The 144,179-nt window shown below is 33.5% G+C and overlaps 3 protein-coding genes across 3 annotated transcripts; 2 read left to right on the top strand and 1 right to left on the bottom strand.

The window, feature by feature from the left end:
• Window positions 1–30,677: 30,677 nt before the first annotated feature.
• On the bottom strand, window positions 30,678–33,423 carry LOC128223715 (uncharacterized). Its single transcript, XM_052933043.1, has 2 exons — window positions 33,270–33,423; window positions 30,678–33,012 (listed from the first exon to the last, which is right to left on the bottom strand). The coding sequence occupies exons 1-2, from the start codon at window positions 33,368–33,370 to the stop codon at window positions 32,574–32,576; spliced, it is 540 nt and encodes a 179-aa protein (XP_052789003.1). The 5' UTR covers window positions 33,371–33,423; the 3' UTR covers window positions 30,678–32,573.
• A 1,856-nt stretch (window positions 33,424–35,279) lies between these two features.
• Window positions 35,280–128,924, top strand: LOC128223248 (uncharacterized). Its single transcript, XM_052932538.1, has 24 exons — window positions 35,280–35,424; window positions 49,556–49,647; window positions 54,125–54,835; window positions 56,028–56,105; window positions 56,300–56,419; window positions 57,621–57,695; window positions 58,641–58,864; window positions 63,153–63,398; window positions 63,762–63,852; window positions 64,223–64,296; window positions 65,864–65,947; window positions 68,345–68,433; window positions 68,657–68,788; window positions 69,174–69,240; window positions 71,348–71,414; window positions 71,757–71,921; window positions 77,383–77,427; window positions 80,821–80,865; window positions 93,086–93,130; window positions 94,608–94,652; window positions 117,640–117,684; window positions 119,027–119,071; window positions 128,565–128,867; window positions 128,912–128,924. Exons 8-24 carry the CDS (start codon window positions 63,275–63,277, stop codon window positions 128,922–128,924), a joined length of 1,479 nt encoding a protein of 492 aa, XP_052788498.1. The 5' UTR covers window positions 35,280–35,424; window positions 49,556–49,647; window positions 54,125–54,835; window positions 56,028–56,105; window positions 56,300–56,419; window positions 57,621–57,695; window positions 58,641–58,864; window positions 63,153–63,274.
• Window positions 128,850–133,727, top strand: LOC128223714 (uncharacterized). Its single transcript, XM_052933042.1, has 2 exons — window positions 128,850–128,997; window positions 131,162–133,727. Exons 1-2 carry the CDS (start codon window positions 128,977–128,979, stop codon window positions 131,561–131,563), a joined length of 423 nt encoding a protein of 140 aa, XP_052789002.1. The 5' UTR covers window positions 128,850–128,976; the 3' UTR covers window positions 131,564–133,727.
• The last annotated feature ends 10,452 nt before the right edge of the window (window positions 133,728–144,179 follow it).

The following is a 144,179-nucleotide window of genomic DNA, read 5'->3' as shown; positions in this document are numbered from 1 at the left end:
GAAATTACGTCCTCTCCCTTGTACTTTCTTTGCTCGCCTGCAGCGCTTACCCATGGTAAGGGGAGGCCGCATCATTCTGAAAAAACAACAACATTTTGTTTGATTAAATCATTGACCCTCTTTATTGTGCCGGTAAACATGGTTTTGCTTCAGTTGTTCGACATCAAGGTTTATCACTATGTATTCACTTTAACATATGTCTATAAATATGCATTTAATCAAGTTGTACTTCTAACCTACCGACGACACATAAACTCCATTTTGTCAAAAAATACCAGACAAGCTTATGAAGAACATGCAACGTGTTGTTGGAATCATAAAGTTTTCTGATCAATAAATTGAGTGACATACTTAGCAGTGACATGTAGTTGTCATATATGTATATGTCTTTTAATTGCTGTAAAACATAACCGATGCTCGATGCAAAACAGGTTCAAAGTGGGCTCATTGCATGATGGAGCGAGGTCGGCAATTGTTCCTAAAAACTGCTTTTCGTCATAACCAAATAGGTTTTGCTTTTCGTCATAACAAAATACAAACATTTGATATTTCTATATACTGTATGCCTTATTTGTAGGTATGTATATATCCTGAGGATAGAATATGCATTCCGGACTTCCGTTTTAAGGCAAACATGGTGAATATATATATAAACAACTTTTTGGACCAGAAACGTAATTTGCTTCTCGTCAAAACAAACAATACTTTGTCCATTTTCAGCATTTGCCCACGATTTTTGAAAAAAAAACTATAAATTACTCAACATGCCGCTTAGTAACCAAGTGTAGTGTACATTTTTCCGCTTAGCCTCCGCTAGGTTTTATAAAAATTGATATAAAAATAACACACTTACAGCGATAATCCTTTTTGAGTCGAGCGGTATTTTACTTCATGTTATAACTAAATGTGACGTCACAAACCACGTGGTATGTCCACACTGAGTATGAACATTGGAAAATTCCAATTGGAATATTTGGTTAATGGGAAAACTCCAATTGGAGAATAAAGTTCAGTTTTAAAATGGGAAATTTCCAATTGGAAGGACATGTAGGATTTTGTAATGGGAACATGTAGGAAATGGGAATAAAGAAAAATATTGTCATATTTAAAGCATTAATTAGCAAAATGACACTTCTTACAATGTCCTTACGGTTACCTGTCAACTGTCGACTTATCCATATTCCTCATCGCTGTTATACTATACAATGGTTAGCATGACGTCTAACCATCGCATTGCTTCATAAACTCTGTATCAGATACTAGTACAATTTTTTATCCGATTGAAAAAAAGACAAACAAAAAAATCCATCTTTCATCAATGTCACAAAAACGCTGTCGTTAAGCTTGATTACAAACATCCTGCCATTTAACCGATTATTTTCAAGGTTAAAGGCAACTAAAATTTGGTCAAGAATTAGCATTAATGAAGTTCTTTGAAGTCGAAGATATAAACTTTTTTACACTTCTATCTTTGTTAAAGACTGTTGCAGATTCTAGAAACAGACTATACTTTATATCTTTATCTCTTTGCATGCTGAATATTCATGGTCAGTCTGTTGGTGTACATTGCGTAGTGTAGTTCATAATAAATAGTTAGAGCACACTTGTGTTTCTTATTTATTAAATCACATTAGTGAACATAGAACACGCACACTACAACAAGGAAAACAAAACAAAGACCACATGATTATGTTCATATATTTACACAAATTATAAAGGAGTCGGAGAGGTGATGGAGATCTATTGTATGAAAAGGCTTAATTTGTGGTATTTATGGGTAAAAATAGTGAAGGAACGACTCGCCATACTGTCATTATTTCATGTACATCGTGCTATATGAAATTATTCTCGTTCACCAGAGTGATGGTGCCATGCGTTCCACATTTGATTTATCACTATCAAACCTCTTGTAAATGAGAATGTGTGAATGTGGTGTTGATAAATCAATTAATGGTTTAGAAAATAAACATTTTGAATTTTGAAAATAAGAAGCCTGAACTTGAAGAATACTGCCATGACTGATGAGATGCAATGTGCCAGGCCGCAAAAGTTTTATCGGTGAACATATTAACAGACAATTAAGATATTACATTCAAACAGGGAAAAGTAATATGAAAACCTATCGCTGTCGCTAAAGTAATGCACCAGTCAATGGTAAGCATGCCCCCCCCCCCCCAGGTCCGGGGGACAGTCGGTGGTTTTGTGTTCGCGCCAAAATAGAGGGGAATTGACCTTGGACCGACTGTGTAGCTCAAGGAAACTGGTCGAAGCACTAGCGGTTTAAGCGCCCGGCGTGCGCCACCTCTAAAATAATCGAAGTTTACTGTTTTCATTAATATCGGAGAAACAAAGGTAATAAAATACGCTCATAATGCATCATTTCCGACTTCATACATGAGGGAGTAACCCCAAATTCCCGTAAAACAGTTTATGCCATATACTTTCGGTTCTGAGGGAGGAGCACATGTCAAAAGTTGCGCCCCTAAGTTACTACCCTCTAACATCAATTCCTGGATCCGCACCTGCGATGTGCCATGTTTCCGCAACCTGTGAGATTTAATAAAAACGCTTGTTTCTAGGGGCTGTGATTACGAAGTTTGTAATCACTGCTTCTGCTGTAATAAACCAAGATGATACTTGACTTCTACTACTACAAGTTACCTACATTCACGTGCATTATTTAGCACGTTATTGCTATGTGTTTCACAAGATTTATACCCTGTGTACTGCTAAGATTTAGCATTCTCAAACATTTATTGTTGAATAAGATTTTAGCTGATTTTCTATTTGTCTGAAGATGATGAAAAACATTATCTTATATATTCAACCTCAAGTCAGTTTCCAAGTCTGAATTTTGAGAGGATACAAAAAGTATTCCTGGTGGGTACAACCTTTAAGGTAAAAGACAGACACAAATACATGCATGCCATATTTTTGAGAGGCTTTGCAGTGGATTTTAGTCTGAATTCCAGGGAATATTGGTCTAAAGTCCAGCGGATTTTGATCTTAATTCCAAGAGATTTTGGTCTGAATTCCAGGGGATTTTCGTTTAAATTCCAGGGGATTTTGGTCTTAATTTCAGGGGATTTTGATATTAGACCAAGGGATTTAATGAAACTAAGCGCAATATCAACATTTATTATTTAAGACTAAATACAGAAATCTGAATGCATATTTACTTATATTTATTTAATGATCTAGAATACATACAATAAAAGAATAAATAATATATTATGAAATTATAATCAATTGTCAATGCATGTGATAAATAAATAATACATAAAAAAACAAGACAGAATTTTTACAAATTTTACTCAGCACATTTACTTATTTTAATAAGTGAATTATTATAGCACTGTGGAATATATGGCATACACAAACCAAACTTACACTCTCAATTGTTTCAAATGAACATTATTATTTATTAACTATTTTGATTTAATTAGCATTCACATTTAGTCAAGTCACCATGATTTGCATTTGAATTTTTGCTATTTGTAACATTAGACATACCTTATATACTTCATTTGTACCAAAATTAAACAAATAACGTTCTGTATTATAAGATAGCACAATTTGAAAAAAAAGAGAAAAAAATACTTTTATTACTTAATTAATGCTTAAACAATAAAATACATTTTTTCCATCCTTTTATTTTATGAAATTCAAAAGCCATTGCATTACTCTTCATATTGACAAACAAGAAATAAAAATAGTTCATGTATGTAATCATCTATTTTATTTAATTTAAACAATCATTTGATATCAATATAATTTAGTTCTAACAAATCATGTAAATAATTTCACTTTCAATAAATTGAGAGTTAATAAACAGTCACATGCCAAATTCCTTTTATTGGACCTTGTCAGATGGAAAGCTTTTATTAAGGACCCAAGTGATGTTTGTTCCTGCATCTGAACTGCCTAATTGCAGCCAATTAGAAATTTTGCATTGAATGTTACATATTTGGGTTAATTAAGGGCTATAATCCTTGTCCCGACAATTTTGAAGATAGAACTTAAGAAAAGTTATTGACTGGCTAAAAGAAAAATATAAAGTGAGGAACATAGGCAATGTAATCTTTACAGATATACAACAAGAGCTGTCACAGAGACAGCGCGCTCGACTATTCCGCCGCTTTTCAGTGTAAGGATTGAAAAGTTTTGGCGAAACATGTATGGATCACTGTTAGATTAGATTTCAATGCAATACATGATGTGCGGAGATATTAACATAATTGTGGTCATATGCAAAATTTTAACGAGAATTTTTAAGTGTAATAATAAAGGGCCATTATTTGCAAAACACACTTATCTACAGTAACTTGATTATTCAATAAGATTGGGTGGTTGAATACCATTGTATAAAGTCTCAATGCAATACATCAAGTAGTTGCTGAGATATTATCCTATGTGTGCTAACATGCAAGACCTTAACCAGAATTTCTAAGTCGCATAATAAAGGGGCAAAAATTATATAATATGAAAGATAGAGTTGTCTTACTTGATTAAATAAGAAGGTTAAATGGTTGGGAGCCTGTGTCTGTAAAGTTTCAATGCAATACATGATGTATTTGCTGAAGCATTGACTTAAAAGTGGTTACATGCAAAACCTTAAACAGAATTTCTATGTTGAATAAAAAAAGGGGCCATTATTTGAATTTAATGCAAACTAGAGTTATCTTACTTGGTTATTTAAGTAGATTGGATGATTGAGTACCATTTTATAAAGTCTCAATGCAATTCATCCAGTAGTTGCTGTGATATTAACATATGTGTGCTTACATGCAAAACCTTAACAAATAATAAAGGGCAATTATTTGCATTAAATGCAAACTAGAGTTATCTAACTTGGTAAATTAAGTAAGTTGGATGGTTGAGTACCATTGTATCAAGTCTCAATGCAATACCTCAAGTAGTTGCTGAAATATTAACCTATGTGTGCTTGCACGCAAAACCTTAACCAGAATTTCTAAGTCAAATAAAAGGTCTATTATTGGCATTAAATGCAAACTAGAGTTATCTAACTTGATTAATTGAGTAGGTTGGATGGTTGAGTACCATTGTATCAAGTCTCAATGCAATACCTCAAGTAGTACCTGAGATATTAACCTATGTGTGCTTGCACGCAAAACCTTAACCAGAATTTCTAAGTCAATTAATAAAGGCCTATAATTGGCATTAAATGCAAAGTAGAGTTATCAAACTTGGTTAATTAAGTAGGTTGGATGGTTGAGTACCATTGTATAAAGTCTCAATGCAATACCTCAAGTAGTTGCTGAGATATTAACTTACGTGTGCTTGCACGCAAAACCTTAACCAAGGGGTGACGCCGATGCTTGGGTGAGTAGTATAGCTCTCCTTATTCTTCGAAAAGTCGAGCTAAAAATGATTAACAGATACATATTTAGACTTATCGACATTTTACTTAATATCAAAAGGTTCTTACAAATTATTTATAATATTATTCTTCATATATATACGCATTATTTAGTAGGGATGGCAACGAGTAGTAAAATTAATACTCGAGTACTCGGACAATCGTTCGATCGGAAAAATTGAATATGTGTTCGCGAATACATGTATCGTTAATGACGTATACTGTGCGTTGGTCGTATTTTTGTTCATTTTCACCTTTTAAGGAAACTTTCATTACGTATTTTAAAAATAAATGATATATAAAGAAAACAAATGTTGTTTCAGGCTTTTCATTTGTCTTATTCGTTTCATTTTATACAAGTACGCACTGCAGAAATCAGAATTACAATGAACAAAAATTAATAGCATACATAAAAATAGTCAACGAAATACAATACGAAGTTCGGTTGTTCAGTTGTTTACTCTACAATTTTTTTTTTAAAATGATAGTTTTTCGTACTGTGTAATTGTTGTTAACCTCATTAATATTCATAATTCTTGATTTAAAATATCAACCAATTAATTGTGATAATCATTGCAAAATAGTTAAAATACGCCCATTAAGAAATCAATTCTCGTAACGGTCGATACTTTTGCTCGTTAGCGTCCATTGTTTGGTGAAAGGTCTCTATTTGGTATACAATAGAATTGTGTAGGTGAAAGTACCGCTATCAAAACTTTGCTAATTGACATCAGTGCTAATTTGAAATAGGGGTCCTTTGTTGACAGTTTGCAACTATCACTGTCAACTGTCAACTAATTTATTGAGGTCAATTGTGTACACAGCGGGGATTAGAGGGACCGTAAATTGTCCTCTTGGCAACTAACCAGATCTGATATTTTATTTGTAAATCGTATATTTGGTGATTTTTATAGATTTTTTTCCCGATTACTCGAGTAGTGATTTGGTACTCGAGTACTCGGACGTTCGATCGAGTACTTGAGTACTCGGGTACTCGTTGCCATCCCTATTATTTAGTAAACAGTACTGTTTCAACAATTCAAACAAATACATAGTTACAAATCAAATGTTGCTGTATTATGGCAAACACTTGGTGTTCCATCAGTACTAACTGAACTGGAACCTCAGATCAACCCATAAAGAAATAGAGTCTAGTAACTTCCCACTCGCCTGCCTCTTGGAACAACTGGGCCATGATTTTACCATTTACCAGTAAGTGTTCTTTAAGACCATCATGTTGGTCAGAAATGGAATCAAACAAATCAAGACTGTCCGTAACTGGAATGTCGGACCAGTTTCAATACATAGGCCACACTTTTTTTATCCAACACCTTCCAAATGATGGGTAGTGACATGGACATTCCTCAATCCAACTTCTGCAGTGACTTCATTCATTCCTTTAGTCAAATACGGACAGTGTGAGCTGTTGAGATAGACAGCTGCTGTGACATCACATTTTATTGTGAAGAATGTCCAGCATAGATGGCTTGTCATCTAATGTCGCTGGCAGCCTGCTCTGAAGCTTGTCCATAGCCCCATATGTGTGGCCAGTCATCCATTATCCCCATTTTAATGATTATCTGAAAATAATCCCAAGCACATTTATATGCATATTTATTATATCATATCCGCTTCTATACACTTATCTTCTCTAGGATGTTCAAACAGCCTTGATGTGACAATACAAAATGTGACAAGACAAATAAACAGTGAGATACTACAAGTATATTGAATTTTCTGTCTGATTTAAAATGATTTGTTATATAAACAGGACAGGTGAAACTTCCTATTCGACAAATATCTTTCTTTATTGTCATTTCCAAGCATTTTTTATGATTAGATTATTTAATATTTCACAACTTAAATACTATCAGGAAGTCATAAGATTTAACCATCTATATATATATAATCATAATATATATATATTTAATTTATAAAAACAAGTCATTATACAATTGATATACACAAATTAAAAAGGCATTTTTACTTCTGAAACACTGTTGCACAAGCCACTGGGCACAAAGAGGTGATGAAGGTTTTCCTGATGCCCTTTGAGGTTTCTCCACAATAATGAGAAAGACGACCTCTGAGAGAGATGGTGGTTATTTCCTGAAACATGAATATTTATACATTTTGTATATAATTTTCAAAAAAGTACACTTGACAATATACAGAATGCTGTACATAAAATTTATAAGTGCTATAAATAAATGCTTTGGAAAAATCCCAGAACGTATAAACAGCAAAACCCAAAACCTCTTGATTAAATTGTTCTCAATTGGCCAACAGAGGAAGTAATTTTTTTTTTTTTTTCAAGAATCCATGAAAACCAGTGATATAAAACTGCTGACAAAAAATTAGATCATGCATTTTTCTTTAACCGTTAGTAATAGTTTAACCCACGAAACATTTTAACCGTAGTAATAGTTTAACCCACGAAACATTGGCTTTCAAACGAAAATATGCAAATCTGCGATATGATCTATGTCAGCAGTTTTTTATCATTGGTTTGCAGATACTTACCCCAAAATTTGCTCTTTCGAAGACAAAAAATAAAAAAACTTGTAAAAACGGTAAATTTGTGAAAGTGCAGCTTTAATAATAATTAATATATTCTTGTAATGAAGCTGTTATGTGCTAAAATAGAACCAAATGAAAAATAAGCATATCCTAATAAGCCTAGCTTTATATGAAGTATTTACTGAATCAAATAGACATATAGGCAAATGACTGAAAAGCTTCCATAATTAAAGCTGCACTCTCACAGATTAAACATTTTGACAACTTATTAATTTTTGTCTTGGAACAAGCCAATTTTTGCTACAGTCCATGGAAACTAGTTATATAAGACTGCTGACAAAAAATTAGATCGCTGATTTTAATATTAAGTTCATAAATTGATGTTTTATGCATTTTTCTTAAACCGTTGGTAAGGGTTTAAGCTCTAAAACATTAATTTTCGAAAATATGAAAATCTAAGATCTGGTTTTTTTTTTCTAGGACATTTGCCCCCCCGGATGTTTGCCCCCCGGATGTTTGCCCCCCTTTTGGACCATCGCGGACATTTGCCCCCCCCGCCGTTTTCGAGGGGGCGGACATTTCCCCCCCCGCCGTTTTCGAGGGGGCGGACATTTGCCCCCCCCCCCCGCCGTTTCAAGGGGGCGGACATTTGCCCCCCCCCCCGGTTTTATAAGTTTATACCAAGATATTAAAAATATATTAATTTATAAAAAAAATGAACATTTTTTTCTTTAACTATTTGTTCAATTTACGTGCAAACTGCCAACCGATTTACACCAGTTTGTATGTTTGTCACTAATTACATATAAATACAGATTACACCGTTCAGGTCACACATGTGACGATGTAGGCTTAGGTAAGAAACAATGTAAATCCTTTTATAATATTTTTATTTCAAATCAGAAGTCATATAGCACATTTATAGCACTCATATATACAAGTATATACAGCAAAAAATACGTTTCTGTTCTCTGAATGGTATGATAAGTAATTCACTAATCAAGATCAAAATAGCACATTCATTTTAGCACATTCATCATATCATATTACAGGTACATTACAGATGTTCAGTCCTAACGCAGTCGGATGTGACCCCCAATGGCCTGCAGAAACTCTTCGACCGTCTTCTGTCCATTGGATAACTGCTGGCACAGGGTCTTCAACGTCTTCTGGTATCGTACTGTTCCCTTCCTCGCTGGCTTCTTTGATGGCTGGCCTCTCTGGACACGGAGGATCTCTGCTTCCACCATTGCAGCGTCCTTCTCGAAGCAGGAGATGACAGTCCAAAGCGAGGGATTGACGTGGCCGACGAGACACCGGAACCCATTGTTCCAGGCGGAGGGGGGGCAAATGTCCGCCCCTCGAACATTGAGGGGGGGCAAATGTCCGCCCCCTCGAAAACGGCGGGGGCAAATGTCCGCCATGGTCCAAAAGGGGGGCAAACATCCGGGGGGCAAATGTCCGGGGGGGGCAAATGTCCGTTTACCGGTTTTTTTATCAACAATCTTACATCAATGGGTTGCAGATATTTACACAAAAATTTGCTCTTTCCAAGACAAAATTAAAAAAGTTGTAAAAATGGTAAATCTGTGGGAATGCCGCTTTAAGAGTATTTTTTAAACTTATAATGAAAGTCATTTGCATTTATTTAATATAAGCATGAAAACTAATGTATTATTTATTCTGAACTCCTTTATAAAAATGTAGGACATAACATCCCATGTCATTTTTGACTAAGGGGACAAAACTTATCCAACCCATTTAGACAGGGTTGACAAAACAACCCAGATCATTTTGACATAGTGGACAAAATAACCAGGAAAATATTGGCAGTTCAAAAAGTTAAGACCCCCCTCCCATCCTATAAACACTTGAAAGATTAAAACTAATTGGTCATTATCAAGATGTGTTTTATTACCCCCAATAAACACCCTTTTTCACTTAATTTATTAGGTTTAGAAATGTTACTATGGAGGTCTTTATCACAGCATAAGGAAGACACAGTGACTTTAATCATAAGGATTTGCTACAAAGCTACAGTATAATATTAAGTTCAGCATTATGATAATCCTTACTTCAAAACACTCTTCTTAAAAAGGTGTTCAAGGCCAAAATCTAATATTCATATTCATTACAGGCTGCTTTGCATGACAATTATTAATTTCAGATATTTGCTTTAAGCAATTTATTTTTAATTATATAAGAAACAGTCCTTCTCATAGTTTTCAGTTTTCATCTTGATCTTTTTGATATTGACATGTTAATATTAAAGGGGCCTCATGTGTTTTTAATATTTACGTTAGTCTTATATTAAAGCTGCAACCTCACAGATTGAACGTTTTGACAACTTTTTTTTAATTTTTGTCTTCGAACAAGCGAATTTTTGCATAAATATCTGCAAACCAGTGATAAAAGACCGCTGACAAAATATCAGATTGCAGCTCTTCATACTTCCTTCCAAAATTGATGTTTTATGCATTTTTCTTAAACTGTTAGTAGCAGTTTAAGCTGTAAAACATTAAATTTGGAATGGAAATATCAAAATCTGAAATCTAATCTTTTGTCAGCAGACTTTTATCACATAAGCAGGTATTTACGCAAAGAAATTCTAATACATAAAGTTTAAAAAAAAATAAAAAAGTTGGAAATCAATACATACACAAGTTGACTAACATTATTTTGAATAATAAACCTTAAATTACTTTCCAAAGAATGCATTTAAGGAAAAGTTACTTACTGAAAACAAGACTGTAACAATGCATGTATTTAAAAGTGAAAACGCACATATTAAATGACTGGTGGATTCTTAAAAATAATGAGATTATGTATTTTAAAAATGTAATCCTTTACACTTTTTACTCTTTCTGTTTTTAAAAAAGGATGTAACCCTAACCAAATCATTTTATTTTTGGCCCTACTATAACACAATCAAGAATTTAGCCCCATTCCAGAATGCAGGGCTTAAATATTGTGTTATCATTTTGGTCACTGACATGACATCATTGACAAATTAAGGATTAAAAAATCTTTGTTTCCGCCCAACTGCCCTATTTTTATCCTTCTGATTCTTTTTTGTTTTTGGTGTTTTAATCAATATGTGCTTTGTTAGTAAAGACCTTAATAATACCCTGATATAGGTCAGTTTGCTAAAGAAACGTCATGGTCCTCAAAAAAAACACCAAAAAACAGTTACCGTATGCCTACCTTTTCTTGATATTTAAATGGAAACTATGAATACTTTTTTTTTGGCCTAAGCAACATTTTTTTGTTTCAATATTATGCTTGAATTATCATATTTTATATTTGTCATTGTTAGATATTTAATTTGTATAAGAAAATGAGGAAAATAAAACCTTTAAAGTTTTTTCCTCAGTTGGTAAGAATTACACCTGTTGTTGTTGTTGGGTTAATAAAAGTCTGCTTGCCTATGGCTCCATTATGGCTTGACCCTGTCACACCCCCTAGTGTGACTGAAACATATTTGTGAGGCCAAAGGGGGATCCACCTACATTGAATGTCAGTATTTATTTTAGCTCCACCCCTTTTACTTGACCTGACATCGCCCCTTTCACTGAACCTGACATCTGATTGGCTGAATGAATATGCCTTTCAAAGGTTTCCTTATGACTGACAGCCCCCACCCCCCACAGAGAAAGACTGGTTATTTGAGACAATCACAATCATATTTTGAAAAGGGGGCTATATGCATGACTATGAATTGGCTTGTAATTGATTTAGGATAATGATCATTATCTGCAGTTATGCACTTAAATTCATAAAAATGTTCCTTATACTATGAAAATTTTGGAAGAAATACATGACTGTCAATTTAGAATTGAACTTAATTTCCATGTAAATATCCTTAAATTGTATAACATGTCGAAGGCAAAATGTAGATTTTCACAGATTGATACAATTGCTAAAAGGCATATTCATTTTTTCAAGATAATGACATTAATAGAAGGTTTCTACTTTGTGTAAGGTTTTCTGAAATTAAACATTTTTTTTTTTGTCTTCAAGTCTCTTAACATTACCAAATAAAAAGAACTGTCCTCCAGTTTGTATTATGTAGAATAAGATGTATTTTGGAAGTAACTGTAATTTGTTACAAAGATGGTTTAACCAAAACTTAATGAAAATCCCACATTGATTTCGTGCATTTATATATACATATATACTTATACATATAGCCCGGAATAGTTGTAGCCCGGAATTATAGCTACAGTCAAACCTGGTTGAACGGTCACCTGCTTTAAATGGCCACCTGTATTCTGGTTTTCCCAACCTAATTCTACGGTACAAACAAAATTAAACCGTTGTAATATATGCATGTTACTTCAGAAACAATAGAGTCATTGGACTGTTACATGAATTTCAATAGCTCGAAATTCACCTTTTATTTGTTACCGGCATGGGAAAACCCAGTTATGTTAATTCCAGGCTATATGCATTATCACATAACAGGGTTTTCCCATGCCGGTACAAATAAAAGGTAAAAGGTAACAAGAGGGCCATGATGGCCCTAAATCGATCACCTGATTAAAAGAGTTTAACCTTTGTTATTAATATAGCTTGTTTCTCAAAGAATATTGAACAAGAGCTGTCAAAGTATGTGACAAATGCCCCCCAATGTGACATTGATCTACGAACAAGTACATAAAAAGTTGATCTTGCCTTTATGTGTCAAATACATATTGCAAGTTATATTAAATTGCCTCTGAGCATAGAACAAGAGCTGTCACAGTATGTGACGAATGCCCCCGAATGTGACATTGACCTATGAACAAGGTCAGTACATGAAAAGTTGATCTTGCCTTTACGTGTCAAATACATATGGCAAGTTATTTTAAATTGCCTCTGAACATAAAAAAATACCACCCATACTTGACAACATACACTGTTATGTCCTTATATTCAGAATTCCCTTGTGAATAAACACTTAGTGTATCTTTCACCTTAGAGGTAGGGACATGGGTCTTGCACACGACACGTCGTCTTGGTATGTGGAACACATGTAGCAAGTTATTTTAAAATCTGTCCATACAAGAGAAAGTTACAGCCTGGACACGACAACCTATACTTTATGTCCTTGTATGCAGCACTCCATTGTGAATAAACACTAAGTGTGACCTTGACCTTTGAGGTAGGGACACGGGTCTTGCATGCGACACATCATCTTGGTATGTGGAACACATGTGGCAAGTTATTTTAAAATCTGTCCATACAAGGGAAAGTTACAGCCCGGACACGACAACCTATACTCTATGTCCTTATATGCAGCACTCCATTGTGAATAAACACTATGTGTGACCTTGACCTTTGAGGCAGGGACACAGGTCTTGCACGTGACACGTCGTCTTGGTATGTGGAACACATGTGGCAAGTTATTTTAAAATCTGTCCATACAAGAGAAAGTTACAGCCTGGACACGACAACCTATACTCTATGTCCTTATATGCAGCACTCCATTGTGAATAAACACCAAGTGTGACCTTGACCTTTGAGGTAGGGACACGCGTCTTGCACGCGACACGTCGTTTGGTATGTGCAACACATGTGGCAAGTTATTTTAAAATCTGTCAATACAAGGGAAAGTTACAGCCCGGACACGACAACCTGTACTTTATGTCCTTATATGCAGCACTCCATTGTAAATAAAGACTAAGTGTGACCTTGACCTTTGAGGTAGGGACACGAGTCTTGCATGCCACACGTCGCCTTGGTATGTGGAACACATGTGGCAAGTTATTTTAAAATATGTCCATACAAGGGAAAGTTACAGAGCCGGCCGGCCGGCCGGACGAGGACGGACGGTGCGATTTTAATATGCCCACCTTCGGGGGCATAAAAAACTAGAAATGTGTCCATAGGACACGGATGCCCCCACTTCGATTTTTTGTCACAGAAAATAAGCCATAATGATTATTCAGGATAAATGATTAAAGCGATTTCCATGGCTATCGAACTTGATCAAGATATTATGGTCACAAACATGTGTTAAAAGTTTGGTGAGGATTGGACAAACAGTTTTCAAGAATTAGATCGGAAACAATCTTCGGGACGTATTTTTCAAATCTTTTTTTGCAAATAAAGGGCTGTAACTCCTAAATGACAAAAGCGATTTCCATGGCTATCGAACTTGATCAAGATATTATGGTCACAATCATGTATGTAAAGTTTGGTGAGGATTGGACACATACTTTTCAAGAATTAGATTGGAAACATATATTTTTGAAGTATTTTTGGCAAAAAAGGGCCGTAACTCCTAAATGACTAAAGCGATTTCCATGACTATCGAACTTGATCAAGATATTATGGTCACAAACATGTGTTTAAAGTTTGGTGAGGATTGGACAAACAGTTTTCAAGAATTAGATCGGAAACAATCTTCGGGACGTATTTTTCAAGTCTTTTTTTGCAAATAAAGGGCCGTAACTCCTAAATAACAAAAGCGATTTCCATGGCTAAGGAACTTGATCAAGATATTATGGTCACAAACATGTGTTTAAAGTTTAATGAGGATTGGACCAACGGTTTTCAAGAATTAGATCGGAAACAATCTTCGGGACGTACGTACGTACAGACAGACAGACGTACGTACGGACAAGGGCAACCCTATATGCCGCCACTTTGTGGGGGCATAAAAACAATCATACTAAATGACAGCCAACACTCTTTATGTCCTCATATTCAGCATTCCATTGTGAATAAACACTTAGTGTATCTTTCACCTTAGAGGTAGGGACATGGGTCTTGCACACGACACGTTGTCTTGGTATGTCGAAAACATATGGCAAGTCATTTTAAAATCTGTCCATATAAGAGAAAGTCACAGCGCGGACATGACAGCCTATATTTTCCTTCAGGTTGCCATGGCAACCAGAGTTCTGCATGGAATTATTTTTTTTGAACAATTTTGAAAAAGCACCAACCAAGGATCATTCCTATGAAGTTTCATCAAAATTGTCCAAGCGGTTTAGGAGAAGAAGATGATTGTAACCAATTGTTGACACTTTTCCTTTAGGTTGCCATGTCAACCAGAGTTCTACATGGAATTAATTTCTTTGAACAATTTTGAAAAAGCACCAACTAAGGATCATTCCTAGGAAGTTTCATCAAAATTGTCAAAGCGGTTTAGGAGAAGAAGATGATTATAACCAATTGTTGACATTTTCCTTTAGGTTGCCATGGCAACCGGGCCAAACAAAATTATGTGAACAAATTTAGAGAGGTCCATGCAAGGACACTTCAAACCAAATCTGCTGAAGATCTATCAAGGGGTTCATGCGAAGAAAATGTTAAGTTTTTTTTACTAATTTTAGCTCTGGTGGCCTTAAAAGGGGCCAAACAAAATTATTTGAAAAGACCTGACAGAGGCCCATTTTTAGGCAAGTTTTATTATATAAGACTATATAAAAATATTGAAAACCTAAGCCTATGAACACGGGGCGTGGCCAATTTTGACCCCAGGGCTAAAGTTTGAACAATCTTAATAGTGGTCCGATAAACAATGCTTCATACCAAATATCTAAGGCCTTCGCCTTTTGGTTTCGGAGATGAAGATTTTATAAGTTTTCATCATATACATTTATAAGGAAACCCATGACCCACGGGTGGGGCCATTTTTTGACCCCAGGGCCAAAGATTGAACAATATTGGTACAAGTCAACTAGATGATATATCATGCCAAATATCTAAGCTCTTGTCACTACTTGATTTTACGTGTGTATCTATATATGTATATTTGTTATTAATTGTTGTATGTGGCCCATATTGAAAATTGGTATGCAGGGGTGTAGAAATTAATTCAAGTAGCAGGGAATATCCTAAAAGTAGGCGGGGGGTCTGGGTGTCCTCCCCCTGTTAGGGTCAAGGGGGCAACGCCCCTTGTGGGATGAATTTAAGCCTTTTTAACCAAACATTCTAGTCTTCTGGTGCATGTTTATTTTGTAACAGGGAACCTTAACATAAATGTACTATAATATGATACTGAAACTGAGTACTATCCCCCCACCCACCAGTGAGGGCTAACTAATGAACCAAACTACTGTCAAATTCAGATTCAGGATAATATTATAATATTATAACATTCCAGACCACATGCCTTGACATTTGCTAGCTATTCCCTCCTAATAATATATGTAATTTCTTCTCTACCAATTATATACTTTCAGCCACTGAATCACTATTAATCTCTGAAAATTAAACATCTAACTTCATTTTCTGTGGTTTTAGATATTTCACCTGCAGCTAACTTATTCCATTTTAATAACCAAAGAAATATCTGGACACTTTGTGACATTAGCGTACTAAATTTCAGCCAACGTACATGTAAAATTCATCAAAATAATGGATTATTTTTAGCAGTGACATCACCGCAAGCTTGTTCATTTGTTTACACCTGGTTAAGTTTAACACGCGTATATAAAATTTACTGATGCGTAAATGGTAATAGGACTAACAGAAGGCCAGACACGCTCATGTTGCATACTTACTACGCTTTTTTGTGTCTGGAATTATTTTTTATTTCACCCTCCATTGCTTCGCAAATCATTAATTTCAAAACATCCGCAGAGGGGATGCGACTAATAAGGTCATGTATCGAGCTAATGTTATTGTATTCGGAACACTGGGAAACCCAAACCTAATACTTGAAAACATCCCAGAGGGGATGCGACTAATGACGTCATGTCGAGCTAATGCTGTATTGTAGTCGGAACGCGCGGAAAGCAAAATAAACAATACCAACAATCAAGGTTTTAAACGGATGTAAACAGAACAGACATGACAAAAATAACAGATTTTATTTTTGTTGATGTGGGGAAATTAGCCGGGTAGAGATGCTAAAGTAACCGGGTTATTTTACCGGCTCCCGGCCCATTTCTACACCCTGGGTATGTGTACTAAATATGTTATCCAGTTTAAATTAAGACGTTACTTGTCTTTGTGAGTTTGGAGAAGATTTTTAAGTTTTCACTATAACACATATAGAGAAAACCCATCAGCCCCGGGTGTGGCCAATTTTGACCCCAGGGCCATAATTTGAACAACTTTGTAGAGGTCCACTAGACGATGAATCATGCCAAATATCTAAGGCCCCAGGGTGTGGTTAACTTTGACCCCAGGGCCATAATTTGAACAAACTTTGTAGAGGTGCACTAGACAATGAATCATGCCAAATATCTAAGCTCTAAGCCACGTAAGTTCAGAGGAGATGATTTTTGAAGTTTTCACTATAAACATATAGAGAAAACCCATGACCCCCCAAGGGGGCGGGGCCAATTTTGACCCCAAGGCCATAATTTGTACAATCTTTGTAGAGGTCCACTAGACGATGAATCATGCCAAATATCTAAGCTCTAGTCCAAGTAAGTTCAGAGGGGAAGATTTTTTTTTTTTTAATATAAACATATAGAGAAAACCCATGACCACCCAAGGGCGGGGCCAATTTTGACCCCAGGGCCATAATTTGAACAATTTTTGTAGAGGTCCACTAGACGATGAATCATGCCAAATATCTAAGCTCTAGTCCAAGTAAGTTAAGAGGAGAAGATTTCTGAAGTTTTAACTATAAACATATCAAGTATACCCATGACCCCGGGGCGGGGCCAATTTTGACCCCAAGGCCATAATTTGAACAATCTTTGTAGAGGTCCACTAGATGATGAATCATGCCAAATATCTAAGCTCTAGTCCAAGTAAGTTCAAAGGAGAAGATTTTTGAAGTTTTCACTACAAACATATAGAGAAAAACCATGACCCGCCCCGGGGCGGGGCCAATTTTGACCCCAAGGCCATAATTTGAACAATCTTTGTAAAGGTCCACTAGACGATGAATCATGCCAAATATCTAAGCTCTAGTCCAAGTAAGTTCATAGGAGAAGATTTTTGAAGTTTTAACTATAAACATATAGAGCATACCCATGACCCCCGGGGCGGGGCCAATTTTGACCCCAGGGCCATAATTTGAACAAACTTTGTAGAGGTCCACTAGACGATAAATCATGCCAAATATCTAAGCTCTAAGCCACGTAAGTTCAGAGGAGAAGATTTTTGAAGTTTTCACTATAAACATATAGAGAAAACCCATGACCCCCCAAGGGGGCGGGGCAATTTTGACCCCAAGGGCCATAATTTGAACAATCTTTGTAGAGGTCCACTAGAGATGAATCATGCCAAATATCTAAGCTCTAGTCCAAGTAAGTTCAAAGGAGAAGATTTTTGAAGTTTTCACTACAAACATATAGAGAAAACCCATGACCCCCGAGGCGGGGCCAATTTTGACCCCAAGGCCATAATTTGAACAAACTTTGTAGAGGTCCACTAGACGATAAATCATGCCAAATATCTAAGCTCTAAGCCAAGTAAGTTCAGAGGAGAAGATTTTTTGAAGTTTAACTATAAACATATAGAGCATACCCATGACCCCCGGGGCGGGGCCAACTTTGACCCCAGGGCCATAATTTGAACAAACTTTGTAGAGGTCCACTAGACGATGAATCATGACAAATATCTAAGCTCTAGGCCAAGTAAGTTCAGAGGAGAAGATTTCTGAAGTTTTTTAGAGAAAACCCATGACTCCCCGGGGCGGGGCCAATTTTGACCCAAGGCCATAATTTGAACAATCTTTGTAGAGGTCCACTTGACGATAAATCATGCCAAATATCTAAGCTCTAGTCCAAGTAAGTTCAAAGGAGAAGATTTTTGAAGTTTTCACTATAAACATATAGAGAATACCCTAACCCCACGGGGCGGGGCCAATTTTGACCCCAAGGCCATAATTTGAACAATCTTTGTAGAGGTCCACTAGACGATGAATCATGCCAAATAGCTAAGCTCTAGTCCAAGTAAGTTAAGAGAAGATTTTTGAAGTTTTAACTATAAACATATCAAGTATACCCATGACCCCCGGGGCGGGGCCAATTTTGACCCCAAGGCCATAATTTGAACAATCTTTGTAGAGGTCCACTAGATGATGAATCATGCCAAAATATCTAAGCCCTAGTCCAAGTAAGTTCAGAGGAGAAGATTTTTGAAGTTTTAACTATAAACATATAGAGCATACCCATGACCCCCCAGGGCGGGGCCAATTTTGACCCAGGGCCATAATTTGAACAAACTTTGTAGAGGTCCACTAGACAATAAATTATGCCAAATATCTAAGCTCTAAGCCACGTAAGTTCAGAGGAGAAGATTTTTGAAGTTTTCACTATAAACATATAGAGAAAACCCATGACCCCCAAGGGGGCGGGGCCAATTTTGACCCCAAGGCCATAATTTGTACAATCTTTGTAGAGGTCCACTAGACGATGAATCATGCCAAATATCTAAGCTCTAGTCCAAGTAAGTTCAGAGGGGAAGATTTTTTATTTTTTTTAATATAAACATATAGAGAAAACCCATGACCACCCAAGGGCGGGCCAATTTTGACCCCAGGGCCATAATTTGAACAATTTTTGTAGAGGTCCACTAGACGATGAATCATGCCAAATATCTAAGCTCTAGTCCAAGTAAGTTAAGAGGAGAAGATTTCTGAAGTTTAACTATAAACATATCAAGTATACCCATGACCCCCGGGGCGGGGCCAATTTTGACCCCAAGGCCATAATTTGAACAATCTTTGTAGAGGTCCACTAGATGATGAATCATGCCAAATATCTAAGCTCTAGTCCAAGTAAGTTCAAAGGAGAAGATTTTTGAAGTTTTCACTACAAACATATAGAGAAAAACCATGACCCGCCCCGGGGCGGGCCAATTTTGACCCCAAGGCCATAATTTGAACAATCTTTGTAAAGGTCCACTAGACGATGAATCATGCCAATATCTAAGCTCTAGTCCAAGTAAGTTCATAGGAGAAGATTTTTGAAGTTTTAACTATAAACATATAGAGCATACCCATGACCCCCGGGGCGGGGCCAATTTTGACCCCAGGGCCATAATTTGAACAAACTTTGTAGAGGTCCACTAGACGATAAATCATGCCAAATATCTAAGCTCTAAGCCACGTAAGTTCAGAGGAGAAGATTTTTGAAGTTTTCACTATAAACATATAGAGAAAACCCATGACCCCCCAAGGGGGCGGGGCCAATTTTGACCCCAAGGGCCATAATTTGAACAATCTTTGTAGAGGTCCACTAGAGATGAATCATGCCAAATATCTAAGCTCTAGTCCAAGTAAGTTCAAAGGAGAAGATTTTTGAAGTTTTCACTACAAACATATAGAGAAAACCCATGACCCCCGAGGCGGGGCCAATTTTGACCCCAAGGCCATAATTTGAACAAACTTTGTAGAGGTCCACTAGACGATAAATCATGCCAAATATCTAAGCTCTAAGCCAAGTAAGTTCAGAGGAGAAGATTTTTGAAGTTTTAACTAAACATATAGAGCATACCCATGACCCCCCGGGGCGGGGCCAACTTTGACCCCAGGGCCATAATTTGAACAAACTTTGTAGAGGTCCACTAGACGATGAATCATGACAAATATCTAAGCTCTAGGCCAAGTAAGTTCAGAGGAGAAGATTTCTGAAGTTTTTTTAGAGAAAACCCATGACTCCCCGGGGCGGGGCCAATTTTGACCCCAAGGCCATAATTTGAACAATCTTTGTAGAGGTCCACTTGACGATAAATCATGCCAAATATCTAAGCTCTAGTCCAAGTAAGTTCAAAGGAGAAGATTTTTGAAGTTTTCACTATAAACATATAGAGAATACCCTAACCCCACGGGGCGGGGCCAATTTTGACCCAAGGCCATAATTTGAACAATCTTTGTAGAGGTCCACTAGACGATGAATCATGCCAAATAGCTAAGCTCTAGTCCAAGTAAGTTAAGAGAAGATTTTTGAAGTTTTAACTATAAACATATCAAGTATACCCATGACCTCCGGGGCGGGGCCAATTTTGACCCCAAGGCCATAATTTGAACATCTTTGTAGAGGTCCACTAGATGATGAATCATGCCAAATATCTAAGCCCTAGTCCAAGTAAGTTCAGAGGAGAAGATTTTTGAAGTTTTAACTATAAACATATAGAGCATACCCATGACCCCCCAGGGCGGGGCCAATTTTGACCCCAGGGCCATAATTTGAACAAACTTTGTAGAGGTCCACTAGACAATAAATTATGCCAAATATCTAAGCTCTAAGCCACGTAAGTTCAGAGGAGAAGATTTTTGAAGTTTTCACTATAAACATATAGAGAAAACCCATGACCCCCCAAGGGGGGGGGGCCAATTTTGACCCCAAGGGCCATAATTTGAACAATCTTTGTAGAGGTCCACTAGATGATGAATCAAGCCAAATATCTAAGCTCTAAGCAACGTAAGTTCAGAGGAGATTTTTGATTTTGTTTAATATAAAACATATAGAGAAAACCCATGACCACCCAGGGGCGGGGCCAATTTTGACCCCAGGGCCATAATTTGAACAATCTTTGTAGAGGTCCACTTGACGATGAATCATGCCATATATCTAAGCTTTAGTCCAAGTAAGTTCAAAGGAGAAGATATTTGAAGTTTTCACTATAAACATATCGAGAGTACCTAACCCCCGGGGCGGAGCCAATTTTGACCCCAAGGCCATAATTTGAACAATCTTTGTAGAGGTCCACTAGACGATGAATCATGCCAAATATCTAAGCTCTAGTCCAAGTAAGTTAAGAGGAGAAGATTTTTGAAGTTTTAACTATAAACATATCAAGTATACCCATGACCCCCGGGGCGGGGCCAATTTTGACCCCAAGGCCATAATTTGAACAATCTTTGTAGAGGTCCACTAGATGATGAATCATGCCAAATATCTAAGCTCTAGTCCAAGTAAGTTCAAAGGAGAAGATTTTTGAAGTTTTCACTACAAACATATAGAGAAAACCCATGACCCCCTGGGGCGGGGCCAATTTTGACCCCAAGGCCATAATTTGAACAATCTTTGTAAAGGTCCACTAGACGATGAATCATGCCAAATATCTAAGCTCTAGTCCAAGTAAGTTAAGAGGAGAAGATTTTGGAAGTTTTAACTATAAACATATAGAGCATACCCATGACCCCCCGGGGCGGGGCCAATTTTGACCCCAGGGCCATAATTTGAACAAACTTTGTAGAGGTCCACTAGACGATAAATCATGCCAAATATCTAAGCTCTAAGCCACGTAAGTTAAGAGGAAAAGATTTTTGAAGTTTTCACTATAAACATATAGAGAAAACCCATGACCCCCCAAGGGGGCAGCGCCAATTTTGACCCCAAGGGCCATAATTTGAACAATCTTTGTAGAGGTCCACTAGACGATGAATCATGCCAAATATCTAAGCTCTAGTCCAAGTAAGTTCAGAGGAGAAGATTTTTGAAGTTTTAACTATAAACATATAGAGAATACCCTAACCCCCCGGGGCGGGGCCAATTTTGACCCCAAGGCCATAATTTGAACAATCTTTGTAGAGGTCCACTAGACGATGAATCAAGCCAAATATCTAAGCTCTAAGCAACGTAAGTTCAGAGGAGATTTTGATTTTTTTTATATAAACATATAGAGAAAACCCATGACCACCCAGGGGCGGGGCCAATTTTGACCCCAGGGCCATAATTTGAACAATCTTTGTAGAGGTCCACTAGACGATGAATCATGCCAAATATCTAAGCTCTAGTCCAAGTAAGTTAAGAGGAGAAGATTTTTGAAGTTTTAACTATAAACATATCAAGTATACCCATGACCCCCGGGGCAGGGCCAATTTTGACCCCAAGGCCATAATATGAACAATCTTTGTAGAGGTCCACTTGACGATGAATCAAGCCAAATATCTAAGCTCTAGTCCAAGTAAGTTCAAAGGAGAAGATTTTTGAGGTTTTCACTATAAACATATCAAGTATACCCATGACCCCCGGGGCGGGGCCAATTTTGACCCCAAGGCCATAATTTGAACAATCTTTGTAGAGGTCCACTAGACGATGAATCATGCCAAATATCTAAGCTCTAGTCCAAGTAAGTTCAAAGGAGAAGATTTTTGAAGTTTTCACTACAAACATATAGAGAAAACCCATGACCCCCGGGGTGGGGCCAATTTTGACCCCAAGGCCATAATTTGAACAATCTTTGTAGAGGTCCACTAGACAATGAATCATGCCAAATATCTAAGCTCTAGTCCAAGTAAGTTCAGAGGAGAAGATTTTTGAAGTTTTAACTATAAACATATAGAGTATACCCATGACCCCCCGGGGCGGGGCCAATTTTGACCCCAGGGCCATAATTTGAACAAACTTTGTAGAGGTCCACTAGACGATGAATCCTGACAAATATCTAAGCTCTAGGCCAAGTAAGTTCAGAGGAGAAGATTTTTGAAGTTTTTTTAGAGAAAACCCATGACCCCCCGGGGCGGGGCCAATTTTGACCCCAGGGCCATAATTTGAACAATCTTGGTAGAGGACCATTTGGTGATCCTACCTACCATATATCAACGGCCTAAGCCTTGTGGTTTGGGAGAAGGAGATTTTAAAGTTTTTCCTTTCCATTGCCATGGCAACCAGAGTTCTGCATGGATTTCAATTCTTTGAACAATTTTCAAAGGGGACCACCCAAGGAACATTCCTGTGAAGATTGGATGAAATTGGCTAAGCGGTTTATGAGGAGATGTCGTTTAAAGTAAAAGTTTACGGACGGACGCCGGACAAATTGTGATCACAAAAGCTAACCTTGTCACTATGTGACAGGTGAGCTAAAAACCAGAATAGCTATAATTCCGGGCTACAACTATTAAGAGCATATACATATTCTATCACACTCATCTGATATATTGGGGATTAAATTTATGTACCAGTACATTATCTTACAGAATGATAGTGATAGTCATTATCAAACTATTATCAAGTTGTTGAGTGAAAACTATTTTTTAAAGTTTAAATTGAGACAATAAGGTGGATGACATGTTAAGTTATTGAAAGCTTTGAAGATTTTATACAAAAGTTATAAGTTATCTCAATTTATGATTTCAAAAACCATTGAATTGGCAGGCCTAGCATCATAAGCCTGACTCACAGACTTTGATGGAATTGGTAAAAGACAAAAAATAAATATTTACTTTCTTAGTGTTGCAATGCAAAAGATACTGGGCCTACTTTCTATCGAGTAAAACATTCTAAATATATATAAACTTTTTTCCATTTACCAAATAATGGAAAATTATTTGAACTTGATTTTGAAAAATTATTTTTTATCCTGACTATATAATTATTTAGTCTTTAAAACAGACTCTCTTCCTTTTAAACTCTAAAATATCTTTAAAAATAAAATTAAATACATTTAAACCCATTAAGATTTAATTAATTATTTAAACAGGCCAGTCTGCACTGCTTTTTCAGTAAGGATTTTAGTCAAAATCATATATGCTTAAGAACAAGACAGTACACCATAGGTAATTATGGCCCCCTCACCTCCCATAATTATGCATATTTGTATACATGTATTAGCTAGACAATATACAACGATAAGTGTATTGTATATATAGTGAGCAAATAAATGCATTAATAAATAAATAAATACAGATTTATACCGGTAAATAGATTTATAAATATAAATATTTTAGGAAAGATAAACATTAGATAAAAAATATTATCCAAGCCTTTCTAAATAGCCAAATTGTATTGGCTGGTGCGGTTACTGAAAATTACTGTGCATGGTCCGCTTACAACCAATTAAATATTTTCAATAGCTCTGAGAATGATTCATACAATCTTTGATATGATGTCAATTTTTTTTACATGGCATGGCTTGGCTTGATCAATATAAATTTTATATTATATGACTGGCACCATTCACATGACTTTTCATATAATATTCTTGAAGTTTTGTGTGATAATAGATCTTTGAAATTTGTGATTCAAAACTTAAAAAGATACATATATATATATATATATATATATATATATATATATATATATATATATATATATATATATTTACTGCTTTGGAATCACACTTTACACACAAGACATGTTAAAATGGATTATTGTACTCACTGCTTTTTAATTTAAGTTTATTCATCAAACTCTGTCACTCTAGCTGTCTCTGTATTATCAGCATCACACATCAATTAGTTAAAGATATATGGGCTGTCATTGGACATAATATAACAAGAATTTACCATGATTCCATGAAATATTTTTACAAACTAGCAAACCTGAACTCTTTAGTATTTTTTTTACATCTTTGTGAGATTTTGCATAAAGCATCTATCTAATTCTTTGTTAATTTACCACATTAAAATTAAAATCTATTGATTAACTGTACTTTTATTTTTTTTTAAATATCTTATATGTTGTGCACCAGTCAATTGTAACCAGGGCGCCTCCAGGTCCGGGGAATAGCGGGGACTTTGACTTTCGGTCCAGCCAACCCTGGGTCAATTATCCCCTCCCCTGCCGGGACGAACTGATGGTAAAACCCCAGCCAAATGCCCCCGCACACCAGAGACTCTATATAAGGCCCAATCTCGGCTAAATTTGGCTCAAAGACAAAACCACCGTGGTCACCCGGCCCTGTGTGGCCACATAGAAAGTAAAAACACGGCCCATTTCCCGACTATTCCCGGTATACCCCCGGACCTGGGGGGGGGGGGGGGGGGGGGGCGTGGTTACAATTGACTGGTGCATTGGTTATAATAACTGAGAGGCCTCAAAGATGCGTACATGAATGTGACATTTTAGCAGATTAGAACAAACACAGGATTTTTGAGAAATATACTCAATGAAACAGAGTGAAACTTTATTCAGGGGCTATACACCGTATGATGAAATAGCGAAAGAAGAGAAAATTGTCGAAAACTGACATGAACTTGGTATCAATGAACTTAAGACAAACATTGGAATCAATGTGTACAATGCATTGAAAAACTAACTAACTGAAGTACCACATAGTTTACAATTAATTGATTTTTCACATTTTTTTTCCATTAAAAAAGATTACTAGGTGGGTATACCTAGTATAATTAATTTTATGTGTGATTGGCTAGTCAATGTTATCACTTAATGTTACCAAGCTAGGTATATATTAAATTAAATAGACAATTGTAAACTTTCGTAGCAGTGGATACAACACTGGACTGCAATTTTGGCGACCACAGTTTGAACCCGGTCTCTGTTATTTTTCTTTACATTTGATATTTTTTTTAACAATTATGATATCAAAAGGATAAACATTTTATTGAATAATTGTCCTGTATACTGGGACTGACCCTACTGTTTGTATAGTCCATTGTTTAAAGAAAATAGATTAAAAAGAGAAAAAATAATTGTAAAGTGTGTGTTTAAGGTAGCACTACCCTAATGAAAACCTCCACTTGAAATGCTTCATTTAATGCTTTATCCTTTATTGTTAAGCACTTACCTACACATCTTTTGTGGGTTCATGTGAGCAGTTCAACTTCAAAGCAACCCAGAAGCATCTTTTATTTTCCATTTCATTAGCTTACATTTTTCAACAGTAGTTTTATTAAAAAATAGTTATTTTCTTATACCGAAGGTAAAACATACTTTTTTTTTGCATAATGTTCCAAAAAGGTTAAAGATATTTCATATTGATAAGGAACAGGTCATGAGTATTTTTTGAACTTGTTGATTTCGCTGTAAAATGACATTCACAAGGACCCATTTTTTATGCTGTCAAAACATTGTGTTAAAATTTTAATTACAGTATTTAAGTACAGTTTGAAATGATGCCCATAAGGGGTATTCTACCTTTAAATATACATGCAGTTTAAAAAACCTTAAAAGCTTAGTAAAGATATTACTTAAACGTTGTTCCTCTATGCTGTTATACATATGCCTAACAAAAAATAAAACAGCTTTCCTTGTTTTAGGTGTGGGGTATAGCAGAGACTTTGTCTGAAATAGCTCATTTTGAACTAGTTTAATACTCTTTAGTCAACTATATTAAATTATTAAATAAGTACACAATTTAGTGGGAAATGCGCCATCTCTATCCCCCCCTTGCTACAATAATGCACCAGTCAATTGTAACCATGCCCCCCTCAAGGTCCGGGGAATAGCCAGGACTTTTACTTTCGGTCCAGCCAACCCAGCTAAATCTTCGCCCTGCGGGCACGGACTGTTCAATGGTCAAATCCCCACCAAATGTCCCGCACCCCAGGGAGCCTAGGTTAGGCAAATTCCCTGCTATATTTTGCACGAAGACAAAAACATATTCACCAGCACTGCGAGGCCACCTAAAAGGTTAAAACACGGCCCATTTCCACGGCTCCCAGAATCAGGGGGGGGGGGGGGGGGGGGGGTAGTCCAAAGAATTGTACGTTTACGGATTTTTTTTACGTTTTTGATATGGCAAATCCTTCACATACAAATTGTTTAGTATCAAAAGTGGGTAGTTATTCCGATCGGGATTCCGGGTTAAAGCATTTAACATCTCAAAAATATCATAAAACAAGAAATATTACCAGATTATGTTATTTTATATCAGTTACATACATAAAAATGTCATATCCTACGAATAATTATGAGTTTGACATGTTTTTTTCATTTCTTGCTGTCAAAACATAGCGATATATACATGAAGGGCACCTGCAAGGCTTTGGCACAATTTTTAAACAATCGGAACATTTCGGCCATGGCTGAGTTGTTACGATTGTATTTACGAGGTCTATCTAGAAGCTCGTCAGTGATGGCCGAGTTATTACGATTGGGTTGAGTTGTTCCGCTTGGCATAATTGTTGTCTGTGTCAGTCAACTTTTGTTTTATTGGAAAGGTAAATAATGTGTTTTAATGCAAAATAACTTTTCACTTACATGGTAAAATATGAATATAAACCTTTATGATCAATTTAAACCATAAAATTCTTCACTTAATACAATTTCAATATATCAACACCCCCAATTTTGCACAAACCCGTTTAGACGTTACAGTAAGGGTTACAAGTCTCATTGACGGTCATTTAGGTGGACTATGGGGGGGGGGCATGGTTACAATTGACTGGTGCAACCACTGGGACACCATTTTTTATTATTTTGATATTTCTTAAAATACTCGTTGACGGCTATTTAGGCAGAGTAGCCCCACTCCCTGTCGAAGTGTGGATAAGAAGAGGACTGTTTCAAGTGAACGTTCTTTACGAGATGTCCTACTTATTGACTGTTTATATATTCAAAAATCAAGACAAAAAATTAAATGGAAAAAATAAATGACTTACCAATGGGTGTTTGAGATATCCATTTGGCACCACTTTAGTGCCATTCATCGCTCTTCAAAGCTCCATAAAACAAAATCATTCGTCTAACACATTCCCGACATCTTAACACAGATGGTATTGATTACTGGACATGTGTGGTGTTAAACCGGTTTGAAGGTGCATTCACTCGAGTAAGTCAAAGATGCACTCTTAAGTACTGCCAGATAAGGTTTACCACAATTAATAATGTTGTTTCAATATTCCTAAAAGAATGAATAAATGTCGAAAACAATGGTTCTTATGAAGGATATCGAGTTAAATTTGAAAGAAATGAGCATTACACACGGTATTTCTACCTTATGAGACTATAGTAGACCACAATAAATCTTTTAGCATTTACCAATCATATTTTTTGCGCTTTCTGCTATTAAAAACACGGTTACAATCTTGTTATCAGTAATAAATATTTTCAATAAATGCATTATTTAGTATGTAGTTAAAGGTTTATCAGTCACAATTGATGTTTGTTATATATGTGTATGTATTGATTTTGAATAACAGTGTCACTAAACAAAAAATAAACAAATTTACGCAATTTCACAACAACCTTTTTTCCAGTTCTTCTGGATTACCCTGTATCCCCTGCCTCGAAACGAAAAGTTAACTTGGACGACATCGGTACGTTGTGGTTGGGGGGGGGGGTCACCCCCCCCCCCTTCTGGCCACTAGTGCAATTGCAAAATTAATTTTGATGCGTGAGGGATATACTTAAGCGACGATGTTAACCATTGCTTCAATATTTATGCATGCATATGTACTTGTTGGCATTTTGGGTGCCTCATTTCTACATCAAAAATGCTCAACCAGGTATGAGTTTATTGTATAAGTTATAGCTCGTAGTTTGTAAAATGTGGTTCTTTAGCAAATTTGTTTTAAATACGAAATAAAAGGTGTTGCTTCCAAGGTATGCATGATCAAAATATCCATAAATTATGTATGAGTCCCTTTTGCTGAGTGGTTATGCTATTTATTTGTCCATGACGTAAAAAGCGTAGGTTCACCCCTGATTAAAACAAGACTTTATTTTCATACTTTCATTGTATTTTGTTCTGCAATTTCAGTATCAAAGAGTTAACTAATTATTTCAGACACATTACCTGGAAAATGATTATTTGGTGCCAATGAGGTACGAGTCCCTTTAAGAATGACAAAGTGTTTTTACAATCAGCTAGATAACAAGTTCATTTTTTCCACATATACAAGATGATTTACAAGTAATCATCATATGTGTATTTTTGCTTCACTGCTATCTTGTAGGATGACTGGCTTATATACTACTACCGGGTATGTAGTAAAGTGACAACATGGCATTAATTACCAATAGCGTTTATTTTGTAATGCAAAATTCACCAGCCTTACATTTTGTACAGTTCGATATTTTTTTCTAAAACATATACTAGTATTACTGTTTGAGGAAGGCATTGGCACATGATGCATGTTAACATTCTAAAATGCCTTGCAGCATTTTTAATGGTGTTTAGCTTGGACCAGCTCAAAACCAAATAATAGGGGTTGGAAAGTCTTTGGTTTAGGAGTTAAAAAGTCTTTAATATGGTTATTAAAATAATTCAACTAGGGGTTGAAAAGTCTTTGTTATAGGAGTTAAAAAGTCCAAACAGGTAGGGGTTGAAAAGTCTTTGAAATAGGGGTTTAAAAGTCTAAGGGTTGAAAACTGAAAAGTGTTCTTTTTTAGAAGGGTTAAAAAGCCTCTTGGGGTTGAAAGGTCCTGCTCCCCTGCAGAACAGTGTGTATGAAATAAACTATTATCTTAGGTAAAACATTTCATATGGATTTCCATCAATTAATTACATCTTCATTAAAAATCAAGAAAATGGTACATTTTCTGTGTAAAGGTACTGACAACCGAAATAACATTTTCAAGCGTAAAAGTGAGTATAGCTTTGAAAAAATGAATAAGTTCTTAGTCGTTTGTAACCACAACTTAATCGATTAAAAATGGCGTCTGAGGAGATGAAACTAGTGTAAAGATATTTAAAAAATGGAATTTGTGTCACTGGTTGAGTAAGAATACTTCAGGTAATTTTTGATATGATTTATTGCATTCAAATTCATTAAAAGATGCTTAAATCTTATCGCTAAGATATCAGCACAGAAGTATTAGCTTGGAATTGGATGGATACAATGTCAGGACACAGGTAAACAATAAAACAAAACTTCAAATATATTCCTAAATAAATAAATAGGTGTTCTTTTAAGAGATTTAGGAAAGTTGAAATATTTTCCCATTAAAATTTATTGCCAGAACCTCCAATTGGATTAAGCCCATTGCCAATGTTACCAATTGGAAGATTCCAATGGGACAATGTTCCAATTGGAGTTTTCCAATTTCCTGACTTTTCCCATATTGAATTGTGGGAAATATCCAATTGGAAAAAATGGTCGACGGGATTTTTTTTTACAAAAAATGATAAAAAGTACTATAAACGCACTTTTTCTAGATAACATTATAACCATTAATGATAATGATTGTTATTAATCACTAATTCCTTTTGAAAATGTGGGAGAATTTTCCAACAAAAAATGTTGGGCTGATTTTCCAATTGGAAAAACCATTTTTCCAATGGGAAGGCCATTTTCCAATGGGATCCCATTGGAAAAGTTGACTTTAAATGCCAAAAAAACATATTTCTAAATTAAATTTCAGGAAACAAAAAATATCTCTTATTAGTATTACCTAACACATTTTAAAAATACAAAAATAAAAAACATTGGGTGAAAAATAAAAAAAATAAGTTTGCAAAAATTCCGGATTTGCAAACTTAATCCGGATGCTGTTGGTAGATGATTACCACTCTGAGACGTACACATGAATCCGTTTGTCGCCTAAAAGCTCATCAGCTATATACTTATGTTGAAGCCGAAGTTTTTTTTAAAAATCATTGGATATGACATGAGGTCAAAGTATTTAAACAATCTGTGGCAGGTGTGCACTACTTGCACATTAGTGATAATAAAATTTGGGATTTATATGTAACATTGATTTTCATTTAATATTTAGATTCAAAAACCAGTTGAAGCATAATACTCATCATCTTTATACTCGACCAATCTGCTACCTTTCACGTGTTACTGTAAAGACACCAGTCCATTCTATTTGATAAACCAGATAAAAAATAATACAAATAAAACATTAAACCATTATTATTTTTTTTACATTCAACTAAGACCTTATACATATATACAGCTGGTAAATGGAAACAAGTGTTTCACAATGATACATTGTTCACAAATATTTTTCAATCAACGAAGTCAGTGTTAAAGCTGCACTCTCAAACTAAAACTTTAAAAGACTGAAATTTATTCTAACAGTTTCCAAATAAATTAGATATATTCTATTGTGAACTATCTTATAAGACTTATTCTAAGATAAAAGAAATGAATATATTTCAAAACTGTCAATCTGTGAGGGTGCAGCTTTAAGTTGTTATAAAACAGTTCAAAACACTTATGTTTAATAAAAGTACTTTCCAAGAATTGCGGCTCTGAAATGTGAAGTATTGAACTGTTCAAGCTTGCATATCATGTGTGCAATAAAGTTCTCATTCCGATGAATTCTAGTGAACAAAATATCACTCAAGGTGTATATTACCAAGTCACAAAATTGTCTTTCAGCACAGAACAGCTGACCCTGAATTTGAAAATAATATGGATGCTTAGTACTCAAAGTCAGATTTCCATTTGTCTCTTTCAAGTATGGCTCAGTGACTGGTGATATTTTTTTGTGTTTAGCACTGAAGGGGCACTTAACTTCAATAAGTAGGTTTTCATCTACAATGCCATCGGGTGATGCACCTAAAAACGGAAGGTTTTTTTATACAAATATCCCACATGGTTTTACTTTGACATTATTTTTGCTTTCATATTGATGGATGGCCTCCTTTTCATACTATATTCCATGGCGCATTGTTTCTGTAGGTTTTAATCCTTTTCCCCGAACAAAGGACTTTGCAAGTCATTTAAGTTGGTTCTTTCTGTTGCGGTACACACACGGTGAAAATTAGATGACTGAATTATTTTCTCTCGTTCTTCAAACCATTGGTCGTTTTTGTTTTGTTCCCTAGTGTACATTTCAATGTCATCCCTGTCCTTGTCACTTAGTTTGTTTATTTTACATTGTTTCAGGAAATTGTCTTCATGAGATACTTCAAAATAATCATGGTCATTGGAAATTGCACGAATTTTGGCTGGGCTGAATGTTTGAAAAATTGGTGTCTTTGATATACCCCTAAAATTCATACAAATATTGTGAAAATAGTCTTGATATCCATCAACTTTACGGAATTTTTGTGGCCGAGGGTCAAAAATTTTAATGTCACAAATATCTGCACCGCCCATGTTTAAATCTCGAGCCTTAAGGGGGGAACCAGTATGCTTTTTTGCTTTGTGAAATGACTGCAATTTTTCTGTGCATGTTGTCTCAACTTTAAATTATCCATCTTTAACAAATTTACAACATGCATATATCATAGTTCTAATATGTTTGCAATGTCCAAATGGGCCTTCTCCTGCACCACATTCACACTGTGCTTCATGAATATATCCATTCTTGTGTAAAGAAATGTCTACAACATAATTAACCTTCTTCCTCATTTCTGCTTTACATGCCCCACGAACAATGTCCAGAGATGGTACCGAAAACAGTCGCATGTAAAGAAGAAACTTGTCGTCGTACAGGTCTTTTACCTTCGCATCAAACTCCACCCGGTACTGGCCCATGTATTCGATGGCCTTCTCCATTGTTATTGGTGCTATTTTAGCATCTGAATTTACATCTCTGTATCCACTAGTCTTGGGCAGGCTCATGTTGAATTCTGGTAGAAGATCTTCTTCCCTGTTGAAATTCTGGTTCCTGTCATATGCCTCCAGTCTGGAAAGATACGAAAGTAACTTGTGATACCATAAATTGTGTTAAAATTTCCCCACCCACTGTATTTTGTCGTAAAATACATTTAAACACGAGCATATAATCAGCTAAAAGTCATTGCAATATACACACAAAAGTGTTCACATTTCAAAGCTTTATTAACATTACTAAAATGATGAAATCATTTGTTAAACAACTTGAATTATCAAGATATCGATTTAACAACTAGTTGTCCTCGGGCTACATTTTGACAAGTTTACCTTTCGATTAATTCCTTCTTCCGTCCAGTCAACTTTGCATTGCGTCGCCTTAGCTCCGTTTTAAGCTGGCCTAATGATAAGGTGCAAAAATTTGAAGCCATGTTGCGATATCAATTGAATATTTACAAATTTTATCGGAATTTTATCACCACTGTTATCGATCTGTAATACGGAAGTAAACTTAGGACCAATTCGACAACAGCGCCACCAAACGAGCACCTGTTTGACAAGGGCAGATAACCGATTAAAGTCCCCCATTACAATAGAATAATGCATATAACGAATATGGTGTTTAACGTTTTTGCGCACAAAACTAAAATTGCAAAATTTCGTTCAATTTATAGTTTAACTGATAACTACTGCCAACGAAAGTCAGTATATATAGGAGTGGGATGATCTTATGTTTGAATAGTTTCAATTGTACATCATTGACGGTTGGGTAAATGATTGGAATAAAATGTTACAAAAGCACTTAATGGATAATAACGTTTTACACTTCCTCCCACCTTGTTTAAAATCGTTCGTGACAATGTAATCAATAACTTATTTTTTATTTAGCTTAAGGGCCTTCCTCAGATCAAAAGTGGGTGGGGAAGTTAAAAAATAAAACGTTTCAAAAGTTCATGTTTTATTTAGTTTTGAAGAACGGTTCTTTTTGTGAATTTAAACATACTTTCTTGGTGACATGTTTTGGGGAAGTTAGGAGTTGAACACATTTTATAAAAGAATATTTTATCAGATTTTCGATAAAAAAAACATTCACTTTTTTTCGGAAAAGTCTGTCGACATGTTTACTTTGTTTTTGTGTCAAAATGCCCCAGACTACCCAATCAACAATTGCTTGAGAGTTCTTGATGATAACTTTTCAAATAAAAAAGTTATTGAAACAAATTGAAAATAGTGGATAAATTTCATCTCCTGATTACCAAAATGCAAGTATCTGTTTAGATAGCTGCAATCACCACAACGCCTCAAGACATATTGATTTAGTAGTTCTGATAATTTTGACTCATAAACGTATGCATCTAGTATTAAGACATTTCTTCTTTCGTAAATATTGCTTAACACTGTATTACAGCTTCACATGTTGCAACGGATATATGAATTATGCTTGCTAAATATTGAACCTCAAAACTAAATACAAATTGATTATTTTAAACATTTGAAATTTTGGTCCTTCAAATGACATTTGAATTGTAGCCGGCCGTTAAGTTTTACAGTTTCGATATTGTTTATCACTATAATGTTAGATCGTCTCTTTTGCTCCACTATAAGACAATACAATTACAAGTTTTTGTTAAATATTTCGCTACCTTTTATGCAGATTAGCCGATCACAAATTTAAAATCAACTAAATCGTAATTGCATGCGCGCCATTATTTGTTTCTTAAACCATTTCAAAACATTGACAGTTTCCAGCAATTTCATTATCGAAAAGTGTTGAAATAAGGGCATAAAACGATGAAAGTGAGCTTCCCCTTTAACCTTTTCCTATCATGTTATGTTGATCATTAAATCACTCTGATCGTTTTATTCTATTTATATTTCGATTTACAATGTTACTTCGACTGCAAAATATTTCCTGTTGAGGAAGTCACATTTTGACCAAGGGATAGGATTCAGAAACAATCTTATAACAGTGAGGGATTTTTTTTATATGGAACACTTTCAAAAGTATGTAAATCTAGATGTGATTACCTGCTTATAAGCAAAGAATCTCGAAAACAGTCGGAACAAGACTCATTCTGGTTGACGACGCGACGAGATTAAATGTTTGTTATTCAACTGCTGTTAAAGGAAAGAGCTGCCTTATTTTGTAAATTTATACCATACCTATTCTCCAAAGTAAAAAGTTTGAATAATGTAATGTTTGATATTTATCGTTAATTCGAATTTCAGTTGAAAGCCATGAGATCATATTTCATATTCCTTCTTCTTTCAAGTCGATCAATGAATTGAAAAGTAGGTATTTCAAAATATGTGGTAAATAATTAAAGTAATGGAGGTTTATCGAGTTGAATTAGAACGTAATTTATAGTAGGTATTCGCTTACATTCAGAACTGTGTAAAACGCCTGGTACATGGTTTTGAAAGTTAGATGTTTAATGGAAATTACATTATGTGTGGATATGTTCAACCAGTAAGCAATATCACGGTATGTACATATTACTTTGTAATCCTCCTAGATACGGTTTCCTTCTTCTGGCAACGTTCATAAGTTAACGGGTGTTAAAAGAAAGTCCTACTGACGGAAAATATATTTATATGGTACTAAAATTTCAGCAATATGTTGCACACATGAGAATAGCCTTTTCACAGTGTACCCTAGTCTTTGATGTTTGCTGTCATTTCGCACAAAACGTGTTCTTTTTGTTATCGTTTAGTTTAAATTGGCTGGTTACAACTTCTAGACTGTAGGACGAATGTATATTTCTGCACAATTAATGTTTTGCTGAAGGTCGAATAATAGCAATTTAGTTTGACGTCAGGGACACAGTAGCAACATCTGTGTTTGAGTTTTCGTCTTATTATTATTTTTTGAACATATTATTTGAGAATATCAAGAAGGTCTTTTGCTTCTGGAAGAGCTGATGTGGTGATTGTTCAGGCCTTAAAAACATTGTATGTGTGCCCGTGACTGAGCGTGTTTCCTGAAGAGCTGATATGTCCGATGAAGTTGCCTCTTTAGAAGCTACTGTGTCAATGTAAAAAAGCACCAGTAAAAATGTTTTTCGTCTTTGAAAGACAATCTATCAGAACAAATGTTTCGGCTGATAAACGGGCCTTTGAATGAGGATCTGTGGGTGAGGGGAAGCTCGATCCGTGAATAGCTATTGCAGATCGAAGAACGTGTCCCTTGATATGCTGCTGGATTTTGATATGACACAGTACCCTTAATACACTACAAAGCAACTGAAATGGTAATTTCAAGTGATCAACGACTAAATACAGAACCCATTGTTCTGAAAGTCTTATTTATCGTTTTGGGGTTTTCAAGCTTAAAGCATTTTATTTTCGTAATATCGTTATACACCGACAGGCACAAGTGGGTTATTATCGTATATTCAATAGAGTAAATTTGAACGGTATATGTTTTGGAAGTGGTTTAACAAAACGAGTATTGACTATTAGATTCGAATTCATGTTTACGGATGCTTTAAACGGTGAAAGGCATCAGGTATCTGTTTGTATTGATTGATAATATCCATATAATGATTCCAAAGTTGAGTTATTTTGTATGTATGTCGACAGACTATAAAATAAAGTTACGAAAGCATTATAGTTTAGACAGCATTGTTTTAAAACACCTTTCAGTCCAGCGGCAATGATACATTGCACTGCTATAAATAAAGCTAGTGTTTAATTAAAGAAATGTTTTTATAGGACATTTAATTACTTTATCTATCAGTATTTAAACATGGGTACTTGCAAAACGATAAAAGATATGCATCAAAAGGTTGTTGACATAATTCTTGAAATATTGTTCTTTGGAAATCACAATGCTTAAAATATGTAATAGTATCATTTGACATAATTGTTGAAAATTAATACGCTGAAGGAAATGGTGCAAATAGGTCAAACACATAAGGTTAACATTTGCTATTGACCTCAGATTGTATCCTCACCTAAAGCAGAGGGTTATGCGTTTTGTGGATCAACTTGTTTTGTTTTCACAGATTTCTATAGATATTTGTTTCAAACATGCGCCATGTAACTTGAAAGAAACGTATTCTTTTACGATGAATACTTACTGAGTAGCTAATATTTCGTCGATATTATGTATGCGTATGTATACATACATCAGCATGATAATAATCGGTCTTTCAAAATATTTTTTAGTATCGAAACGCGTCTCTGAGCTTCAGAATCAATTCAGATGGAATATTTGATTTGTTAAATAGTAACTATGTAAATTGTATAGGCGTCCAAATACAGGGATGGTATTTTGGGACAGATTTGAAAGTAGCTTAGAAAGAGCCTTTGTGATTTGCTCAAGGGTAGTGATAATCTCTACAATTAGGTATTATAAATTCACTCCAACATAGATGGCATTTGACTTCAAAATATTGTAATGCAACCAACACGAGTAACTCAGAGCACACCAACATTACTTGATCGAATTAAAATATATATATATATATATCGATATATATGTTGAAGCTAGTGGTATTATAAAAAATCCTGTGAACTTAAGTGGTTTTTTCATCCCTTACTTACATATTAGATTTAAATTGATAAATTTTAGATAATAATTGTATAGCCACTGAACGGTGTATTCAACGCAAAGTTAAGTGCAAGTAGGGTGGAGGATGAAAGTTATTGTTAAACAAAAACAGGCAATAAATTAATATATTAACTACAAGAATTAATCTTACTCTTTGAAGAATGTTCGTGAATATATATTTCATATTTGTTTTCAAGTTCGGACACTACATACGGATATCCTAAATGTTCAAACTCAGTCGACTTCTTTAGAAATGAAATAAAAAAAATGTATACCAGAAGGCGAGTAGTTTTGACTTTTTAAGGTTGTATCAAGATATTCTCTTGAATTTTGAAGATAGCTTAATACTTGTTTAATATAAGCGTCAGCTCTTCTTCTGTTGAAATAATGCAGAATAAAGTAAAAATAAATAAATTTAAACTATTTTTGTAGGCTCCAAATGAGGTGTTTAAAAAGGGTCAAACTAACAAATCTTTATTTAATCGGTTTTAAAGCTGAAATTTTAAAACCAGTAATACTATATCAAATTTATTTGAAATGACTGTATATAAATACGAAATGAGTGCTGCCTGACTAATGCCTGTATTTTATGGTGTGTATTTTGTGTCAAGCGGCAATTAATGTTGTTCAACTGTTCTTCGTCTTCAAGAGAACACGTTCTGTTGATCTAAATTATGTATAATCTCGAATTGAGAATTTGTATTGATAAGACATATTGCAGATTACAACTATGTGCATGCAACTCTCAGTGTAATAAAGCTTTAAAGGTTAACAACGCTATGGTTTACAACATTGTAAATGTAAACGAGGTTCTGAACAATCGGCCCATTATTTTTATTATTCAGTAGTACAATTATATGTGCCTTAATTATACAAAATATCTTAAAAAGCAGAGTTCAACACAAATGGTAGTCCGAGACTACCGGTTTTTTGGTCGGACTATTAGAATGTTTATGTCCATAGTGCATTAGACTAAAAAGATAAGTAGGTACAATTTCAATAAATTGGCCATCACATCTCTATAGCTCTTTATATTGCGTTAAACATAAAGTCAAAAAGGTGGGGTCGGGAGATGGCCGAGCACTTACGAACAACCAAAAACACTATTCTTAAGCTTTCTGCAGCCGATGGTCAAACGGTAACAGACAACCTGGACAGTTAACTGAATAACAGACAACCTGGACAGTTAACTGAAATCTGAGCGCATTTCGAATATCATTTCGATCAATATTCGAATCATTCTAAAGTATGTCCAAGTTTACAAAAAGAAAACCATACTTAGTGTGTTAGGGTGTTGTTTTATTAGCGAACAAGACAGAGTTGTCGATTTTCATTTAAAGTGATAGATTTTTCATAAAATAAATTTATGCCAATTGGTTAAGAGGTTTCATCGAAAGTCGACAATTACTTGAAACCATGAATATGAGGCTGTTTTAGGCCTTTTAGAAACCTTTACCGAAATAAAAATACCAAACAGATAATCAAAATAATGATATCAGTAAAAAGAATGAAAGTGCAAGAGTGCATCTTTCAGGGGACATGGTTAAAAAGAAGCTTGAAATACGTATTGATAATTCGGGATACCTAATTCATTTCAAACGGTGCATGCTGGGCGCACTTTATGACTGTGTTCTTTATGTTGAAATAATTATAAAAGTAAATTTTGGAGGATTTCAGGGAAGAGCCTCCCTCATCCTCTGGATCTGCTAGTGAACACTTACCCTAATTAAGGCACTTTGAATTACCATGAACGGTCCCATAGTAATCCGATAAATGTGTATGTTGTTTCACTTACGTCTTATTGCGCTATTGATTCCACTAATATTGACAGTTTTTGTAGTTTGCACACTTCGATTATACCTGAGGCGTTCCGAACACTTGTGATCTACTTGATATGTTATAGCGGAAAATCGTTCAAATTATAAAAGTATATTTTTAGCGGAATAAAGACATTAAAATTATGGACGCATATAAAGATGCATACAATTAGAAATAAGCTAACAACGACTATTTGAAAATTGAAAAAAAAAATTAAAGTCGTCTTTTGTATAGGAAGGATATTTTATCGAACTCGAAAAGGTAAGCCTGTAATAAATATGTTTTTCTATAAAAAAGGTTGTTTTGCCTATGCATTTTAAACACATCCCTTGGACTAAAGCCTATAAATAACAAATATGACAAATATGTATATTAATGTAATATAAATCATGATTTTGAAAGAAGAAAAACGTGCGTTTGTACCCAAGCCAATGAGCTGATTTTGATGTTAAAAACACCCTGGTTTGTGTCTCAAATATCTTAGAGCTGAGCAAAATCCCCTGCATGTATGTAGAAGTATTATAATAATACAATAACGCCACAGACTAAGAAAACAGAAGCGACGTGAACCCCTCTGTAGACAAAAGGGGTGTCAGTAGAAATTAGTAGAAAGGCGGCACAGGCTGCTGATGATCATGTGCATACAGGCTTTTCCATTATACCTTGCAGATTAGCGAAGGGGATATAGTCATGGTAGATATGTGTGCATTTGTGCGCGCGTGTGTGTTAATTGTGTGTCCGCGCAATCTTGTTCGGAGCGATACCTGCAAAGTCTTTGAGGTATTGACTTCAAACTTCATATGCAAATATATATTATTGAAGAAAAGTTCGGTTCATTTGTAAGATAACTCTTACTGCAGTATTTGTTGAGTAACTGGTTTTCGTTCAATTTCGTATTATTTTTTTTTCTCGGGAGCATAGCTTGTAAAGTCTGTATTATATTTACCTCCAATTTCATATACGGATATATCGCATTGAGTAGAAGTGAAGTACACAAAAACCATGTAGTGTATTATTGCCCTTTGTTAAACTTTTAGACAAATTTTATGTCCTGAGCATAACTTGAAAGGTCTTTGCGGTGTTTACTTACAACTGAATATACATATAGATATCATTGAGGACAAATGCAGTGCATAAGAACCATTACTATGACTTCAAGGATTGTTGAGTTTTTGCCCTTTATTAATGTTCATACTTATTTTTTGTCCGAAGCATAACCCGAAAGACCTTTAGGCATTGAATTCTAACTTTATATACGGATCGATCTCGTTGAGGATACATGCGTTGCACAGGAACCGTAACTCGGGATGCATTTTATTTCCAATTATTACCCAGTGTTAATTATCATACTAATTTTCTGTATGGAGCATAACTTGAAAAGTCTTTGTGGTAATTAGTTTAAACTTCATATAAAAAGAAATATCATTGTGGAGAAGTGCAGTGCACTAGAACCATAAATCCTGGTTGAGTTTACTCGAAAAGTATTTGATGTATTTACCTCAAACTTCATATGATGATAGATCTCATTCAGGAGAAGTGGAGTACAGAAACAATCCATCAGAGTTCAGTTTGTTACAGCTTTTGCCCTTAATTTCTTTTCACTTCATCAAACGTATAAACAGAAATAAATTATGCAGCAGAAGTGCAAGGTACACGAACCAAAATTATAACTGTAACTGTAATTACTTCGGCGGGGGATATGGCAGTCTATGACTGCTCTTGTTCTAGATATGGAATAGTTAAGTACAGATAGAAACCAAATTTAATACTAATGTCCTTTTAAGAGGCCATGAAAAAGGTGCCTCTTAGTTGGTCTCGAATATCTTGGATGAAAGGCATACACTCATTATCTAGACCAACCTCACTCACAATATATATGGCAGCGCATAAACTCTGTCATACCATGCACATAGTATCAGCATTTACAGGTACATAAATTGTCATGGGTCTTAATGGGCTCCAAATTTATTTTCATATTTAGGTTGCCATTATTCTTCGTCACCACTGGGTGGATGTACACCTATTTTTTTCCAAAATGCAAGTCAGCAACAAATTTTTGACTGTATATTACTATTGTGATGAAATGAAAACATGAACTGGAGGGCATTTTGATGTAATATGTTATGTAAAGTAGAACTATGGTTATAAGGTCAACAAGACGGTTTTGTTTAATATTAATGATATTGTTTGTGAAATAAATCACTGATATGCATTTTCGCAAATAAAACTACCCTTTACAGCATTGTCAAGGACCCTGTAATTGCTGATCAGCAACTTAATTGTGGCATGGAAAAGATCCATATGTGGGCTGAAAGGTGGCTTGTATCATTTAACACAGTAAAATTCAAATAACTTTTCATCTCTTAAACGACGAAAAGCCTGGCATATCCATCTATTCATATGGATAAGATTTACCAAGTGAAAGTTACAACTCACAAGCATCTGGGCGTTAGAGCTTGCTCCTTGATTAAACAAATAAAGTCCGTCAAAACGAAGGCCAGGCGACGTATTCTCGTTCTTTTTCCAGATCGGTTAAAATATTCAAAATGTATCAATGACAATGTTACGCAAGCAGAACATTGGGCAATGCGAATTATATCCAGAACAACAAGACTTTATTCCGTTTCCAATCTGCATTTCGAAATCTCTAAAGAAAGGAAGGCTGAATTATATTCTTACGCTTTTCTACAAAATGTTGCAGTCTTTTACTGCACTCATTACATAAGACCTTGTACCTCTTGTTAACGTTTGTAATATTTTATGTTAAATATATCTGTTGTCGATTTCCTTTCATCCATCAAAAATATCCTGATGGAATGCACTACCGAAAACAGTTCGATCTTTAAAAAACTTTCCTCCCTTCCAGTAAAGAGTACAACATGAATTCAACAGTTTTCCTATAATAAAGAAAGCTAATTGAAACTCATGCAAGGCTGCGGTTGCACGGTAATATTCCTAAGGAACATGTGTTCATTAAAACTATTGCCAATAACGCCGAATTTCAACTTAAAGGACGCACCAATCCATTTGTTTTCCCTTTATTAGTCCGCTATAACTTGGAAACATAATCGATTAGACAAGTATTGATCTGATATCAGGCCTTTTTCACTTTAACAAATTCCTGTTTGGATAAGAAAGCCACATACCGGACCACCAGAACTATATTCAGCAAGATTCATCACTAATTATTTAAAACTAAACAAATCAGATATAATTTCATACAAATTAAGAGCAACCATAATTTTTCTACCCACTCAGCCTGTCAACGCCCCCTCCTCCCCACACCCTCCACCCATGCTTCTTTTTCTTTCTTACTTCCAACGCATAATTACCTTTTACTCCTTCATACATCCGTCGTAAATCTTCAAGCATTTCGCGAGAGTGACAGAAGTAGTTTAAGCTTCAAAGCTTCCTTCTCAATCAATCATTGTGTTTTATTTGTTTTGTGCATATGTCACTTGTCTATTTTGCACGTATTTATAGCAAAATAAATTATGTGTTTATGCTTAAACATTGTTTAACTTAAAACTCATTTATTGAAATATCGTTTAAATAAAACGTAAACTTATAGGAATGTGTTATGATACACTAGCTATAGTAGGCTTCACATAAGGCATGAAATGATTCAATGTCAGTTGAATAGCCTGATATCATATTCGATATACCTTATGTTCTCGAGGCGATCAATAACTTGACTGGTTGAGATTGTAAAATATTACATAAACGTCCTCTTGTGATTTGAAGTAATGAAGGTTTAACAAATCACATTTTAAAGAGGTAAATTTTAGAATGGTGTAGCTGTTAATGAAATGTGTGAAGATATTTTCACCGTTTAAGCAACATTACGGTATGTATATGCTACTTTGTAATCCTTCAATAAACGGTGTTATCCTTTTCGCTTAGTTCATTGGTTACCAGGTGTGTTAGGAAACCCATGCTGTTATAAAGGCCTTCACTACTGGTATTCACAAAAATAAGACATTGAAATGTTGACATGAGCTGATATCATTAGTTATAGCATAGTTATTCACGCAGAATAAATATAAAAAGTAGTTAAATGTAATTATCTTGGGAACATGGAGAACATCTCAACATTTCGGCCCAGCATGTATTGCAGCTTTAATTCGCTCATTATCGCACATCATACGCGTGCTCAATGTTATTCTTTAACAAGCGTTAATTGTGCATTATTATCACCTCAAGCCGATGCCCGAGTGTTAACGCAGTATCGTGTGAAAAACTATGAGATGATCGAGTTCGAAATAAGGATTGATAAATAGGTGGGTATTCTGAATTGGGACAGTAATTTATACTTTGAAAAAGCGATTGTTTCGAAAAAGCGATTTCGGACAATTGCTTAAAAATTTAGTTAAACAAAAAAGGAATAAAATCTGGACCGAAAAATAATTTCGAAATATAGATATTGTCGAAAAAAAACGGTGTTCGGAATGGTGTGTTGTGTTCAATGCCATTTTATCTGAACAAGTTTAGCTTTCAAATCACAGCTAAGCAACTTGGACTTCATGTTGTTTTGTTGTCCTGGTTTTTCATTTATGCAGGTTTTCTTTCTATGATTTGGATAATTTTGGTTCCCTTTTATTATGGCAACTGATATCATCTCAGTGAAAGAAAACTGTGCATTGTCTTGCATTGCTCTAGGTCTGATGCGGCTTCAAGATCTGCTGGAATATCTCAAGGTTTAATTCTTAAACTTCCAAGTCAATATTAATGGCATTGCTTATTATATAGAATTACCAATACGTCTTTTTGCAGATGAAACTACCCTTTACAGCATTGCCAATGTCCCTATGATTGCTGCTAAAGAACTAAATTGATACATGGAAAAGATAAATATGTGAGCTGAAAGGTTGCCTGTATGCTTCAACCTAGGCGAAAATTGAATGTTTTTTCAACTCTTTAAAGACAATCAGCCAGACATATCCATTTGTCTTTGTGGATAACGTTCAAATAGTGTAAGTTACAACTCACAGGCATCTGGGTGGCACAATCTCGTGCGCTTGCTCCTGGAATTAATGCACCATGTCCGTCAAAACGAAGGCCTTGAAACGTATTTTCCTTATATCCTAAACTGACTATCGGTTACAAGTTTAAAAATATCAATTATTCTGTCTCTTTCCAACAAGCAATAGTTCAATAAGACAATGTAACGAAAGCAGTCGAACATGACCTAGAAAAAGGCACCATGGGGCATTGCGAATCATCTCCGGAACAACACGACTTGTTTTTACTTCCAATCTGCTTTTCGAAACAGGACCCGAATCTCAAAAAAGAAGGCGGACGACTATACTTATGCTTTTCTAGAAAATGATGTATTCTCTTTCCCGGCCTTACTTCATTCATTACATATGACCTCGAACCTCATGTAAACCTTTGTAATATTTCATCTTAAATCCAAATGTTGTCGATTTCCCTCCTACCATCAGCAATATCCTGATGAAATGCCCTACCGACAACAGTTCTATCTTCACCATCCTTTCCCTCCGTCAAATAAAAACTGAAAAGAGAATAAAACATCGGATCATCATTTTTACTATAAGACTGAACCCTAATTGAGAGTAACTCATGTACGGTTGCAGATGCACTGTAGTAATCTTAAGGAACATTCGTTCATTAAAAATATTGTCTGTAACCCCAATTGCCAATTTTGAGACATTGAGAACACCTTCTATTTTTTTCTTTATCTGTCCACTATGTCCTCTTCTATTTGTATCTAAAGGAGCCACGTACCAGACCATCACAGCTATAATCAGCAACATTAAGCACTACTTTCGTTAAACTAAACATATCACATATAATTTCATATAAATTAGAGCAAACATGATTCTACGACACAGTCTGTCCACGCACCCTCCCCCCCACCACGCAAGTATTTTGTCTTCTTCTTTACTTTGAACGCATATTACCCCTTTCTTCTGCATGCATCAGTCATTAACCTTCCAACTTATATATCACATTACAATAAGAAATTCTTTAATACAAATGATAACTCCCTTTACACAAGTACAAGCATATTGTTAGAGTGATACAAACGTGACTTAGTATATGCTGCTAAGCTTCTTTCTCAATAAATTACTGTGTTTAATTTGTTTTGTGCATATCACTTGCCTATTTTGCACGGCATGTTTTGCTCTGATTAACACTCATGCTGCACTTTTATAGCGAGTTTTGCAATAAGTGATCTTCACGTAACCGAAATTAAATGACTTAAAGCTCTCCCCTTCAATTCTTGAAAGGTTTTTGACTGCTCCTTTTTGAGAAAGTTCGTGTGTCTTGGCATCACATCCGGTATGGCCAAGCATTTTCGGTGTCATACAGTGTGATATCTTGTGCGCCTCTGGCTTCATCGGAGTCTTCTATGCGGGTCTTCAAATGCTGCAAGCTGTACTATCGCGCTTATGGTGTAATATGTGTAAGTTCGAAATGTTCATTGATCGAAGTACCACTGCTCGCACGAGTCTATATAATGCGTGCTCATGGTACTCGAAATTTCAAGATGTCAATGTAAAACGCACCCTTCTCTGCCACGTTTCCTGTTTTTCCGCCTTAAAGGTGTAAGTTTCGTTGTTGAACATACCTTTTAAGGATATAGAGAAGTTCATCTGTTTCTGTCAGAGCTGCTGCGGTTGATTTAGTACGCCTAAAAGGCAGAGTTTGTGGGCGTGTGACTCAGCGTGTTTTTGGACAACTAACTGGGTTCGTTGAAATGTCCTCTTGAAGGGCTGCTGCCTCACGGAAAATGGCTTCAGAAATAGGATTTTATGTCAGAGAGAGCGTGTCTCTGAGGTTTTGATTGTACGATTGCCTCTTGAACAGCCGCATTGACTCTTTTGCCATTAAAACTATTTTATAAGTAGGATGTCTTAATTATCGTTTTATGAGTTTAAAAGTTTACTCAAATCAATTAATTTTCGTAATATTATAAGACACCGACAGGTTTAACTAGATAATTATCAAATATTCAATCGAGTTGATTTTAATCGTATGTTTAAACTCGGTGCAACTTCATTTATACCAATAAAATCCGCGGTGATCGGTGTCAGGTTTATTTTTGCATTGATTGATTTGACAATCCTAGATTACAAACATCTCATGTGATCATTTGAATACCCAAATAAGTTGTGTGGTTTTACCTGTATGTATGCAGCTTATTAAATACATCAAAGTCTTGCAAGCAATAAGGTTATACCAACATCAAATTATCATACATATCAAGTTCAATAACAGATATTGACAAAACAGTTGTACGAGCAGATCAATTTTTCCCTATATCGTATTCAGCTCAAAAACTCTGTATAAACAACATGTTACGTAAAACTAATATATCTACCTGTTTCACTGCCAGGACAAAGAACGTTTTGTTCTCAACAAAGGACAAAAAGCTGCGTATTTAAGGAATAGAACAGAAGTGGCGATTATGAAGGCAGTATGGCAATTGCGAATTAAGCATTTTTTTTTATAATTGATCAACAAGGTAATCAGTCCAGAACTGTTGTGTAAGGTAAAACTTTACGCATGTCTATAAAACCAACAGTGTTGCCGTATTGGAAAAACGAGGTTATAGAGTATAAAAAATATTAAAAATAATTGTTAAGAAAAGTATTGCAAATACATTTAGGTTTTTTTTTTAAAAAATGCATAACTTAAAAAGCTCACAATTATTAACTTAAGTTACATTGAACGTTATCAGCGTCAAAGGAATCAATGTGTATAAAATAAGTTTTTTAAGATCTGCGCAAAGAAAACAAAAGCCTGTTAATATGAATTAGATTATTGAAAGTATGATGACACCAACGTGTATAGTATTAAGCCGTGTATCATTGTCATCAAACCCTGTCGTTATAATTATAACCCTTGGGTTGAGATATAATTCGTCGATTTTAAAACTCAATCCTCGGCACAGTCAACTGGTCCTAATATGTTCCCCTTACTTAAACAAAAAATGCCTATAATGAAAGAACTTGCAATCACTTATATCTGTAGTTTCTCTTAATTTTGGACACTCATATCTAGAAAGCATAACCAAATAAATGTTATCCGTATGTTTACTACTTAACGATGCATCACATGAAAACATACAATTTATGTTATGTTACTTATGTACATGTGATGGTGTTCCTACGATTTCGTGTGCAAGTGGATTTTTGAGGAGAAAAGTTTACCCGAGTGACATTTTTGCAGTCCGTAGTTAATGTACATATAGACAAATTAAAGAACAGTGTATTGAATATTGAGTTGGAATGTATGGTATTTCTCTCTCTATTTGGATACATTTTTACAAAAAGTATATTTTTTAAAAGTCGGAACATCAGTTATCATTTTTGTAACATTTGGTATCTTATATTGTCAATCTTATTCTTAAAATACCGAAACAAATCACATCTTTGGGTATCATCAAATATGAATGTGTTTGTGTTTTACGATCGACAGTTGTCTGTGTCTAGGTAAAATTCTAATGGAAATGCCCAACAATGCCTTATATTTGAGATCCAAACGATTAGTAAGAAATTGATATTTCAGTGCAAAAACTATTGTATAAATAACGCGTTGCACTATATGAGGCAGAAAAAGCATTCAGACAAAATCGGAAGAAAAAGTCACGGACTATAAAATCAAAATACTAAAAATACCGCAAAGCTTGTTGGAAAGATAACACTGTACTTTGTCGTGAGCCCTGGAGGTGCAAATTGAAATGCTTCAATGGTATTGAGAATGTTTTCAGAATGTTTAACGAAAAGTCAACATGATATTTTGAAAAGTGCATGTTTCGGGCGTGAACAACCTTTAGTTGTTTACAAAAAACGGTCCGCACGCGTGTGTGTGTGAATATATACATGTTTAAGCTCAATGTAAGACCTAATGTAATGCATGTATATCATTTATCATTTTGCCCATTTTCATTTAATGTGTTTTCAATTTCACAATGTTAACATTCTCACGTGTAGTTTGTTTCGTCCTTCTGATAGAAATAGTTATTGCCAAAAGTGTTAGAAACCGTTGACCTTTTTAGTTCTCACTGCATAATATTAAACAGATCATAGGTAGAAAGTAGGTTTATGAAGTCTCTGGAAAAAAAAACGATGTAAGGTCCCATTTAAAAAGGTGTACCAGATGATAGACCCATGTCATTAATAAGTTGTGTCGGTAATTTTCATGAAAAGAGTCATTTCTAAAATATATATATATAATACATCAAAAACAATCAGGGCTCCTACTAAGTCGACTCAAAATCAATGTATTGACAGTTTTCATCAAGTTGACAAAGTATTTGATGATAAAGAATCAATGTGTATTGTTGTTTGCGATATCACAAAGGCATTTTATAGAGTTTTGAACAAAGGGCATATTTTTGAAATTAAACTGGTATGATGGAAATTTTCGTTTTGCTATTTGCTTACAGATAACTTAAAACAGCTGTTTCGTAAAATCATCATTCTCTAGATAAGAGATTCTTAGAGGTGGTGTTCCTCAAGCATACGTGCTATGTACTATTCCTGTTCCTTATTTACGTCAATGATATAGCAAAGTATTTGATATCCTGTATATCTGGTCATTTCAAACATAGTAACATAAACTTAGTTTTCCCATTGAAAAAATAAATTACTTTTTGAAGGGGACTTCTTTAGGCCATTGTCAAACATTCGTTTTTCATACTATATATCTATTTTGAATTAAAGTGTTCTCCTCTGAAATTCTTTTTCGACTAAAATACATAACTCCCCTTTTAAATCATACCCAAACAGAAAGGATGTAACTGCTTAAAGTCCACTCTTATTGAGTGTAATATAAGTGTTTTTTTAAATACTAATATCTTCCAGTCTGCTCCCGCACGCGATATTTTTAATGTTAAACACGCCCCTTCTATACTGTTACTCTATGACATTATCCTTGAAGTGGATGTTTAAACCCTTATGGAAATTTAACAGTAAAGAAAAACTCGTCACCCTGGTGCAATAACTGAATAACCGCACATAAACATTGAAGCAGATATTGAGTGTTGCACTAAGGTGACGAACTAAACTCGTATTAAGCTGTTATCATCAGAGGTACCCGGGGCGGTACAGTTTCGTCACATGTGCTAATCTATATAAAAACATCGTGTCTGATTATCCGCTCTCTTTGCATGTAGAACAGCCGTTGCATGCATGTATTTCATTTATTTTATAGAATGTGTTTATAACCACAGCCTAGCTAAACTTGAAAACTAGATTTTTTTTATTTTCAGGTTGATTGCAGCATCAAGCGGCGCTACCTGTTGAGTTTGGACAACACACTGCTCTTTGCCAAAACGAATACTGTCAACTGCCCCAATAGTTGGTAAATTCGTTAATGCTTTATGTATTTTATGTATTTTAATATATTATTCCACGTAATGTAAACAATACAGAATCACTTACCGAACAAAAACAGTGGACTACTTTTGTCTTGCCCAATAAAGTTTCAGTACTTTTCCTTTTCTGCCGTCAAAGTAGACGATTACGCAAATGTATTAAATTATTATGTAGTCGTTTATGAAAATCATATTATAACACCTATAAACGACCCAAAGTTTGCTGATTCATATTACGCATACTATATATCTAAAAACGTGTGCATTAATACAAAATGGCAAACTGTTTAAGGTATGTCGTTAAAGTATTTGTAAATTTAGATATAGTTATTACTTTAATTTAGAGTAATACTGACATGCTTATCATCAGCAATTGGTCATAAAAGCAATACCAATTAATTATGCTAATAAGGAGAGGGAGAGGGAGGGGGTGTTTGGCGAGGGTGCGTATTAAAGGAAATTCAATTCATCGTACACAAGGAGGTGAATCAACTTAATAATAAATAATGTTAAATAGGTCCCATTCTAACTCACCAGACACAATGGAAAAAAAGTATGTATACTGTTCTCTATACATACATTAAAGTGAACATTGAAGCAATTTGTAAGAAACAAAGAGAAAGAGTGGAACCTTGCAATATTAAACATGCTCCAGATAGAAGACGAATTACAAGATAAATTTAACTGTAATGAAAATGGAACGGCATATGATGGTGTTTTGTAAGCTATGTGTCTTTCGTTTAGTGTATGCTTGTTTTTGACCTCATGCTTTTAAACAGTATCATCGTAAGTAGTAGTAGCAGTAGTTAAGAAGCTGTTGTTCAATCCAGTGTTGTCGACAAGAACTCACTTTTGGCAAAATGGACAGTTCAAATTGAAATTGGGCCGGTTCAACAAATGAGTGAATATTAAAAACGATAAGTAGAAGCAGGTCGACTACTTTACTATTTGAGTCGAATCAACGAAAAATTATTGAGAACCCTTCCAATTCTCACCATTTTTTGTCCGAATGTGTATTGGCATTACATTTTGACATGCTCGATAAATAGCAATATTGCTTTAATTAATCAAGAGTTATATCCCTGAAACTTTATAAATTACCTAAAAGCGGTCTGGTTTGATTTATATTAAAAAGCTTTTATTTATCATCACCGAATTTTGTCAGATTGCGTAATGGCTTAATGATATCCAGCATTTTTGCCTTCATCACTCCATAGTTATGATCCTTGAATAGGCAAAAACTTGTCGTAGTGTCCGTTCTCTAAACTTGGCTTAATGTACAACCGCTAGGTGGTCTTAAATTAAGACAGGCGTATTTTTGATAGTTGGCGCTTTTGCTATATGTTATATTTTTTATCAAGAGCCTAGCTTTATACTAAGAATATTTTAAGAAAAATATTCAGTAGTTCTCAATACTTATGTGAAAAACTTCAGAAACATGCTCCGAAGCCAAAAGTTTAAACATAAAACCAGTGTAATGGCACGGGGTAAACGCCAAAGACACAGAACAAAAAATCACAAACATGAAACATGTTATGCAAGAAAAACCTCCAATTACGGGTGAAAATAGGTCTTTAATCTAACTATTAAACCTGTGATAACCAGTTCAAGAAAGGAGTGAGTAAAAGTCACAATAGCCGAAAGCCAAAAACAAATAGCATCATTTATTGAAATGTTCTCGGCCTATTGTATTTGTATCATTATTCCACATTATTTGGAAGTAATACTTTCAACTATAGAATTTGGATAACAGATTTAAAAATGATGTTTTAGAAGGCTAGACAAATAATATTAGCCAAGATTAATTAAGTACATAACTAAGTTTATATCATTGTTGTGTTGTGCAGCTTCTTTATTATCTACACAATCGTAATGGACGAAAATTAAGATTTCTCGACAACTGTAAAATATTTAAACACGTTTTTTTTAAATGTTTATACAAACTATTCAGCAGCCGTGCAGGCATGTTTTCTCTAATTTTGTTTTACTGCTTCAATGTTTTCAGGCTATCGATGAATGAAAATGATTTTGGATATCTTTTTACCTTAATTGTATATATGTCATTGATTTTCTTAATTCTGACATCAGCACCTATAGTCCAGTTTATACATTTTTAAGAACAGCTACCTGGAAATGGAAAGTCTTTAGAGCAAATTCAAGCGCAAAAAACATGTATCTACGAATAAGTCTATGGCTTCACGTTTACTATCTTGAACAACAAAAATCAGAGCATTAAATGCCTTAATGCCCTTCTTCTTAGATATCGATATTACAGAAAATGTGAAAAAGCATACAATAAATGTTTTACGAAATATCATGAAAATAGAGTTAATCGCCTAGCTAAGGCTCAACAAAACCGTAGGAGCCCTATAATAATCACCCTGTTTTCTGTCTGTAAGTCTGTTCGCTTTGCACCTTTTATGCACATATGAGCATGAAATGAGTTATTGTGACCGCCCAATGTTTGTTGTCTGTTTTTCGTCGTCCGACCTCAACATTTTAGACACTTGAATATTTTACTGAAAACGCATGACCCAGACCCATGATATTTTGTATGCGGCCTCATGTAAAGGGCATTTACAGTTTAAGTCCCTTGTGTTAAAATAATCCCCAGGGGGTTCAAGGATTATTTATACTTATATCATAGTAAACATAATTGATTTTTGTTCCTCTGAAACGTTAGCCAAGATTTTGATTATTGGATTTCTGTATTATTTTTTAGTAAACTATCCTCGAAACCTGTTTCTGCCTTTACCAAGATTTTTCAAATTATGACCCTATGGTCAAAAATGGCCCTACCAGAGGGATCACAGGTTTTCTATATTCTTCAATTCTTTGCATTTTTTCTGAAACCACAAGGCCAAGACTATAGATATATGGTATGTTGCTTCGTGTAGTGGTTAGTAACTTCCACACCATAACATCCAAAATCTTCCTTAGCACCCAATGACTTCCTAAGCAACCAATGTCTTTCTTAGCATCAAATTCTTCCTAAATAACTATTTAGCAACCTATAATCCATAGCAACCTATGAATTTATAGCAACAAATGACTTCCAAAAGCTACAGATGACAACCTTAGCAACTGCCTACGACCAAGACAAACAGTGATGTCGATAACAACCTATGACTACCCTAGCAAATAGATATTCCCTAGCAAAAACTCTGTAGTTTCTAATGACTTCATTTGCATCCTTAACCTCCAATTACTTCCTTAGCAAACAATGAAAACCTAGGAAACAACATACACTTACTTCTTAAGCAACCATTGACTTTTATAGCAACAGTCGACTACCGTTGACATCACATCTATTGTCCCAGGCTGAGTTCAACCAACTGATTATATCTTGACCTCGCAAAAATATACGTGATTTCCCTTTTTCAAAGGATCGACCTCTAATCAACCATCAATATCATCGGTAAAAAATGAATCAAGGGAGCGATAAAGGGGCAACGTTGTCCTCTTGTTTTTACAGTTTTTTACGACACATTTTGTAATTTATGCTTTAATATTTGCATAATAATGCCTCCTGTGTACTTAGAAAATACTGAACTATTGGTATTGGGTGTAGGGGACTACATTTGTACTTCCACTTGGCTTCTGGACGTCTTAGACATTTCCAATAAACGGCATTATAGATAAACGCGTCTACTAGATTATTTTATTACGCATTATATAATGTTTTTTTTTTGTTTTTACGTTATTTCACTTCCAGTTCTTGATTTAACCTGACGTTGTGTGCTAACATAACTTTCATCTTCGATTTCTGAAACCATGTGCGATTTTTCCACATCTTTTCAATGTAAAAAAGAGCAGTTATTTTTCTGCAAAAGCAACGCGAGATATTGAAGTTTAGGAGCGTATTCGGCTGCATTAGTTAAAGGTTACTTTAGTTTGCAAAGTCCCTCGTTTGCAAACACAATTCGGAAATCGTTTTTAAAATAAAACTTATTGTGTATGTGAGAAACCATATAACGAGAATTAAATAAGGTGCTAACATGTATTTATTACGAAATATGTTAACGAATCCGTCTGAAATGTAGTGAGGAACATTTGATTTAAAATGTTTCTTACATAGGATTAAGGCAATAAACTGATTATTGTTGTTGAGGTTTTTATAAATTTTATTGGCAAAAAATCTTTAGATCATCTTAGATATATGTGTTACTTATACACCAATTAAAGGATATCCATTCTAAAATATGACTGAACAGTTTCTATACTTTTGCAATATTCTGCCAGTTATAGCACATATGCTGTAACATTGGCATTTGAATAGCAAAGTACGAGCCCAATTTATCGCCCCTTATTTGTATCACTTCAAACTTCAAACTTCAGCACAACACAACCATCCATGCATGGGTTCATGGTGTGTACTTATATATCAATATGTACTGGGACCTTCACATTTAGATGCACTATTATGATAATATCATTAAATTATAAAAACTCATATTTTTGCAGATATTTGAAAATAGTAGAAAGGCAGTCTCCTTCAGCGTTTTTTTATACTTTAAATGGAAAGGGACGTTTTAATTCCATTATGGATGTATTTATGTCCTAAAATATAAAACAGAATGGCGGAAGCAGAAAACCTTGAAAACGAAAAAGAATATTTTACACGAGTTCATCTTGCCTTGACGGAATGTGGTACAGAAGTTTTGTGTAAACTGTTACTGAAGAAAGTAAAAGAGCTTACGCCTAAGGATCACCCATCAATGCCATGGTCATTAGACGAATTCTTGCACTATAAAAAGAAGGAGATTTTGTCAGCTATTGGCAAAGACAGAAGCAAAGAAGATATTATCTATCCCTATAAAAGGGACACTGATTTGCAAAAGTGGGACATCTCTATGTTTGTTCACGTTATCTTAACTGCATGCGATTTTGATGCAAATGATCAAATACATAGACAACTGAAACATGACATTTGTAATCTTCGAGACCTGAGGAATAAAGTGTCCCACAGGCAAACCCATAAATTGACAAAAGCAATTTATCAGTCTTACTATGGGCGCATGCAAGGTTCCGCCATTCGTATATGTGAATATATGCAAGAACCGAATTTACAAGACTCCTTTCAAACGAAACTCGATCAATATAAATGCCTTGGACATGTTTACGTAAATGGGTTGATTACGGAGAACCACAAAACTGAAGAGGTCATACACGAAGGTAAGAGCTGCTTAAAATAATTATTCATCTTTGTTTGTTTTTATATATTTGGATCATAATATAATGCAGATTTTCTAGGTATAAGAGGATTAACTGATGTTGAGCTCTAAGACTGATTAAATACTTATACACGATTTTTATCCCCCGCCGAATCGAAGGTTTCGAGAGGAGGATATTGTTTTTGCGTTGTCCGTCTGTCCGTCCGGAACAATATCTTGGTAGGCATTAATCAGAAAATGTTCAAACTTGGTCAGAATGTTCTACTTGAACAAATCTCGACCACTTGTAAAAGTGGGTCACATGGGGTCAAAAATTAGGTCACTAGGTCAAATTTTAGAATTTGGAACAAACTAGAAGCATTTTAAATGATATTCATGAAACTTAATCAAAATGTTTTTCTTGATTAACTCTTGGACGTGTATAAAACTGGGTCACATATAATTGAAAATTAGGTCACTGTGTCAAATCTTAGAAAATCTTGTCAGGAACCATATCATGGTAATGAATGGTCAGATTATGTTTAAACTCGGTCAGGATATACCCCTTGATAAAATATAGACGCTTGTTAAAGTGGGTCACATGGGGTAAAAAACTAGGTCACTAGCTCAAATCTTAAAAAAATCATTAGAGGCAATATGTATGGTCTATTATACATAAAACGTGATCAGAATGTTTCCCTTGATGAACTCTTTGACATGTTTAAAACTGGATCACATGTGATAATAAAATAGATAACTGGGTCACATGTGACACAAATTAGGTGACTATGTCTTACAAAAACCTTGTCCGAAACCATTTCATGGTAGTGACTGGTCGGATTATGTTCATACATGTATGACTAAACACATGATAATATTTCTAAACAGACTCAAACTTATATCCAACGTACGTTCATAACGATCCATTTCTCGGCAGCAATATTACATGTTAATATAGGGATATTCCACCTACTTTTCATTTCCAATCCATGAAGTTTGCCTAATCAGGCGGAGGTTATCAAATCAACGAATTTGCTTGTAATATAATTAATAGTTAAGAGGTTTTGGCTGTAGGCTACATTTGGGGTGCTACTTCACCAAAGAATGACTATGTGTACACATACGTTAGTTTAAACTGTGACTTCAATTATGAACGAAAAGGTTTCGCATACATTCATATGAATTGTGGTAATATTCCACTATTTTAATACCAGGTGATGGTACAGTTGAAAGCAGTTTGCAGCAAATAAAGTCCATCATTCAACAAAAGGGACTAACAGTGAATATACCAGGTAAACACATTTATTATGTTACCTTCCCAAGATGAATTGATTGAAGAGATTTAAATTAAAAAGAGATTGCCGTCTTCTATGCAGTTTCAGCCACGCATTTTGGCATTGTCTTTGTAAAGAAATATTGTTTAATCATTCATCAATACAACGACTTTGCAGAATGTTCTTTTTTGTGTTTTTGTTCCCTTTTTTAGCTGTGGATGTAATGCTGGTGCTTCAAAACTACAACAAGGACAATGAACAGGCTGTTTCAGAAAGTCTTCATGCGCTATTTTCAGAAGCATTTTTGAAGGAAAATATCTTGGAAACAAGCGGTATGTTTATTGAGTGATTTCATCTTAATTGATATTCAGATTTATCCAAAGCCAGCCACCGCTACTTTCATAGAACAACATAAGTAAAACTTGACTTCTAATTCCACAATCTGAGTATACTTATAGCTGCACTCTCACAGGTTGACTTCTTTTATATTTTGGTCTTAGAATTTCCGAGCTTTTGCGTAAATGTCTTGACATTAGTTAAATAAGAGTACTGACAAAGATCAGATGGCAGTTTTTCATATTCATGTTCAAAACTTTGTTTTATGCATTTTTCGTAAGTAAAGCTTTTAGCCATACAACATTCTTTGTCGAAAGGAAACACGAAAAACTGCAATCAGGTCTTTTGTCTGCAGTCTTATATTACTGGTCCTCAGGTATTAACACAAAAATGGCTCAATCCAACACAAAAAAATAAAGAAGGCAAAACAGTCAATCTGTGAGAGTGCAGTATTAATGTGTTGCCTAAGGACCAATGGAAAATGGAAACTATGCAATGCGAACTCACCTTTGATACCATATGATTTATTTATATGACTGTTCATCAACGTTGCTAAATAAGAGAAAAAGCACGCATATTTTGCAATGAAAGGAAAACACACAACATTAATTCAAAGTTTTTTGCGTCATTTACTAAGTAAAAGCTGGAAGATACTAAGTCATTGCTTAACGATTGAAAATGGGCGGATCGAGCACCTCGAGCGAGCTTCTTCTCTACCAATAGTAATTTTTAGTTCACGTCTATCCATTGGATGTTCTTAACTTGACAGTGATTTGAATAAAAAATAGATCTTTTTTATAAAAGGTATATAGCGTCTTGTTGGGTTTATAATGTTTGACAAACGACTATAATGGATTTTGTTTTTCAAATCAGTGGCTATTATTGTTGTTGTTGTTTGTTATTATTTATTGCTGTAACGTAGAATCAGTTTTTTTTCTGTGAATTACCGCCAATAATTCGTGCATGTGTATGACTAAAAAGGTGTATTTTTTAAACAAAACACTTATATGTTATGTATTATATTTGTTTTACAAAATCCAAACAGTGACAAGTTAAGTTATGTTTGAATGTATTTTTAAGGATTATAAAAGACATATACAAGAACGAATTAATGAAAAAAATGTATAAACTATATTGTATATTTTTTATAAACCTGATCTCGCTTGAAGAATAACATTTTAATTCAATATTTTGCAGAAACACTTCACTGTGTGGATTTCCGGGCAGATTTAAAAAACGAAGTGTTGTCGCTTGTACGAAAATTATTTCAAGGTAATTGTAAAAAGAGACATTTAATGAAATGAATTTTATTTAGTTTTTGTTCAATATACCGGTGGGACGACATGATCTGTTTTCTTTAAAATTCCTCGGGTAATAAAAATCAGTGTGATTGTTGCACTTCAAGCTCCTCACACATCCTGTGCTACACAAACGACATGTGGTGCTTTTGAAACACATGCATTATTGATTAAAGATGCTATCACTGTTAACCGGAATCGTTGCCGGATTTTTTTCTCATAATGAATCTAAATTATGTCATAACAATATAAATTGACAATATACTGAAAGTGTTACATGCATTAGGATATTAAAATAAAGGACCAACAGTAGTGTACGTACTATTGACCAATGAGAATCGAGCATTATTCAGTCCGAATATGGTTCAAAGATTGATTGGTTGCTGACAATATTTTTTGAATAATGAGTGTCAAAGTTTCGAGGGTTTGATGCGAAATGATCGCCGATATGTCTCTTGTGATCAGTATGATTGGACATTCGTAACTTTTCTCGAGAATTGAGACACATTCCTTTTAAAGTTTTGTCAAATGGTTTTGACCCCATTTCCCATAAAGTGATTTGACTCAGAAATTTAAATAAAAGTCGATTTTCACCTATTTTTAAATAATTGCATAGACTTAACATATTGACCCTAAATTCGGGTTCTTGATTTAAACAACATTAGAATATACACTATTTCATACATTTCTTTTTTAAAATCTTCAGTGTGTTAGTTTTGCAACAATGGTTAGGATAATTTGAACATTGCTTGGTTATATTTAGATATAAACAAAAACAAAGATTAGGAAGAATGACATGAAGTTCGAATGTGTGGTGTTAGTTTGCTTATTAAAATAAAACAAATGGACTCTTACCTTTTTTCGCTGAAATTTGGTTTTATCATTCATTTATTCAACGTAGTATGTATTATGTTGACAGAAAAGAGAACCATTGCGAGAGTAAGCACTGGCTGTCTGATCCTGACAATACAGTGTCCAGATTTAGACAGTGTTATATCCCTCATTCAAGACAGTATATCGGGAAGGCTGACGGATCTATTTTCGTCGCTGGAAGAGGTTATGAGAACTGATCCATCAAACGAGAGTTTTGATGTGTATGCTGGCATCACAAAACAAACTGTTGGAGTCTCCTCAACACACTATGTATGTATTTGTTTATTCATGTGTTTTTTTAAAGCTGTCAATATTTGTTTTTGTTTTTATTGTGACTGAATTGTTTTAGATCTGCTTCAGGCAACACCAAATAAGTATATGTTTGTCGTAATTAAGCCAACATGTCGAAGCCTTGAAGGAAATAAAAATTAAGATTGATAACAGGAACGGGCGATATTCAATAACAATGTAGAAGTGTTTATTTATATATTAATACAAATATAACATCATTCTTCTTATGGCGTAATGTTGAAAGTATATGGAATGGAAAACCAACAGTTTAAAAAATATTTTTCAGAATGTGGTATTATTATGATTGATATTACAAGTTATATGTTTAGCTTACAAATAATATAATAAATAAGAAATTATGTTTTGCAAAGCAGCAGTAATTCCTTCAAATTGATGGCTGTATTATTTGCAGTAGATAAAATGTTAAACTGATGATATAAATTTTGTGAAATCGTTTGGCATAAGATAACTAATAATCTGGAAATATTAAGTGTAATAGTCATTAATTCCTGATACAATAACGGGGTACGTTGTGTAAAAGATGTCTTTGATGCCAGCTTTTATGCCCCCGAAGGTGGGCATATTAAAATCGCACCGTCCGTCTGTCCGTCCGTCCGTCCGTGTGTCCGGCTCAATAACTCGTGTCCGGGCTGTAACTATCCCTTGTGTAGACATATTTTAAAATAACTTGCCACATGTGTTCCACAATTAAGACAACGTGTCGCGTGCAAGACCCGTGCCCCTACCTCAAAGGTCAAGGTCACACTTAGTCTTTATTCACAATGGAGTGCTGCATATAGGACATAGAGTATAGATTGTCGTGTCCGGGCTGTTACTTTCCCATTTAAAGACAGATTTTAAAATAACTTGCCACATGTGTTCCACATACCAAGACGACGTGTCGCGTGAAAGACCCGTGTCTCTACTTCAAAGGTCAAGGTCACACTTAGTGTTTATTCACAATGGAGTGCTGCATATAGGACATAGAGTAAAGATTGTCGTGTCCGGGCGGTAACTTTCCCTTGTTTGGACAGATTTTAAAATAACTTGCCACATGTGTTCCACATACCAAGACGACGTGTTGCGTGCAAGACCCGTGCCCCTACCTCAAAGGTCAAGGTCACACTTAGTGTTTATTCACAATGGAGTGCTGCATATAGGATATAGAGTATAGGTTGTCGTGTCCGGGCTGTAACTTTCCCATGTATGGACAGATTTTAAAATAACTTGCCACATGTGTTCCACATACCAAAAGGACGTGTCTCGTGCAAGACCTGTGTCCCTACCTTAAAGGTCAAGGTCACACTTAGGTGTTTATTCACAACGGAGTGCTGCATATAAGGACATACTAGGGTATAGGTTGTCGTGTCCGGGCTGTGACTTTTTCTTGTATGGACAGATTTTAAAATAACTTGCCACATGTGTTCCACATACCAAGACGACGTGTCGCATGACAAACCCGTGTCCCTATATTAAAGGTCAAGATCACACTTGGGTGTTTATTCACAATGGAATGCTGCATATATAGGGACATAACAGTGTCGGTTGTTAACTATGGGTGGTATTTTTTATGTTTAGAGGCAATTTAAAATAACTTGCCATATGTATTTGACATGCAAAGGCAAGATCAACTTTTCATGTACTGACCTTGTTCATAGGTTCATGTCACAATCGGGGGCATTCGTCACATACTGTGAAGCTCTTGTATGTATCAAGTTTTGACAAAAAGAAAATGATATCAGTTTTCAATACAAGCTCTTTGTTAATAATAAGGATATTCCAATCAGTAAACAAATATGGTTGTAACAATATGAAAATATCTATATTTATTGAAAAAAATGTATATAACAATTTAGCATAGAATATTAACAATAAATTCCTTATTATATAAAATGAAGTGGTTGACAATAATTTGTGTTCTTTTCGTGAATTGCTTTAAAGAATACTGTTATATTTATTTTGAAATTGCAATTAAATGCAACTGGTATTACAAGATATAAAACAAAAGTGGAAATGTTGACTCAGTTAGAAATCTTAATATTTTTAACGATAAGCTACCTCAGCTGCGTTGTGTTTATGACCCTCAGGTTCTTAAAGAAATGTTATTGCAGCATTTATTTCCCTTACAGTTGTGCTTTTTGGCATTCGCTTCCATTATCTTCGCTTTATTCCCTTCGCTTTCATTTCGTGGTGCATTAGTCGCCTTCACATTTCTTATAGTGAACTGTTGATGGCTTTTGCTTTCTTGACATTGTCATGCCTGTGGCTTTGGACACACACAGTTGTGTATACGGGACTTTTGGCTGCCGACAACAGTCGGTTAGTTGCCTTCAAGGACATTTTAAGTGTGCTTTAGTGATTTTCGCGTCCTTTTCAGTGGACTGTTATTGGCATAAAGTTCCCTCACATTGGTGCTAGTGGTTTTCGCTTGGTGCACTAAAGTATGTAAAAGTCCTTTAAATCTCTTACAACGATGTGTCAGGAAATTTTGTTTTCTTTGAGAGTGGGAGTTGGTGGTAATGATTTTATTTAAAGGGTGATTTTTATTTGTCCGTGCGTTCGTGCAGTATAAACGTTCTGCCGCGATTTTGCAAATCCATAAGCGAATTTGCAAAATAGCAGCCGAGCGTTCATACTGCATGAACGCACAAAAATAAGAATATATCCTTATATTTACATTTTCCCTTTTTATTTCTTTATTTTTTCACATAAAATAGTTCGAGATCAAGTCTTTATGATAAAGGGGACAAAACGTGTATAGCAAATGCAAATGGTAAGAACAGTTGTCGCCCTTGGTGTATGAGTTAGGCGTTCATTTTATCCTCCGCATTATAAATAGTCCAGAAATAATTTGCAGAAAAATATAAATTAAAATCATTTAACATTATTTTTAATTATTTGTAGTTACTGTAAAATATCTGATTATTATAATGATTTTTGTTGTAGTATTTTTGTTTTAATCAATAAAATTATCGATATATTTTAACTCCTATTTTACATATGCATGGCCCATGCGAGTGAGCATTAAAAATGAGGTGACGGTGATTTTATGGATTACTTTCAGTTCAAGTCAAAAATAGCGTCACTTTTTTTTTAATTTGTAGGTTAACGTTTTCCAACAAATTGAAGTTTAATGTTGTGCTAGTCTTTTCGAATTGACAATTTTAGGCGATTGTTCTTACTCGACAAATACTTGACACTTCAACAGTTATTCACCAGCGCCCAATCAGAGCGTTGATTTCTTGCCCTACAAAAAACACGATAGATCGACCGGTTCATGCAATAATGAACTCATATTTTATCGTTCAGAAAATAAAGTACCAATATAAATATTTACATTTGTGCGTTTGTGGTATGCGCTTTCTACTGTATAGCGCTTTCCTTTCAGTGGTGGATAAGTGTCCTATTTTCACTGGTGGTGGGTTAGTGACAGTTGTGCCTAAGGGGCCTTTTGCTTTTTCTTTATCATAAGCGTCTATGCTTCTCTAACAATTGCGAATTAGTGGCCTCATTTTTTGGCGTGAGTAACAGATCCTTAACCTCCCTTACAGTGCGCGTTCGTAGCTTTTGATTTCCTCTTTCTAGTGTGATACTTGCCTTCCCTAACAGTGGCGCTTAGTCATACTTACATAACTTACGGTGGTTCATTAATGACGTTCACTTCCTTGGTGGTTTGTGATCATCGCTTTTCTCAAACTTGTATATTAGTAGGGTTCGCTTTCCTCTCAATGATGTATTGGTAGCCTCTACCTGCCACTATAAGACGAGCAACTAAACCTAGTTCTTGATATTAGGAGTATCGAGATATACTGGCATTTGCTTAAATCTTTTTTTAAATGATTTGACAATAAATCAAGATTAATAATTATTACTTGATTATTATATGAATTGTTTATTGAATAACTATGAGTGATCTAATTGAATATCCATGAATGGTTCAGGCCCACGTAGACCTCGCCTTAAATCATATAATTTCAATGAAAATAAAAATCATCAGACACAAATTATTACATTTATTGTCAGTTTAAGCAACAATCTGGTTCACAAGAAACCATTTCTCGTCATTTAAGTGTGTCATAAAATGACATAAACGCTCTCTTAACTGAAGATAAAGAATTAATTTCATATTGGTATCGCCATTGTAGAACTGTGTAAGGTAGTTGTCTGTAGCAATTCAAAGGTCTCCTTTATTATTGCTTACTTTTAAAAAGTCAATTGATATTGGTCATTATCTGAAAATGTGAATTCCAAATGTTTTTTTTTATAGTTTGCGATGTATCGAAGGCATGCTCTTATAACAGTTTCACCATAGAAAGTTTAATACAAAACGAGGGTGTGTCGATTAGAATTTTAAAATTCCTTGGGAGCGTTCATGAAAAAGAAGAAATAATGGAACGTATTTTGTCGAATGAAAACAACGAAATAAGAATGCAATTGACAGAGAAGCTGAAACAATATATTTCGCAGCCTCGATTGGAAATGCAATGTTTACCACATGAAAGAAAGGGCGAAGGTAATGGTTCGTTAATGAACAGCCAAGCAAAATACGTTTAGTCTTAATATGTAAAATGCAAAATTTGTGAAAAATAAACTATCCATTTTTGGTGTTGTTTCATGAAATTTGTTTTTTTTTTAAATTAAATACTTTTCTATTTCTTTGCATAACAAATGGTTTTTGCATTAAAACTGGAAACCATTTGAATTCTTATAAAGCCAATTAAAGATCGAACAACTTTGCTAATGCAGAAAAGTACTGGCTTCACTGGTTGAGGTAAGATAATTGTAAATAACGTAAATTCAAACTACTCAGCTTTCGTTTGACACAGCATTATCACTGCATTTATTATATATTGTTGCTGATGTCTTCAATGTACAGCATTTCGACACAAGGACGTTGAAACATCATTTTTGACGCAGCACGATGATGATTTTCAACAGGCATTGAACGAGAGTTTTGAAATTGACAGGTATTTAATTTATTTTGATTTATTGTAACTATCCACTTTGCAAATTGAGCACGTTTTTCCGACTAAACTGCAATTTATTCTATCTAACATATCTTTTATTTTATTTTAATTTGATTGGCTGATTTGCCTTTTGAAGAATTTGTAATTGATTATTTTGCCTCTAGTAGATTTACCTGAAATATCGAAAATTGGTTCCAAGAAAGTAAATGTTTTGAATGAATGAAAATGTTAATCATGTCCTGCATGCAGGTTCCACAATTTACCATAAGGAAGCGTTGCAAATGAATGAATCGTTTCAATGAATAACTCAAGACATCATTTGCAAAATTAATGTGAAATTACTTTTTTCAAATCTTTAAAATTGTTTAAGGCTCATGGAAACAAATGCGGTTCCAGAGGACCGTTGGCGGTTGCTAAGGTCGCCTTCATGTATGGCCAGTTCAGGTTAGATGTGTCTGCTTTAATATATTTTTGAAACCAACGAAACGTTTCACACTAGGAACACTGCATAACTGTGTGCACAAAAATGAAAGAAATACCTTTAGAGTTTTTCGGTGACACAATAACCATATCCATGCCAGATGTTTAGGATCAAACGTCAATTCTTCCATAATTCTATCGCATTTTTCCTTCGAGGAGAATGACTTCTCTAAGATTTTCTTCTCCGTAAAACTTTGTAAAAAACGTTGAATTCAAACGAGAATGCCACCACCCTGTACTGTGCTTTCCACAGTGTAACTGCGTTGTCAACATTTGTCGGACACTTGGCAGACTAGAATAACATTAATTGAATAAATAATAAATACACATATTGATCAAACAATATAACGTTGTTCAATGCAATGTCTACTGCTGACAAGTTCCAAATACTGTTTACTATTTACAATTTACAGAATTACTCTTTAAACGGTCTTTATCCAAATATTTTTTTGAAAAAAAAAACATATTCAGATACTTATAATGTTAATCTCCTTACAGCGGTTACTTCCCTTTGCCGTACAGTTACAACTGCCACCCGCAAAGTACATGATGAAGATCAAAATCACGTGACGTCAGAAAGTTAAACATTACATTGAAAAACATAATATTGTTTTATGAATAAATGTATTTTTTTATTAATTCAATTGATTATATTCTAGTCTGCCAAGTGTCCGACAAATGAGGGCAACGCAGTTACACAGTGGAAAGCACAGTACAAGGTGGTGGCATTATTGTTAGAATTAGACGTTTTTTACAAAGTTTTGAAGAGAAGAAAATCTTAGAGAAGTCATTTTCCTCGAAGAAAAAAAGAGGACATATGCGATAGATTAATGAAAGAATTGACGTTTGATCTTAAACAACCTGGCATGGATATGGTTATTGTTTCACCGAAAAACTCTAAAGGTAAATCTGTCATTTTTGTGCATACTGTTATGCAATGTTCTTAGTGTAAAATGTTTCATTGGTTTAAAATAGCAGATTCTTTTCTCTAGTTGACCAGATTTTGATAAATTAATGAATAAACATGTTCGGAAACTATAATGTATATTAACGATATACTTATTAAGAAACTATACCTACGCCACTCAAACTTGAATGCTTTTCAGTTCAAACTTTCATACTTTGTGTTTTAAAAAAGCCAAATAGTCAAACAATCAAATATAAACACAACACAACATAGCTTAATCGATAATTTATGTTTGTATCAAGTTTATTGGAATACGAGTCTAATTGGTCTTTTTAAACATAACCTCACACTTTACCCAACCTTTATAAATTATAACAGTCTTATAGGTATACGGCCTAATAATGAATACATCAAGTCAGGAGAAAAAAAAGAAATGAAAATAGAACGAAATAATTGCATGTGTTGTACAGTACTATTCGAAATATTGAAACGATATTATTTGAAAATTTCTAATAATTATATATTTCGAAAATGTTGTGTGTCATCAATTCTAAAGTATACAAACTGTACCTAATAAATTCTAATTTTAACTTAGTTTTCGTTTGTAACTGGCTTGTGTTTCAGCAGATGGGGGAGTGGAAGAATTAACAACGGGATCAGCTTCTGGACAAAAGACATTTGATTTGAAAACAAGATTTCCGGAAAAAGGTAACTGCTGAATTGCCAGTAATAACGCTCTATTATTCAGATGTGATTTTAGGTGAACTATACATACTAAATAGTTTGTCTTACCAAATATAGTTACAATATTAATGGGCACAAAAGTGTGATTTAAAAATTTCCTAGTAGTCAAACATAAACCCTGTTTATAGACTCAAATTACACTGAATGACAGACACAAATGCTAAAACAACTCAAACAGATAACACCTTGGAAAAAACCTCAAATCAAACATTGCATTCAAAAAGAACACATATGTAAATGATGTATCTAAGGAGACTTGGTCAATAATAACATGCTTTAAAGCCAATAAAGTCCTAGTTTGGAGCAATGTTTTGAGAAAAAAGTACAAAATGACATGACAGTAGCAGACACTTGTCTGTTCACACTGTTGCTCCTCCTGGAACCAATCGTTTGCATTTGGTTCTGTCTCTGGTCGATGACTACTTGCAATTATTAATAAATGATTGGAAGTAAAACCCTATTTCGATAACGGTTCCATGACGGTGACCCATACAATTCTTGATAACGATATTTTGATGTCTGTGTGGTATTGATGGTGCTATGATTAAATGTAATCGAATGATCGTCGGTGGTTTCCCGACATCTGCGGTAATCGATCATCCATAAGCGGTTTTCATTGAATTATTTTATTGTACATAACAACCTTTAAATGAATTTAATTAATATAGCAAAAGTTAAGAGATCAAATAGGTTTATCAATCTTACGAGTTCTATGTGTTCGGTTTTGGTTTGAGATATGGGGGACATAAAAAGGTTTTATGAACAAACAGGAATGACATCTTAGTACCAACATTTAGTATACACATGTAATTTCGAGTATTTCCGACTCCTTTATCGATTTTTGTATTCAATATCGATTCGATTATCGATCATGACATTTTCTTTATTATCCAACATAATGTGTGGTCTGTGTGTGTGTTGCGTGTACGTATAGTGTTTATAGGGCCTTAGCTTTTCAACAGAGTCTTTGTTAATGTGGTGTCTAATGGCCCAGTAATGGGCTTGTCACAAAGTTACGTAGTTGTTTTACATAATTCGTTTGAAATATCGCCGACTTTTTAAACGAAATTAAAGAAAACTTCAAAATAAAATATATAGTAAACCCTGATGTTTTAACACATACTTTGTTATAGACGAAATCAACATTAAATAGACATTAACATATAAATGATCCGTGTTAATAGACATGTTAGGATAACAGCTTTTGACAAAAAATCCTTTTCATGGTCCGAATGCAAGTGTTGCAAAACGTACAAAGTATTAAAACTCAGTTACTTAAAGTTCGTACCATGCACATGTGTGAATCAATATTTTGATCTCATTTTCAAAAACATCGATTTTAGCTGCGTTTATAGCGCTATTGAGATAATAAATGAATACAGCATATGCAGATATGAAATATGACGTATGATATCAATGCCATCACTTGACAAAATATGATGGTGCTTGCTCTAAATTTGATACGAAATTTCCGATCATAGCTTATTTGGTTCCTTGTTTATTGGTCCATTTAACCATGATCAACATTGTTATGAAAAAAAGCAGTTGAACACATTAATTTAAATGTTCTTTGTTAATATAATAGATAACACAATTTTAACAAGATGGCAATGATGGCTCTTAACGGTCACCTGAGAAAAAGTTTGAAAATGTTATTACCACCAATCAATGTTACAGAGTAAAACTCTTAGCTCTATGACTATTCTAAGCTTTAAGAAAAAGAAGTAGGTCAAAAGGTCACAGTCAATATCATCCGAGGACAACATTAATATTGTTTTTAAAACTGTACAATTGGTCCTAAATTCATTGATGTCGCTTCAAGAAATAAAAAAAAATCATAGGTTAACTGGTAACAGTCAATGTCGTCCGAGGACAACATTGTACACGTGGTCGAAATGTCATTCCTGTACCTTCAAAAATTAGAAAGATGGTCGAAAAGTCACGATAAAAGTCATGAGAGGACAATATCGATAGTTGTTATGAACATAGGACACATGGTTTAAATTTCATTGTTGAAGCTTCAAAAATAAGACAGTGGGTTAAAAGGGATTAAGCCAGCCGTGACCCCAGGGAGACTATTTAAACAAACTGTCGGTGCCTAACGGTTTTAAAATATGCCTTTATAAATCTGAGTGAAACCTGTGACACCCGGGAATTGGCTTGTTTTGACTCAAGGGTCTTATTTTGAACAATCTTGGTACAGGACTAATAAATGATGCTACATACCGAATAGCAAGTGTCTGGGCCCAGCTTTTTCGGACAAGAAGAAATTTTCAAAGATGTCCATATATATTTATGTTGAACAGTTGACTTCGTTTTCAGGTGAACTAAAAAGTGCTATCATTTCTTAATTTATTTTAGATTCAAGTTTTCATCCCCCGCATACTTATCCAAAAATACCGCTTCATTTCGGGAGCGATACGACTGAAGTCAGCAAGAATTTGCACATGGTAATTCCGATGAATAAATTAAATTTGAGGCTTTGTTTAGAAAACAAGAACTTGAACACTGATAAGATTTTCATTCTTTAATTTAGCCTTTCATTTTAATTTGAGTTCCAAAAGTAATAATCTGTAAACGCCTTCACAGTTCTTTCATTGCATTCCACTCGAATTTGAGGATTATACCTTGTAACGCCTAGAGCAACCAAAATATTTAAAGTGTTTATTTAAGAAATTGCAAAGGCAAAAAGACGAGATGAAGCAAGAACTAGAGGAGCTAGCCATCCTTCCTGACACGCTCGACCTAGAACTAGAGCGACTACTCATTCGAGAGCAGACAGCTTTGCCCTATGCGGCAGATCAGGTCAGTTGAGTTCATTTTGTTATACGGCCCGCTTTGCAAGCACTATGTAACTTACCCACAAACATTTTACAAAAAAACAGTGTGTAGGAGGATGGGTGGTATTTTTAACTTGGTTGCTTGGCTGTGAAATTTCCAGTCGATCGTCGTTAGTCGATTTATGCGACTTAAATGAAATCGGATTATTACACAACGTACTGTAGTGTATAAATAAAAGTTAAAGTGATGAAACAGGTATCAAAAAATGTATCGTAGTGGCGAGATTCTCTGACTTCAATTTAAGGCTATTGAGTAAAACTGAACAAAACAAAATAAAAAATGGTATAATCATTTGGCTCGTTGGTAAGACTACTCGCATATACAAAACGTGTTATGTGATATCAATCAGGATCTGTGTGTGAAGAGTCTGACGGACCCGGAACTCTCATCACGGAACAAGGATAAAGAAATGAAAGGTAGATAAACTAACGTAATCTCATACACTATGATTTCACTTAAATAGAAGATAAGAACTCTGCCGTGACGTACAAAAATAGCTCGATTTTAGCTATATTTATTTATTGATATATGTAGAAGTGTTTAAAAAGATAAATCGTATGCTCTCCGGTGATCAACAGAGATTTATCTTATAATATTTCTTTCATGCTTAACGATGAATTATGGGATTTTAACAATGAAATAAAAACAGTGAAAATTTCAATATTCACTGCAAAATAAGGAGTAAAAATATCAACTTTCAATACTACTTTTAAATTCCTTTGTTGTTACATGTACTTGCCTTGATCAAAACCGAACACTGGACTTCAGTAAATTATGTCAAAAAAATGTTAAAAAAATAAAGAAATGTTTTATAAATTTAAATAAATATATAATTGGAAATTAACAACTTACCGTTTATTACCGGTTATCCCGTTTATCAAACATTTTTCTGATCTTTGAAGCTGAAAGTTCGAACATTTGCTTTCATACCAAACAAATTACAGACAAAAACAACTTTTCAAACATAAATAAAATTTTATATCATCGTTCTAATGTATTTTGAACTGTTTGCCGTTGTAGTACGTAAAATGAGCTCCCTGGAGAATTCACACTACAATTTACAGATAGATCCGATATTTTTTACCCCACCCACGACTCAAAATGTGTCAACAAACTAGCGTGGCATTTTCTCTTTATCTGGAAAACAAACATTTTAAAGCGAAACAGCCTGGTCTCTGACAGTAAGATGACTGAATATTAACTTAATATAAAACCACGCGTACATGCAGGCTTAAACTAAGAAGAATGGTTAAAATCCAATGAGTATCCACATTTGTATTTCTAACACATTAAACCTTCCAAATTTTCATTCTTTAAATAGCGGCGTAGTAATTTGGTTAAGTATTCATGCCGATCTTAAAATAAAAAAGGGTTTTCATTAATTTTGGAACATATGTGCATTAATAATTCTTCATTGTTTACTGTTCATAAAGCTTTGCAATAAAAAACGAGCGAATGTTAAGCGTTAAGAATGAACAGCAGAGAACTATTTCACAGCAAACAGAAAGTAGAAAAGTTGACAGCTATAATTATGCATGAGGGGCACCCCAGGGGTAGCGGCGTAAAGCCCACCCTTTTCAAAAAGGGGGTAATTCAGAAATAAATAAAAAAACAACACATAAAACTCCGAAAATAAGCATAAAAGAAACAGAAAATTTGTTTATTTCAGTGTAAGATCGTATTTTATTTCACGAGTGTCATAGAAAAACATATTTTCACGAGTGGCGAATATCCTCTTTTTCTTTGTTTCGAACTGTTCAACGACGTCATTTCCGACAAATTTGTGAGCTTTTCTGAACAAGACTAAAATAAACTGTTATTTAATATCATTATAAGACATATCATTTTTTAAATATTGTGTTTCTGTGTAAGATTGCAATATATTTCACCTTATGAACACTAAACGTAGGTATTCATTTGTAAAATTTAGCTTTTGGTACCCATTCTGAGAAACATATTCCAACCTTTCTAAAACAAACAATTATCCTCTATATTTTCATGTATGACACATTCAACTTTTTGAATGACGTCACGTGATTTTCATCACTATCGTATGACGTGCAATGATCACTGTGCAGCAAAGGGAAATAGTTTCCATACCATAGCACTGATTTGAGCAGTATTCTTTTTTCACGAGTCACTATCAGTCACAGTTTATGGTCATGAAGGATAAAAAATGAATAATGTCTTTCATAACTTAAATCAATCCGTAGTATAAAATTTGATTGTATTTTTGAAGAAAGTCATATATTTACAATGAATGCAATGACGTATAACAGCAAACACCCACGGACTATAAACAAGCATTACTAAACAATAGTACTAGTTGCATCAGTACTTAGGGAGTTATACTGCAGATAAGATCAGGCATTGGGCTACCAACAAAAATGCGGAAAGTTGGCGTCGCTTAAATATCTTCTTACATTATTGTTTTGCTTGTTTACAGTTTACATATAATTATTAGTATGATAGTTATAACGTTGGTCGTGCAGAAGTGTACCTTTGTTGCTTGCACTATTTCAGAGATTCGAGCCATTAAGGTAAAATCAAAGTATGAACCAAAATCCATCAAGTTTAAAGAAGACCAAACGTAAGTTATATTAATTTATCTTTACAAAATTTGTTTTATTTTCTTCTACTTATATAGGAAATTGTAATTAGGCAGATATTCATTGAACGCTTTGACATATAGATACACGGAAATAATTGAAGTTGAATATTTGATGAATGTATAGAGACTCTTCCTAACGTATGCCTACGCATGATCAGCTCCTATTGGTGTAGAATATGATAAAATAATATTAAAGTACAACATTCACAAATAATCTTTAATATTAAATGTAGTTGGTCATTGTTAACTTGGTTATGTGTTTAACAAATCCGATAATGAATCCCGTGATAGCTACACCACACTTTGATTGTCGATATTTAGGTTGCTAGACATAGGAAAGTTGAGACTTGAAGAGGAGAAAAATGATGTAAAGTTTGCCAGCAACGATAAAAGAGCAAACTACAAACACAGATTTCCGTTCAGCAAAAGAACTAGGTACAAGGACTTAGGCAATAAAACATACCAAAGGACTGGTGGCCCGATTCAGTAAGTCAAATGATCTAAACTACGTGTATCTTAAATATGCATGCATATATATGGTATATTATTAAGTGCTTATGATTAGCTATTGTCCGTCGCCCGCAGTTTATAAATATCTTTAAAAACCAATCAGTACATCAGGATCCTTAGGTAATCCAACTTCTTTTATAAGAAAAGAGTCAAATAATTCCAAAGACACTTTCCATGATGGAGCCAAATCAAATAGTGATTCAATTAAAAAGAAACGCGATGGGGTCGAGTTGATATTCTTCATATCGGGCGCGAATAATATCGTTGATTTGGTCAATACTAGACCGGAATAAGCGTACCTTTAACAAACTAGTGACACATAGCCATTACTTTACCGGAAATAAAAAAAATCGCAGTAAAGAAAATGTATTATACGTAAAGTTTATTTTTATTCTTTGAAATGGTAAAGGATGATCAAAGTTGTTTGACATGCACTAGCGATCAATATACAAGTATGTTTTATTGTAGTTTATGGAAAATGTTAACTGACGCGATTCTAGCTAACCTTAATTATCATATTCTCACAAAAATGAAGCATCAATACACTTCAATCGACACAAATTGTGGATACTCATTAAACTCGATGTTTTATTTTTAACATACAGTAGAGGCGTATATAGTTAGGGCGAAAATGCGCGTCGGGATTATAAATTTGTCCGTACGCTTTCATACCTCGTATTGGAATATTCCTTCTGTAGCATGTTCTTACTATACCCCCGCAAAAACGTGTGAAGGTCACACCATACTGACTGTAGGTTGGTCGCATGAGTTTGCGCCCATGAAAGCTCGAAATATCATACGTAAGCAATTTAAACACATTTCACAAATAAAAACATACTTTTTTAAAGGCATGTGTTCAAGATTATAACGACGTTGTGTTTAAGTTTATAAATAAACACAAAAATGAACGTCGTTAAGAAAATCTTGGAAATGCTAATGTTTGTACATTTTTTCAATCTTGTTTCCCTATTTTTCGACGTTGAGATACGCAGTGACATAACTTTATTGCTATATAAAAGTGTTTTGATTGAACTATACGTTTTTGTTATAGATTATCTGGTGAAAATAGCAATTCAAAACACCTTCGCTTTTTAATTTTAAAATTTGATATCACTTCAAGACGTACGTTCTTCTTAGAAACGTACATTTTAAATCATCTTAGAGGTTAACACTATTAAACAATTTCAACATCAAAAACACTATGTTGCATTTTTGCATTCTTGCACTATAGTTATTCAAGTTGAAATTATCTCGCTATGAAATATTTTCTTCAAAATAGAACGAAATATTTATTAATCAAACCGAATAAGTAAAAATGTTGAGTAAAAGAAGTTATGAAATTATTAATATTGTTCATGTTGTTCATAACATATGTTAAATTTCCAAAGTATAGGTAATTATGGTCATTATAAGAATTATCACATTTAATACATTTGTTTTAATTGACCAAAAATGATTAATAAATGTCGAAAACAATGGTTTTTATGAACGATACTATCATTTAACATTTTTGCGTTTTCTGCTGTTAAAAACACGGTTATAAACTTGTTATCAGTAATTAAGATATTTCATAAACGCATTATTTAGTTAGAAGTTGAAGGTCAATCACTCAAAATTTATGTTTGTTAACAAACCGCAGATTTGCATATTTCCGTTCGGAAATCAATGTTTTATGGTTTAAACCGTTACTAACGGTTTAAGAAAAATGCATATAACATTAACTTTTAGACTTAAATAAAAAAAATGCGATCTTATTTTGGCAGCAATCTTATAACTGGTTTCAATGGATTTTCGCAAAAAAAAATTGCTCGTTCAATGACAAAAAATAAAAAAGTTGTCAAAACGTTCAACCTGTGAGAGTGCAGCTTTAACAAGCGGACCAAACATATACTGTTCAAAATGGTTTCTATAGTATGTATCACAATACGCTACAGTTTTCATTATACAACCAGCATTTCATCCAGCGTCACAAACGCCATTTTAGCGTTACTTTTGTTAGCCTGATCTTCCGTTGTAACGTCTATATATTATACCACCGAGTTAAAATCCGGATTTTATAAATGTTGCACTCTGTAGGTAATATTTTCATAATCGGAAGTAACGATTATTAGATATATCGCATTACTCACTAGTCGTCATAAGAAACACAATTTTATTAAACGAGTTCAGAAAATATGTTAGAAAGCAAGGATGGGTGAGATGATTTATTTGTGTATTATATCATGACGATTGTCAGATATTTTTATCATATGCCTTTTTCGGTGAAAAATAACTACCTACGTGTTTCACATGGGGTGAAGATGAGCCGAATACAACACAGCAATGCTATATGCCGCGCTACATGCTTTGAGGAAATGGCATTTTGGGAATTATAGAGAAATATATTATGATATAAATCCGATCGTTTTAACTTTGTTTATAAATTTGATGTACAATGAGATGATATTAAGAAGGAAACTCAACAAAAACTCTATTATTTGAGAGTGACTTTCTTTCTTTTAAATGGTCACGTAATGCAAGATATAAAGGGTATTTGTTTATTTCAGTGTAGGATCGTATTTTATTTCACGAGCGTCATTGAAAAACATATTTTGACGAGTGGCCAAGCCACAAGTGAAAAAAAACAATTTTTCTATGATCACGAGAAATGAACACTGAATTCACTCTGAAATAAACAAATATTCTGTTTCTTTTATGCTTATTTTCAAAGTTTGACTAGTGCAATATGGAGTTTTATTAGTGAAATAACAACAGTGTATTTAAATAAATGTTACATAAGTTTAAATAAAGATACAATTAAGTTGGAAATTAACAACTTGCCGTTTTCTTGAAAATTTGACGTGAAATGGTATGTTTTGCAATATCCCAAGGCCAAAAAGTCGCATTTTCTACTTTGCCTATTCACAGTCTACTCATTAAACGCTTTAAAATGATACATATACATATTTGGTTACCAGGCATCCAAAATTCACACAATTGTACTCTGGATACATCAATTCATATATTAATGCTACTTTTGATGATTTTGCTTGTTGACAAAACGTCTGGATTTTACAAATATTAAGCACATTATACTTTGTTTTTCTTTCCTTTAGCCTTCAATTAGTACCACGCGTATTCGTAAGGATATAAATTTTCACAACACCATACAGGAGAACGTCATAATTTGGTTCAACGACTTCTGAAAACATGTAATGATCTAAGTCAGTTGAAACGGTTGGTTTCAAATGTCAACGACTTAGAAGTTCTTGCTCACCTTTTGCTTTTAGGATTTTACACAATATGTTCTTACCATTAAAATTGTGGATACTAAGGTATCCGATGGACAATAAATCTTGTCTTTGCTTTGAGCCATGGCATTAATATACATTTTCAGAGGTTAGGCCCAAACCGTAGGCCCAAAGTTGCTGAAAATAAAGTTTTTGTATATCCTCGTCCGTGAACCTGTCAGCCCTGTTGGTCTTATTTCCAAAACCATCTCTTTGAAATCTTTGCCCTTGGCCTTCAGCGTATTCCGCTTGGGGTGGAACATTGATGAGGTTGTCAGATCTTCAGAATAATCCTTTCCACCAGATGTTGTCATATCGATGAAATTACTCATTGTATGGTTGAAGGCTCCAGTTCTTCGCCAGTTTCTATATTTGTTAAACCCAAAAGGAAACTGGACAATAAAACATCAAGTTCAAAGGCGTTAGTAGTGGACAGAAGCATGCTCATCAACGCTTCAGTTTAATTTTGAGTAAATTTGTGTCAATTGTGTGACAGACGTAAGATGACCCGAAAATATGTTAGAAAGCAAGACTTGGGGAGATGATTAAATTTGTGTATTATATCATGACGATTGTCAGATTTTTTTATCACATGCCTTTTTCGGTGAAAAATAACAAAACTGCATACATGTTTCACATGCGTTGATGATGAGCCGAATGCAACACAGCAGTGCTATATACCGCGCTACATGCTTTGAGGAAATGTCATTCTTGGAACTATTGAGAAAAATATGATAATATAAATCCAATCGTTTTAACTCAAACTCTCTTCGCAATCCGTTCGCAGCCATTCTTTGACCTGTCTTACTTCGCTTTTTGTTTTCAAAACAGTCATCGTATTTTTCTAAGAGTCAACGACTTTCGACGTATCTTCAAGTGTTATGTTGTTCGCTTCAATCTTTTCATCAAGGTCTAAAAGTCCGTTAGATAAGGACTCGAGCAGCCGCTCCGACGCCATATTTGATGATACTGACAGCTGATGACGTGATTTTGCACGTGCGTTTATTCACTGGCCAATTATGGAAAAATAATGCCTAGCACGCGCCGGCCGATATCGCATAATGCCGCAAAAAGCCGCATATTGAACTAAATACGTGCCATTGTTGATACTATATACAGTAATATACGTATTACTAAATTATATTGATCGCTGAATCAATATGATTTTGGTTTCATTTAAATGGGAATTGTAAAATGAGTACGTATTTAAGTCAACTAAAAGGCCGTCAATATGTTACCAAGTGATTATTAATTGCAGTACGATATTTTGTTAATTACAACTGAGATCCGACGTAAAATGGTCTGCTTCGCAAAAATAAAAGAAGAAAAAAATCTTGGTTTCAGAAATTTTACCGTATCTAAAAATCAAAATCAAAACTAGGTGTTCTTTAATAAAGACCTTCATAGTAATACCAGGAATGGCATGTTCTATTATTACACATATACTTGCGTTGCACATGATCTGGCTTAATGGTGATGAGTTCATTCAATGTAATTAACATTTCCGTGATATGTTAAATGCATTTTGGATGGTGGATAAAAAAGACAACTACCAGACAAATGTCTGCTTGTAGCATTACAACTACACTATGTATAAACAAACATATACCTTATAATGCCTCTAATGAAATTGATGACGTTCTGAGAGGCATGTATGTATTATTGTGTAGGTTCAATCAATAAAGCTTGTTTAATGATAAAACTATATTTTAGAAAAATAATGATTATATTGCGTAAATGACTTGTGTTTACATGTGTTATCGCACACTATACTACTGTTGTTTGTTCACTTATCTGTATATCATTATTCTTTGCATTTTACAAGTCAATAACTTTATATGAATAATCAATGAAAAGTGGAAATAAAGAGTATACAAGTGGTTTAAAGTTCACCACTTGCTTTTGTCGATTATGTAAGCACTATAGTTTCACCTTTTTGTATCAAGAATGAATGTACTTTCTTAATAGTTAAATATATATTGATTGTAACATTTATACGTGTAACAAGAAGTTGGATTTTTTTTAACAATAGCAGAAAAATATATATTTAATTTTTGTGTTCACTAAGTGATATTCTTTCTAAATTACATCAAAATTCACCAGTAAGTTAAATTTTCAAGGCGAGATTATCAATCATGGTCTTTTACAAATATTTATTTACATTTCAGCAGGTCTCTAAAGATGACTAAAGACCCATACTCTAGGATGGCAAGGTATGTAGACGATCTTAACTGTTTAACTTTCATGATGGATATGGACAAAGATATGCTCTTGGAATTGGATTCGATAAGAATTTTGCTCAACAAAATTGTTAAGGACGGGACAATGCATACGCTTAAACCCTCTTCAAAATTATGTTTGAAATACCTTCAAACTATTTTGCCTTTTTCAATGTCTATCTTTTAGACTATTAGCGATCGATTTCCTTAATGAATGTTGCTATTTTTTACTTGTACAGTTCATTTAAAAAATATGTTTATATAAAAACAACTTAGAAAATTTCCGTTACCATACCTATAAATATAACATGTCCCCTCTAGGCTATACCTTTATGTTGGAGAAACAATAATTTGCTCTTTTCTAGAGATTTAAGCACTATTTATCTCTTTCGCCACCCGACCTTGTTATCAGTAATAAATAACCACATCCAATTTCATTCCAATTCCAAAATGATATCGTTGATAACGATGTAAATGTATCTTCAACGACAGTGTACTCATTCGGAAAAGAAAGGGCATATCGGAAATATTACTATTCGAGTTTTAAGTGTGCCAGTTGAACTATAAATTTCAAAGGCGTTAGTAGCGGACAGAAGCATGCTCATCAATGCTTCAGTTTAATTTTGAGTAGATTTGTGTCAAGTGTGTGACAGACGTAAGATGACCCGAACATATGTTAGAAAGCAAGTCTTGGAGAGATGATTAAATTTGTGTATTATATCATGACGATTGTCAGATTTTTCTATCGCATGCCTTTTTCGGTGAAAAATAACAAAACTGCATACATGTTTCACATGCGTTGATGATGAGCCGAATGCAACACAGCAATGCTATATGCCGCGCTACATGCTTTGAGGAAATGTCATTCTGGGAACTATTGAGAAAAATATAATAATATGAATCCGATCGTTTTAACATCGTTTATAAATTTGATATACAATGAAATGATATTAAGAAGGAAACTCAACAAAAACTCTATTATTTGAGAGTAACTTTTTTTCTTTTAAATGGTCACGTAATGCAATATATAGAGGATATTTGTTTATTTCAGTGTAGGATCGTATTTTATTCCACGAGTGTCATTGAAAAACATATTTTGACGAGTGGCGAAGCCACAAGTGAAAAAACAATTTTTCTATGATCACGAGAAATGAACACTGAATTCACTCTGAAATAAACAAATATTCTGTTTCTTTTATGCTTATTTTCAAAGTTTGACTAGTGCAATTTTATTAGTGAAATAACAACAGTGAAAATATCAATTTTATATTATTTAAAACAGAACACTTCACTTTGAACCAGAAAATGTTGGCAAATAAAGTATTTAAAATTTAAAGAAATGTTACATAAGTTTAAATAAAGATACAGTATAGTTGGAAATTAACAAGTTACCGTTTACTTGAACAGAAATTTGACGTGAAATTGTATGTTTTGCAATCTCCCAAGGCCAAAAAGTCGCGTTTTCTACCTTGGTTTCAGATATTTTACTTATTCACAGTCTACTCATTAAACGCTTTAAAATGATACAAATACATATTTGGTTACCAGGCATCCAAAATTCACACAATTGTACTCTGGATACATTAATTCATATATAAATGCTACTTTTGGTGATTTTGCTTGTTGACAAAACGTCTGGATTTTACAAATATTAAGCACATTATACTTTGTTTTTTCTTTCCTTTAGCCTTCAGTTAGTACCACGCTTATTCGTTAGGATATAAATTTTCACAACACCACACACGAGGACGTCATAATTTGGTTCACCGACTTCTGAAAACATGTAATGATCTAAGTCAGTTGAAACGGTTGGTTTTAAATGTCAGCGACTTAGAAGTTCTTGCTACCTCTTCGCTTTAAGGATTTTACACAATATGTTCTTACCATTAAAATTGTGGATACTAAGGTATCCGATGGACAATAAATCTTGTCTTTGCTTTGAGCCATGGCATTGGTTTACATTTTCAGAGGTTAATGATTGCTTGCTGGTCGCCATTATGCGATAATCGGTCGAAGATGTATATAAAGGCCCGAGGGCCGTAGGCCCGAAGTTGCTCAGAATATAGTTTTTGCATTTCCTCGTCCTTGATTCTGTCAGCCCTGTTGGTCTTATTTCCAAAACCATCTCTTTCAAATCTTTACCCTTGGCCTTCAGCGTATTCCGCGTGGGGTGGAACATTGATGAGGTTGTCAGATCTTCAGAATAACCCTTTCCACCAGATGTTGTCATATCGATGAAATTTCTCCTTGTATGGTTGAAGGCTCCAGTTCTTCGCCAGTTTCTGTATTTGTTAAACCCAAAAGGAAACTGGACAATAAAACATCAAGTTCAATTCCCGGGATGTTCTCCAACTCTCTTCGCAATCCGTTCGCAGACATTCTTTGACCTTTTTTACGTCGCTTTTTGTTTTCGAAACAGTCACCGTATTTTTCTAAGAGTCAACGACTTTCAACGTATCTTCAAGTGTTATGTTGTTCGCTCTTTTCATCAAGGTCGAAAAGTCCGTTAGATAAATAGATATCCCATAATGCTGCAAAAAGCCGCATATTGACCTAAATACGTGCCAAAATTTTTGACACTATATACAGTAATATACGTATTACTAAATTATATTGATCGCTGAATCAATATAATTTTGGTTTCATTTAATTGGGAATTGTTAAATGAGTACGTATTTAAGTCAACTAAAAGGCCGTCAATATATTACCAAATGATTAATTGCAGTACGATATTTTGTTAATTACAACTGAGATCCGACGTAAAATGGTCTGCTTCGCAAAAATAAAAGAAGGAAAAAAATCTTGGTTTTAGAAATTTTACCGTATCTAAAAATCAAAATCAAAACTAGGTGTTCTATAATAAAGACCTTCATAGTAATACCAGGAATGGCATGTTCTATTATTACACATATACTTGCGTTGCACATGATCTGGCTTAATGGTGATGAGTTCATTCAATGTAATTAACATTTCCGTGATATGTTAAATGCATTTTGGATGACGGATAAAAAGACAACTACCAGACAACTACCAGTCTGCTTGTAGCGTTACAACTACACTATGTATAAACAAACATATACTTTATAATGTCTCTAATGAAATTGATAACGTTCTCAGGGGCATGTATGTATTATTATGTAGGTTCAATCAATAAAGCTTGTTAAAGTTCACCACTTGCTTTTGTCGATTATATAAGCACTATAGTTTCAACTCTTTTTTAACAAGAAGTTTGAAAAAATCTAACAATTACAGAAAAATATTATATTTATTTTTTGTGTTCACTAAGTGATATTCTTTCTAAATTACATCAAAATTCACCAGTAAATTAAATTTTCAAGGCGAGATTATCAATCATGGTCTTTTACATATATTTAATTTACATTTCAGCAGGTCTCTGAAGATGACTGAAGACCCATACTCTAGGATGGCAAGGTATGTAGACGTTCTTAAATGTTTAATTTTCATGATGGACATGGACAAAGAAATGCTCTTGGAATTGGATTCGATAAGAATTTTGCTTAACAAAATTGTTAAGGGCGGGACAATGCATACGTGCAATTATGTTTGAAATACCTTCAAACTATGTTTCCGTTTCCAATGCCTTTTTCTAGACTATTGACGATCCATTTCCTTAATGAATGTTGCTATTCTTACTTGTACAATTCATTCAAATCAATTATCATAAAATTCCAATCGAATTAGAAGAAATCATGCCTGAAAAAATACAACATGTCCCCTCTAGGCTATACCTATATATTGGAAGAAATAATGATTTGTTTTCGTAAATTACTTACGTGTTTTACAACTTGCTTTTTTCGAGAAAATTTAGCACTATTTTTTTTTCTTTGGCCGCCCGACCATGTTAACAATAATGAATAACCACTTTCAAATTGATTCCAATTCCACAATGATATCGTTGATAACGATGTAAATGTATGTTCCACGACAGTGTACACATTCGGAAAAGAAATTTCAAAGGCGTAAGTAGTGGACAAAAGCACGATCATCAAAGCTTCATTTCAATTTTGAGTAAATTTGTGTCAAGTGTGTGACAGACGAAGGGGTGAATATATGCTCTCCCTTTGGGGATTATAAGAAACATTTTACCATTATATATCAAGAAATGACACGATCGTGACTCCTTTGCTGCGACGGACGCACCTAGCAATGAAACGATATTGAGCTTACCAACTGAGTTTTCCGGGAAACTCGCAACTATGATTGCTTAAATAACGTATTGCCATCATACCAAGGAAAAGATGGGGAATATTTGCACTAACCTAGATACGTGTTTTGCTTATCAGTGTAAATTGAAAAATAGAAGTAAAATGTATTAAAGATTGTAAAATATTAAAGCCTATATACGTTCATTTTTTTTGTCCATGAAGTACCGTCGAAAGGGAAGGCTAATTCGTGAATCCCCTAATATAACTTATGAATTTGACAGTGGTATTTGATATTGCATAATAAGTGTTTTTTAAAAATAATTCAGCACACAATTATCCATTTCCTAGTGTATCAATGTATACTGAACATGCACTTAGATGTACGTTAGTGAACCATTCTGTCAATAAATGAAGATAAATATACGCCAATGACAGCTCAAATAACATACACAAGCAAGTGAAATACATTTCATTTATACAACTGTATCTCTCGAAAAGGCATATGTCAAAGATTACTACAGACCTTAATTTTAAATGTTTACTCAGAAAAAAGAAACCGAATAAGACACAGATAACGAACGCTTGGAAATGGCGAATGTTTTTATTTGTCCGAGTTTCCGAAACAATTGCATACTTTCAAAGGTATGTTAAAGTGCTTTGGTTAAAGAAATGCATTTGTCTCATAGATTAGATAAATACGTTTCTTGCAGAAATGTTGCCCCCAAAAAATATATTTTTAAAGATACTCTCTCAGCTTACCACAGTTAATAAAATTGTGTTTACCAAAAAGGATGAAAACATTTAAAACAGTGGTTCTTATAACGGATACCGTGTTTGATTTGAAAGAAAGGTGCTAAATAACACAATAGTTAAACCTTATGGGACAATAGTGTATTACTGAAAATAGTTAACGGCCCACAAGTCATTATATATGTGCGTTTTCAGCTATTAAATGCACGGTTGCAATCTTGTAATCACTAATTAATATTTATGTTTTCAGTAGTTATCACTCAAAATTTATGATTGTTATGCAGGTGTATGTATTGATTTCAAATACGAGTGTCACTTTAAACGTAGCACCCTTTCGCCCTGAAGTCATGGAGACCAGCAGGGGAACCCGATCGTTTTATCACATATTTATTAAAACTGCTATATAATAAAAAAAATACAAACAAACTTAACATATTTGGCAGTTAAATATAAGTTAAATAAGTTCACTTTTAAGGCGCATACATAAGACATAAATAAACTCTGTTCCGCTGTCTTAAATTTTCAGATTTGGTAATGTCGACGTCAAACGTTTGCTTAATCATATTTTTATAGCTTTTCCTAATGTGTCTGTTCATCAATCACTTTTGAAATCATTTTAGACGTAAAAACTATTAAATAATTACAACTTGGAAAACACTACGCTGCATTCGAGCACCATATTTCTTCAAGGTGGAATTCTATCACGATGCTGTTGTTTTTTAAATATTCAATAATCAGGTCGAATAGGTAAGTTTATAAAGTCATTCACTTAACTGAATATATGTATCATGTTGTTATAATCCCTAAATTAATGATATTTGTTAATGTGCGGAATTACACATAAATCGTTCAAAATGATTATATAGTGTGTTTCAAAATGCGCTAAGATTTTCACTATTTAGCAAGCATTTCCGTCGGCGTCATAAACGGCATTTCAGCGTTACTTGTGTTAGCTTTTGACGTTTTGTTTTTACGTCTATATATCATAACACCGAGTTCAAATCCGTATTTTATAAATGTTGCACGTAATTTTTCTACAACAAGGTCATGCACTGTGGGTCATAGCTCTGTAGATAATACCTTCATAATCAGAAGTAACGATTATTAGATATATCGCATTACTCACTAGTCGTCATAAGAAACACAATTTTATTAAACGAGTTCAAAAAATATGTTAGAAAGCAAACCTGGGGGGGGGGTTGTCAGATGATTTTATCGCATGCCTTTTTTCGGCGAAAAATAACAAAAAGGCATACATAATTCACATGCGGTGATGATGAGACGTATAATTGTACTCCGGATACAATAGTTCCCCGACTTCTGAAAACATGTAATGATCTAAGTCAGTTGAAACGGTTGGTTTCAAATGTCAACGACATAGAAGTTCTTGCTCGCACTTCGCTTTAAGGATTTTACACAATATGTTCTTTCCATTAAAATGGTGCATATTAGGGTATCCGATGGACAGTAAATCTTGTCTTTGCTTTGAGCCATTGGTAAACATTTTCAGAGGTTAATGATTGCTTGCTGGTCGCCATTATGCGATATTCGGCCGAAGATGTCTATACATTATCGACTCGAGGTCGATTATGATCGCATAATGGCGAGCAGCAAGCAATCGTTAACGTCTTTAAAAAGTAGGTGTCAACTTTATTGTAAGCGTACTTAATTGGATAGTTTGGGTAACCTGTGAAACAAACATTAAATAAGTGTACTGTATATATATATATATATATACTACATATTGTAATGATTTATTATCAATTTTACCTTTCCTTATATTATTAATATGAAATACATTATACAATTTACTTTGTTTAATACTGTATTCTCACAACTGCGACTATACTTTTAGATGCTATTTGGTTGGCTTTTTATAAATTTCCATAAAATGCATAGAGGCATATCCATTACTTGTCATATGTTGGGTTTGAAGGCTCTATGATCATCGTTGAGATCTTTTCTCGTCTAGGTTGCACTCTTAGGAAATTTGTGGAAGAGCTTTCCACTGGCGCCATTAGACTTCCCCAACTCCAGATCTCCCCAAAGCATAGTAACATGTTTTTGCTGACCCCTCAAGCCAAGATGCATAGTGTTAATCAACCATGTTGTGCTAATGAGAGCCTTTGGACTTTCTGACAGTGAATAAATAAATCGATATGAACAATTTAAAAAAAATCGTCTGGGGGATGGAAGTTCAGACAAGTAAACATACCTTGCAATACCTCTTGCTTTATGGACGTTATAGATTTTTATTTTTATTTTCACACTTATCTCCCTTGGCATTATCACTTAGAAACCTTAAGGTGTCAATGTAAGCAAATAGCTGTCTAACCGTTTACTTATTTAAAACTGTGGAAACAAACCTTTCAACAGAATACTGTCTTTATTTTAATACGGGCTTGAAGACAAATGCAAAGCGTTTATCTGTACAAGCCCTCTTACGGTTTGTACGTGTATGCAAGGGACTACTTCTTTTTGCCAGAGTGATAGGCATGAATAAATTTGGGCACCACTGAACCTAGTAAATAATAAACAGAAAAAAACTTGTCATACATGGTTCATATAAAGCGCGTGCATGCCGGCAAGCAAATTGTACATGTTTGAGGCGGGGTTTAACCTCCGTATACCAAATGGAAATAAAATTTCGGTAAAACCCGAGCTACATGTACTTTTTAGATCGATATTTTGGATATGCGTTAATAATAGTATCATTAAAGCAGTTATTACATCCGACAAAATCACTAAGTATTGCTGAAACTAAAATCTTATGGAATTCAACTTGAATATATTAATCCGCATTTCACGCTATAATGAACTTGAAAATTTCAAGCGAGCATTGGACGCCATTTTGTTTATATGGAACAACAACAACAACAAATGGAGTCATAACAAATCCTACTAGCAGAGCAAATAATTTTGAATTAATTATAAAGGTGAGTTTATCTGAGATGCATGTTTTTATTATTATTTATTCAATTTCATATTTTGAAAACTGTTTACTAGAAACTTCACGTTTTATCTATCTTCGCGTTCCAATCGAGATACGGGGTTTCTCGGATATACGGAGATTTAGTACTTTCCGCGGAAAGTGCACTTTCCTCTAACTAGTCATACCGGTACGATATTGAATGGGTACGAACTCTTCGACATCCGTTTCCAATACGCTTCTGACACAATGTAAATATTGCCATTCCTACTTTTATTTTACAGGGTGTCTCAATTTTTCTTTGTGAGCATCAGATTAAACGGTTAAGTATAGGTTCTACAACGATTGCTTGGTATATTAAGCTGCTAAAAAGACCTTATAGTAGGTGAAACATTTTGTTCATGTCATGCCGATGGCTGCGGCCATTTTGAATATTCTGAACGATCTGCAATTTGACCCATAACACATAAAAACAAACCAGAAACGTCACTATGCTGTTCTTTTTTAAGATTGAATTTATTACTGAATGAAATCGATTAACAGTGATTGGGCTGGTCTAATTTATTGCTGTATTGTTTTTAATTGACAGGTAAACTTTGAGAAATGTGAAAGAGAAAAATAAATTATTAAGCGTTCATTTAGACCTAATTTTATACATGTATGTTGTATTTATTGAATACTCATAATTTATGTCTTTTTCTGATCTTATATAAACAATTTATGCATTAGTCAATTGTAACCACTGCCCCCCCCCCCTCCCCCGCAGGTCCATGGAATAGCGGGACTTAAACTGTCGGTCCTTCCAATCCCGGGTAACATCCCTGCCATGCTGAGACAAACTGCTGGTAAAATCTTCCCAAAATGCACAAGCAACCCGTGAACATCCTAGGTAAGGACCATTCCCTGCTTTTTTTCAGCACGAAAACTAAAATACCAGCTTTACCCCGCTATCCCTGGTATACCAGATTAGCTTCAATAATGAGAGATCAGGAATATATTTTGATTATTCTTATGTATCTCAGTCTCAAGTCTGCTGAATTAAACAAATTGTCAAATTGTTAAACGGCCATTTAAGTGGATTTACCGCTGGACCTGGGGAAACAGTGGTAATAATTGACTGATGCATAACTAACTTTTGTATTGTAAATAAGGGCTTTAATGATTGTTTTTTATGGTAATATTTGGTGGTTGATGGAATTACTGAAAGTACTCTTCGAGCCCTGCCCCATTCTCCCACGCACAAAATTGTCAGTACATTCAATAAGTAATATTATTTTTCCACTGTAACAAAACGAATTTATAGTTTCTTCGTTTCATGGAGTTTGGAGTCTAGGCCCTCAGAGAGTAATCAGTCAACTGTAGAAAGGCAAAGGCACGTTCCTTGGAGGGAATAACTCTGCAAACACATACTATTTTGTCTTAAATTGATAAATGTTTTATTAAAACATTTCAATTGATTCTGATGGCTACACTGAATAGCTGTTATTATTTTTAGATCCACTTTCTATCTTAAAAAAAAATAGACCTGCATGATGTTAACGTTCCAACATAATGCAGTCTTATTCGCCAATGCATATCAGAAAGTAACTTGCTTTTGTTGATAATGTCAGCTGTTTCACATGAAAAACAAACAGATACAATAAATATCAATGATTCGATGTTTGCATTAACAAGTAAACATATACAATAAAACTGCGGTCATTCAAACAGTTGGTCGTTCGAAAACTAGCTGTCATTGAAGGTTGGAGCTCAGTTAAATATACTGATACTGGATCGAAAGTCGAGTAGTTACCAGGCACCATTGTATGTCCCAAACATTCACAAATCATGCGCGAATTCTTATGAATACCCCGAGATCATTATTTCAACATTTTCCGGAAATCATGTCCAAAATATACAAAGAAACATCAATTGGGAAGATTTTTTCAACGCAATATATAATCGGTGCCGAAACAAATTTTTTACAATTTTTCATATTTTGAAAATACATTCTAAGACATTTCATAACAGACTAAAATAGAACTTTTCGATCATTCAGAACAACAGATCACTCAAGGCTTTAGCTCGGTCAAAGGGGTTCGCGAGCATTTGCAGTTTTACTGTACAAATAAACCCTGGGTAGAACTGTATTCGACTTATTTTGATACAAAGGGTTATTAGGGATGATAACGATTAACTTCTGAACAAAAAAAAAGAAAAGATATTTTGCTAATCTCCTCGGTTAGGAGTTATGCAGCTTGGTTATTAAATCGGACTATAAGAAATATTTTGTGTTTCTGGTACGGATATAAAAATCCGACCTGAAGGCACGCGCATAAGCCAGTAATGAGGCTTGCCATGCACCGTGTCCAAGGGTTGTATTTTTATATTCTCAGAAAAACATGATTTATAATGTTTTTTCTGGCATATCTTAAACTTGAAATTTGTAAAAAAATTGACATAGATAATTCATTTTAGTAAATTTCACCAACAAGCACGCGCATATTGATTGCTTACGTCATAAATCGCCGTATTTTTAAATCACTATTGACGTCAAATAGTTCCTCTAAAGCTGTGTTTTTAAAATATTTTTTTACAATTTAAATTTCAAATATTTCATACTTATATAATTGATCACGCTTTATTGAAATGACATTATTTACTTTTTATAAACCACACAATAAAAGAAATAAAAGTGGTGCGTTGTTGGACCTGACACATCTATCAGATGTGCAGTGTAGGACGGGTTTTTCCAGCACTGGAAACATGACCGGAAATACATGTCGGGTTTGCAAGTAAACTGTCGTCAGAGTGAGTACGGAAAGTGGGTCAAACTCCCTGAGTGTGATGTACCCCTCCAAAAAATGTAGTGCCTGTTTAAACCAAAGCTCTCCGCCCCCTTCCACACAATTATGTATTTAGATATATGATAGTGAAAATTTAAGTGTTTTCCGGTTATGCGAGTAGTAATTGAGACCCTTTTATAGCTCTTGCGCCCCCACCCACCCACACACACACACTTGATATCCATCACCCCTCCCTCCCTCCAACACAATGTAATGTAAACGCCACCTTCTCCAACCCAACTCGAAGCCTTTAGTGAATGTCCTTATGAAAATATTTTTTATTAATTCCTTCAAGTACAGTGCATCTTTTTAGTAATCTTTTTAGTAATCAAATTCCTTAATAACTTAATATTATAAATTTGTTATTGTTTGCGATGTGGATGATGACAGACCAGCCAGCCAAATTTGAATTGCAGCAGACATTATGCGGTAATTTATTTGTATTTCACAATCATTTTATGGAAAGGTATCCAAACAGTAGCATTGTTTGAGCGGATTTGATTCTTTTAAGTTTATCTTTTCTGTTTGTTTCATTCCTAAATGACTTTGGTTCATGCCGGTTATGATTTTTTTCCGGTCGCGGCCATGAGATTATATTATTGTCAATTGAAACAACAGCCTCTGCGTGTTTGTCAATTTTGTGAAACTATTTTGTTTGCTCTTTTTTAGCATTACATTAAGAACTAATTCTAAGGCAAATAGGATAAAAAGTGTGTCTATTAATTCAATTTTTTTTTATAGCCACCTGGTTGCTGAAGCTCTAGGGGACACAAAATGCTGTTCAAGATATCTCTGTCTGAAATTCCATACCGCTTCCAGAAAACGGAAAATGTTTTCAAGTAAGAAGAGATTCTAAGCAAGTGAATTTCTGACTCCTCCAAAATGTTTCTTTGTAGTCAATTACCTTGGAGAGTTAAATACGCATTGCAAAATATTCAAATATAATATATTTCATCTATTTTGTCTTGATCTTTAAATCCATGAAATTACACTATGTGACTATATCAAATTTATGACTGCATATAGAATTGTGTATGCCTCAAATGATTGTTAACTGGCATACATATACCTTCACAGTAGTTGTAAGTACTTTTCTTCTGTTAAAACATTGCATTTATGTTATTTGCAGATTCTGATGTGCCAGCAGCCTGAAGTGGTCAAACATTCTAAAACGTGGATACAGCACAGAATCCCATATTTCAAGAGAATGCAGATGTTAGTCAGCCCTTGTTTGTGTGTAACTAATACAAAAAGTGACATTAACAGCAAATATATACATTTGAGCAACATATAGACAATTGCAAAACTCTGTTCCCTTAATTTTGTGACAAATTTATCCTTTTAAACCAGATACTTTCAGTTTTTGCTTGTTTGTTTGGTTTCTTTTATTGCATGATTTTTTCAAGAACCATCAGTTCAGTGAATAGTAGTTATGGTGTTTTGACAGTCAATGAACTATAATCACTATTTGTTTATTGTTGAACTAATATGTTAACTATTTAAGATCCATCTGTCAGTACAGAGAACATTGATTGTGCTTTTGAGAACACTGAATTTTATTAACATAATTTGACACTGTACATATATCTATAAATTAATAGATAGTATATAACTGTAGCGTTAATTTGTGCATATTAGCATATGTGAATAATTTAGTAGCCTCATGATGGCATTGTCTATAAATAATATAATATAATCATTTCAATTGTTTATATTGTTTTCATATATAAATGGTTTTGGAATGAAAATTTGTTCTTGCTCTATTCGCTGGTACACTCAACAAATATATATGAAATAGTGCTTAGAAAGCTCAGCTGACAGTTTTTCTCTGGGTTCTTATTTGGGTGTGTTCCAACAATATCACTGACTTGATTACTTGTTTGTATATGCCATATAGGAGCTAAATTTAGAATATATTTTCAGCTCTGTTGAATGTTGATTGTAATTGCAATTTATCATTTCTTTTTAGATCACCCTGTTAAAATATTATTTGATGGTTAGAAGTCTTTTGTTTGTAATTACACCTTGATAAGTTTAAACTTCTTTAACATACTGGGAAAGTCCCATGATATGGAAATTTGATTTTGACTATTTCCATGCTTAATTCAGAATATACTTCATGTCAAAAATGTTATGAGAGGTCGTAACATATAGGATCTTTAAAAGTGTAGAAAATTTTAACATTAATTTTATTTCCCACCAGTTGTAAAAAAACAACCTTTCTATTAAATAGCAAGACAAAAAGGTCACTGTAGGTGATCTGTTAAATATACATGTGTACATGCATATTTAACTGTCACAGATCTCTCAGTGTATACCTGATTTTAGCAAAGCTGTTTAAAATATTAATTATTTGAAATTTTGATCATTAGACATAATGACACAAATTATTTTAAAGTTTACTGAAAGCATCGTTTAGATAATTATGTAACGAAAGCAGTATTTGTAATTACCTTTAAAATCTAAACAACACATTTGTTCATAACTTTGCAACTTTTCTTCCTTTTTTTTTGGGGGGGGTATGTTTTTGTAACAAACAAATAAGAATAAATTATGTATTCTCACTGAGATGTTTTACAGACAATTTGCCAGAGCTGCTTGGCTACAAATTGTTCATATACAATCAATAATTCCTTGAATGTTTTGGTTAGGGAGTTTTGTTTGATAGTTATTTGTAATTGAGTAAATGTTTTGCCATGTTTTATCATCATATCTAAATAGATGTTTGCCCATTCAATTATAGTGAAAGCTATACTTACCCCTGAGTTTAGTATACTTAAGTTCAACATTATTGGTATGTGATCATTTTTATTTATTTTCTGTTTGTGACATATTCCTCAAATGCGTTTTTGTACTTGATCTCAATTGCATTGAAGCTTTATTTAACTTAAATAAGAAGAAAAACTAAAAACTTAGATATAAAGTATATAGTAATGCATTATTTAAACTGTATACACTATTATTGTAGATTGTTGTGTATATACTAAATAAATTGCTAACAGCAACATAACTGCTTGTTATTTAAAATGTTTTATTAACATATACAAAAAAGGTTTCCCTTAGACTCTAGTATGTTTCACTTAGTCGTTATAGAAACTTTAAAGTGTCCGGCAATAACACTTCAAGCCCGTAGAGGCAGCGCCTTAGTTCATATTAAATCAATATGATGATATAGTTTTCTTGTTGTTATACACTGCATATTTGGATGATTCTCACGTTTATTATTACCCTAAGACAGTAGGGGAACCATTTTGATTTTCCGGGTCCAAGAAGTTGATGAGAACACATTTTCTGTATATCCTCGTCCGTGAATCTGTTTGTCTTATTTCCTAGACCCTCTCTTTCTAATCTTTGCCCTTGGCCTTCAGCATATTCCGCGTGTGACGGAACATTGATGAGGTTGTCAGATATTCAGAATAACTCTTTTCCACCAGATGTTGTCAGATCGATGAAATTACTCCTTGTATGGTTGTAGGCTCCAGTTCTTCGCCATTTTTTGTATTTTTTAATTCCGTTTTAGGAAACGGGACAATAAAACATCAAGTTCAATTGCCGGGATGTTCTTTAACTCTCTTCCTAATCCTTTCCCAACCATTCTTTGACCTTTTTTACGTCGATTTTTTTTTATAAACCGTCGTCGTATTTTATAAGAGTCATTTAACTTCAACGTTTCTTCAGGTTTTATGCTGTTCGCTTCAATATTACCATAAATGACTTAAAGTCTGTTAGATAAGGACTCGAGCAGCCGCTCAGACGCCATGTTTGATAATACTGACAGCTGATGACGTGATTTTGAACGTGCGTTTATTCACTCGCCAATTATGGAAAAACAATTTCCTAGCACGCGCCGGCCGATATCGCATAATGCCGCAAAAAGCCGCATTTTGACCTCAAAAACGTGCCATTTTTGATACTATATATAGTAACATACGTATTATTAAATTATAATAATAACTGACTCAATATAATCATGGTTTCATTTAAAAGAGAATTGTAAACTGGGTACGTATTTATGTGAACGAAAAGGCCGTAAATATATTATTAATTTATTATCAATTGCAGTTTGATGTTTTATTCATTACAACTGAGATCCGACGTGAACTGGTCTGTTTCGCAAAATCAAAAGAAGAAAAAAATCGCGTTTTCTATCTTGGTTTCAGAATTTGTACCGTATCTAAAAATCAATATCAAAACATGGTCTTCTGTAATAAGACCTACATATTAATGACAGGAATGGCATGTTCTGTTATTACACATATACCTGCGGTGCACATGGACTGGCTTAATGGTGATGAATTCATTCAATGTAATTAACATTTCCGTGATATGTCAAATGCATTTCTGATGACGGATAACAAAGACATCTACCAGACAAATGTCTGCTGGTAGCGTAACAACTAAACAATGTTTAAACACACATATACCTAATAATGCCTCCAATTGATCACATTTTCAGAGGCATGCATGTTTTACTGTGTAGGTTCGATCATTAAAGCTTGTTTAATGAAAAACCTATATTTTAGAAAACTAATGATTATATTGCGTAAATGCCTTGTGTTTACATGTGTTATTGCACACCATACTATTTTTTGTTTGTTTAATTATTTATATATCATTATTCTTTGCATTTAAGAAGTCAATAACTTTATATGAATAATCACTGAAAAGTAGATATAAAAAGTCTATAAGTGGTTTAAAGTTCACCACTTGCTTTTGTCGATTATATAAGCACTATAGTTTCACCTTTTTTTATCAAGAATGAATGTTCTTTTTTAATAGTTAAATATATATGGGTTGTAACATTTATACGTGTAACAAGAAGTTGGATTTTTTTACCAATTACAGAAAAAAATATATATTTATTTTTTGTGTTCACTAAGTGATATTCTTTCTAAATTACATCAAAATTCACCAGTAAATTAAATTTTCAAGGCGAGATTATCAATCAGGTTCTTTTACATATATTTAATTTTACATTTCAGCAGGTCTCTGAAGATGACTGAAGACCCATACTCTTGTATGACAAGGTATGTAGACGTTCTTAACTGTTTAATTTTCATGATGGACATGGACAAAGAAATGCTCCTGGAATTGGATTCGATAAGAATTTTGCTTAACAAAATTGTTAAGGGCGGGACAATGCATACGTGCAATTATGTTTGAAATACCTTCAAACTATTTTGCCGTTTCCAATGCCTATTTCTAGACTATTGACGATCCATTTCCTTAATGAATGTTGCTATTCTTACTTGTACAATTCATTCAAACAAATTATGATAAAATACTAATCGAATTAAAAGAAATCCGTTATCATACCTGAAAAAAAAACATGTCCCCTCTACGCTATACATATATGTTGGAAGAAATAATTATTACTTTTCATCAATTACTAACGTGGTTTACATCTTGCTTTTTACGAGAGAGTTTAGCACAATTTTTTTTCTTTGGCCGCCCGACCTTGTTAAAAATAATAAATAACCACTCCCAAATTGATTCCAATTCCACAATGATATCGTTGATAACGATGTAAATGTATTTTCTACGACAGTGTACACATTCGGAAAAGAAAGGGCATGTCGGAAATATAACTACTCGAGTTTTTTTTAACTAAGCGTGCCGGTTTTACCTATAAATTTCAAAGGCGTAAGTGGTTGACAGAAGCACGATTATCAAAGCTTCAGTTCAATTTTGAGTAAATTTGTGTCAAGTGTGTGACAGACGAAGGGATGAATGTATGCTCCCCCTTTGGGGATTTTAAGAAACATTTTACCATTATATATCAAGAAATGACACGATCGTGACTCCCTTGCTGCGACGGACGCACCTAGCAATGTAATTAACATTTCTGTGATATGTCAAATGCATTTCTGATGACGGATAACAAAGACATCTACCAGACAAATGTCTGCTGGTAGCGTAACAACTAAACAATGTTTAAACACACATATACCTTATAATGCCTCCAATTGATAACATTTTCAGAGGCATGCATGTTTTACTGTGTAGGTTCGATCATTAAAACTTGTTTAATGAAAAACCTATATTTTAGAAAACTAATGAATATATTGTGTAAATGCCTTGTGTTTACATGTGTTTTTGCACACCATACTATTTTTGTTTGTTTACTTATTTATATATCATTATTCTTTGCATTTAAGAAGTCAATAACTTTATATGAATAATCACTGAAAAGTAGAAATAAAAAGTCTATAAGTGGTTTAAAGTTCACCACTTGCTTTTGTCGATTATATAAGCACTATAGTTTCACCTTTTTTATCAAGAATGAATGTTCTTTTTTAATAGTTAAATATATATGGGTTGTAACATTTATACGTGTAACAAGAAGTTGGATTTTTTACCAATTACAGAAAAAAATATATATTTATTTTTTGTGTTCACTAAGTGATATTCTTTCTAAATTACATCAAAATTCACCAGTAAATTAAATTTTCAAGGCGAGATTATCAATCATGGTCTTTTACATATATTTAATTTACATTTCAGCAGGTCTCTGAAGATGACTGAAGACCCATACTCTAGGATGGCAAGGTATGTAGACGTTCTTAAATGTTTAATTTTCATGATGGACATGGACAAAGAAATGCTCTTGGAATTGGATTCGATAAGAATTTTGCTTAACAAAATTGTTAAGGGCGGGACAATGCATACGTGCAATTATGTTTGAAATACCTTCAAACTATTTTGCCGTTTCCAATGCCTATTTCTAGACTATTGACGATCCATTTCCTTAATGAATGTTGCTATTCTTACTTGTACAATTCATTCAAACAAATTATGATAAAATACTAATCGAATTAAAAGAAATCCGTTATCATACCTGAAAAAAACAACATGTCCCCTCTAGGCTTTACATATATGTTGGAAGAAATAATTATTACTTTTCATAAATTACTAACGTGGTTTACATCTTGCTTTTTACGAGGGAATATAGCACATTTTTTTTTTCTTTGGCCGCCCGACCTTGTTACCAATAATAAATAACCACTTTCAAATTGATTCCAATTCCACAATGATATCGTTGATAACGATGTAAATGTATTTTCTACGACAGTGTACACATTCGGAAAAGAAAGGGCATGTCGGAAATATAACTACTCGAGTTTTTTTTAACTAAGCGTGCCAGTCTTACCTATAAATTTCAAAGGCGTAAGTGGTGGACAGAAGCACGATTATCAAAGCTTCAGTTCAATTTTGAGTATATTTGTGTCAAGTGTGTGACAGACGAAGGGATGAAAGTATGCTCCCCCTTTGGGGATTTTAAGAAACATTTTACCATTATATATGTGGATGGGAATGGGAATATGATCATTCTGGCCCAAAAATGACATTTTGAGATATTGTAACCTTTATGATGCCAAATATTTCTAGAACAAAAATCCCTAGTTTCAAGTCAAAATTCACAAAACCTAAAAAAATATAGTACTTTTCGAAACACAGGTGTGGAAATCGAAATGAACAAAATGTATGGTCTAATGTGTTTATTTAGATTGAAATATCCATGTCACATTAATATCATGTCAAGGACTATTTACATGTAACATATAAGTTTTAGCATAGAAACAATAAGCACTCATTGTTTGTTTACAAAAGTTAATAAAAAGTTCAAAACTGCATTTGGTTGCTATGGTAACTATTGATAAAACCATTTTCACTCATTTTCTACATGTTTCTCAAAATATAATGTTATTCATAAAGTTGTGTTTTAAGTAATTGACTTTTTTATGATACCAAGCAATTGCAAAAAATAAAATCTAAAGTTGCAAGTCAAATATTAAAAAAACAACAATTGATATGGAACATTTTGTAAGAGAGGGATTAAACACAATTTGAACTAAATGTTGGCTAAATCTGTTCTTATTTTGAATGAAGTATAAAAGTCAAAATATTAAAATATAAAACTATGTATCTTTACTAGAATCACATAAACTGCAAAAGGAAAATAACAAGTATACATCGCTAATGTCCATAATGATAAAGAAACTTACAACAAAGGTCATAGCAAAACTCAGTTGCTATGGATACTTATTAAAATACTATTACCAATCATTTATCAAAGTCTGCATAACAAAGAATTATATCTTAGTTAAATTATTTATAGTTATTGACTTCTTTATGATACTAAGTATTTTCAGAAATTAAAACTGAAGTTTCAAGTTAAATTTCACAAAAGTTCAAAAAACATATGAAACATTTTGAAACACAAGGCTAAAAAACAATTTGAACAAAACTGTTCTAATTTTTAATACAATATCCATGTCAAGATATTTAAATTTTTAACTTATCTATACTAGTGTTTTGTAAACTTCAAAATTAAAATAGCAAGTACACATTGCTTATGACATAGAAATTGGCTACAACGGTCAAAGCAAAAATCTGTTGCTATGGTTACTAATGAAAATGCTAATTCCAATCATTTTTTAAGTCTGCCACAACAAGATGTGTTCCTAATATACAATGCCTTTTAAGTTCTTGGCATCTAAATGATACCAAGTCTGTAATATATAAAAACCTTCAGTGTAAGTCATTTTTGTACAAAGAAATCAAAAGATATGGATCATTCTGTTACACATTGATAAACAGTTTGAAAACAGTGTCCACTAAAAATGTTCTTACTTTAAATGCACTATCAATGTCGAAATACTAACTTTACTGTATGTTATAGCTAACACATTAACTAATTCATAGAGACAAAGAGTACACATTGCTCATTTATGTACAAAATGACAAAAAGAACTATGGAAACAACAGTCTGTTACTATGGTTACATGTGATAATGCCATTTTTTATCATTGTTTCACATTTGCCACAAACATTTGATCTACAATCAACATTTCACCAACAAATGAGTAAATGACAATACTTAATTCATCGAGATGTCATTTTCAACTGAAGTAATAAATCTAAAAAATGCATCTTCTTAAATTGTCAAGTCACATTTCGGTAATTAATGCTAAAGCCTAGCAAGTGATTAAGGAAAAATCTGCACATTCTCTTTCATTGGAAAAAAAAACAAAACAGAGTTGTAGTTTGCAATGATTTTGTAATAAAAAACACTTCCACAATGCAATGCAACCAACCAATGATATTAGTAATACACAAAAAAGCAAATATTCTTTCTCGTGTTTCAAATGGCAGAGATACATACATCTTAATTGCGTTAGATTTTAGATGTAGAGTATATTTCTCAACTTGTTCAATACAAAGTTGATTAAACAAGTGTTTTCTGTCCAACTAATATACAGGGACTTTGCAAGCCTATAACAATCTAAGTAAACAATCCCAATAAGTTATTTTTCATTTCCTCTCATATTCATATCAAACCTACTAATGTGAGTATTTAAAGTCCTAAACACATCGATACTACAAAGCGTTCACATTTTCAACACTATTCATTATTATGATGTCATGTTACAATTAATTACACTTGCTTAAAATGCCATTAATGACATAAGTATACTTCCTGGCTGGTTTGACAAACATATCTATGCAGTACTACATTTAACCAGTCCATATTAAATTAACACAGAAGGCTATGTTTGCGTTTACTGCCTTTCGGTGTGTCATTTTTGCCAATATCAACTTTGACTTTCCCCATAGTTGCTTTAGGGCATACAGCAGATTTTGATGACTCAGATCTAAAGAATGGACCTATAGAATCGTGAAGGTACCATTGACGTGCAGCATCTAGGCACGGTGCGTGCTTTAGTTCAGGCAAAAAACCACATTCTGGATTCATCCTCAAAAGATTCAATTCACTTTCTGATGAATCTACAAACTCTTTGCAAACTACAACTCCTGGTTTCTGTTTTGATACATAGAAATGGTGGCATTTGGTGATATTCTTTAGAGTTTTGAAATAGGTATTTAGGAATGTTTTCCAACTGGTAAATGTGAATGGCTGCTGAGGGTCATTAACCAGCTTTTGTATGTTGTGGCCAGACTTTGAAGAGGCGGATACTGTGTGGGCAATTCCCGGCATTACAGCATCGCCACTTGACCTTACAGATACCGAAGTGACAGTCAGGAGCAAATTTGGTATGCCCAGCCAACATAGTGTTTTGTGTTACACTCTCATGCGGTCCTGAAAATTGTTGGAAGATCTGTAAATAAAACGTATCTATATTAAAAAAAAAACAAAAAAACTAAGGAAATTATTTTAGCTATGGTATAATAAAATTTTCAAGACATATAAATCTACAATGGAGTGTTTACATATATGTTTATTTAGTTATAACATATCCCTTATATGAAATTACTGCCAACTATGCTTTAATTTCATCCAGTTCAGCACTCTATTAAATTAGAGCACTGCTTGCAGGTATCAATTATGTGATTGATTTCAAAAGACAGCTCAATGCACAAGTCCTTAAAAAACAGACAAACAATTATTAACATATTAGAAAACTGACCTGTCATAACACGCCACATGGCATACCAAAGCACAGTGTGGTTCTTGTTTTGGCCAACGGCATTATCAAAATGAACCTGGAAAATTTAATAAATCTTTTTTTCATATTTGAGCTTTATGCAGTACAATGTTACAATGAGGGACACATATAAGCCATAGTTGAAACTAAATATCCAATTGTTATCAAGCATCGAATGTGAAATGGAAAAAATATCTGAGTAAGAATGTGTTTCATGGTGTAATATATGTTAAGTTTCATCATTCACTATTAATTCTCATAATCTCTTCTCAGCAATAAGGATGAACTTTGCATAGGCTGTTAGAACCTTTAATCCATATTTATTCTATAGATAATTTTAATGGGTAATCGTTTTGAAGCACTAAATACCTCAGCATGTTTTTCACCAACGCCAAAGTGCTGAAAGTAGTGGTGGGCCATGCTCACGACACTGTCGCTTCCTTTCCCTGGCAATTCGGCCTCGTCCACAAGATAAAATGTCTGCTTTCCTGTTAATGAATTCTACTAGGTATACTTAGTAATCTTTCTTAATGGTAAAATACGGAAAAACTGTGAAAAATAAATTATTTGTAAACTATGTGGTACTTCAGTTAGTTTTAACTGTCTTATTCTGTTACTCCTTGTTTAATTCCGAGTGACATCTAACCATAAAAATTTACCTGAACCTTCGGCGCACATGCCAAACACATGACACTTTCGTGGGGTGGCGAAATATATCGGCCCAACTGGTTGTGCATGATGTGGATAGTGAACTTGCTGGGCAAAATCCCATGAGTAGTGGTAGTGCACATCTTCGCTACATGGTTCAGCACCTTTAAAGACAATAATTATAACATTTAAAAACAATCAAATAGTATTGTAAATTATGAAAACAGGTGATCCGACCGCTATTCAGTAACTTTCAAATGATAGTAATATACACTGTGTCAGAAAATGTTAGGGTAAATAATAATTAATTGTGGCACAGAAAAGTGTACTCAGAACAAATATTTTTGATCAATATATTAACATATATATCTTATTTTGGTTTTGGAATGGCTCTAACCTTGTGAAAGAATTTCACTGCTATAAACATCTTTGCTTGCAGCAGTTAACTCCTTGTACTGCTCTCTTTGTTTTTTGCAGTGCTTAGATGAGCCTCGTACTCACTTACAAGTTCATTTTTATCTTCATCACTTAGCTGACCCGACTTTCCCAATTTTACGCCAATTTTTTGGCATTTAAAACAAAGGTCTGTCGTTGGCTTTGCAAAGGCTATGTGAGGGCAAAGTTTATTCCAAATGTTTCGAAATGTTTTAAGACACAATTGTCTATAGCCAGTCTCAACAGCACTTTCCTGATATATTTCATGAATTTCAGAAATGTTAACATCAGATGGCAATAAAAGAACAGTCTGATTTGGGCAATTAGGGAGCCGACCTGGCAATGGCAAAGCATTGTCTGTTGCATAATTTTCAATAAAGGTTTTCAACCTGCTTCGGTCTGTAAAGCTAAGGGCGTTAGCTGGGGCCTTGTGCTTATTCCCATGAATTCTGGGCTTTAGCCCCTCAGAATCCAGTGATTTTGCCATTCTTTGCAAACTGCAGTAAGATGTTGCATGTGCAAAAATAAATGTGGTTTTACAGATTTTGTGTCCCATAAAATAATACATCTGCGATGGTTTCACACGGGTCTTTTGTGATTTCTTATTGGACAATATGTTGCCAGTGGTAACTCTATGGGCAAGCAAAAGACTCTTAATAACAAGTTCTCTTTAATCATTTGAAAGGTCCATGCAGTCTTGTCTGTAAGCTAACAGTTTTTCAAAATCAACTACTGATGAGCATGGTGTCCCATTATATAATCCTTTACATCCACATGTTTCTGCTCGCAGTTTGTTTACATTATGAATCTCCTTGACATCTTAAGGTCTTGAAACACCATCATAATCATTTGAAAGAGTAAGTACATCATCGTTGAAACTAGTTTCAGAAACATCATGTTCACTATCAGACTCTTGTTCATTGTTTATTTCACAATCAGAATCATCTTTATTTATGAAACATGATAAAATTGACCTTTCATCTGAATCTTTTATATTTTGACTTTGAGATGACTGCACAAGTTCATTGAAATAAAGATTGTCAAGATTAAGTAGTTCATTTGCAAAATCTGGATCATCATTTTGAATATATAACAGCATCCGGTATAAGTTTGCAAATCCGGTTTACTTGCAAACTTAGTTTTTTCATTATCTTGGATATCAACTTCAAAAGCGACACATAGAAAGTTTGTCCATTAAATTAGAAATATTTTAAGTAAAATTAAAAAAAGTTTTAAGAAATATGAAAATTTTAATTCCAAAATTGATTTCTCCCGTTGGCCACCAGTTGGATTTTAGGTCCCCCGCGGGGTTTTGCCAAACTCCAATTGGAGAATTTTCCATATGAGCAGAAACGGGGGAAAAAATCAGCAATTTGAAAAAAATCAAATATTACAATTTGGAACAGAAAATTACATTTCTATTTATGTTTTGAGTACTAGAGTTATTAATTTTATTAAAATCTAAAAAAAAATCAAAAATTATGATTTTGTAAAAATGGTTCTCCAATTGGAGAAATTTCCAATTGGAGAATTCCACAGTCAATTTCTATTGATAAATTTCACCAATTGGAGAATACAGAAGTTGGAGAACACAGAAGTTGGAGAAATCACCAGTTGGAGATTTCCACAGTATTACAGCTGCTGGGTTAAAAAAAGTTGGGATGTATACATGTCATCATATAATTGCTAATTAATTTAATATTGATAGAATATTCAAGAAAACAACAATGCAAGATGTTTGTTGTTACCTTATTTCGCGTATACCATCGGCATTTTCAACTTGTGTGCAATCTACAGCAGTTTTATTATATACAACTGCGTCAGATGTGTAGTTTTATTATTCCTTTTCAGAAACCTGTTTTATCAAAATGCATATTTCACTAATAAATCTAAAAAATCAAACTGTTTGCTTAATTTTGCATTTTCCAAAAATACTTCCTGGTGGTACTTGGTTATAATATTGAATTTTTAATCGACTTTAAGGTTAGAGACCACTGAATGTATTCCTTAAGACCACTCGGTCAAGGATTACCCGTGGAAGCGCAAGCACTTGCGTCAAACAGGGTCCTTTAATTATTTTTCAAAGCACCGATGAAGGGGTACAACTTTCATTGGTTAAATCTAACTAAAATAAACAAGCTCGATTTTGCTAAAGGTGATAAGCTGATAAAATCAATCTCGAGTCCGTTTCCTGGCTAGAAACTGTTACTATGTCATTTTGAGAGGCCATCCATGAGATAGTACCCCTGGTGGGGATCGAACCCACATAGTCGTGGGTAAGAAAAAGAAACCTACACCACTAAACCACTTTCATCCTTAAAGTGCAGAGAGGCAGGCATCACGCGGCAAAGGGATCGAGCTAAATGGACCATGGAATGAACTCACGACTGCGACTTCAATAGGCTACGCCTTAACCAATAGGCTACGGAGACGGTATTAATGCATGTACTCAATTGCAGATTCAGGGGGGGGGTCGGTCCCTCCACCCCTTTGAATCATCCGTTTATACATTCTCAGTCAATATCGGGGAAAATACAATGTTAAGATAAAAATGCCCTATTTCGGACTATAAATTAGAGGAGTACACCAACCCTGGCCCAACATTTTAAGCCATTCAATTTCTGTTCCGAAGGAGGGGCGGATGTGAAAAGATTGAGCCAATGAGTTTATGTAATCAGAATTGTTGTTTCATAATGTTATAGTTTTTTTAAACAGTTTAAACGTTTTAGGACATCGAAATAAACAGACGCATGTTCAGTTTAAACATACTCTGTAGACAACGTTCTCGTACTCCAGTGCGATGATGCTATGCATTATATTTATCATCCGACCTCTGATGAACAGGAATGACAACGTTTAAAAGCTATTATTTATACAATTATGATCATCTGACTGGCTGCCAAAACTTTTCTGTTCAAAGAGACTCTCTCATGTTTTGACACTAGACATATATTTTTTCTCGTAATGCATCTGAACACTTATATTTATTTTACTCCTTGGTATTGAATTTGCAGAAATAATAGTAACCAGGTTGATTTTCTTTTATACTTCAATTGCATTTTTAAAAAAGATGGGAGCAAGCCCATGCCGGTGCAGATAACACATACTCGAAGATTATGTCAATCAACTGATTGTGCAACAGCCTTTTGTTGAATCGTGTTTGTAACGCATTACAAAATTTTGGACTTCAAAGACTATATATTTTAGCACATATCAACATTTAGGGTTCCAGCCATCAATAGCTTAGCTTTAACACTTAGTTTGATTCACAATACTTTATTTCATAATAACAATCTATAAAATCCAAGTAAAAGATGCATTTTCAAAACCCTGTACGCTTCGCTTAAATTCACTCAAAAACTCAAGTTCGAAAGATTTAAAAAAGTATGTCATAAACATATCCCCTTTAGCGGCTGAGGAAGCCGGTCCAAACCATTCACATACTAAAAAACTGAGTATCTTAATATATAAATCTCTAATAAATTTGCCAAATAAAATTCAACATGGGTAAACAATTATAAAAAATAACGTATTTTATGTATTGCAACATATATTTATAAAAAGATAAAGTCAATTGAATCAAATGAATATTTTCAATGTACTTTCTTTCCCGCGGTAAGTGGACTTTTCATCTTCCTCCAACAAGTGAGGAGTATGGTTGATTCTCTTCGTGACTGAAATCAACTTTTTTAAACACTTGGTGTATTCCAATCTAGTCCATATAAACATCCCCTTTAGATTCTTTGACGATTGCACTTTCCATGGGAGATCACTGCGGATAAACATACAAGTGTTGTTTAGCCACATTGTGGTTTCAATAATGTTAGGGGCATAGCTACCCCTCTATTTGTGTGGATTCATAAATGTGCTGGGGGGTTCGGGGGCATGCCCCCCCCCCCCCCCTCAGAAAATTTTGAAAATCATGGTGCAATCTAGTGCATTCGGGGCGTTTCGATGTGCATTATTTTGTACTGGAAAATAACCAGTTTTTGGATCATGTAGTCAAGTTCGCATACTGCTACTTCGGTTTTTTTTTCAGAACCATGTTTTTTCAGTCGCGTATTCACGTATAGGCGGCTACACGCCTGTATGTTGTGCATATGAATGTATAACTTGGTTTATATGATGCATCCTTAATGTAACACCTCCTTGCTGCTACACCAATAGAAACTTCATTGGATATTAGCAGTAAAAGAATTAGCACTGACTTTCCCAATTTTCGTCTGGGTCATTTAAATAATAGAAAACAAATTACATGATAAACAAATTTGTTTTGACTTCTTTAATGAATTATATAAACACATTGTACAAACATTTCATGACACTTTTAAACAAAAAGTATGGCTGTCAATTAAACAGTATGCTAGCTTTAAAGATTGAGGCAAACCATTGGAATTATTTTACAGCGGTCTTAAAAGGTGTATTTAACTTTAAAGCTGCAATCTCGCTAATTGATCGTTTTGACTACCGGCACTCTTTTATTGTTGGTCTATAAATAGACCATTTTTTGCATAGACCCAGTTTTAAGTGATATAAGACTGCTGAAATAAGATCAGATTGCATTTTGTCATATTTATGGCTAAAATGATGTTTTATGGGTATAGTAGCATTACCAACAATTTAATGTAAATGAACTTTTTGGCAGTCTTACCAAACATTTTTGATTGGTTCTATTGTGAATTATCTAATATGACTGAATTAAAGGAATGATAACCAAATCAGCTTTTGAGACAAAATTTTTAAAGTGTCTAAAATGACAATCTGTGAAAGTGCAGCTTTAAGTTTTGATCTAAAGCTTCATTTACACATTGTTATATTATAAATAACTGTTTGAAAGGTCTCATGTACAAAATAAGATAATAATTTTCATACAAATATCTAAAAATGATTAAAATAATAAAGTACCATTAACATATTTCTTAATAGTGCTATTTTTCTCAACTGACAATACCATTCAAAGCCATCATTTCAACTATGAAGTTATTTTTAACTTTCAACTTTTTTATAGCATATATGCAACAAAATATACCAAAAATACAAGCCATGAACAATATGATTGTTCAACTTGCATTGTCCTTGACCTTTTAAAATGACCATTTTCCTGTTCTGTCTATTTGTAAGTTGTGCCCTGAGGAATGAAGTATGACTGTATGAATCACAAAAAGCAATAAAAACACTAAAAAAATCCCCCATTACCCCTGTAATTTCTAATACAGCAGTAAAATCAAGCAATTTTCAAGATTGATTGTGCTGCCAAATCAAAAACATGTTTGCCAAAACATTTAAAGCTGCATTCTCACAGATATACCGTTTTAACAACTTTTGTTTTGTCTTGGAATGAGCAAATTTTTGCGTAAATATCAGCAAACCAATGGTAAAAGATTGCTGACAAAACATCAAATCCCAGAATTCATATTTCCTTCGAAGATTAATGTTACTAACGGTTTAAGAAAAGTGCATAAAACATCAATGTTTTAACTTAAATAGAAAAGTCCGCGATTGATTTTTTTGTCAGTAGTCTTATATTACTGGTTTTCATGCATTTTTCGCAAAGATTGGATGGTACCAATCAAAACAAACAAGAGGCCAAAAAGGGCCTATGCTCTACTGGCTGGGTTTGTGTGGTCAACAACACTGTTTTCGAAAAGAACCAACCCCTTATGGGTATCTGAATACTCAAAACTGAAAACTGTATCATATTCGCAAGCATTTATTACAAAATAGCATTTTTTATACTATCAAGGCCCATCATCTAATAATTTCAAGGCCAATAATCCAGAAAACATGGGCAGATCAGATTTTTGAAAGAAACTGAGCTCTAATGGATATACTGGACAACTTTCATCAAGATACAATCAAAACTGAAGACTGTATCGTGTTACTGAGCAATTGTTTACTGACACACTATTTTTTATTATTATCAAGGTCCATAATCTTGGCATGCATGGGCGGATCTGACTGGTTTTCGAAAGGAACCGAGCTCTAATGGATATGTAGAGATACTGTACAAGTTTCATCAAGATACAATCAAAACTGAAGGCTGTATCATGTTAACGAGGATTGTTTACAGACGCACATACTACGTACACATTACCATCGCATAAGCTCTTCTGGCCTTTGGCCAGTAGAGCTAAAAATGAAAAAAAGTTGTCAAAACATCCAAAGTGTGAGAGTGCATCTTTAACATTTGAAAGTAACTCTGTTTGCCTCATGCCCCTAAACAAGGTTTAATCATATTATATGAGCAGTGGGCTTGTCCCTGTATTTTTTATTGTATAATTGCAGTAATGGATACTGGTCTCATTACCTTCTGACAATTTTTCATCAATTTTAAGGAAACAGAAAACACATATTAAGCTCATATAACGCTGTACAAATTTAATCTATTTCATTACGTTGAGAAATAGTCCCTAAAAATATTAATTGTGGAAACATATCTTATTTAAATACATACAGGAAATGGCAATATCATTTTACCCTTCAGTATAAAAAATGCAGTTTCCTGATATTTGAATAGCGGTTCTTTATTTAAGCATCTCAATTCATTCAACATACACATAGTATGTATCAAGTTTCAAAGGAAACCAAATCATTGTAACAATTGTTTTCAAAGCAAATATTCACACTCTTGACAAACTTCTTTTCCTAGTTTCAACTTTGAGACTTTTTGATGAGCCTGCACCTTCCCTCCTCTTATGCAGTGGCTTCAAGCAATAAAGCTCAAAGTTCAAGTTGCACAGCTGGTGAACAAGACTGCTGTGTTGATAGTTAGTTGACAAACTGCACACTTCATGCCATAAATCATGTCCACCAACCTCCAGAATGAAGAAATGACACAGCACAGAATTGATTTCAATTGGACCTCTCTGTTCTTTCATCCCCTAAGGCCTTGTTGTAGTCAAAGACTATGTCTTAGTGTGCAGTGCGTGGTCTTGAGAAGCCTAAATCTGCTCGTCTGAGGAAGTAAGTCTGGCAGAGTGTGAAACTCCTGTCTACTCATATGGCTAGACGAATGTGATCTATGTCTTCTTGTGTGTGCCCAACCATGACCTGAAGAAAATTTAAAGGAAGTTAGTGCTTGATTACAAGTTAATGTGACAAAACAAGGTATTTTATTTATGCCACCAAGATCTAGTATTCCAAGTGTCATATCTTGTATGTTAACTCAAAGCAATTGAGCAGAAACTGTTTGGTAATTTATTTTAAGTCACTGCTTCCTCTTATACTATCAGTAATATTGAACATGAACCGACTGACCCAAATATTATTCTAAATATTTTTATGTCCATAAACCTTAATCATATTAACCCAAAAGTAATCCAATTGTATGTCTTCACAAAACATTTTACAACAATATTTGTCAATTTAACACAAATATTGATTATTGTTTTTTTGTCAGACAAATACAGAGATGGCCCTATATATATTGCTCACCAGATTTGAGAAAGGATTCTAAATTAGTTATTGTTTGAACACTTACTGGACACTTTTGGTCTGACTTTATAATGCAGCTGGTGAAAATATTAAATGTCCCTTTATAATGGGCTTACAAAAACATAAAAAAGGTGTTTGTTTAAAAATTAAAAAGGGCCATAATTCTTATACAATAAGTTTATATTGAGCAGAATAAAAAGGCTTTGCCTAAAATACAACCTCATAACTATATTAACAAGTAAAACAAAAAAATCTACAACTTGAAATATGTTTGCTATATCTGGTTTTTAGAGAGAATGATCAGAAGAAAACATCACACATTCACAATCGTATTAAAAAATAATTTAGTTTTTTTGTTTTAATAAATTCTATTTCAAAAACACTGCAAAAGACAAGACACTTACATTTCAATTTCTTGATTTAATACATTGATGATTATCAATTCTTATGAAGCGAGATGGGTCTTACACTCTAACCAGTGCAACTTGCATGTTCTTAGTTGCTCAGTTATTACCTTTTTAAATTTCTCCTCTAGATCTGAGCCACGCCCAATGATGGGAGATGCTTTTGTTGTCTTTTCCATCAGAATGTACAGCACCTCTGTGTTTCTGTTTATCTCCTGAAACAGTAATAGTTTATTAATAATAATAACAATAATAATAATTAGTGACTTTTATTGGAATTATTTTCACCGCTTGTGCCTTGCACATTGGGGAACAAAATTGACTTTCGGAAAAATACAAATTCAGGCCAACATCGATAATATATTGGTAAAATATACATATTTTATTTATAACAGTATGCAGTTTTGTTTTGTTTTCAAATCCTACATATAAATATTATCAATGATATTTCATAATACAATATAATTTATATAAAAATTGAAATAACACGGCATAGTTGTTGACAGAACATGAACAAATAAATGTGTAAGACTACTACTTTATGGGGTGTAAATAACTCAGGGCTTTCACTTTAGGGACATTTGAACACTTTTGGTGAAGATCCACTACCACACCCACTAATCCCCCCCCCTTCTGAAACCATTTTTTTTATGGATCAACATATGGTAAAGGAATTTGACAGATGGTAACCTTAGGAACATTTCTGTGACATTATTGTGAAAACAGGCCACCAGGATCTGAGAAGAAGATTTTTCCATTTAGACATATAGCGAAAAGTAGCTCCGCACCCTACAGCAAGTTTTTTTATGAATCAATATCCGGTGAAGAAAATTCATACAGGGTATTGAAACATTTTTTTGCTTCATATGAAGATAAGTAACTTAACTAGCTCGTCATCATATTAAATAAAAATTAACACAGTCTCTGCCGCACACACAGAGCCCCGCATTTGATCTTTTACCAAAGTTTGATTGAGAGTTTAGTTTCTTGGCACACTATGACAAGTCTTTACAGGTCTATTAAAGCTGCACTCTTACAGATTGATCGTTTTGTAAAAGTTTATTTTTTATCTTGGAATGAGCCAATTTATGCGAAAATGAATGGAAACCAGTGATATAAGAGTGCTGACAAAAAATCAGATCACCGACTTTAATTTTTAATTTAAACAAGAGGGCCAAATGGCCCTGAATTGCTCACCTGTCATATATTGCACATTGGTTTGATAAGAAATCTGGATGGTTCAAAGTAGTTAAGGTTTTTTAAAAGTCTGGAATAAGCTAGGACTTATGGAGTATATCAAGTAAGAGGATGATATGTTGAACAGTGATGATAACATTGAGTCTGGTGAATGAACAACAAAGTGTGGCCAATTTTGAACCCATGGCCATAATATGAACAAACTTTGTAGAGGTCCACTAGACGATGAATCATGCCAAATATCTAAGCTCTAGGCCAAGTAAATTCAGAGGAGAAGATTTTTGAAGTTTTCACTATAAACATATAGAGAAAACCCATGTCCCCCCGGGGCGGGGCCAATTTTGACCCAAGGGCCATAATTTGAACAATCTTGGTAGAGGACCATTTGGTGATCCTACCTACCATATATCAACGGCCTAAGCCTTGTGGTTTGGGAGAAGAAGATTTTTAAAGTTTTTCCTTTTTGTTGCCATGGCAACCAGAGTTCTGCATGGAATTAAATTCTTTGAACAACTTTGATAGAAGACCACCCAAGGAACATCCCTATGAAGTTTTATTAATATTGGCCCAGCGGGTAAGGACAAGATGTCTTTTAAGTAAATTGTTGACGGACGACGCACGTCACGCACGCCGGAATGAAGGCGATCACAAAAGCTCACCTTGTCACAAAGTGACAGGTGAGCTAAAAATGGATACTTGTGCATTTTTCTTAAACTGTTAGTAATGCTTTATGCCATTAAAATTATTCTATTTAGATCTTATGTCAGCAGTCTTATATCACTTCTTTGCAGATATTTTGGCAAAAATTGGCTCAAAGACAAAAAATAAAAATAAATTGTCAAAATGGTAAGCGAGTGCAGCTTTAAAGTGTTTGAGAAAAGTAATCACCTTATCAACACCGGTAAGAAAACAAATACAGGGCTCTTTGCAGCTGTATAGTCTGTCCTTTAGTTAATTCAAAATGGTGAAGAAAAATAAATGTTGTCTTCTGTTTTAACTTTTAAGTCATTGAAAGGAATATTGCCTACTGTTGCAGCATTGTGACTGCACATAGGCCTAAAAAAATACATTTGGTTCGGGTTACCCGACCCTACCTACGGAATAGGCGCCGACCCTAACGTTTTTATAGTCAGTTTGAAAAAAAAATGAAAAACTAAAAAAAAAAAATATATTTTTTTTTCTTTTTTTTTGGCTTTTCAATATGTAGTTTAAAACCTTAATTGCTTATATAGAAGATAACTTTAACACCATTCTCCAATGATGAAAATGACATTCTTATATAAAGCCTAATAAAAAAATAAATAAAAAAAACATAGAAAGCCTACCTACCCTACCTATTTTTGAAAAGGATGTAACCCTAACCAAACAATTTTTTTTTAGGCCATATCATGTAGTATACACACACTGATATAACAAAACCAAGTTCATTTGTCTCAGTATTTGCCAATTTTGGGCTTTCACTTCTTGAACATGTTTTGAGTTTTAGTGATATGAATAGGCTAATGTTTTTTATGACAATGATGCCGGTGATCTAAAACATATTTTTTTCATCAAAAGATCCAGGAATGAACAAATATTTTTGTGTGAAAAAACAACAGTTCAATTCATTTTTTTATGTAATTTAGTTAAAAACAAAATTTATTTAAGTCAACTATATATATCTCTATATAATTCTATTATTAAAATATTTATTCCACAAAATATATTCCAATAGCAAATTTTAATGATATGCTTTTTTCAACCATTCCAATTTATTTTGTCAATAAGATCATTTAAACTATTAGCGGGCAATAACCACCCTTTTGTTGACTATATTTTATAAATATCAGTAGGAAAATGACCAACTAAGATCTTAATTATACACAGTAAAGACAGTTACCATGACAATACTTGGTGCTTTTAGATGAAGGCAAAGATAACAGTCAGAGAGTTGCTACTGAAAAATTTCTGATCAAAATTTGATCAGGGTCAGTAGCCTTCAATGATATATTATGTCATGGACCTATAACCTATGGTTTATAGATCCGTGATTTATGTATAATGAATTATAAATAAATAAAAATGTACATTAATTTTACAATATTCTTCTTTATATCTTAAATCCTGAACAATACAATTTTATTGTTTTATGTCACTGAATGCATGACTTGTATTCTTTTTTAGTTGCTAAACTTTTAATACTAACATGCCACACATATATATTAATGTTTTATGCAGTTTTCTTAAATCGTTAATAAGGCTTAAGCCATTAATTATTAATTTCCGAACGAAATATGCTAATCTTTGATGTTAGCTTTTGTCAGCAATCTTCAATCATTGGTTTGCAGATATTTAACAAAAATTTGCTTTTTCCAAGACAAAAATAAAAAAAGTTGTAATATTGGTAAATCTGTGAGAGTGCAGCTTTAATTTATTATAATTTGGCGATTAATTCACGTTTACATATCATATATGTATTTCAAGAAATGGAACTTGATTGGATATTTTAAATATCAAAATATATATTTGATAATCCTATGTGAGTGTCAACAATTATTAAAGTGTGTCAACGTTAATATACCATCCTCCACAGTTTCAACCCTGAAGAACACTCGCAAAATATTGTCCCCCACCGCCACTAAGGAAAGTCCCAATAAAATTTAAAACATATTGACCTTAAAACTACTTGTGAATAATAATTTATAATTAATATACTGTCATTTAAACCTTAAAGTTGTTGAAATTATAATAGCTGCATTTTCCACATACTAATAACTCATTTAAATAGCATAATTCTAGGCACCACCATACTTGTAAGTTTTCTTTTTCTAAATCTAAATTTAAGTTACTATGAAATGGCCTTCAAATTTATTGCTTTTCCTATGTATTGAATGACTTCGTTCTTTGAAAAAGGCCTTTTCATTGTTTTTATGATCCTTGTGGGAAACAGTGACACCATTCTGTGTATATCATAAACTTGTCAGACACTTTTAAATGTCCCCACAGTAGGACTGCAGGAAAAACCTTGACACTACCTGAACAGAAAAGATGCTACACTAAATATTAAAAGTTGTAAGTTTCTGGTTCTCAAGCTCTTCAAATTTGTCTACATTATTACACATAGCTCGATATTTTTAGAATCATTTAATTTTTAAATTATTATCAAAGTGAAGAGTTTGATAAAGATTGAATTTAATACTTTCAATCAATAGCCTTTTCGATACTATAAAATCTATTACTTTAATTATTTTTCCTCCAGAAACCATTCTCTTATATTATAACAAATTGTTCAATAAGGGTATGATTAAGTAAAATCTCCTATTATAAAGAGTACCATATATATATTCATAAAAGAAACACAACTTTCACTGCACTAAAATTAAAAAGACAAAGCATTTGCAAAGCAAAGCAGAACATTAGGTGTCTGACTAACTGATACATTCACTTAGTCATATGACTGAAAATTTTCTTTCTAAAATATATTTCTTTTTCTTAAGTTCTTCAACTTTCTTTAAAAATTCTAAAATGGAAAATATGACATATATATATCTCTACTTCAAGAATAAAAAAAATAAATAAAAAAAATCTTTTTCAGGTAAAGAGTATGATTTAGATTTGAATTTTAACAACTTTTCTATGTAAAATCTATTATTTTTCATTGCCTTCATTCTTAAAGCAAACCCCTTAAATTTCCATTTCCAAAACCTCCAATTATAAAGAATTCCATATATTCATTACAGAAACACTGTCTGTTTCACTATTAACTAGTCTTATAAATAAGCAAAGCAATTATTTAAACATAAAATGATATGATGTAATAAGAAATACTAACAGCAATACAAGATTTTATTTACATTTAGAAATGGGATCAAAGATGAGACTTGACATTCTAAATGAATGAGAATGCTTAAAAATTTACAGAAATATGGAAGATAGTTTTGTTTCTTAATGACACAAATTCAAAGTAATGTTCCTTTCTTGATTAAACAATCTGATTGGATCAAAATCCTGACCAATATAATAAACTCTGAATGGAGGCATCCAATCAAAATCTAGTAATATTTCCATTTGTTTCCAATTGATTGCACCATCAGTGATTTACACAATCAGTGATTTATGGCCTTTTAACTTGTAATGGTCTAGTGGCAAGTGCATATATGACTTATGTTAAATCATGTTTTAAGAGCTAATTAGAATTTTAAAGTCTAAGCTATGCGACAGAAAATTAATACCAAATTTTTTTTTGAATTGTAGTAACTGATTCTTTTGCATTTGATGAGGTCAGACATTTTAAGATATATAATATTCAGTGGATATGTGTTGATCAAGCATTTAATAACATCCCACAAAGCAGAATATTTATTAGGTCATTTCTTTTTTACTTCAGACCCTTGGGCAAGTTTGGAGAGTTGCAAGGAATGCTTAAAGAACTAAAGTGTTGGGAATCAGTTCCTGTTTGCAGTGTGTGTATACCACATGATAAATTGCGTCATAAATGCGTCTATAGTAATATTTCAGTCCGATTCCCAACACTATTAAGCAATAAAAACAGTCAATTGTATATATAATATATATCAACATCTACAGATACTTAGCCATAAGTTTTCAATTTTGGATAAAATTAACAAAATTAGAATTGCATACCTTCCTGTTCACATCTGTTTAATAAAATGAATAAATTTCCTTTATCATTAAGTAAAACAGTTTTTAAAATAACAATTGAAGGATTAAAATGTTGAGCTACTAATTGCATTACCATAGATCTACTCAAATTTTGAAATAATTTCCAAATCTTCAAATGTAAAAGATCGACAGCATTCTTCCAAAATGGAAATATTTCATACTTGACTGAGTTCTTATTGAAAATTTGTCCTGAGGTAAAATGGTATTATTAAAACAATATTTCCAAATAATTTGGTACAAATAAGCTCATGATTGTGGCGAATCACTGTTTCTATGTCTGCATAAGCTCACGATTGTGACGAATCACTGTTTCTATGTCTGCAATCATTTTTTTGGAAAAAAAAAGGTAAAAAAGTGTTATTGTTTATCCTTCAAACTAAATTTAATTGACGCCAAGTCTATTGCTAATTATTGCACCAGTCAATTGTAACCATGGCCTCCCCAGGTCGGGGGATTAAGTGAGGATTTTCGGTCCAGCCAACCCCGGCTTTATAAAGCTACAATAATTAGCGATCAGGGATACTTTTTTATTATTTTGACATTTGTTATTAAAGTAAACCTGGGAGGAAAAGTGTGCACGGTGTGGGGCTCGAACCCACGACCGCCGGAACACTAGCACGGCGCTCTAACCAACTGGGCTACCCGGGCGGCTGGTTCTAACCAACACTAACTACATTATGTATCCCTGTCTCGAGTCTGCCATAGTCTAAAAATCTTCAAAAGACTCGTTGAAGGCCATTTAGGTGGACTAACCCCCCGCTTAAATTCCTTCCCTGCAGGGATGAACTGATGGTAAAATGTCCTCGCACCAAAGGGAACCTTGGTTACGCCCATTACCGGGGAAATTTTGCGGGGAAAAAGCAGACAAAGCTTTGCGGAGTAATGTCACTATGTGGGGGGGGGCGCATACCTGTGCGTGATCAAAAATAACAAACAATTCTTATCATTTAAACCATCATGAAAACAAACGGCATTTAGACTTACCATACAGTTGTCTTCAATAAGTCCATAGCCCAAAATTTTATGATTGTCCATTTCAATCCATTTTTTACACGAATGTTCGTCTGAGGTCACCGGAGTAGGTCCTACTTGATTCGTTGCTAAACCGGTTTAAGAAAATGTTCGTCTCCTATGCAGTAACCTCCCCTATTGTACAGTAGCAAATATAAAATCCATCACAAAATCTTCGCCTTACTCTCATAAATGTGATTTAAAAATATGTTAATATTTAATCAACGTGTTTAACGATCTAGCATTCATCTTTGAAACATTATTACAGTATCTTTATCCTCCATTCACAAACACGTGGACATGATAAGCAAAGTACATGTATGCGTATATTTGATAAACGAACAAAAACATGCAAACAGGTAGCAGGATGAAACAATATGAACAATATCATTCCTAATGCTTAGAACGTATACTTGATCAAAGATAATGACATTCAAGACATGAGTTTTTAAACTATCATGAATTGCGTGAAGGGCTATACACTTAAAACATTGCAAAAAAATACCCCTTGCAATAGTATTTGGATATATTTACTTCTTATTTATCAATGTAAAGCTATCATTCAGTTACGGCAGGTGTTCAATGTAACTGAGCACAATTTAAGAGTGTAAACGAATTTCGTCACTGCTTTTAGCTACATCTCCTAAACCCTGACAAAAAGTGAACCGAGAAAATGGCTCCTTTTCAAAGAATCATTTGAAATGGGTGAATTCTGAAACAAAGAATGATTGTTGAGCTTATTTTTTACGAAGTATTAAGTCAATACACAATTTTATAGAACATTTATAAATAATATCACTGACTTATAAATAATTGTTTAACCTATAATAGGTTCGTGAGAGTGCTATCATACATATATGTACCCATTTCATATGGCAAGAAAAATAACATACCATGAGTGATGGAAACGAAATAATAAAAAGAAGCCACTTTTGCATAGGATAAAAGATACACATCGAAAGGTTTTTTCTTTAAATTGGAGTGATCAAATTAAGTTTGTCACTAAGTCAACATAATTTAATGTACCTACTGACAATATAAGATGGTGTTCTCTAACCTATTCGATTAAATGAAAGACACAAATTGAGCCCACCAGGAAATGAAAATTAGTAAGTTATTCTTTTTAAAAGTGTTTAATATTTTCGAGCATCTAGGACCACAAGGCTTCAGAAAAGGATAAATAATTCGCAAATCTGACGCAGTTATATATAAGATCACTGTTTAAGATTGCACACAGCGTCACAAGTGAAAACACCGATGTAATACTCGAAATCAGGTAACATCTTGCAATGTTATTTTCTTGAATAATCTATAATATTAAATTAATGAGCAATAATATTATGACATGTATATATCTCAACAGCAGATGTTATACGGTGGAAGTCTCCAACTGGTGATTCCTCCAACTTCTGTGATCACCAACTTCTGTGATCTTCAATTGGTGGCTTTTATCAATAGAAATTGACTGTGGAATTCTCCAATTCTCCAATTGGAGAGCCGTTTTTACAAAACCATATTTTTTTATTATTTATTAGATTTTAATTATGCTTATGAATCTAGTACTACAAACATACATAGAAATGTAATTTTCTGTTCCAAATTGTTAAATTTGATTTTTTTCAAATTGCTGATTTTTTCCCCCGTTTCGGCTCATATGGAAAATTCTCCAATTGGAGTTTGCCAAAACCCCGCGGGGGACCTAAAATCCAATTGGTGGCCAACGGGAGAAATCAATTTTGGAATTAAAATTTTCATATTTCTTAAAACTTTTTTTTTTATTTTACTTAAAATATTTCTTATTTAATGGGCAAACTTTCTATGTGTCGCTTTTGAAGTTGATATCTAAGATAATAAAAAAACTAAGTTTGCAAGTAAACCGGATTTGCAAACTTATACCGGATGCTGTTATATTCTATATCATAAGGTACCGTCGAGGCCTATGACAACGTGAACTGACTCATAGTTTATTTAACATTTAACCTTGGCGGTCATTATCAGTTGCTAACAATAAAAAATATTTTCCAATAGGTGTCGCAGAATTCACTTCCGGGTTTTGTCAATTACTTTGATTGCCATGTGAAAGTACTGTCCAAGTTGCATTATGAAGCTTGTAGATTGTGTAATACTGATTAAAGATAATCATTAAAAGAATAAATAACATTTTATTTGCACTTACCACTTGTAATTCCACAATTTTAACCCAGAAACGTTGAAATTTAACCCCGGATGTTCCTCGTGATAAACCGGGAAACGGTGTCTCTGTTATTGTGCTATTCATCAGAATGTGAGCAAATATCGGTTGTAAACAACCATTTCATGAGCAAGCATATTCTGATATCCTTTCGTTTCAAAAAAATAAAATAATGAAATGTTTTTTTTTTAAAACGCCTTACATCATCGGCCAGAAATGTTTGCACCTTACCGTCATACAAACGAAGTTACCAAATTCTAAAAGCCGAACAGCTGACCAACTGTTTCGGTAAATTAAACACACGTTAAAAGGTTATGATCAACTAAACGTCAACGAATTGTGTTGCAGAGGTTTTATTGCCGAAATTGACGGGTTTTTTATGTTGACAACGAATAACTAAGTTTTAAGCTCGAAAATACCATAAAACATCAAGGGGACAAGAGTGCGCGATTTTATTCTCGCTTTTTTCGTTATTCACGTTAGCGCCACAATGATCAAAATCGCGTTCCCAACCACATATCAAGAAATGACACGATCGTGACTCCCTTGCTGCGACGGACGCACCTAGCAATGTAATTAACATTTCCGTGGTATGTCAAATGCATTTCTGATGACGGATAACATAGACATCTACCAGACAAATGTCTGCTGGTAGCGTAACAACAACACAATGTTTAAACACACATATACCTTATAATGCCTCCAATTGATAACGTTTTCAGAGGCATGCATGTTTTACTGTGTAGGTTCGATCATTAAAGCTTGTTTAATGAAAAACCTATTTTAGGAAAATAAAATGATAATATTGCGTAAATGACACAAGTGGTTTAAAGGACAACACTTGCTTTTGTCGATTATTTTAGCTCTTTATAATCACCTTTTGATAATGTTCTTTTTTAATAGTTAAATATATATGGGTTGTAACATTTATACGTGTAACAAGAAGTTGGAAAATTTTTAACAATTACAGAAAAAAAAAAAAATAATAATTTTGTGTTCACTAAGTGATATTCTTTCTAAATTACATCAAAATTCACCAGTAAATTAAATTTTCAAGGCGAGATTATCAATCATGGTCTTTTACATATATTTAATTTACATTTCAGCATGTCTCTGAAGATGACTGAAGACCCATACTCTTGTATGGCAAGGTATGTAAACGTTCTTAACTGTTTAACTTTCATGATGGACATGGACAAAGAAATGCTCCTGGAATTGGATTCGATAAGAATTTTGCTTAACAAAATTGTTAAGGGGGACAATGCATACGTGCAATTATGTTTGAAATACCTTCAAACTATTTTGCCGTTTCCAATGCCTATTTCTAGACTATTGACGATCCATTTCCTTAATGAATGTTGCTATTCTTACTTGTACAATTCATTCAAACAAATTATGATAAAATACTAATCGAATTAAAAGAAATCCGTCATCATACCTGAAAAAAATACAACATGTCCCCTCTACGCTATACATATATGTTGGAAGAAATAATTATTAGATTTCATAAATTACTGACGTGGTTTACATCTTGCTTTTTACGAGAGAATTTAGCATTTTTTTTTTCTTTGGCCGCCCGACCTTGTTAACAATAATAAATAACCACTCCCAAATTGATTCCAATTCCACAATGATATCGTTGATAACGATGTAAATGTATTTTCTACGACCGTGTACACATTCGGAAAAGAAAGGGCATGTCGGAAATATAACTACTCGAGTTTTTTTTAACTAAGCGTGCCGGTCTTACCTATAAATTTCAAAGGCGTAAGTGGTGGACAGAAGCACGATTATCAAAGCTTTAGTTCAATTTTGAGTATATTTGTGTCAAGTGTCGTGACAGACGAAGGGGTGAATGTATGCATCCCCTTTGGGGATTTTAAGAAACATTTTATCATTATATATCAAGAAATGACACGATCGTGACTCCCTTGCTGCGGCGGACGCTCCTAGCAATGTAATTAATATTTCCGTTATATGTCAAATGCATTTCTGATGACGGATAACAAAGACATCTACAAGACAAATGTCTGCTGGTAGCGTAACAACAACACAATGTTTAAACACACATATACCTTATAATGCCTCCAATTGATAACGTTTTCAGAGGCATGCATGTTTTACTGTGTAGGTTCGATCATTAAAGCTTGTTTAATGAAAAACCTATTTTAGGAAAATAAAATGATAATATTGCGTAAATGAAACAAGTGGTTTAAAGGACAACACTCGCTTTTGTCGATTATTTTAGCTCTTTATAATCACCTTTTGATAATGTTCTTTTTTAATAGTTAAATATATATGGGTTGTAACATTTTTAACGTGTAACAAGAAGTTGGATTTTTTTTATTAATTACAGAAAAAAAAAATATATTTATTTTTTGTGTTCACTATGTGATATTCTTTCTAAATTACATCAAAATTCACCAGTAAATTAAATTTTCAAGACGAGATTATCAATCATGGTCTTTTACATATATTTAATTTACATTTCAGCATGTCTCTGAAGATGACTGAAGACCCATACTCTTGTATGGCAAGGTATGTAGACGTTCTTAACTGTTGAACTTTCATGATGGACATGGACAAAGAAATCGCGGGCTTAGCGCAAAACGGTTGTAACAGACATTTTCAAAATTATTCAGGAGAGCATAAAAACTAATTTGTTTTCTCAGTTTGTGTCATTTACACTCGGTTTTTGGAATATATCTTTAATTTAGTGTACTTTTCATGAATAAATAACATTAGCACCTTGCATTTAATCTTAAAAAGAGATATTTGTAAAAGAGTCAGTTACAACCATTTTGCACAAAAAAAGAAAGATTTTTCTAAATAAAGTTTTGTGCAAAATGGTTGTAACAGTCAGTTACAACCGTTTTGCGCAGAAATTAAGAGAAATTAGCAAAATAATGTTTATAAAAAACTGGTGTAATTAATTATGAATGTAATGTAGTAAAGTAAATAATGAAAGTGTCTTAATTGTTTCAAGCTGGAAATGTGAAAACATTTATCTATAGCTGTATATATGACTTTGGCATAATTTCCGGGAACAGTCATAGTGGTCGAAGATAAAATTAATAACCCTATCAAGTTCTTCTGAAATAATTTGTTCCCTGTGTTCTGCATTTTAAGTTATTAGATAAACTGTTTTGATCATTATTAACACAACTACCTGTTGACAACAAAATCAACTTTTATTTCAATCAAATTTAAACAATAACTTACAATTTAATTGATAACAAATTTATAATTTATTTTAAAATAGGGTTATTGCCTAATTTATACCATATTCAGCTAATAAGGGCAGTGTTATGTAACATAACAACAATTTTTTATGGGATTCTCTCAAGTGAGTCACTAACGTTGTAAATTTTTAACTTAATATAAAGTTACAAGTTTTGATAAGAATAATGCCAACGTCCGATATGCGAGAGAATCCCTTTAAAATGATATAATTATATTGTATAAACCTCAGTAACAGTAAGATCATTAGTGAAATACACATGAAATATAATTTCAAAACAATTCTAATAAGATAAAAAATAATAAAAATGCAACTTTCAAAATTTGTCATTCAACATAAATAAATCCAAGTATTAATGTTTCACAAGGTAAAACATGTATGCAATATTTTGATAATTAAAATAATAATATTATAACTAATTGTTTTATTAATGAATTATATCAGAATAATTGCTGAAAATAAATTCAGTTTCATTAGAATTATACCATTAATTACTCTAATATTATATTGGGACTATAATCCAAGGAATAATGAATTTGCTTCATTTTCCCTCATTTTCAATTATCGTAGTTATACAAAGCAAAATAACTACACTGGAAAATTTATGAAATGTATCTATGTGCACACACGTTAAAAAATATTCATTTATTGAAGAAAATGCGACTATTATATTAGTTTTGTAAACCCTTTCTGCTTGATATAAATATGAGAAATATATACCTGAAATCAATTAACTTCATTACCTTAATTATGCTGTGTTATTTGCATTAGAGGCTGGAGCCCTTGTACTTCAATTAATCTAGTTTATGTTGTTATAATATAGAACTGATATAACATGATTCATCAGCATATCATGTTCATGTAATAAAGCACAACAATATATTAATTTTGGTGACAACTTAAACACAGCATAACCAGTTAATAAGCCATAATTGAACACCATTAATTTTGTCTTACTTGCTCTAATTAAATGCTACTCCTAACAAATCTTTTTGCACAACATAAATAGTTAGTTACAAAATGCAATATAAATGACAAATTGAATAAGATTACTTATGCATAGTCAATAAAAATATAAATAGAATGATGCTCTGTAACATTCACTGATAATCAAAATCTTGTAAAATATGTTATGTACATTAATGCCAAAACATTGTACCAGTTCTTTTCAAAAATTCAATAATTATTCTTCCATGTCAGATCTATATAGTGATGACATTGTGATGACATTGTGTACAAAAAATGCAATAAGTTTTAAAGTTGATTCTTGTATGACTTATACTTTAAGTAATGATGCTTTCTGATGTGAATGACTTTGTATTCTGTGCACTGAACTACTTATCAGCATGCGGTAGGATGAGATAAAATGCATGATGTGCTCTCGGTATGATGTTTGATTGACAGAGACCGACAAGGTCCATGTACTTCAGTTTTGGTATTGGCACACTTTGACTCCGCAGTTGCTGAAGTGGTATATTACCTGGCTTTGGAATGGAGTGCCGTGACCTGTAGAAAAGATCAACAGTGAAAGTGTCACCCTCATAATCAGTTTGATACTGAAACTGATGTTGTTTGGCAGAGTTCAATTGAAGTATTTTGATTGAGTTCCAGATAACCTTCTGGCTGTCTGTTGTGACTTCAAAGTTTTTTACATTACCTGCTAGCCCCTTGAAATCATAAAAGTCTCTCAGTGTCATTTCAGTCACAATGTATGGATTTTTATTTCGGGCACTCCTTACTAATGTTGCCCACTGGCTAGTTGTGTAAACAGGCACATGTCGACTGGCATTTTCTATTGATGAGTGTATGGCATCTCCCTCGTTTTGGGTGTGACCCTTTTCAAGGTACTTATGAGTAATGGAATGAAGGTTATACTTACCTAGGCAATACCAAAGCATGGCAACATAGTATCTGTTCTTGTTCTGAGACACACAGTTGTCGCTATAGAATATGAAGTTCTTTACACCTTTCTTGGCATTCTCCTGTATAAAACTATGCAAACATGAAGCCATCTCACACGCACCCCTCTTTGCTATGGTTTCATTCCAAATGAAACAAAATCCGTTGGATGTTACTAAATCATATATGGTAAAGTTGAATGAGTTCAATTTTCTTTTGTAATACAAGCTAGACTCAAAAGAATGTGGTGTAGATAGAATTTGTTCAAGGTCGAAGCAGCAAACCATTGTCTCCGAGTCATTTTGGTATTTTTGTTTATCTGTTTCTTTTTCTTGCCGTGAAAGGTCTTTGTTTGCTATGTGCCTTTCATACTTACCTTTTAGCCTTTCCTGATCTTCAGATGAAGAGTTTTTAAATGATGTGCAAAAATCACACTGGTCCTTCTTTGGTTTGTGAAATGAAAGGTTAAAATCATTACAGAACACTGCCCTGTAAATGTTTTGTGAAACTGGTGCATTGGAGTACTTCTCTTTATAAAGCCTGTGCATTTTGAGGATGTTTAGTCCTGCTGGAAGGTAAGATTTCTGAGAATCTTTTCGACAGTAATGACTTTCAATAGTCTTAAAAGATCTTATATGCTTTCTTACCTGTTCCAGTGTCTGCTCACTTATTTTATTTGGACGGTTGTGATGTGAACCTCTTTTATCATCAAGGCAGATACCCAAGCTGTTCATTTTCTTGTGTACTGTGCCAACCATTTTGTCGGAAATGCCAAGTGTTCCAAGAAAAAAAGTCTTACAAACACGGATTTTGGACACTTCATCACTAGACTGTGGCATGTACCAATATATTGAATTGTTTCTTCTACTGTTATCAAGAGTAGCAAGTTTCTTACCTTTTGGCCTTTGGACTGCGTACATTTGGATGAAATGCCTTTGCTTGTTAACATCTGAGAGCTGCCAGAAGTTGTGAAACATGTTTTCACGGTCATCACAACTGAAGTTGTTCATACACTTAAATTTACACTTGCAGCCACACCCGCTTTTCATGGATCTCCCAGTTCTTATTCTACCATTGGAACCTACATAACTCTTACCTTCATTACGTCGCTGTTTAGCTATGTTTCTTTTCCATTTTGTCACGTCACGTTTTCTTTTCCTACTTCGACCTACCTGAATTTCTATGCGAGGTACATTTGAAGTAGAACTGTTATCATTTTCTTTGTTGTTTTCTATGTCAATGTTGAGGCAGTTGATGTGATTGTTTGTACACTGGCAAGACCTTGGTTGATATTGGAGTTATTTTGACGCAATACCGATAATGGTATTTCATCACTTGAACATGATATTGTACTATCTGTATCACTTGGTTGATAATTAACATCATAGACATCATCATCACCATCACCATCATCATCATCATCATAATGCACATCTTCATCACTAACATAATCATTTGCATGGTGCAAATCATCATGAACAATATCATCATCATGAATAATAACATCATTATGATGCTCATCATCACAAACATCATCATCATCATCATCATCATCATCATCATCATCATCATCATCATCATGTACAATATCATCATCATCATCATCATCAACATCATGTACAATATCACCATCATGTACATCATCATCATCATCATCATCATCATCATCATCATCATCATCATCATGCATAACATCACCAACATGATCATTATCATGCTCATCATCATTTTATGTTCCATCTGCATCATCAATTGTAGATATTTGGTTTACATATTTGTCAGTGACAAAACAGTCATTTTCAGACATGGAAACATATTCACACATGTTTTCATCAAACACAGTACTGTCAATTGTTTTGAGAAATAAGTTACTATTGTTCAAGTCACAAAGGGCTTCATCAATTTGACTGTTCAAAAACACATCTCCTGCATCAGTGATGCCACAATCATTGTCACCAGAATCTGATTCAGACAACTTTAAAATGTCATTGTGTGCCTTAGTGATCACTTCATTTGCCATAAAAAGCTTGCATGTGTATTCACCATCAGACACAGGGTCAAAATAGCTGAAGGTACTATTTGAGTCTGAGCTGTCAAAGTTAGGGTCACTTATTTGCTGATTTGAAGGCAAAGTCATAGCTGCAAGCTCGAACGGAACAGAAGGTTCTAGGTGAAGGGAACCCGCCAGATGCTGGATGAAAGTGCACAATGTTGAGGTGTCTGGATGTTGAGTAAGACAAGCAGAACCATCCACACAAAGCATTCCATTGTCACCTCTACTATGGGAATCAAACAGAAAATAGCTATCATCATTTTTCAGGATGCTTGTGCTATAGCAAGGCTCAGTGTTACCAACTGTCAGAAGGCACCCAGTCATGATATGCTTTCCCATCAATAAGTTCACTGCATCATGTAATGAATAAAATGGCTCGCTTGTTCCACCACACAAAGTACCATGTAAACAACCTGAAACTGTAGCAACATTAGGAGGAATGTCATCAATGTTTAAATATGTCACTGAGTTTTCTGCGACAAGGGATAAATAAAGAGCATCCCCTTTGTGAAGAATATCATTCAAGTCATCTGTTTTCCACAACCTTGGGGGATATTTGTACCCTTCAAGTATGGAGACCAGTGCATTTGCAACACATTGCCTCCCATTTCCTTTGAAGGATCTGTGTCCCTGGTGAACATTTGCCCGAATGATGTTCATAACGTTAGTCTCCTACAAAATAATTTAATAATCTATCATTTTGTTATTCATTTAAATTATAAAAGACATTAACAAAAAAACATAAAATTGAGCATAAAATTGTATTAATTCTAAACAATTATCTAGCAATATTTCGTAAAAATTCAAGATTCTGCTTAGACATTTTTAGCTATCACTCTTTTTAAAGAGAAATATCAATGTAAATTGTTTCTACTCAAGTCTTTAAAACAAATAAGGCCAAAAAAAATATTTCATGTTTATCAGTCACATAATTATTGACCAAAATTAGGAGGAAGTGATTTAATTTTACTCCCTTACTTTTATTTCATTTTTCTCCACTTACAGTTACCTTGTACATTAGTTTTTAAAGAATTAAAGTTCAATTTTGTTTACCAGTTTCAAAGCTTAAATGTTCAATTGAAATGAGACTTCAAAAGGAATCTTTGATACTGTCAACAGAGAGACTTAAACATTATGAAGCAGAAAGAAAAAAATAATGTGGTGGTGCCTGTCAGAAACATAATACTATATAATATTACTATTATTAGTTTTAATTTCATTTGTATAAACACATTTTCATGTAATCATTTTATTTAGTCGATTATAACACATCAACATCCAATGCAAATAAATTTAAGTAATAAAATTCCTTACCTTAATAGTTTTCAAAACTTTTTCTTTCCAATCATTTTCTTCTTTGTCAACAAAATGCTTAACCTCCTCAAAGTCAAGTTTAAACAGCAAACATGTATGATGTCATCAATGATGTCATCGGTAAAGATGAGTTACTTCCCTTCTCACTGGTTTGTTTACATGAACAAGTTTCGTGCAAAACAGTTGTAACTACACTTACAACCGTTTTGCGCGAAACATTTTGAGCATAACATTATACTTTTTTGTGCAAAACAGTTGTAACTGCACTTACAACCGTTTTGCGCAAAACATTTTAGGCATTAACAGATACAACCTTATGACATATATATATTTTTCTTATGTTACCCCTACTATTTGAGCCTTATATTTTCACAGTTGATGAGGACATATAAAACAATGCAAAAAATGCAAAAAAGTGTGTTTGCTAAAAAATGTCAGTTACAACCGTTTTGCGCTAAGCCCGCGAAATGCTCTTGGAATTGGATTCGATAAGAATTTTGCTTAACAAAATTGTTAAGGGCGGGACAATGCATACGTGCAATTATGTTTGAAATACCTTCAAACTATTTTGCCGTTTCCAATGCCTATTTCTAGACTATTGACGATCCATTTCCTTAATGAATGTTGCTATTCTTACTTGTACAATTCATTCAAACAAATTATGATAAAATACTAATTGAATTAAAAGAAATCCGTCATCATACCTGAAAAAAATACAACATGTCCCCTCTAGGCTATACATATATGCTGGAAGAAATAATTATTAGCTTTCATAAACTTACGTGGTTTACAACTTTATATTTTTCGAGAGATTTTAGCACTATTATTTTTCTTTGGCCGCCCGATCTTGTTATCAATAATAAATAACCACAACCAAATTCATTCCAATTCCAAAATGATATCGTTGATAACGATGCAAATTTATGTTCCAAGACATTGTACACATTCGATAAAGAACGGGCATATCGGAAGTATTACTATTCGAGTTTTTTTTTTTTTTTTTTTTTTTTGTAAAATACTAAGTGTCAAAGGCTTCAAATCATTAATTCAACTGTATCTTTTGAAAAGGCATATGTCCAAGATTACTATAGACCTTATGTTTGAATGTTTACAAGAAAAGAAGAAACCGAAAATGCTTACGTTCGTAAAGTTTTGCGAATGCAATTGCATCGGAAACTCGAACAAATGAAAAATTTGTTCGAGTTTCCGATGCAATTGCATAGTTTCAAAGACATGTTAAAGTGCTTTGATAAAAGACATTTTTCTCATAGATTAACTAATTTAAGTATCAATTCAAAAACAACTATTGAACGCTTTTAAAATTGTCCAGAAAGCTTCAATTTCAGACATAGTTATTCAGCCTTGATATATTTACTCAAAATCATATTACGCATATTAAAAACAAGTTTGAAAATGCGTTCTTTGCAGAATTTGCCCAACAAATGCTATTTTTAAAGATGTTCTGTTATTACCAAATCAGCAGTACCACTAATAATGCAATTGTTTTATTGTACCGAAACGAATGAATAAATATGAAAAAGATGGTTCCTATAACAGATACCGTGTTTGATTTGAAACAAAGATGCTGAAAAACTCAATAGCTTAACCTTATGAGACAAAATTCGATCACTGCAAATATTTAAGGATCCACCAGTCATTTAATATATGTGCAGTTTCAGCTTTTGAATACACGGTAACAATTTTGTATTCGGTAATTAACATTTATATTGTAATAAGTAGTCAAAGGTTTATTACTCAAAATATATGTTTGTTTTACATGTGTATGTATTGATTTTAAATACGAATGCCAATTAAAACGTAGCACCGTTCCGCTTTGAAGTAAAGGAGACCATAAGGGTCTATTTTAATGTCTATTCATCTGTGAAAAGCACATCTAAATTCATTTTAGAACTAAACACTATTAAATAATTTCAACTTGAAAAACACTACGCTTCATTCGTGCAACATATTTTTTCATGGAGGAAATTTATCAAGATATTTTTTTAAATATTTAATATTTAGGTCGAATAGTTCAGTTAATACATTCATTAACTTACATATAGTATGATGTTTATCATGTTAATTTAAGTTAAATTCCTAAAATTTAAATAAAATTGGTCTTTTATTGTTCTTTTTCAATTTCCAAGCATTAAACATCTAGTGAATATAGAATAAGTAAAGGGTGATGGCTGTGCATTGTATATTTGGTGCATGTGCGTTCTGATTATCTATTAATTAATTAGTTATATTTATTAGCTCGCGGTCCAACAAATATACTGTTCAAAATGATTTACATAGTTTGATTTACAATACGCCCCAGTTTTCACTACACAACCAGCATGTCCGTCGGCGTCATAAACGCCATTTCAGCGTCACTTTTGTCAGCATGATCTTATTTTTGTATGTCTATATATTATGCCACCGAGTTCAAATCCGGATTTTATCAATTTTGCACCTAACTTTTCAACAGCAAGGTCATGCACTGTAGGTCATAGCTCTGTAGATAATATCTTCATAATAACGATTATTAGATATATCGGATTACTTACAAGTCGTCATATAGAGCACAATTTTATTTAACGAGTTCGGGGGATTTGTTAGAAAGCAAGCCTTTAACGAGCTTACTTTAATACATATATTTTGGAGGAGTTCATTAGATTTATGTATAATAATATGACGACTGTCAGATGTTATTATCACATGTCTATTTTCGGTGAAAAGTAATAAAACTACCTACATGTTACACATGCGGTGATGATGAGCCGAATACAACACAACAATGCTATATGCCGCGCTACATGCATTGAGGAAATGGTATTATGGGAATAATTGAAATATATATATATTATTATTATTATATATACAATCGTTTAAACTGCTTTGTAAATTGAATATACAATTAAGAAGGAACCACAACATTATTTTAGAGAAATTTGCTTTCTTTTAAATGGTGACGTAACACCAGATAAGATGAGGTAATTTATTATAGAATATGTTTATGAGGTCATTTTCTGTTCGAATACAGTTTCTTCATAACATCAAGCGAAACTATTTCGTTATTTTCTTATGATTGAAATGAAAACGACATTATTCAAAATAGATCTTTATAATAAAACAAATAAGTGTATGGCTTGCTAGAATATTACCAATTAAGCAATCATTGTTTCCAATTAAATTGTTTACAAACATGCGGAGTAATTTTGTTTTATTACACATGTGCAATACAGAAAAATAGTTGATGGTTATACTAAACAGGCAACAAGTTGTAGCATGTGATGGAAAGAGTAATGTTAGAACTATTTTGTTATAAGATTTCAAAAATAATCTGAATGAAATTTCCAAAAGAGATAGTAACGTATACTTGTTATTATTATTATTATTATTATTATTATTATTATTATTATTATTATTATTATTATTATTATTATTATTATTAATATCATTGTTATTATTGTTATTATTAATATTATTATTATTATTAATATTATTATTATTATTATTATTATTATTATTATTATTATTAGCGGGCCCACTGATGCTCCGACCCTCAAGAAATTAGGGGAAATGGAACTGCTGGGAACAAACGGGTATGGGGAATTCGGTTTCATATCCGGGATGGCTGTTGTAGGGGACAGGTTCCTGGTGGCCGCAGATCATGAGGAAAAGTGTGTGCGATGTTTTGATATGGATAGTTGGAAACAACAAGTAAGGTGGTATGAAAGTGAACTTCTACCTCGGGATATAACGACAATACCTGGTAATCGTGTGGCAGTGACTTCAATCTATAAAGTATGGTTTCTACGTGTGACTGAAAAAGGGGACCTGTTGTTTGAAAATAAAATAAATGTTAAAAAAATTTGCGATGGAATAGCATCCAGTGGTGACAACTTGATTGTTTGTTACGAGTATCCTGATCCTGGAGTACAAATACTGGATATGAAGGGAAACGTGATAAAGGTAAACGATTCTCTTCTTGACTTTTCCGGTTTTAAATTTCTAAATTTAGATTACCCACCCTTCAGTTTAAAGATATTTTATGATTGATTGACAAAAATGATAGTTATTTTAAGATTAATTATATTAAATTATGTTATACAAATGTGCAATATAATTGATATATTCAGAACATTAAGGGTTAGGCTGAAATATAGACGTACATTCTTTGATCGGATGGATTTGTGTCAGTATGTAATAGATGTTTAAGGAGAATTATAATTGTTGCTAATGTGAAACGATAAAAGAATATGGGGTAACATGGAAGGCATGTCCAGCATACTTTGAAGAAATACTCTTTATGTTATTTTTAAATGTTAAAATAATGTTCATGTGTATACTATGAAAAAAAAACACTATGCTCTCTCGAAACCAAACTATAACTCGCAAAGATACAGGACGTCATAAACATATAACAGAAATATGCGCCTATAGCATAATTATATAAACATTAAGTGATTTCACCTTAAATATAATAAATATCAACCAAATAAATCTATTTCATTTGAATTTAAAGGAACACTATATAGGTTGATGAAAATATTTTGTTTATATTTTCATTATCATGTTTATTTATTTGACTCAAAGAAAAACAAACAACATAATAATTATACATATATGGCATATAATGATTTAGGGAAAGAAATTAAACAAAATAAAAAATGAGCGATATTTTGGCACCTTTTAGCTGGGGAAATTTTGGCCACGTAGCTATTAATTTAACAAAGCATAGAATGTTTTATATGTACCTAAATCATATGCTTTCTTGTGTGTGTTTTTTCATTAAAGTCAAATGAGGTAAACATGAAAATGCACTCGATTTTCATATTTACGTTCGAAAATTGATTTCTATGCCCATAAACTTATTTTTCTTAAAGCGTTAGTAACGCTTTTAGCCATAAAACATCAATTTTCGGTCGTAATATGAAACACTGCGATCTGAAAGCTTTTATCACAGGTTTTCTCACATTCTTAAAACAATTGGCTCATTCCAAGGCAAATTTAGTTTTTTTTTAAATTGTCAAAATGGTCAATCTGTCAGAGTGCAGCTTTTAACTGTCAACACACTTTGTATCAAGTATTTGCAACAGAGTCGGTGAAATGATCGAATTGTGAATATATCATAACATTCACGGAAGCATTAACATTTAGTTTCTATCTTTTCCAATTTTGAGGGGGTGCAAATCTGTGCAGTGTTGTGTTTTTGTTATGTATGTGTTCACAAGTCCATGTATGTACACTATATGTACTACTAGTACATTGGGCCCTATCATAAGATGAAGGCTGAAGGAAGTATAAACGTTAAATCAGCAACACATTCGGTTACTTTCAGTTTCATTAAATGTGTTTATTAAGTTCAATTAATAAAAAACAATTGAACCACACAAAAGGAAATAATACTCTAAAATAAATTCAATTGACGACTAACTATATTTATAAGAATGGAAACAAACGAAATATTGTAATTTGCATTAAACTAAACAGTCTGATAAAGATCAATTGTCATGGTAAGTAGTTCTTGTACTAAAGAACCATTTCACCCATGTAAATGTATGGTGCTTAAATCAATTCATTTATGTGTACGAGTGTGTTTTAAAGAGAGTTGGTAACCTTTTATAGCGAAAAACATCTAACAAATGAAACTTTGCGTTATAATGAATAAACATCATCAACGTTCAGATGCTCCTTAGCCTAGGTATTTTTTTTCTAAAATGTGACCAAAAATATTATTTTGCCAAAAAAGCGTCAGTATAGTTGATTGATATTTCGATGCTTGTATGGTGTGTTCGTACGTTTGTGTCTGGTTCTGTGTCATTTGGGCTCTGAACAGGGAATATTTCTTAATATTTGCCTACTGGGCTTGTCCCTGTTTTTCTTATTGTATTATTGCTTTTGCATAACTAAATGATTTGGATTTTTGTACTTTTGCTCGGATGCGTAACTGACAGTTGCTGGTTTGTGATTTCCAAACAAGCAATTTAAAAGCAAGTTTGAAAGAGCCTTGCCAAAACAAAATAAGCGAGTCCCTTTCATCAATTCATGTACGGTGCAACGAGGTCAAAAACTTGGATTAGGGTACAAACATATTTCTAATGAAGATATATTATTTGTGGATGTATAATAACAGGAGTTGGAAAAAGACGATGACGGTGAGAAACTGTTCGAGTGGCCTGTTTCCCTTGCAGTAAGCCCTGACCACAGCACCATATACATCGCTGACTGTATAAAAAACACGGTGACTTCCCTCACCCAGGATGGCCGTGTTCTCGGTGTTGTGGATGTAAAGGTATATATAATTTACAGATCAGGTATAACTGTGGACTCTGCAGGTCGAGTTTACGTGTGTGGATACGATACTGTTTTTATGGTGTTCCATGAGACAAGAACCGTCATCCCGCTACTGGAGATTAAGGACAGGATAAAGGATCCCTGTATGGCGGTCTGTGATAAAACACAACGTTTGTACTTGTCGTTACGGGACAGAAATGTAATTCAAGTGTTCGAAATGGCAAAACACACTACGTCCTGACAATATATGGTAATATGAGATTTCGACGTGGCACGAACTGTTTCTAGTTTAAATTAATTTATAATAATTGTTGTCCATTATATCATATGCAAACAATCTTAAACTTTTATTTGTAACAGATTATTTAATCCAACTTTAAAACAAAACAAATCGAGTGTGATGACGTAGATAAGGGACACCCTGTAAATAAACAAAACAACTTATATACATTATTATTATTATTATGTCTGTTTCTACAATATAGTGGTTTATTCAGTTTAATAATACTTTTGTGCATATCTTAATGAGATCCTTCAAATTCTGCTTTCTTTTTGTTAATATTTAGTTCCGCTCGACTGTGAAAAAGTCGGGGTATCGTCACAGCTTTGGTAGGGACGTCGAAATTACCGTCGTCTATATGTTTTGGCAATTGCTCAGAAGCCATTTAAGTAAAGGCTACTTTTACTAGAGTTATATATCAATTCACATTTATGCGCAATCTTACCCCCCCCCCCACCCCCTAAATCTTCCAAGTTTACTTTTTATTTCAATAAAGGAGAAAAAGTAGTTAAAAATACACCCATAATGCAAAACTTATGACTAGAAATTGTATAAATATTCTTGGGGGTACCCTACTCCCCCCCCTTCCAATACTTCAGACCGTATAAAATTTTGTTCTCAGGGAGGGGCGAATGTCAAAAGATTACGCCTCTTAAGAACGCCTGAGCCCACCCCTGGGTACATTAGTTTATGAACATAATTCAACAACGTTTCTGTTTAAAGTTAGAAATGTAAATGAAATGTAAAAGTGTGTTATATATTCATTGTGCATGTTAAGTGCGTCATAAATGGATTTACGCTTTTTGGGATGAAACTTTGATAATAAAAATGTGCATCTGTTTACTGTGAATGATCATTTACTTTTGTATGATTTTTAATGAAAATTAATTACTGTAAATTTTTGAATGATAGTAAACTTCTGTATAATTTTGAATGATAATGTACTTCTGTATATATTGAATGATTATGTAATTCTGTATAATTCTGAATGATTTTGTACTGGAGTATTATCTAAACGATAGTATACTTCTGTATAATTTTAAATGATTACGCAATATAGTATAAAATTATTTTGTACTTCTGTATACTTTTGAATTATAGTATACTTCTGTATAGTTCAAACGATTACTTTTTTCTGTATAGTTTTGAATAAAAATGTACTTCTTGACAATTTGGAATGATAGTATACTTCTGTATAATTTTGAATAAAAATGTACTTCTTGACAATTTTGAATGATAGTACACTTCTGTATAATTTTGAATGAAAATGTGCTTCTTGACAATTTTGAATGATAGTATACTTCTGTATCATTTTGATTGATAATGTACTCCTGTATATATTGAATGATTATGTAATTCTGTATTTATGTATATAATTCTGAATGATTTAGTACTTGAGTACCATTTTAACGAAAATATACTTCTGTATAATTATAAAAGATTGTTTTTTCTGTATAATTTTGAATGATAATGTACTTCTTGAGAATTTTGAATTATAGTATAATTCTGTATAAGTTTAAATGATTAAATACTGAAAAAGAAAAAAAAAATACTTCTGAATGGATGTGTACTACAGTATAATTCTTTTATTTAATGATGGTATAATTTTGATAATTTTGAACGATAATTATCTTCCGAATTTAACTAATAATTTTTTAATGATAGTTTACTTTTGTATAATTTTGAATGATTGTATACTTCTGTATACCTTTGGACGATATTTTACTTCTGTAAAATATTGAATGATAGTTTACTTCTGTTAACTGCTGTATAATTTTGTATGATAATTTGAATGATAATGCACATCTGTATAATTTGAACGATAATATACATATCTATAATATTCGATGATAATGAACATCTGAGCAATTTGAACGATAATATACTTATCTACAATATTCGAGGATAATGAACATCTGAGTAATCTGAACGATAATATACTAATCTATACCGTTGAATGATAATGTACATCTGTATAATTTGAACGATAATATACTTTTTCTTTAATGTTGTATGATAACGTTTTTGTGTATACAATTATGTATCATGATAGCGTACATCTGTATATAAGTGTATGTAAAGGTGTGCATGTATGCTATGTTTGTTTGATAAAGTATTAAGTATGCTTCATACGTTGTTCTTTTATCGAGTCTTGATTTTGCAACAGCAATGTATGCGTTCCGCCGCCGCTTTTTCCGATGATATTAAACATTAAGCCAGTAATTGTTAATAAACATACTTTTGCTAATGATAACTCCTAACCAGGTCAGTATACAAAAACTAAATCCCTTTATACAGCCAGGTCAGTCGAAACAGCTACAATTTGCAATATAGCCAGGTCAGTTAGCGGTTCCGTATATGAAATATAACATATATACATTGATAAGACTTTGAATTCATTATTTTAATCAAAATTATATGATCAACATAACGTCATTGATTACAGCAACGTACTGGAAAATTCCTGCGGGAACGAAATTGCAGTTATTATTCCGGCATACCGAATATGCACTTACTAGCGATTCGGAAGTTCCCACGCAAACAAGGAAATATATTACGGTCTTAGACTGAAACAAATAATTATTTTTTATATATTACACATTACAGTTTAAATTATTTTACACAAAGGTCCATGGGGGCCTGTGCTTTTCTGGCTTACCTTGTTTTGTCACTTTCTGTATCAAGATTATTAGACATTTAAAAAACTTACAATTACTAAAATCATTTTGTGGAACATGGATAGTCAGTCTCGCGCAGACTGGAATCTTATCCAGGTCTCTGGGTTGTTGGACAAGGGTGCAAACCACTATACTACCCTGACAGTGCCATTTTTGAGCAAATCTTAATTTTGAACCTACTATAATATTAGCTATTTCCCCTCACTAGCAGAATTACTAGACTGTAGCAAGTTATATCACAATGAAATAGTTTATCAGTCGGAAAATGGTTACTACAGATGAATCAACACTTTTTGTGTAAAAGGCTACTTGACCTCAAAATCAAGGGGTCATCTACTAGAAATGATCAACATATTTCAACTTTAGCATACATGTTTAGGATTCCAGACCAAAGACTTCTCTAGCTACGGATATATATGGCTGGTTTAAGAAAGGAACCGAGATGTCATAGATATCATATCACTGTTTAAGTTTGGTATTCATTGGATAATAACTGAAGGTGCTAAAGTTAAATTAAAGCTATTTTGCCATTTTGATTTATTTAATTGGCAAACACACAACCATGCGTTTTTGTCGAAAGGAAGCGAGCTCTTACGGATATCTAGCCATTGTACAAGTTCTGTAAACATCGGACAATAAATGAAGAGTTTATCGTGTTTACAAGCTCATTTCTGCATTTGACTAATAGCTTTCCAAGGTTCATATCATGGCATGCATGGACGAGTCTGGCTGGTTTTCGAAAGGAACCGAGCTCTCATCGGATAATAAATGAAGTTGTACCGTCTTCACGAGGACAATTATAACAATTTTAAAGAGCCATATTCCAGTAAATCATAGACGGATCTGGCTGATTTTCCAAAGTAATTGCGCTCGTATGGATATTTTGCTACTGCACAAGATTTGCAAACTTCGGATTATAAATGAAAAACTCACGTATATCTTCATGTAGCCTATGTATAAGTCTGGTAAACATCTTCTGCAAAAGGTTAATTATAGCATTTGCCAAATTCAGAAGGCCATAATCCCGTCATGCAAGGACAGATCTGGCTGATTTCGAAAGGAGCCGAACCCTTATGGATATCTATCTATCTAGACAATAAATGACTAATTGATCGGATTCACAGGGAATTGTTTACTGACCCACGGACTGATGGGCTGATTGGCGGCGAACGCCATCGCTTAAGCTCTTCTGGCCTACATCCAGTAGAGTTAAAAACTGTAGAATTAATTAAGCGCGAAAAATATAACAAACACATACCAGTAGCTACTTTTATTTCATGATAATGATTTCAATAGCAAATTTATGTTCAAGATGTGTTTTATTACAAAGTAATATTTAACACGATTCTTACAAAACTTTTCTTCTTCTGAATTCAATTTGAAAACTGGTGAAGATCCTGATGTTACGGTGTTGTAGCCGATTCAAGTCCTATCTGGTGTTTGAACCGACATATATAACCGATAGCTTGTAAGGTCTGAATTGGTGTACTTCTTAAGAATTTTATTTGGTCAAAATTTGTTGGCGATATTATTGATAAATAAATGGGAAAGCGTGTTACCATTTACCTTTTGGTTGAAATTTTAAACATATGTAATTAACAATTTATTTGTAATGACATAAAAACACATTTTTATACTGCCTCTCTTTGGCAGAATAATTATATATAATTTGACCCTACACATTTATTTTATTTTTTATGCAATTCATGTTATTATGTATTGAATTCGTTGTTTCATTAAAAGTTTAGGAATAAGTTCTACATAATAAGCAAAGCATAATTATTAATGAAGAAAAAATCAAACTAATGTATAGTGTAAGCATACAGCACGAATATGAAAATACCACACAACAATACATAAGTTCATTATAAGTATTAATTTTAAGTTCTCTTTGCTTAATTGACAAACATGGATGATGTAAAATCAGCGTAGTCATACGCATCCGGTATGACCCGGCCAGTTCTGTCCACAAACGGTTTCATTCTTCCAAGGCAGTAGTCCGCTTGTTCTCTTGTCAGGTTCTGAAATGATATAGCATTTATAACACCCTTATCAAATAATAAGTCATTGATAGCACCCTTAAAAAAATATAAAAAAATATAACACCCTTCGAAAATACTATTAAGTGTTTGAGGTTCGAATGAACCAATTTCAGCATAAATTTCTGAGAACCAGTGGTATATATAAGAAAAAAGATCCCAGTTTTTATATAACATTATATAAAATTGATGTTTAAGCCAAAAATACTTTATTCCTAAAATAATTAGTACGCTTTTGGCCAAAAATAATCAATTTTAACTATAAAACAGTGATATCTGATATTTTGTCATGAGTCTTATTTCACTGGTTTATGCAAGCCAAAAGGTTGTAAGAACCGTCAATCTATGGGAGTGCAGCTTTAAAGGGACATTTCTAAACATTTATATTGCCAAAAGAAACAAGTGGTCTTAATTATATGCAAATTATGTTAGGTTATGGATTAAAGAAAGATTTGCATCACTCCTCCAAAGAAAATGCCTATACCAAATGTTTTCCTTCCAATATAACAGACAAGTTTAAAATTTATAGAAGTTTGGCATACAGCATATAGCTCCTGTGATGTGATGAAGGGTTTATCGCCTGATGTTAGAGCCCGGAAAGCCTGTTCAACCTCCGAGCTCTACTGCACGTTCTCTGTCTCTCGACTGATCATGAACGCCATGTGCCCTTGCAGCGACACGTGACCATCCCTGAAAAAGGCAACATATTTTAGTTCTAAAGTGACAATCAGTACCAATAATATACAGACAAACCATAAACCACAGTGGTTCATAAATATGGACAAATATTTCATCTTCATTCAGCTTAGGAAGTAATTTACAAAGTTAAATGAGATTGAAGTTGAGAAGTGGGTCATTTTTATTTTTCGTATTTCTGAACACCAATAGTAACACCAACACATTAGTTACTCAAATGCATGACCAAACAATCTAGTAAATACCTATTTGGTTCAACCATGTCCAAGATGGATTGGAACTCTGAGCCAATTTGTCCTTCTTCCACAACAGGTAAATCATAACCAAGAGCTCAGAGGCAAAATTTAAACTCCTGGTGATCCAGCTTACAGACCAGGTCAATGGCAATATGGTCATGTCAATGGTGATAAGGGAGGTCAAAGAGGCCAGGTCAATGGTGATGAGGTCAGGTCAATGGTGATAAGGTCAGGTAAAAGCGGTCAGGTCAATAATGGTGTATAGGTCCATGCAAACATTTGACATGGTAAAATAATTATGTTAGGTGCAGTAAAATAAACACCAAAGACAACTCCCCAATTAAAAAATTTCATCCCAAAAAAAGTATATAAGCCTTAAAAACAACTTCAAACATCCAATTAGAACATTCTTCGAAATACATAATCAATTTCTTGGCTAACTCAACTAACCTAACCCTTAACTTACTTGAACTTCATGCTGAACTCCCGGAGTGCGTCGTCCGACACTCCACTCCTGTTCCTGGCCTGGATCTGCTGGTCAAGGTTGTGCTGCATCCTCATGCCCAGTTGGTCCAGCTGATCCCACTGCTAAGCGAGACCTAAACCTGAAATACTCGAAAAGAAAATTGGGAATATCAATTTGATCTTAACTTTGTACAATGGAAAAATGTGAACACACAGGCGCTTAAACTAATAATAGTTATGAAACTTAGGGATTTCCATTATATACATAATGAATATCCTTCCAAACAATGACAAGCTTTACACGTACAATAGTGTTGCATCAAGGTTATGTGTTTTTTGTGTACTGAACATCAACTCAAACATTCATATGTTTTGGGTAGGCATATTTCGCAGACGTTTTGGGGTAAATTTAGAACATTCAAAATTCTTTCAATGAAGTGAGCTTTAGAGAAATATCATATAAAACCATTACCTTTTGTGATTGAATGCCAAACAAAGAAAGATTTGGTTATCTAATAAATTTTAAGATACTTTTAGGAAACTATTTCATTTTTATATATCAAAATGTGAAGGAATGATACCAATATATGCCATGTTTGTTTATTATCTTTGTTAACAACTAAAACTAGAGAAAACAATAGAACACTTATTATCTTAGTAAAACAGCTCTAGTATAAAGAAGCATTTAAAGTGCATTTGAATGAAATATCCACCAAAGTACTATACTTGATAAGATCCTTTAAGATTTTTAAATTTAAAATTTATGTTAGGAACACCATTACAAAACATGAAATATACACCATCCCTACCATTTTTTCTACCTTTTATATATATATGTTTTTTTTTGTTGTTGTTTTTTTTTGTTTTTTTCAGAAAATACGTTCCAAATGCTTTTTCAAACAAAGAGGTAGATCAATATTTATTTGTTCAAAATTAATTTATCAGGTATATCAAATGGTATACATATATTGGTCAATTATAATTGTTTGTATGAATGAACATTCGGGCAATAAAAAACAGAAAACAGAAAACCTTCTAACCGCTTACCATTTTCAAACAAAATGCTATTTTCTATATCTGAATTAAAACAAAACAAGGGATGTTTGTCAAACGTTATGCCCCCCCCCCACCCCGATGCGCCATATTGTCAGGATCATTTGAATGGAATATACATGGACCGAAATGACAGCTAATTTGTCATTGACATTGGATGACTTTGAGGCAATTTTAAGATCATGACTATTCAAAGTGTGAGGATAATAAGTACAGTTTTGAATCATGCTTAGATGATGACTGATATTTGCAGATAAAAGCGTATCCTGTTAACAGCAGTGAATAAGTAAATATGACAACATTTTAATGATGAATATGAGTTATGACCATGACCTTTGACCTCAAAATCAGTCATCACTTGGTCAACCATAGCCTAAATGTCAAGTTTGAGGGCCATGGGTACAGGCATTGTCAAGTTACAACACAGGCACGCTTTTTGCGTTCAAAGTCACTTGAACCTTGACCTTTTACCTACTGAACCCTTGATTCAAAAGGGGTAATCTACAGGCCAGGCCCAACCTCTCTAAGTCAAGTTTGAGGGCCCTGGGTGCAGGCATTGTCAAGTTATCACTCAAACAATATTTTTGCATTCATAGTCACTTTGACCTTGACATTTGACCCCTAAAATCAATAGGGGCCATCTATTGGTCAGGCACAGCCTCCATGTCAAGTTTGATTACTATAGGTCCAGTAATTGTCAAGTTTGCCTTCAAGGTCACTGTGACCTTGATCTTTGTCAGGATGACCTCTAAAATCAATAGGGGTCATCTACTGGTCAGGCCCAACCTTCAAGTCAAGTTTGAGGGTCATGGGTGCAGGCATTGTTGAGTTGTCACACGGACAACCTTTTATCATTCAAGGTCAGTGTGACCCTGACCTTTGACCCGATGACCCCTAAAATCAATAGGGGACATCTGCTAATCACGCCCAGTCTCCATGTCAAGTAAAATGACTACAGGTCTAGGCATTTTTGAGTAATCACTCAGAAAATCTTTAAAATTCTTTAACAATTAAAGTTGCGTCGAGGTAGCTTTTGTATTCCCTGTCAAGAGCAATTAACTGGGAAAACTCTTCAAGCGCTGCCTAAATTCCAATTCTAAAATTCAACAGGGATTATAACATATTAAACCTGATTTCAAGATTAAACTTATATGTAAGTATTTGTTTTAATATATGATGTTGGCTTTTATTTCAATTTATAAGTTGTCTTTGATTATTATAGTGTTTCATTCATTCTTCATCTGATGTTTTTTTACAGTACATTAAAATTAAAGCAAAGAAATTTGAACGACGGTAACCCCCTTGTTATCTTTAAACTTTTTAATTTGATTATACACTGAACAACTTTTATATGAATTATGAAAGTATTTTTTTTACTTGTGAAAAGGAAAAAAAGAAAACATTTTAATACAGATGATAATTATGTATGGATGTGTTATGATAGCTTACGTTGTATGGTTGTATTGTGAAGTCATTAGATCATACTTATCAATTACACGATAACGCCCAAAACCAAAATCGCTTTAAATATAAAAAAGACAATGCCAATTAAAAGGAATTTCGAAAACATTTTGAAATATTTTGTATATTCAACGAATGCGGATAAAAATCTATGCAAATACAGCGCAACGTGCATTGCTTTTTCTATAGTTTTAAACGTAAATATATTAAAAAATAATTGGGATTTATAGCAATATTATTGTTCTCAAAAGTGGTATTGAGCTGAAATAAATGGAAAAATTATTTTAAAGTTTTGAAAATTGAATAGAGGTAATATAGAAGTTAAATAAAGGTAATTATGATGCAACTTTCATTCAAACTGCGCAGGTGTTATACGAATTTTTGTTAGCTAGATCTTATAAGATATAAACATTATTATCAAACTGTACTAGTTCCAGTACAAAATGGAATGACAAAATCTTTTATTCGTATTTAGTCTGGTCATCAAATGCACATTGGTATGATACCCCAGTAAACCCGTGTTTCGCTGATTATTTTTCGGTGACCTAAACTGATATAAATGATTGGTCTGTTTGTGTTGCTTGTATATTGTGTGCCTATTCGCACTCGTCGTGTGCCTCTTAGCAGGTTTCTTTAGTTTAAAACTTTGACTGCTGGGCGTTTCCATGTAGTGTCCATCAAAATTGCGATACTCATGATGCAAGAGACAATATCAAAGCTAATACGCTGGCTTTAATCATTTTTGAGGTTTGCCCCTTTTGTTAAATGCAAAATAACATATAACAATTGGTGTTCGTTCTGCGGCGCCCTTGTTTGGTATTGAATGGGTAATAACTCAAATATCCACTACAAATCATTTGTTGTATACATGGCATGCAATGTTGGTTTTGTCTTTGTACATTTTCAAATAAATTGACATTAAATTGAGGGCAATGTAGTTCGAGGTTTGAACTAATTTAGTCACTTGTAAAAAAACAAAAAACAATCAGTTTGTTGTTATAACGAAAGTGACATCTCAGGCAAAAAATTAAATATTTTCAATAACATTCTTGTGTTCATGTGCTCCTCTGTAAGATATTTATACAATTTAATGATACCAGTATATCTCATTATATATGACAATAATTACCATTTATTTCAATGATTTATTGAACTGTATTGGTGAATATGGAAATATAAAATATATGGTTACGGAATTAGTTAAGCTTACATTACATCGTCCTGTTGTTGTTTCTCATTGTCTTTGTTGGAATATGTGTGTGTCTGTTGGCCATGGATGTATGCCTCTTGACATTCTAATCTGCGAGACAGAGACATATCCCTGTGGTTTCAATTGTAAAAGTGTATGATTGATATTTGTTTAAGAACTGATGTTATTTACAAATTCATATTTTCTAAAATGTAAATAGTTAATTAAAGTTACTGTCTGCGCTTTTAAATACTCTATTCAGAAACGTTTGCAATTCTAACTATCCAATACTCTTGTCAGTTATCTTCTGCTTATCAGACCAATATGACATAGTATCGAAAGAACGTTAAGACTGTCTGCAAAATGTTCTTGCCGTTACGGCCCGCGTGACAAGAAAAAAACATACCCAAAGGTTTGGCTTGCCAACATAAAACTAGTTTTCGCATACAATGTTTATATACGAGACCAATCGTTGCTAATGTGTAATAACAATGACTGTGCCAGTACTTCTAAAAGCGTAACCAATATATTTCACATACCAAAATGGTACTCGGCTTCTCAAGAACTTTCTTTGAATGTATCTTTTGATCGATTACGTATTTTATACCGGACTGCTTGCTTAAACTCAATGACAAATACGTATGATTCAAATTTTGCTTTAATTTTTTTTATCTGGTGTTTGCACACGTGTCTTTTAATGTATTTAAGAATGTGGCCTAAATGTATGAGTTTAAAAAAGCTAAAGCACAGATGTGTTGCTTGCAGTAAATCGATCGTTTGAAAGCATGGATGACGATCCCCGAGCATTCTTGAACAGTCAATTAAGGTAGCTCCAAATGGATGAGTATGCAAGGATTTTTCTGTTCTGACAATATTTTGAAAATCAAAAGATCGAAAGTAATTAAGTATATCTGTAATTTATAAAAAAAAATCATGAAAATGAATAAAATATGGAAATAAAATAGTATAGTATAATATAATATAATATTAAATAATATAAAATAATGTAGAAAGGACGATTTAATATGTGGTGTCATATATGTTAAAGAGCACCAGTGGCATTTAAGGGAGTAATATCGGGAGTAACTCGACTTAAAACATTTTGACATTTTTGAGTGGTCCGATTGCTTCAGTACGTTTCAGTACTATAACAAAACATGTGCATGCAATCCTACATGAACGCCATGTTTTTAAATTATTATGATTATGTAAACATATACATTTTCATAGTGTTTTTGCACCTGAACATAGTTGATAGAACAAACCAAGATTGTGTTTTTCTAAATGATTGTTAATATTGATATCTTTGATGATAAGAATTAATGATCAATGCGTAAATATTACGTTTGAATGCACTTTCGTGAACGTTGATTTTCCGTCGGTGGTTCAACCTTAGAGAAACCATTTTCTTAAAGTTTGTGCTAAAATGATGCCTTAGCAATGTAATCTTTTTTTTAAATTTCCAGCATCAAATATTATATTTTCAATATTGTTGAGCATGGCCCGAAAATGTCCTTTGTGTATTTAGCTAATTCAGCGTCCACTTTATTGCGATATAAACTCTTATGCCGTAAGCGCAATGTTGAAGGCGTCGTTTCATTCGCATAGCAAGTGCATATACAGTGCATGAACAGTTTACCTAATGAATAAATCTTTAGGTGAGATGCAAGATCGTGTCTAAACGAGTAGTCGGAAAAGCGGCTTAATGAAAATGTGTTTATTGACGTGATATTTCGAAGAAAATTAATCAATTTCGGGGAATATTTAGAACGTTACTTTCTAAAAAAAGAGATAACGACAGGTTATATATCAAAGGCATAACATTGCTAAATTTTGAGAAAAGTTGTATTATGATAGTGGACTATTAACAAAATTAAATCGTTAAACTATAATTGCAACTTCAAACCAGCGGTTTACATTTAACCCATTTTTTCCCTTTGATTTTCTTTTCATTGTTGTCCTCAAATGTGTTTTTTGATCGATGTTTTTTCTTGAAAACAGACATCTATAATTAATTGTAATCGCCTTTGTAAATTCCATTCAACAGATAGAGTGTAAAGCTTTGAACTTTCTTAAAAAGAAATGCCTCATTAAAGAAGAAGCCATGTATTTTTGTTTATCTGTATATTTACGAATGGTTTAAAGCAGTTAGAAATAACCATAATTAATTATACTCATTTAGAAATATATTGGTTGAATACAAATCATAACATAGTTTCGTACCTTCTTACTAAATGTAGTATTTTTGGTAATCGTCTGTTGTTATCCTGGTTTTGCCTTTTCGGAGAATTTGTACTCAAACATCAAGTATTCCGTTCAAGCTTGTGGGGAAACGTATCGCCGATTTTTTGTTCTACTACTTAAATGATTTACTGGATTTCTTAAAACTTAATAAATAATAAGGGCGTTAAATTCAAATATTTTGAATTCGACTTAATTCACTACTTAGATACCTTGGCTTTGTTATTCGCAAACGATATCAACTTTGTTTCTAGGTCAGCGAATGAATTTCAAAAATGCTAGTATTTTGCCTTGATTTTGTGAAAAAGCATTTTACAGACGGTCGTTACTTAGTGTATTGAAAATGGAAAAAACCGTCATGAACATATAACTTATTATGACGTAATCGTGCCGGATATGATGTCACAATTTAAAAGAAAGCAAATTTCGTTAAACGTATTTTGTCTGTTTTTATTTTTTTTATTATTACACTATCGTCATTGGCTAGCCTACTAACATATTTCCTGAACTCGTTGAATA

The sequence above is a fragment of the Mya arenaria genome, chromosome 17, assembly GCF_026914265.1.
Source record: "Mya arenaria isolate MELC-2E11 chromosome 17, ASM2691426v1".
NCBI lineage: Eukaryota > Metazoa > Mollusca > Bivalvia > Myida > Myidae > Mya > Mya arenaria.
This window is presented reverse-complemented; position numbering and strand designations above follow the sequence as displayed.

What these genes read in the sequence shown, in the direction of transcription:
- LOC128223715 (XM_052933043.1), bottom strand. Translation starts at nt 33,370, where the DNA reads ATGGCTTCAAATTTTTGCACCTTATCATTAGGCCAGCTTAAAACGGAG. An exon ending in AAGAAGGAATTAATCGAAAG is followed by an intron (nt 33,013 to 33,269) that starts GTAAACTTGTCA and finishes GTATCTTTCCAG; the next exon opens with ACTGGAGGCATATGACAGGA.
- LOC128223714 (XM_052933042.1), top strand. Translation starts at nt 128,977, where the DNA reads ATGAAGGGAAACGTGATAAAG. An exon ending in TGAAGGGAAACGTGATAAAG is followed by an intron (nt 128,998 to 131,161) that starts GTAAACGATTCT and finishes GTATAATAACAG; the next exon opens with GAGTTGGAAAAAGACGATGA.
- LOC128223248 (XM_052932538.1), top strand. Translation starts at nt 63,275, where the DNA reads ATGGAACGTATTTTGTCGAATGAAAACAACGAAATAAGAATGCAATTG. An exon ending in GAGAGTTTTGAAATTGACAG is followed by an intron (nt 63,853 to 64,222) that starts GTATTTAATTTA and finishes AAATTGTTTAAG; the next exon opens with GCTCATGGAAACAAATGCGG. An exon ending in TCAGCAAGAATTTGCACATG is followed by an intron (nt 68,434 to 68,656) that starts GTAATTCCGATG and finishes TGTTTATTTAAG; the next exon opens with AAATTGCAAAGGCAAAAAGA.